The 135,217-nt window shown below is 36.8% G+C and overlaps 1 protein-coding gene across 1 annotated transcript; it reads left to right on the top strand.

The window, feature by feature from the left end:
• Nucleotides 1–20,820: 20,820 nt before the first annotated feature.
• Nucleotides 20,821–88,370, top strand: LOC107188080 (mucin-17-like). The gene is given in 18 exon segments (XM_015576324.1): nt 20,821–20,910; nt 58,654–59,371; nt 59,374–59,997; nt 61,213–61,895; nt 62,752–62,808; nt 63,242–63,400; nt 67,144–68,520; nt 70,825–70,980; nt 73,732–77,430; nt 79,981–80,181; nt 80,330–80,410; nt 81,643–81,822; nt 82,319–82,849; nt 83,390–83,458; nt 84,880–85,672; nt 86,108–86,319; nt 87,186–87,509; nt 88,302–88,370. Coding segments are annotated over 18 exon segments (10,023 nt in total).
• The last annotated feature ends 46,847 nt before the right edge of the window (nt 88,371–135,217 follow it).

The raw sequence follows: 135,217 nt of genomic DNA, 5'->3' as shown, positions 1-135,217 counted from the left end.
AAGAGAGGGACCCGGTACGGAGGCATGCCGCGAGACGGCCGTGCAAGCACTGACACCGCCTCGCGGTGCGAGACATAGACCCATGATTAGGATAGCTAGTTAGGGAATCCGATTTTCGGGGCCTACAACACGGCCGATCACCTGCACATTGCAGAGTGACCGGAAATAGCGGACCACGCGAGAAAAATAATAAGTACTCGGTATACATTACAATTATTTTGCAATGGGTTTGCAGCCATTGGCTCGGTATTATCCTCGATTTACAAAACTATCGAGGATAACACCGATTACCAGGTCTCACCACGTGGAGGTTGCTGCAAGTGGAGACCCAAGGAAGATAGATGGAAACACAAGTTCCATCTATCTACCTTTCACAATAATCTTACAACTAACTTAGATATCTAAATACGCTTATACTATAAATATGGAAATCTCTCGGCGGATGGCTTCTTTCTTGACTTTATTGAATTAAAATAAATCAAAATAAAGCACAATTAATTAGAATAAATCAAAATAAACCATCGTTAATTAAAATAAATTAAAATAAAACTCAATTAATTAAAATAAATCAGAATAAAACACATATAAGTAAAACAAATCAAAATAAAACACATATAATTAAAATAAATCAAAATAAAGCACATAGAATTAAAATAAATCAAAATAAATACATATAATTAAAATAAATCAAAATAAAACACATATAATTAAAATAAATCAAAATAAAACACAAGTACCTAATTATAGTAAATTAAAATAAAACACAAGTACCTAATTAAAATAAATTAAAATATAACCCAATTAATTAAAATCAATCACAATAAAAAAAAAAATAAAAAAAACGAACCCCTGAGTCGAGTTCGGATAATAGAGAGGACCCCTTGAACCCTCCTTGATCAGTGTCCACCAGTGGTTAGCAATCGAAAGAACTCGGCGAGGTCCGCGGACGCGAGTGAACTGAGAATTTTTCATTGCGCGCTCGTATGCATGGGCTCGTGGCGACCGTGAACTTGCGCACACTGGTGCGCGGTCAGGTGCGCGAACATTGAGTGCACTGGAAACTCGAGCACACCAAAAATTATTTCTCGATTAATTTATTATTTCTAATAAGGTAATTGTTATAACAATTACCTCTCTGAGAAATATTGTTAAACATTCTGTCAGCTGTCTTGTAATGCAAATTGTTATTGTTTATAACAAATATAAATCGAAATATACAGAAACTTTCAAGATATGAACCGTGTAATGAACTTTTACGTGTAATAAGTTTTACTTTATTGCAAACTATTAAACAATGACTATGTCTTAATGTTTATGGCGATTATTAACTAAATATTATTTAATTTAAATGTGCCCTGGTCGAGTTTTATGCAAGAAATTCGTAAAAATTTGTAGAACAGTAAGAATTCTTTGATCGATGTTTGATAGTTATTGTCCTTGACAATGACTGTTATATATTTCAGAATAGAGTTTTTGGTTTATATCAATTTGCGCGAAATGATTTCACAACAAAGTGAATGTTTTCGGCAATGTAATATTTATAACTATCACATCTTCGGGATGTGTTATTAAACATTTCGCCAGGTGTTTTATGATGCAAATTGTTGTTAATTATAACCAATGGTAATCGAAATATAGAGTAAAATGTAAGATGTAGATATTGCAATGACGTTTTTGCAAATTAATAATTTGCATTCTATCACAAATTATTCAATGACAACCACGTCTTATTATTTTCGCGAAATATGACATTAATTATTTTATTTAAATGATTTTAACTATGTTTTATGCGTAAATCCACATCTTACATCTTTGATAACATATCCCCAAAATGTGATTGTTGTACATATTATATTGCCGAAAATATTTAATGTATTGTTATTTAATTTCATACAAATTGAGGTAAGAGAAAAATTCTATTCTATAAACTGGGCCAAATTTCCGGAAACTGATCAATTAACATGCGCCAATTACCCGCTGTCTCATGGTTGTATCAGGTATATAGATTCTTCAAAGAGTTTGTTAAGTGTTACATTCGGCTTTTAAAGTGGAGTAGTGCACATGTTTTTTCCCGCCAAGTCGATTAGGTGGGAAGCTACCGCTCTGTCCTGACCAATCAGCTAGTCGCAATCCCCCGAAGATAGCCGAATGAACTGCTCGAGACCGGCCGAGTGTAACCGAGGTGTCATTCGTCTCGGAGAAGTTGATGCAATAAGACGTAGAAGTCGTTTGCTCGTGTCAAAGTGAGTGTTTGACAATTACCTTTCATCTTTATTCATATATATTAATTACTAGTACCTTCATTAGCTCTCTATCGTTACTGCCCTTTAATATTTATTCAATATAGATTAAATAATCCCCAATTAATTCGATACTGTAGGTATCGCTTTACTTTTCGGTTTCACTGTGTACCAATTAATATAATGTTTACGTATTTCCGACTCAATTTGAAATCTTTGCGACACACCACGAGTTCAATAATTGTTCATTTGTAACGTAACTATTCTTAACGTTGTTGTAATTACTTAAAATGCATGTTTATTTTCTGTTTCAGAGTTTCGGCTTGGAAGTACGCACTACCGTCCTGAGCATCGTTGAGTCCCTTCAAACGGAATTCGGCGGGAAATTGGTGAATTCTGGTAAGTTATTGTAATATTTATTATAACATTTATTATAACAACAGTGACACTTCATCACGTATTTTTATATTGTTTTTAACCGTAAGTGAAATAATCGTGATTTCGTGGTTTGTGCTAAGATCAAATGAGAATTTGTTCGAGAAATTTTTTCAATTAATATATTTAGTTGAAGCATTCAAAATGGCTTCCTTGAATGTTAACAAATTTAAACGACAATATTTCGAGACATTCAAATTGGAAATGTTTGTGATTTACTGTATCTCGGTCGTGAAATCGTATTAAAATAAACAATTTCTCGTGTCATTTATATACAGTTTCGGATATAAATTTGATTAATCAAGCTGTATAGTTTATCATGCTTTGTATCAAAGTATGCATAACTAATGCAATTTTGGTACTTGTAAGAATTTTCTGATTATGTACAAAAGCAGGATGTGGATTAAATAAAAAAACAAACATGCTTACAGCATAGTTATGTATTATGCTACAACATAATACATAAATATTATAAACTAAATAATTAGCGTGTAACATTTATCAATAATAATAATATTGAGTATAATAAATTTGTCTTGTCTTTTTGTTTTTAGTCAAACACTAAAACGGACATCCTACTGTGAAGTTCCACCAGCAATGACTGTAGGCCCTTCTATCATCGGGTGAGTCTTTGCATGCCTTTTTTATTTCTCCAGTGCCTAATCATGCCATAGGACAATTAGTCCAACATGGCATGGGCAACTCCTTGTATACATGCTAAATTTGGCAAGTACAGTGAACTTGGGGTAGGGTCTTCTTATACATAGCATTTTCTACTACTTATACAATTAATAAACATTTTATAATTGGACAAAGCAGTATTAATACTCTTAATATTCAATGCGTATCCTTGAGTGCATTGTATATATGAATCTCTGTAGGCTAGAATATATTGAATACATATATGATGAATGAAACATTAGTGGAGGAATGTGACAACCTCAGACTTCCTCCTTGCACTAACCAGTATAATCACACAATGATAATACAGAATGATATCCAATGAGAATATCATTGAATAGCTTGATCTAATTTCATATTTTGCATGATTGAAAAATTTGATACTTTGCATTAAAAAAAAGTGTTCCATACACATATTATACATATTAGAGATCATGTATAAGAAGACATTTTGCGATGGGTAGGTTTTTGAGTCAAAGTAACATGTTTGCTAGATTTATGTTATGTGTCTTGCAATGGCTTTGACAATGGAATCACCCGTGGGTTGTTCAATATGTAGAATCAAATATCTTATTAAAGAATCATGATTAGTCTTTTTGTCTTTAAAAATGAATTTGCATTATAGTCTTTTTCTTAATGACTGAATTCTATTAAATTAATAAGTATCCAATGTTTTCTTTTCAATTTTTATTAATACAAAGTTGAATCATTTGTATTGCAAATTAAATGAGAAAGAATCAAAGAATATTAACGTGTTAAAAGAGTAGTAACTAATAATTTTTTTCGTCAGGATTTTCAGGATAATGTCCAGCAAACCTCATATTCATCACTGAGTACTCAATAAGATGTCCACGGGCAAAGCTCCACCTGATTCAAGATTCTTGTCTTATACGGAGCCCTTCTATCATCGGGTGAGTCGCATGCTTTTTTATTCCTCTGGTCCCCAATCATGCCGTAGGACGATAGGTCCGAAGCGGCACGGGCGACTGGTTGTATACGTGCTAAATTTGGCGAGTACAGTGAACGCGGATATGCAATCATATCCGCGAGTAGTAACATTGATCTGTTGTGTTCCTTAGCTAGGCTAGGGTCTTCTTGTATGCCATGTTTACAATTAGTAAGGCAATTCATAAATATTTTATATTAAAAGTATATTTATGAGTTCAACTTTAGAAGTTTGATATAGAGGTGAATGTGATGCGAACGAAGTCACATTGCTTACTTATAATTTCAATGTCGTCGTCTGGTATCATTTATAAATGTAGAATGGAATACAATTTACATAAGGAAATTTACAGAATATAGAAAATACAATAATTTCACTATAGTCTACAACTACAGTCAGCTGGTACAAAAATAGTATTGAATTCATTAATGTGTAAAAGAAATTTAGATAATAGATTTGAATATAGAGTAGAAAGAACGGAACCATACCGGTATGTTTAAAATAAAGGGGAAAACATAGTGGTGCCTTCTTAGATGAGCATGTTGTAGCAGTTAGCGCAATACCACGAGACGCGACAGCACGTTTCAAAAACCGGAACCAGTGTCGCAAGACACAAAGGTATCATTCGTATTTGCAAGTTCCATGAATAGTGGAACACGTGTACTGGGAATCGCAATAAAGTATCGGTGCATAAAAAGAAGACGTATTAAGTTATGTCACCTGTGCATCGATATGCACGCCCTAGTGAAAAACCGCGTGTTATGGAACAATTTAACACGTTGTGCATGTATGACCATTGAAAAGTGCATTGCGATTTCCAGTTATCGTGGCCGGTGTTTTCGTTGCCACTGGCAAAGAACGCATACGGTTACGTACACGGGTAGACTACCGAGACGTACTGGCGTGTACTCATGACCACTTTAATGGAGTGTGAGCGTTAAATGCAGGGAAGGTACTACTGTGTTTCACCAGCATGTATTGTGTCCCACAAACATATTTGTATGGTAGACGTATATACTCAGAAGGAATGAGTATTCTGTCTTTTATGAAGGGCAGAGCAGAGGTGTCCGTCTATTGCTTATGAGCAGCATTCTTTCCCTCCGGAGGTACCCTCATTATGGGTCTTAGTTTGACTTGGTCGAGTCAATCTGAGGTCGGTAGTGGAGGAAACCCACGAGTGGAGGCTTGTAATTGCTTGCTAATTGCTTGTAGCTCGTGGGTAGCATTTGAACACCTCTGGTAATAGAGTCAATTTTTATGGTTGTTAGCATGTTAATCAAATTTTATTTCAACCATTAGTGTGTTAATCATTATTTTCAACAGTTGTACTGTCACTTGTAGACAAATAAGATAATTAATTGAAGTTAAATGTATTTACTAATGTAATTAGTAATACTATCTTTCACTACTTACTATTTACTAATTTGATTTATAAATGCAGGATTTCATATGATACCAGACTACTGCGAAGAAATTTAAGATTAACACTTGCTCTCGTTTATATCTTTAATTCACATAAAAATATTCATGAAGCATTACATGTTATCAATTACATTAACAATGCGTATTGAATTATATCAGAAATACGTATTATCACGTTTCTCAAAGACAGCCATAAAAATTAAATAGTGCATTTTGATATACATGGATTGAGCTAGAACGTAAAATTCTGGATAAATGTAATCTTACAGACCATGTACAAGAAGGCATTTCGCGACGGGTAGATTTCTGAGTCAAAGTGACATGATTTGTTACACTTATGTTATGTGTCTTACATTGACTTTGACGACGGAATCGCCCGAGGGTTGTTCAATGTATAGAGTCAAATATCTTATTACATAATCATGATGTAGAGTCTTTTTGTCGTTAAAAATGAATTTACATTAGGATCTTCTTACTTGTTAATACAAAGTCGAGTCATGGTTGTTGCAAATGAAAGGAGAATCAATGAGAACATATTAGACCGTTAGAAGAGCAGAAACTAATAATTGTTTTAGTCAGGATTTTCAGGATAATTATTCCGTGTTCGTTGCTCAAACCCTTTCACGTGCCCAGGTGCTACTTGATTGGGCGAGAGCAGCGGGGAACGATGATTGGATTTCATATATAATAACAATAACTTGTGTATGCGACTGGCAATGCGTTAACTTACCGTGCACGACGTATTTTCCACTTGTGTGTGTGGTTGTTAGGCAGTGGAATTGCGTCGGTTAGATTTCTATCAATTAACATTTCATGTGTAGTTGTTCCTTGGAACAATTTCCCACAACTCCGGTATCGGTCGTACATATACCTTTGCTTTATATAATGCTTATAATAAAATTTCCATGGAATATGTACTGGTTTCGTGTCTCTCGCTATCAGACGAGAAAATTAACACATAATCGATATAAAGTATACCAAGTATACGTATATTGTTTAAACAATTTTTCTATTCTCGCAATGGATGCTAGCCTTTGCCAGTCGATTTCAGGAAAATGGTACGTACCTATTAGAGTGTGCATGTTGAAAGTCGCGCTCGGGTGTCGGAGACGTCCCGGGACGTTCTCCCTAGGTCTTAGGTTGATTTGCACCCGGGCGTATGCTTGAGAACCGTGGAGTGTTGTGTGTTGGTGAGAATCTGTCTTTTGCCATTTCTTTTTAAATATAGGGCTAGGTAGGCAGGTAGCATACTTTCTTGTGTGTGAATGTGTACGATTAGACTGTAAGTAGGTAGGGGCCGGGGCAGGCTATCACATTTTCGGGTGGGTTCGCGTAGGTTTCGCGTGATAGTCCTGCTACCGGGATAATTTGTAGCGTCGATTCGAAACTGGTCCAGACGGAGCATGCTGTCTGCTTCCGATTTCGATTTCGATTCTTCAAATTCGGCGAACCCCAAGAGGGTCGTCGTCGCGATCGCGGTCGGAAGGATAGGATTGTCGAAACGAACGACCTGCTCGATTGCACTCGTGGTACGATCATACAGACTCTTGGAGTTGTTGGTCGTCCACAACCGAGCAGCTTGAGGGTTTCAGGTGGGTGGACTGCCGAAGAAAAGAAGAGGCTATATGCCGAAGAGGCCCGACACAAATTTTGTCATTGAAAAGGGCAACTACTAATGGCTCTGCATCTTCGGATGGGGAGTCATTCTGTTACTACTTTGTCACTGTACTCGCCTGTAGTTGTAGTCGTAGTAGCTTGTATTGTGGTCGACAAATCGGCCCAACCACCAGCAATATTGGGTAAATCGTGGTTTGAATTAGTGTTGCGGATGAGACGAGATTACGGTTTGCATGGAATTGTAAATTTTCAATACAGATCGTCGTAGTTGCTTAGAGAATAGTGTTGCGAACAATCAGACCGTGCTTCCTTTAAGATTGTTTTTATATTTCAAAATAGTGTTGCGATAATGACTGAGCGCGATTGAAGTTATTATTTTTTTAATTAGTATTGCGATACAGATTGGTCGCGTCTGGCTTAATCGTGCGATCTATCGGATACCTAAAACCATTCCGGCACCATCGGAACCATAAAGCAATTGTGTTCCGTATTATGAGACTAAGGTGCACGGGAGTTTCTTCATTAGATATTTAGTAAAATAGTGTAGCGAACAACAAGCACCTCCCGCGTTTTTCAACATTCTCCCGACAATTTATTAATCTTAATATATCGTCGTGGTCCCTGTGATTAATTAACGTACCGACAATTATCGAGCATCTACTGTACATTTGTATGTATGTAGATCACAGACGAGATATAAGAATAGACCTAACATCTTATGGGACTTGGTGTCCCACGAAAATCACGCTGATACAACAAGAATATGTAAAAAGTAACATTAATAAAATGTCCATTAACGATGCATTTAGAATAAATTGTCTTGTAGTTAAGTGAAAAAATATATACTTTTCCGTTTCATGTTTCATAACTGTTATATTTATCCCTTAACCTTAAACTGAAGCATTGGATATTTTTATTCCCGTCAAATCATATAGATACACGCAATATGAATGGAACATATAACACTTCATTTGTGCTAATAATACTCAGAATTCATGCTTTATCGGTAACGTCGGGTATTGACACAAAAATGGTAAGGGGACTTCTGACGCCCTCGAATCATGGGACAGAAAATTACATTGCATGTTGGGTCTATTCATACATCTCGTCTGTGCCTATACCTAGTCGGTGGTAATATCCTGGAATTCTGGCATTCTACAGCCCCAAAGGCTACAATAAACGAGTGTCTACCGTATGACGTATACCTAACCTGTATGCAACAACATTATTTCAATTGCTCCTCGTTAATAAGTTGTTACTGAGATTTCTGATTATTGATTATTATAAAACAGATCAGGAGCAATTTTTTGGTACCATAATATTTGTGTAAAAAGACTATTTACATACTATCTACATATTTTGCAAACAACACATTTTGAATTTTAGATTCCGAGGGAGCAAATTGGGAGCAATTTTTTAAGATATAAATTGTTAAGAAACACTAATATTCGACGCCAACTATTTTTCGGTCATCTTGTCTGTGTCGAATAAAGGGTTGCCTGTATGTAGGGGTATTTCTAATTCTTGCATGTTGCCACTAGATGGCTACACAGTGTGTCTGATCATAGTCAGAATAAACCCCTGATAAATTGAAAAATTCAGAACATGACAAATATTATTGAATAGTAGCTATAATATGTTTATGATTTATTTTTTTATGATTTTAGTAAGTCATTACTCTACTAGAGCTAGTTCTAGTGATAGGTCATGTATTTTTGCATATGTTTTAGTTTCTAATGATTATTGTTCAATTTTAACTGGTGCAAATTTGGGTAATTAATTCATAAGCGTTACAAAATTATTTATTTAGAAATAAAAACATAGTTTCTTGATCATTGTAACTACAGAACATTAATATAGTAATTCAGTAATTAATTCTATACATGGTTAAGCGTTGTGCTTGAGAAGAGTGAATGTTCATGATGAAATTTTCATGGAATAATTTTTATGTGGACGCAAAATTTATTATCATTTCAAATTCATTTAAAATGTATAACTTATTTTTGAACACACGTTTTGAGAATATTGCAAAATAAACATAAATTATTATTTAAATCATATGTAATTTCGTAAACTGTTCTAATGGATCATACAATTTTATAGTGAATTCTTTGGTATTTATGTTCTACTTGAATCTGTCAATGTAGGTACAGCAATTCATTTTGGAAAGAAACTTTCACCGTAAGAGATATTGTACGACCCACACTCAGATGCTTTGTAATCGTACGATCGAATCACTCTTGTTATGGTTGCGTTGTCCGAAATTTTCGAGCATCCAAATATCGTGTAGTTTCAATTACATTCAGGTATGGTTTAAAAATCATAAATGCATCTTTCGTCTACTCCATTATTTTCTAATGGTTTTTTGAACGAAGTGAAGTCCGAAAGTACAGACATACTATGGCATTCTTTTGTACTGTACAATTTCAATTGAATTGATTTCAGAACAACAATAACCATAATCTGCAGGTTTCTTTATTCGAAGCGTTAGTGTCTCTGGCAAAGAAAAGTAGAGCACTACATAAAGAGTTCGAAATCGCATAACCTCCTTCGATATTAATTCTACGCATTCGTTGATCGTTGTGCTTGCGATTCGAAAACGATATTTTTTAATTATGGTGCACGTGGAAGAAGCTAGCCAGCCAGTCAGTTAGTCGATTATTAGAAGGTAATTGTTTGGTTTTGCCATCTACTTTCGAATTAGAACACATAGTATCGATTTTATTCCTGGATTAGAATGTCAAGGGAAAGCAATACAATGCACGCCCAATGTAATACTAACTCCGCGAGAGAAAAAGAGAGGTGGTCTTTTTTCGTTGGGATTTTTAATTTTGCCTGTATCTCTTTTGAAGTCTGAAGATTTCTTTTTTTCTCGTTCTTTTGTTCCGATATTATATAATAACTTGTTTCATAATTACCTTTTAATGTTCATATTGCGTGTATGTAAAAGTAATGGCCGTTTTGTCATAGAAACGTATATATTAATATTGTATAATTGCTACTGAGCATATGACTTTCTGTTCTATTACCTGTCGTTGGAATAAAATGAAACTACAATACTAACTTACATGCGACGAGCTATTATTTCTGCATACATTTAATAGTACTTAGATTGTGTCAGTATGATTTAACCAAGTTGAATGTTGAACTAAATATTCAGGATAAAATTGTGTATTTGAGTGAAAAATTAAGAAAATGCGGTTCGCTTAGTACTAAAAGTTATCGAGTAGATCAAGTTATAGTAATAATATCGAACTAAATATTCGATGTAATCAGAAGTTAGATACTTTTATATAATTGCAATAGTTTGTTACAAAAAGATTTTGGAAATGTTGGAAGTATTCTGAGTAGGAATTATGATAAATGAGTTTTTAAATGGGATACAATAATTCTTCGATAGATGGAAAACATTTTGTGTGACTTATTTATGACGTTGATGGTTAAAACGGACATTAATAGCTTTCTACACACTGGTAGTAGTATTTTATTACATTGAAAGAATGATTTGTACATGTCCTTTGTCCATCACAAACCTGAAAGTATACAAATTTCATAAGTGGGTTTTGAGAAGAGGATAGGTAACAAGACAGCAACAGTAGTCGGTACTAAAAATCGACACAAACGTTAAATACCAACAGTTTCGATTATTTCGAAAATCGCAGCCAATTCAACTAAAACAAGGATATAATGCACAATCAGGATCCTCGAGTACTCTGAAACCGATCTTAAATCCCTGACAACATGAAAAAATATTTTCTTTTATTCTCAAGTGTAATACATCATCTCTTCTCTTCAACCTTCTTCGTATGTCACGCGACGTCTTACCAATTTACGTCATCAATGTATCCCAACCTACAATTCTCAAACTGCCTCGGTCGTGTATGCAACCGGTATAACGATTACCTGAAATCAAACGTCAACGAAAAAAACAAAAACAAGCTGGAAAATTGGCAATGACGAAACCGAGGACAGCAGCTTTCAATTTTCAGTCGGTGGTGGTCCGCCAGTCGCGCGAATTGCTCCATAATCGAGCCCATACATCCGTGTGTTGTACACTCGCGTGCAAACACGGCTTCCGCTAGGGGAAAAAGTGCCGTAGAAGAAAAATCTTCCAGCACTTACTAACTTTATTTCAAGTTCAGAAATAAATATTAAACCGAATATTAATTTGGCATAAATTTCAGTAACTCCCAAAACTAAATGGTAGGAGGCCTTTTGCCAATCTCACATTTTCCCCTAGCAGGAGCCGAGTTTGTACGTCGGTGTATACTGTAAACGTATTCCTTGGATCGCAGGAAGTCACGCATATCAAAGCAGCTATCAGTCAGTGAGAGAAACGAGGGGGGAGAAGGAGGCGACCTGTCGTTGTGGGAGGGGATGTGACTCTCTCTCTTTCTCCCTCTCGAGTAGTTGTACCTGTCCCCCACGGGGGGTAGGGGCAGGCTCGTGTAACCACGGCAGAGAGGCAACGCCGCTGGTGGTGGTGGCGGCGAGCGTGTGGCGTGGACTCGGGCGAAAGGGAAAATGGTCGGGCGAGAATACTGTCTTTTTTTTTTTTGCTCCCCCATTTGCACCCAGGTTTTTTGACACGGTCGCCGTCGGTTCGATCGACTTCCATTTGTCTCCGAGCATTCCGCCAACTAAGGTCCGAACCGGCGCAGCTCCGTTGCAATCGTTCGAACACATTCGAAACACGGTCCCCGCGATGATACGGGTCGTTCGCGATCGTCTCGCCTAATCTCGTGCTGGATCACGCGTGCTGGTAACCGTGTGAAACGTCACCGAAATTCTGCGATATCGTCGTTTTGTTCTCGACGTACTTACTCAGTGTTTGACTTCAAAAAATATTACTACTCGAAGATCATAGATTGTATTTTTTTTATTTTTTTTTTTTCGAAAGATCAACTTTTTGTCATTTCCATAGCATCGTGGATCGTTGGTGATTTGAATCTGTGCGCGGCAAAAGGTACCTCACAGCGTATAGGACCGATCTGTGTGCACCGGTGAACTGAAATGATACATTGGATAAGGGTCGTCTAAGAAGTTGCAAGGTGAGTGTGCGATTCTATCGTGGATGAGTCGATAGAGACTCGGGGTTTCTTTTTTTTTGTTCTGTGGGACAATTAGCGAAGTTACTATTGAAATCTATATCACTAGATTGCGAATTTTTCATGTATTTATCGCGGACTTTTATTTTTTGTCGAAACCTTAGAAATGCAAACAAATTTCTATTTGACTTCAATTTTTGTAAACGAGTTCTGAAGAATCTATGCTATATGTGCATGATGAGTCGATAGAGACGCGGAGTTTCTTTTGTTTTCCCCATGGGAGAATCAGCGAGGCTACTATTAAAATCTAACTAGGCAAGGTCGTTCTTGTAACGGGTAGTAAACGTGATTGCGTACCTTCGTTTTTTTTCCTGTTGGCTGGGAATGGTCGTTTTAATTGCTAGTAAACGTGAAAGGGAATCCCGAGGTTGGGATACTTTATACTGTTTTTTAAATCACTTGTGGAATTGGTGTAGATGATGATAATCGAGTTGTTGGAATATTAGGGTGTTTATGAGGCTTTGTGTAAATCGTTGTATGATCGTTGTACTACCCCCTTTAAACAGTGAAACGTTTATCGGTGGTTATATTCAGCCTTCTGTTCACTTGTTGAAAGCAGTCTGGACGGAGCAGTCGATATTCTTATAACACTGATGTAGCTGACAGTTTTAGTTATATATTTAGCACGATCTTGAAACGACGAGAGACTCGAGATATTAGGATTGATTAAAAGTAAATGTATGAGTTCCTGGTTTTTTTAAAAAATCAACAAAAGTTTGGTTAAATATTATTCATTGGTATAATTCATTTCAGAGATAGGTACATTTTTATTGGAATAGTAGGTTTCATTTCATATTTATTGGGATTAGTAGTAAGTTATACCTATATGAGTTCCATAATTCAAAATGGTATACTGATTAGAATACTCATTTTTGTTCTATGAATAATAGGTAACAGGTGCCGCATTTTTATCCACACAATAAGTTTTTGTTTATTTCTGTTTAATTGTTTCAAATATAGGCTGCCGTTAAATAGATTCTTTAATAGATATTTTTAAAAACAAGTATTTCTTCCTTCCCATGAGAATCTTATTGGTCCAAGAACGCAGCATCTGATGAAAGTTTTGGCTTTCATTCTCTTTCAGAGACCCTACAGGCTATAAATGCATAATATCCGCAGTCTACTTATAAGTTTTCCGGTTACCGTCCATAAATACCTTGATAAATATGCGATGTTTGAGATATCTATTAAAATTAACCTATTTCCCTTGAAAATGAATATACTTTCACGTTTTCCTTTATTTTATGATTCCTATCCAGTAAACGTATGTTCCACTATACAAAATTAGTTTATAAAAATAAAGTGTCATTACATGTGTGTAAATTGTATTATAAATGGAAAGCCAATATATCAACTCAAGGTATTTATCGGAAAACCCACAAAGCCGAGATATCGGCGCTGAGGTACTAAAAGTATTAACAGGTCAAACAAATTTCCATTTGTCTCCAATCATTTAAAACTAGTCCACAAAAATCTATATTCGTACAAAACATCCGTAGTCTAGTTATCACAGGAGAAGCATAGGTTGGCTGGAAAACAATGACGGATTCGAAAATGGTAACTCTTGAATTTTTTGTAAAACGACTGAAGAATCGCCTAAAGTCGCTGTGTTCAGAGTGAAAGGGTTAAAGAACGATCCCAACGAGACCTTACGAGAGAAACACGCCATCAAGTATAATTTACAGACTCTTTTCGATTATCGTCTTGAACTCGGGTCCGCCCCAGGATAATAATCTTATAGGGAGAAATGCTTCAGACCTTCGTAAATTCGTTTTTTGTCCTAAGCCCGAACCTCTGCAACAAAAGCGGAAGGGGAAACAAAGTATGCGCTTGACAGGTTCAACGCCCCCCCTTCCTCTAGTGGTGGGGATAACGTCTGGACAATAATCGTGTAGAACAAGCCAGACGATAAACGCGAGGAATCTGTAGTACAGTTTAGAAACTGGATCAGTCGCGTAACTTCCCCGTGAATAATCGCAGATGGAAACTTCGCGGGAAAACTCGCTCGGGCGACAGTTCGGCGGAGTAAAAAGGCTGGCGTGCGCGCACTGGTTCCGTGATCGGCACCGGGGAACCGGCTATACTCGCAAGAATATTAACCGACCGGCCGCGGAATTAACTGACCGTTGCCTGTAACTCGGTAGTCCACTTTCACGTGAGCGCGCGAGAACCGCCAGATGTTCCCGTGGCGTTTTCTTACGTAAAACACGGTTACACAAACGGACCGTGCCGAAATGATTGTTTCGGGGCGACACAGGAATCCGCGGGACCCGTCGCTTGATCAGGAATCCTTAACTCTTTCGTTCCCACTGTTGCTATATGGCTACGTATTCTAAATTATGAAATAGAATATTAGTATCATGTATTTTTCCATATTCGTTAGTATGTACCAGTTTCTTCTATGTAATCTTGTATAGACGGTATGGCACAAATTTGAATGTGCATTTAAAAGCTAATCGGTAAAATAAGCCATTATTGATCCTTTGTTTCTAAGATTTGATGGAATTCTAGCGTTGAGAAAAATTAATAACAAAATGAAAACAATTAATCATTTATTAATAACAAAATTAATAACAAAATTAATACAACTAAAAATTCCATTTATTGAAGATTATAAAAAGGATTTTCGTTTATTTTTTTTTGTAACAAAGTTATTGCGCAGTGGGTCCTTCAAAATTGACTCGCCATTCGGCGTTGCACACTTCTCCGATCTCGTGAGTCTTAGAAGCAAAACCAAAAATTATCATTTTCTACACGACAAAAACTAAAGAAGTAAATATGAACTTTACAATTCCTTCGAAATATTTTTTGCTACAGACATTTTTATAACCAAATTTTTTGCTAAAAATCAGAATTTTTATTCAAACATTCCCCATGAAAATGTTTATTTCGAAATATCCCTGCGTATTTCTTTAGCTTTTGTTATATAGAAAATGAACATTTTTGTTAAATACTAAATAAGATTTTCTATCGAGTCCATTATTTAAAAGAAAAAACTTGTTAAGTAAACCTATGATTTTCATACGTCTAAGGTGGTACCCCTCCTTAAATCGAACGATAATGTTGGAAATTACGCAGTGTCCAACGGTGCACGAGTGGCATGGTTAGGATTTTCGTTTCCCTTATTGCGGCCTCTTTGTCTATTCGAGACCGCTCACGATTCTGCGTGAGTCGACCTACACTAAGCCATTGCAGAACTTATGGTTAATAGAAATTAAGTAGAACGAGAATGTTTTAGAAATTTAATGCTAGCGACATTGAGTATTCGTGGTTTTAGAAAATTTTCGACGGCCTGAGAGAAAATTTTCTATCTTTATAAACTGTTAACCGGATAAACAACTAAAATATTCAATTTCGAAGGTTTTAGTTTCTTCGAAGTAGGTTTGTGACTTTAAAGCAGAGGTAGGCGGAATTCATTATCTAGATAAAGAGTTCCGAATAACGAATAAAAGATAAAAATGTATTTCGCTATTTTTGAATTAATTAAATGTGGATATTCCAATTTTTATAATAAAATAATTCCTGAATGTGTAGAAAATATAAATATAATATATATGTATTATATTATAGTAAATATAATTGAATTTTGTAATTCACAATATTGTATTATATTTTGTTTCAACTTTTTTATATTTAACAGTTGGTTAGCTTCTTTTTACCCTAAATGGTAGTTTATTAACGCAATACTAACGTCACGTCTGATAACGTAGAAGACAGACAAAAGCTTAGAGTTGCTTTTACTTCTCAGCTAAGTTTGAAGCTAGAAAATCCTAAAGAGAGAGAATAGAAGAAGGGATCTATTGTTGTCCGAGCACGTGCATTCGCGGGGGAAATACCCTTTATCTCGGTGCCTTCTTTCTCAAGCTAGACGAATAAAATGGATGAAACATTCCATCAACAGTGACCATTTCTACGAAGAAGTAGTAAAATGTCATCATTGATATCTTCCTCCATCTACTCTTAAATATCAGACTAATAAGGGCGATTGGTTGAAATTAAATTGTTAAAAATAAATTCACTGAGTTGTAATTGTTCTCAGTTATGGCTGGAATATTCGTGTCCAGTACGGAATATGCTTCACAATCGCGAGCAGAACCTGATACGCGCGACCGTAGTCGTGGAGAATTTACTTTCGATTCCCGCGTAACCGATTCGTGCGCATGAGAACGATTGTGGAAAGGGTTCGACGCTGGAACCGAGAACGTTTTTCGTTGCTGATCGTAATACGTTATCGAGGAATTAATAATTAATAGGTCTCCTTTCTCGGCTATAATAGCGACGTTTAATTGTTGATAGACGGTATTTATCGATACCTTCTTTCTACATGCATCATTAATCAAATCCGATCGGTTTTTGTATACCTAGTGTTTTGTAAGTTTTCTAACCTACTTCGGCAACTTGTAATATATTAGGTGAACCAATATGCAATGGACTATTTCTCAATAAAATCAGAAATCGATTATCTGAATGTTAAGAATCTATATTATTTCGTTTATATTTATAATGATTCTCTAACGTTCTACGCCGTACTTACTCGGTGAAAGGCCGGACAGATATTTAACATTTAAAATGTATCGTTTCCTAGTTCGTAGAAATAGTGAGTTGATCATTGGTACACCTAATAATTTGTAAAATTGACAGAATTTGTTCTATTATTTTATTAAGAATGTAGATTTGGTGTGTCAATATTCTATTAGAGTGTCCTGGAAAACGTTACATAAGGAAATTAATTTTTACTAATTCTTATAAGAGTGTTTTTAAAAGTTTCTTTAGGAAGCACTTTTATTTTTTTTAAATGTTCTGAAATGTATATAAACGTTTAAAAATATTGAAAATAGTATTCAGAATTCGTTAAAACTAAGAACGTTTTTAAATGTCAGAAATTGACGAAGTCAAGTATTATTAAACTGTCTATGTTTAAGTAAATACGGATTTTTATTGTGTAATTTGCAAAAGCTAAAATAGAAGGGAAATTTTTATTTATTCTATTAAGGGTTCTATTAAGTTATAAATAGAATAAAAATCCTGTTAAATTCTATGAACTATTTTTGTGTACTGAATTTTAAACAATTGTGTATGCTATGAATGCATAAAATTCGCAGTCTACTTACTAAACATTATACTTTGTTTCATAAAATTATTTAAATGTCTATAAGAATATTTAAATACTACGACAGGTCCGTAAGAATTTTCTCCCCAACACAATATTCTAAGTGAATATATTTTGATAAAATACTATAGCATTTGTTCGTATTTCCTTGTATATTCTCATGTTTGTCTTATAGTTTATTTCGCAATCCATTGTCATTTGCAAAAGAAATTACAGGACACCTAGCACGAGAAGTAATTTTTACTGAAAATATATTTGTAATGCGTGGTATTTATAAATAAAATTACAAAAAGTAGACAGGTCTGAGAGTCTGGAAAACGAACAGGGAGAACCTGAATGGACGATGTTAATGAATCGCAATGCAAACGCGATCGAGTCTAACGGTATTTCGAGTACGGTCGTCGATCCGCGGCTGATCTTGATCTTCCTCCACTACTCGGCGATCTTTGTGCCAAAGGAGGAAGAAGGAGGATCGAGAGAGCTCACGATCATCACGACTCGCCTTGTACTTGAGACGGTCTCGTTAGATCACCGTTTGTCAAAACCTTGAAGACCGGTTTTTTTTTAGTTTCAAGTTGTACCATCAATTCCTGTCTATGTACAAGTGTTGACATTATCATGACAAACAATAACTCCTGTATTTTCATTTTCCTTTATCGTTTCAGTCGAAACACATCCATTGTACAGATATCCGGAACTTAGTTAATTCGAAAATTTCGATTCTTTTTCAATTTTGCAGGTTTGTAGGCGACCTCGATAGAACAATCAGGCAATTTTCTTCTTTTTTTGGTACTTTTTGGTCCTTCAGGCTGAATACATCTCCTCGTAGAACGAAAATTTAACGGATTTTCATTTTTTCGAGAACTGTCTAATGAAATTGTTAAAAATTTGTTTGTTCTTTAAATATGCGAATACATAAATTTTTACCAATTTCATTGCACAGTTTTATAGATTCCAGGAATTTTGTTCTATTTATTACAGTTTTTATGTTATACAGTAAAATTGGAAAATACGCGTAAACTTTCAAGAAGTGGTTTCAACCTAAAGATCCAAAAATTAGCAAATAAAGAAAATTGCCTGATACTTCCAATGAGGTCCCCTACAAACTTGTAAAGTTACAAAGATGTTCCTTGTTAGAAGTTAAAAATACATAAATATTTCTTAAGTGTGTATGCAATCGTTTCTCTATTATTTGTCTGATCAAGTTGAAGATAACTTATTTTTGCTAACTAGTCGGCGAATCTTCATGCAAAAAGACATTTTCAAAGTATTTGTTGAAGCCAGGAATAAAAATAAGAAATTTTTTCCTTCCCTTAAAGATTTCCTTAGGTTATAGATAATATAAACAAACTGTTTCACAATTTTCAAGGTTTCAAGGTGATCTACCCTGAAGTTCCATGCGAACGATACTTTAATTGCATGAAATCACACAATCGGTACATTTTTCGTTAACCGGCTCTCGAATCGAGTAATATGTACGACGAAAGGATCAGATGTATCCATTAAGCAGGGTGGGGCGGGTTGTAATCATTTTTTAACCGTTTAACTCTGTATGAAATAATCCTTGGCCTCCTTTCGGGACACTATCCTTTAACGCAGTGTAAATATTCGCCGCGCGATGTACATTGTAAATAATCGAATTATGTACCTTGAAAGGACATGGCAACATTTTCCAAGTACGCACTGTTGCAATTGCAAGCCGAAGTATATTTCTCGAAATAACAGAGAATGTTGTCGAATACTTGTGATATTATTAAACGGCAGAATTAGGTCTTGTTATTTTTACCTGTATAATTGAGCGATGGAGGTATTACGGCGCAACGTAACGAGATAAAAATACAGTTCGATCGATTTTTTTGATACGATGTCCACAAGAGGGATAATCACGTATTCATCCTTAATGACGTGAAAATAACTGGTTCGAACAATACAAGAACGGGAGATAATTTAATATCAGAGGTAATTTCGTGGAGGTCTGTTGTGTCCGGCACAAGGAAATTGCCAGGCATTAATTACATTGTTTAGCGGTTCCACTAGCCAAGGTATGATCTCATAGGCGTTCCTTGTGTGTTTAGCTTGTGCCGACAGGGAATTACGAGAACAGTTAACGGACCAGGAATTACGCGAGTAAAAGTGAATTTAAATCTGAGGTGGCAGTGGTCGACTTTCGCACCTGAATCCATTAAACTCTTCTCTGTATACCGTGTGGCCGGAACGGAAAGGGAATTGAAGGATACGCGAGAGATAGTTATTTCTGTGCTTACGTTAAAAAGAATGACTCGACCAAATTTCATGAATAAATAAAATTCAACCACTTTACAGAAGTGTTCAGCTCAGTAGAAATTGTTTATAGTATTACGCATTTATTAATCTTGACATAGGATAATGAGTAAAACTGAATACTTTAATACTAGAACTACCGAACCCGTCAAGGTGATGGATTATAAATTTACTATTTTACCATTACTGGAATTATAATGGTGGTTTTGATGAAATTTATATTGACTTTTAATTTACTACAGATTTTATTTGATGGTGTATTATGCTAGATTGTCTTATATATTCTGTATATTATCGTATTATACAATTTAATTTGGTATACATTCAGTGGTGGTAGTTCTAGTGTTAATTAAAGAGTTATAAAAAAAATTGACAGTTGAATAATTGAAATGGAATCTTCCCAGTGGCTGTATAAAGTGGTAAATATATATATTTAGTTAAACAATATTAAACTTATGGGAGTCCAATACTTTATTTTTTCTTAAAGTAGATGCTTGTTAGGAAAGTTCGTAGCGTTTTTAAGGACAGAGTCATAAACATTCTGTATTTTACAATTCAGATAAAAATTTTGATCAAACAATTTTTCGAATACATACTGCAGTAAATAGGAGCTCTGTTTTCGTTCCTTTAATATAATATAGGTTAGGTATAATCCATTGCGGATCAATTTTGCGTTAATGCATCATATAGTATGCAATTTTTTTTCCAGTCAATTTACATTATTGAATTATGTTTTTTTTTCACAATGTGGTTATGAAAGGGAATTTTAAGGTTTGTTTAATAATTCTTTCGTCACTATTTCTTCTTCCACTTGGGTATGTGATATCGTACAAGATAAAAAATATTATGTTTAAAAATCGTATTATTTCACTGCTTGATACTTAATGGTTAATTACAGTTGGGTTACTATACTATCGGTATAGTATTATAAGAATTAAGAAATAATAAATTACTATAATTTAGCAACTGTATTTGTGCAGAATGGTGCGGAGATTTTCGTGGTGCACGGTGGTGGCATTGGTGGTGCTGCTCTTCGTCACAACCGAAGGTCTTCGTGAGCGTAGCACTCAGGTAAGTGCTGATACTCGTAAAAAAAAAATTAATAAAGTATATGAATTCGGTTACGAGCAGAATATCAATTACGTCTTAATCGACGAAGAATGTTTCTTGGTATCATTTCTGTTGCAGTATACCGATAAAAGTATAATTAATATTAACTAAACTTTATGTATCAATTTTATTATGCAACATTATATTACATTCACATTACTTTTTGATAATATATAATACAATTTTATAATGTCATCTGAACATTAAAAATTCGTTATTTGATAGTGTTATGAGAAGTGGTAGTTTATTTTATTTTCATGTATAGTAAGATACGACTCAATATATTATAGTTAACTAAGTGATCATCTATTTTTCAATTTAATTATATAGTACATTTCAAAAGTATCAATATGTTGTATAATGATGAGTCAGAATTAAAAAAGTTTCGATGCTCCACTTTCTTCTGTTATCATCTGGTATTTATCTGCACGCAAGTAAATTACAAATTGCCGTTGCAGTACCTATTTCAACGGAACTCTATGGCCGTTAGTGCAATAGTGCCTTCAGTTGTAGGTACATTCATATTGTTGCAGAAAACAAAATTGTTTCGCTGAGTTATCGTATCGATAGTTATCAACACTTTTAATAGTGAAGTAAGAATTTCAAATATTCAAAGTTCATTATACTATTTACTCGGCGCAGTATTTGTTTACTTTCTAAACTCTAAAATATTTCATATCATTTCTTCGAAAATATAGTTATTTATCTGTTTTCAACAGTATCTCTGATAAGTTGTCAAATTCAACAAAATTTCTCCAAATTAAGTAGCTAAGGACGGATCAGTGTGGTATATAATATCTGTAAAAATATCAAGAACAAATCCCTAACTCTTTCTTCCTTATAAATTACAATTCAAGAGTATATCAATTCTGTGTCAAGGATATCGCGTCGCGTTTAGCACAGAAGTGGCGTAAATTTTTCCTTCGTTCCTTTTCGCGAAGGCTGCCGAGTCACTGGAACGGACTAATCCTTACAATTTGAACAGTTTCTGTAATCGAACGTGCATGCACTTAATTAAGGACCGGGGAAGGAAGTAATTTCCCAAGATGGTCCACGACGCTAACGGTTCTTCGAAAGAGAAGCCCATACGGGATTTATAATCGAAAACATTGATGCGTTTTTCCACTTCCTGTTGTTGAATCATATATTAAACGGCTTGTCGTTTTATATAAATCTTTGACGCATATAGTTAAACGATCCGTATCTAGTGATGGGTCCATGAGCAAACTTTTAAATATTGTTAAATTGTTGAAGTGATAAATAGATGAAAGGCAAATGAAAAAAACTAATGGAAATAAATAATAGGAAAGGAACAATAATTAGATTACTCACAAAATAAGGACGTGACGTTCATCGTCCATTTCTCCATAGAAAGTATCTCGATCGGTTGAAACAACTTTCCATAAAATTAGTGTTAATGACGCTGCAATTTTTTCTCGACTATCGTCGGAATAAGATATCAATCTCCTCTGCGTGTTTGACAGCGATTTCGTGGTAATTTAGAGTCGTCGATTGAATCAGCATCGCGAATGCATTTTCCATTCATTTGGTCTAGATCATGGTGTATCTATTGGAACCGTTCAAGTAATTTAGATTTGTAGCCGTTTGGAGATTGTGTGCCAGTAAATTGTACATTTTATTGTTGCCACGTTATCAGATCTTTCTGATGGAAATTTCGTTCAAAACAAAGAGTTCGGACGAGGTCTACAAGGAGAATGTAGAAAGTAGTACTATTCTAGTTTACGAAGCAGAAGTTACCATTACTTTGCTGCTCTATCTCTTTTGATTATTGAATTCTTATTGTGATTGTTCAACTATTCTGTGTAAGTGAACAATATTATACTGAAGGAATAATTTCAATTACTTTTTCAATATGAATTTAAATTACGTTATGGCAAGGTTAGCTGAATTGAATTATGAAGTCTTGCGTTAGTCACGACATTTACTATACGTTTCTCCAACACAAGATCACTGTTTGTGTTATCAGAAGCTCCTTCTAAGAAACAAATCGTTCTCTACAGGAGACTACAAGGTAGTTGCAGAGTTCGAAGAATTCATACAGTCTGATAATTCCAATTTTTATAAAAATAGAATGTATTGGATGATATCATGTTCGAAGAAAGCTATTAATCGTCACGGTGCACGTTTCAATCAAATAAAAAATATTTTTTTTTAAATAAGCGTGTCTATTTTGATCTATAGAAACTGCAATTTTATATGGTACAACCTTATACGTACGAACTGTGATCAAAGAGTACAGTGAATGTTCTTGCAGCGCACTATGAGAAGGCAGGGACCTTCGATACTAAAATCAAATCATTTAACCTTCATAACAATAATAAATTTCAATTTATTTGGTTGCAGTCAGTCAGTTTTGAGCTACGGTATTACAAGGACACGTTAACATAGAACATTTCTTTCTAAGTTCATAATTTCCAAGATTCCAAAGTCATTTACGTTTTTTCCATCACTTCTGACCAGACAGAAATTGCAGACGTGATATGCGTGCAAAGAAAATATCTTTATTCCACGAATTAAAATTCAACGAATTTCATAATTTATGCCACAAAGACGTTTTTTTTAGAGGATCGGTATACTCTTCGCGAACCACCTGTATTGTGCACCGAGAAATGCTAACAGGTCCAGCTGTAACCATTAAGCAGGGTGGGGCGGGTCTGCAGGCATTTTTTAACTTTCCAAATTGGTATCCAATAAACCTTGGCCTACTTTCGCGATGTAACCCTTCAAGATTGTGTATATATTCGCGACACGATTACAGTGTATACAATTTAAGTATTTTGAAACGACAAGTGACATTATCCAGGTCTGAGTTAGGTAAAAAAAAAAAATAAAGCCATCTTTTAGATTTTCGAGGATCGGTATACATTTCATCAACCGGCTTCCGAATAAATTAATGTCACGAAAGGTCCAAATGTAACCATTAAACAGGATAGGGCAGGTTGTAGTCATTTTTTAACCCTTTCTTTCGGTATGAAATAATCCTTGACCTCCTTTCGCGATGCTACCCTTTAACGCAGCGCAAATATTCGCCGCGCGATGACATTATAAATAATCAAATTACCTTGAAACGACAAGGTAACATTTTCCATGTACACACGGTAGCAATTATCTATATAGAAGCTGAATTATAGTTCTCGAAATAACAGAGAATGTTGTCGAATGCTTGTGGTATTATTAAACGACAGAATTAGGTCTTGTTAATTTTACTTGTACAATCGAGGGATGAAGGTGTTACGACGCAACGTAGTAAGATATAAATACGGTTGTATCGATCTATTTGATACGACGACCAAGGGGGTAATCACGTATTCATCCTTGACGTAAAAATAACCGGTTCGAACAATGTAAGACGAGATGATTTAATATAGGAGACGATTTAAATTTAAATTAGATTTTTAGCAGTTCTCCTAGCAAACATACGATCTCGTAGGATCAGAAATGAATGAACCATAGAATGTAGAAAGTAGTACCTACTGTTCCAGCTTACATAACAGCTACAATATTTATGTATAATCTACTGGTGTATCAGTGACTGGTATCTATTGCAATTTCCTTTTTGGGTACGGTGAAACCTTCGTTATAATGAAAATTTATTCCTTTTTCTGCTAGTGTTATGCTTTTTCACCAATTGTTTCTGAATTTCGATCAACACTCTGCCATAGAAATTTAATTCTCGTTTGAGGTTGAAGTGAATTTGCAGTAACGTTTAGTAGCTGCAATTATTCCATGAATTTCCAGTTGTATAGTTGTGTAACTTCATATCCATTTCTGCTCGGATACCGAAAACATTAATTCGTAATTATACTAATAAGTAATCCACTATTTCTTTTTCAGAAACTAGTAACGTAGTTTAAATTTAAAACATCTTTCTACCATTTTCTTCTTACAAAGTGAATTCTGATTTCCTCGAAATTATTGAATAAAAAGTAGTGGATTACTGATTGGTACACCCAATAACTTCAGTTCTATTTGTATTTATTCTCTAATCATTTTGCTACAATTGCAATTCTTTTAACAGTTTTTAAATACTTCGTTATACAAATAAAATTGCCTCAGTACACAAGTTATTAATGTACTCAAGCATAAAACGTTGCGTTTGCATTCAATCTCCGTTGTAGTACGCTCGTATTCGTCAACGCATGCAAATTTCCGCTCGCAAGAAAATCGAAAAGAGAAAATATCGCTGGAAGAAGACGACGATGGACAATGTCCAGCTCGTAAATCGATTTCACGATGCCATCTGTAATGCAATCGGGATGAGGATCTCGAACGTTGCCCGTCGATTCGTTTCGCCGCAAAGGTTATCGAAACGTGTTCGCCTCGTTAAAAATCATCGACGAGCGGATCCTTTCATATTCTGCAAGTCATAAACGTCGGTTTTAGCCACGTGTCGACGATTGGAAAGTGTTGATCGTAAATAGAAGTAACAGGAATCGAATGTTACGCCAGATGCATTTCTGTCGCGTGTTGCTCAGGTGTTTCCCCGTACTACTCGTAGAGGAAATGGCATTCTATTTAGTAGAGCATTTATCCCTTTCGTTCCCAAATTAACAAATCATCGAAAATACTTTTTTTTTTGTTTGTCTATATTGCATGATACATAAATGATTCACATGAATATTTTAACATTTTGAAAGCGTTTAATGTTATTTTCCATTCGTTTGCCACTTAACAGGTTCCTTTACTTTTTACAATTATTAATTTATTATACATAATAAAACCCACTTTTTACTTTATAAGATTTTATTATATTTCTAACAATGGTCTACCCTTGAGTTCCAGCAAATGAAAGAAACAAAGGACAATAATGTCTTATTTTACCGTTAAGCTTTTAAATGCATATTAAAATACGAATTTTTTTTACACGCAAAAAAAAAAGATTTATGTAAAAACAGAATCGGTTGTATGTGTCGTGTCATCTATGTATACGAACTTAGAAGAAACTATAATATACTCATAGAAATGACAAAATACATGATAGTAATATTTTATTTCGTAATTTCAAATACATAGCTATGGAGCTACAATGAGAACGAAAGGGTTAAGACAAATCGGACGACATATCGGTGCATCGATAGCGATTCTTTCTGTGGATCGAAGTTTCTTCATCACCTGAACATATTTCCTGCCATTTTATGGCCAATCAGCCCGGCTTGAGGTACTAACTAACGTTTCTTCGATCATTTAACCGTGTTGCGTTGATTGTGAGTAATGGTTCAGAGATACCTTAATTGCTTTCTGCATCAGATGTTTCGAATTTCGGTAGTATTCTTCTTATAATTGAATTCTCCGATTGTTTTATTTTATATGAAGCTGCTGATAGATACTACTCTCCAAAAATTCTTCAGAGTGATTATTTACATTCAACATCGATATATTTAGTGCCCACTTTCTTTTATAATCACTTCCCTATTCTTATTTGTCTTTTGTGGTTACTGAATTGCACAGTCGTTCGTAAATATCGGAAGTATCTTCATGCGTGCAATGTGGTTCCCTATGTACATATTTTATTGCATCATGTGATTGTGTTTACATTAGCCGAGTCTATAAAACCGAAAATTATGCTACAGGTTTCAGAGAACTTCCGAAGCCGTTAATATGGTAATAATTAGTTATATTTTCACCTAATTGTAGGAGTATAAATGCAACATTAGTGAACGAAGAGATTCTTGAAGATCTATGCGAGCTTATTAAAATATTTCCAGTTTACTGCTGGGGTTGACTCTGCATCACAAATATTTTAAAAAGGTTCTGTTTACCACAATCAATGTTCGAGTATATATAAAATGAATTTTAGGCTATTAATAATTTTCTTGAATATTTACAAGGCTTGGTAATGCATTATATATAGATGCTGTTGGACTACCCAACGTTCACCAATTTTGACTTCCTGTATTCTAGGGTAAGAAGCATAATACCACTTGAAACGGTTTACGTGACCAGGGCCGAAAAATCCCAGGCTTTGCAAACTCTTGGCCTTAAAGCCCCTAAAATTGTCATTCTTTTAACCTAAGTCTGTACTTCAACCAACACCGCCACTCTAAGGGTACCGACAAAGTTCCTGAATTTTCTCTCCAAAAGTCAGAAGCAAACTGCTACTCGAACAGTAAACATAGTGTCTACTTATTAGAATCCAATAATGCGGTAGAAAATTCTCTAGAAGTTCCTTGATTTGCAAAGCCAATAATACCCTGCTATCAATTTCTTCAATTACCTATTGATATTGACACTGTTCCATTACCGATTTTTTAAGTTACCTAATAAAAACTCTATAAATCCTCGTATCTCCTTTAATTTCTTCAAAACCGTTTATAGATTCTCTGATATCACATCAAAATCCAATATTTTCCTCAAACTGTCGTTAAGAATCTTGCAGATTCCATTTTTGATCCATTGAACGATTTAAACTACCGTACAGAATTACTGGAAACGGCATTCTGCTCCGTAACAAGCGTGGACCCGCCTTCACGTACAATCCAGTCCGCAAGTGTATCGTATTTTCAAGTGTCTCGATAGCAGATAGCCGATAGACACAGATGGAAAACGTATGCGGGGCGAATGAAAGAAAGAAAGAGAGAGAAAGAGAGCGCACGGTTCGCGTGGACCACGCCTAGTCGTGCGCCGGTCTCCCGTGGCAAACAATCTAACGGGTGGCTATAAATTTCACGGTTTTCCAGCCGCGCTAGATATTTTCCGTTGACGGACGATGGAGAATTGCGACTGCCGTGTGATGGAATCGCGGGCTGGGTGCGGGACTGGACACGAATCGGGTCGACACGGTTCAACCGGACACGATTATGCGTGTTATTGAATGGTAACATTAAAACGTGTAAAAGTGTCGGAAAACTGCTAATAACGATTATCCACGTTTCCGTTTGAAATCCAGCGTACTTGGTTCGTAACAAATCGCAGCCTAATCGTCGAAAGTCTTTTGAGGTTAAAGCAGCGCCGGATTAAGGAAGGGGCTACGGGAGGCTATAAACCTGTGCCCCACTTTCTAGGGGAACCCTGATCTAAGCCTTTTATTTATGTCAAAAAATAATTGAATAAAATTTTGTTTACCGTTTCCTTTTTGAAATAATTGGAAATTCTACTAAATGTAGAAATACATCGGATGAAAGTTGTTAAAATATAACGTAACTTTGTTCGTTATGATTAAATGTTATTTAATTTGACTTAAGAAATAATATAAAAGGAATACATTTCAATTTTTGACGATTTATGTATTTTATTGTATCTTTTGTACCTTACTAAACAGATTTTTTTTTTATAAAATCTTTCAAAGAATTAAGAAAAATTCGGATGATTTATCAAGAAGTCCTTATTATCGTTTGTTTTAGTGAGTATCTTCAACTAGAGTTTTCATGAAATCTTACAAAACTTTCTATTATAGGTATAGTAATTGTGTATTACCTGCAGACAAATACTAACCTTTGTACAAGCCATTCGTATAATTCATGTTATGCATACTTTATTCTTCTTAGAATCGTTTTTAATTGTTACAGTTGTCTTACTTCCTTTAACTCACCCGTTATATACAGTTCAAGTATCGCCAGTTTATTAAGCTTCATACAACGTTGAGAACGTATTCTGCAGGATAATCTGTTCTGTATTTTGATACGGTATCTATGTATCGTCGCATACATACACCTTTTATTCGTGAAAACGAGCGACAAGTCGGTTTCGAGTGGCACCGTTTCCACTCGTAATTATCCTAGCAACGGATATTTAATTCGATATGAACCGATACGTGACGGTTTTTTTGGCTGAGAAATTTCACGGCTGGTAATTTATATAGAGGTGATTTTGATCCATTGAAAATTGGAATGCGGTTGCAATTGGGTCAATTAATTGTATAATTTTCGTGGGCGTTTCGATTTCGTAACGTTCATCTCATTCCGTTTAGCTAACTTCTGCACATCCGAAAATGGTTGCTCAGGATTCTCTGACATTTCGTGAAATCGGTGGCAATCAGCCGAAAATAAACGATGATTGACTTTCGTGTCGGCAAGAAGTATTTATAATCTTTTTAAATGGTTAGTTAATGGAGAATACGGTATCTTTTTCAGCGAAAATCTAGGCCATCATAAGATATTCGATATCATGTTTGTTTTCATTCGTTTGATCGATTATTGTCGTGTTTCTTCTTAGGCACGTTGAATTCATAATACTTGATAGGGGAAATTTTAGGTACAGGTGCAATAGCCATGCATTAGATTGATTAGTTTTTCAATCAAAATGAATTTGTTTTCTGCATTTATTATGATTTTAATACTGTCATCGTAAGTACAATAAATTAGGAGAGATGTTAAACAGTAGACAAGTGTCAAATAACTAGTACGTAATAGAAGAAAAAGGAAACATTATTAATTATACAATAGTTTAACATATTTTTCTAGTGCTGGTGCACAATAATATTTAAATAAGTATCCTATATGAAATGGTATTTTGCATTTGTATTTGATAGAAACTAAATTTAATTATCCTGTTTTATCAATGATTTTTTTTACGTATAGGTATGATAAATTTGAAAATAAAATCACATGTAGTCGTATTTTGTATTCCGATTAAAAAATATAGAACCTTGCTGCACCAGGAATATTATTCTAAGTGACTTCGGTCCATTTTGGACAAGGTCCTTTTAAATTGGTGAGCGGTCAACAAGTTTTTTTCGTGTTTACGATGGAATTTTTTTTTATGAAGAATATATGTTATGTGAGGATTAACATTTATAAACGGCCGATGATTACTTCATTGTCGATGACGTATTCTTTATTTCAGCTACTGTTGTGTATAATGTGTTTCGTTTGGTATGACATATAATTGGCTCTTTTAGTGATAAAGATAAGAGCAAATATAGAAAAGTACTTGAATATAAAAGAAATAAAATGTTACGGTCTTCCAAATACCATTTTCAACTTCTTTTTTTAAATTTTGCTACTTAATTAAAAGTATTTACTAAAAAAAAGTATTATTCTGAATTTAATTTATTTTAGCACATTATGTTCCTTTATTAGCGGATTAAGATTATAAAACGTATTTGTGAATGTTGTTTTTAGAAACTGTTTTCTTATTAATTGGGTTTCTTAAAACAATAGTCATATAGTCACAGTCTATATTTCTAATTCTCAGGTTTCTAATAAATTAATATTTGCGACTTAGTGACTAGTATTTTCAGTTGATCGCTAAATAAAAGTAATAACAATTGCTATAAATCACCTATGCTGTGTATTCAACATACTACTCCCCTTATATTTATTAAAAAAATGAGTAGCAACAAATCGATTAAATTTACAAAATTTCAAAAGAATTAAAAAGGTTTTCGTTTAATACAAATTTAAAATCTCTTGCAACGTGTCGCTTTCGTACTGGAACCATCAATCCACTGAGCGATTACGGTACCCTAAAAAATGCATCTCATTGCTCAATTTCAGATACATTAAGCAATACCTCGAAGATTGAGTGTCATAACGTTCTGCGGTAGCAGCTACGAATTGACTAAGAACATAATTTTCAAATTAACTTGATCATCGTTTAAGAAACGAAGGATTAACGCAAACTAGAAAGTCTCGCGCTATTCGTATCACGAATATGTGGGACTTTCAAGTGCATTTCAACTGGTAAATCGAAAACCTGCGGTCGAGGCGAGTCGAGGGGTTCGTTCGGTAAACACGCGAGCGACGAGTCGCGAAATATTAATGGTTTTCCTGACCGTTCGCTCGTTGGCCAGTGTTTGAGCAGCGACGTAAAATGTCGGGGCGATCTCGTTGAAAGTTAACGCACATCATCCATGATCCTTAATCTAAATTACACATCTATTACAGGCGTTGCTTCCCGTGTTACGGCACTTCGTATTCCTTGCTCGGTTTTGCGTAACCCAATCGCAACCAGCGAAGGAGAAGCGGCAGGATGAGGTCAGCGGATTTCATTTCGTCAACGACGACGCGATTTTAATACTGTAGAACATCCGTTATCCGGATGTCTTGATTGGTTGCAACACGTAGCATCTTCGAGTAGATGGGTAGACTGAAACGAAACTACTTCGAGCTGCACACCCTGTAACAGTTTCTTCTATTGTTTCGTTGACTCGTGACGGAGGTATCGTTGATAGTGGTGGGCCCGCGGAGAAACAGTTTCAAACGTTTGGAAACTCTTATTCTTCGAATACTAATATGTATGTCCATATATTTTCCCATAAGCAATTGTTGTTTTTATGATAATTGAAACAGTGTAGGTTCCAATAAGTGATCTCTCATGAACACTGGACGTTTGAATAGTTCACGCAGAGTTTGACCTCGGCGAGGCATTCAAATTGAGTTTTTTGTTTTATTGGCCCATTGATTCTGAGTCTACTATATCGATGTCACTATTATCGACTATAGTTGTTGGGCTTCGTGAATTTGTTAAGTTTTCTTCAAGTTAGGGATATTCTCAATTAGAATATTCAGATCTTTAAAATGTGGATTTGATGAGTTTCATGTCTCCAGACATTTGATTTTACATAATTTCAAAGACAATATACATTTTTCAAATTCTTTAAAAACTTCAGAATATTAATTTGTTCAAATATTTTTCCCTTAACATATGTTCTTGTGATAATTAAGATAGTATAGGTTCCTATAGGTGGTCTTTTAAATGTTAGAGAAAGATCCACGTTATTTCACAAGGAAGAAATCTTTCATTAGAGATTGGCCTAGGATTCTTGGAAACTGGGTTGCAAGGATCAAGAGATTGAGGATCCTTGGCCTTCTCCAAGGAAATCTTCCACCTAAACATTCACATTATGAAGTTGTTTTTATTAAACTTATTATTATTCATTTATATAAAATTGTTTACTCTGGTAAGAATTCTGTCAAGCTTCAAACAAAATCAAAAGTTCATTGAACTTCACTAATTACGTATATTTATTTAACAATTAAAGAACGGAACTTAAGAAAATACTATAGCTTATGGTCAGATGCGATCGCAGTACAAAGATGGGAACTATGAGTTCGTGTTGTTAAAGTCACAGTTAAGGTCCTTTTTATGAAAAGTAGTGTGGTCTGCGGGATTCTCAGCCAATACAAGCCGAACACAGTTAGCCTTTTGTTCGTCGTAAGAACACGACTGCGAAACCTTGAATAATGTGAAAGTCAAACAATTAGGGGCACGCGCTTTGTTATGATGATTCGCGGTTAGCTAAATTAACATTATGTGCAAAATACTTTATGGCGAAAGTTGCCACGTTTTGTGGTCCGTCACATCATTTCTTAATCGTAGAATCGCAAATTTATCGCACATATTTTAAACCAATTTCGTGTATTGTGAATAATAGTATGCAGGCAGGTAGACTGCCAGAAATTAATCGACAATGCTTTTACGAAATGTTGAAATATACAGGGTGTCTCGTAAAGTGTAGTACTGTCGAGCAGGGTGTAATTCTATGTATGAAAAAATAAATCGTAAATGAGAAATAAAATTTTGTACGGCGTACATTTTTAATATAGACTTTCTCGAAAATATAGTCTTATTTCAAAGAATCTTTTTCTTCATTTTCGATTTATTTTTTCTTAGAGAATCACAATCTACTCGATAGTATGACACCTTGCGAGCAGTTCTAGATAAATATCTATTCTCTTTTAGATTGAAATGCAGTGTAAGTTTTGTATTCAGTTTATTAGAAAAATCTTTAGTTCATTAGTATTAATCGGTTCACTAACAGGCATATGACAGAAATTGAACTTTATAAAGCGAATTTGTATTCAAAATTATACTATAAATCTATTATTTGATCTTCACACTTTTATTTAAAATAATTTCTATTAAACATATTTTCATATATTTACATTCATTGAATCTGCTTTCTGTTTCTTTTTAATTTACACAACTATCCACCCTTAATCAAACCTCCCTGTGATAACAAAAGAAACATACGGTACTAGAAATATACAGGGTTTAACAAAAACGTTGCAGGTCCCTAAAAGGGAACAAGTTTTTCCTTAGCAAAAATGTTATCCGAGATATTGTTTGTGAGATATTGACGAAAAACCCCGACCAATCAGAGCGCGAGTCTGTCGGCCGAGTTCTACCTCGGATAACATTTTTGCTCAGGAAAAACTTGTTCCAAATCGCCTCACGAGTTTCCCGTTTGAGAGACGTACAACATTTTTGTTACACCCTCTATATTGCAGCATTCGAATATTAAACATGTTAACATTTAGATTCCTTTCAGTATTGGTATCAGAAGAATGACCTAAAACGGATATTTATTGCAAAAATGTCATATTTTAAAATGAGTGTGGTTACGAAACATTTTATCAATCACATTGCTATAAAGATTGTACCCTCTATCTAAATTTGCTGATGATACAATAAATATTTCCAGTCTTCTAGCTTCAATTTTACTTCTTAATTTATTCACGTACAATGTTCATCGGCCAGTCTCGTTATGTAATTCGCCGTTAGAAAGAATTAAAGTCCAGTTATGCATTAAGGATCCTCCACGCTCGGTCGCACATCAAACAACTTCGCGGTGTTGCGTAAGAAAAAATTCTTTTTATTTTTCTATTCTTTCGAACCTTGGGCATAAATGTGGTACATCGTCGACGACGAAGCTACCGATTACGCAACGGGCATCTCGGTTATTAATCTGGAACAGTTTTTGCGAGGCTAACGAAGCTTCGCAACATCCCGTTATTAGGCGTCCAACTCGATGCATGTGATTAAAACGGCGGTTAAACAGGGTCCCGGAGCATCGATCCGGGGATTTACGGATGGTCTTGCGGAATAAGGTGCTCGGTGCAAGGTCGCCTACTCTTACCGCTGGACTTCTAGTATTCTTATCAGTCTCATCGATAGGATACGAGTATCCTTGATCGATTACGCGTCGAGTAAGGAATAGAAACTGGAACATGCCGGGAATTTATGAATAAATGTTTTTCTGGGTTGATATGGTGGTTTCTCGGTCATACATCGATCGTTGTTATCTAACGCAGTGCGAAGATCGGTTTTTGTGTCAGTTTGAGTAATATTGCTCGATCATGGTAACGGGGTTTTGCATTAATACGTTGAATGCCAGTTTTTTACTCTTGGAACAGTAACTTCATGATCAAATAGGTTTGTTTAGGTCTTTGTTATCAACTCACTGACGACCATAAGCATAACAATACCCTCTTGACGATTAGCCACCGATGCTGTAGGCGTAATGATTTTTCGACATTTTAACATATGTTAGCGTGAAGGTGTTTTAATCCTTTCGTTCCGGTGGAGTTGGTCCCCAGTATGCAGGCACTGTACGCGGCAGTTGAGTGGCGAGACTACACTTTCGCGCAAATAGTATAACATCTGCTTCATTAACAATGCTTCATTATTTGTAAGCTATGACGAGTATACTTGACAAAAGTAGGACAAATGTGTTTCCTGTAAAATGGAAATAAATTCTAAAAAAATGTAAAATTACTAATGCGACTTGAGCGCCATTTAGTGTCAAGAAAAAGTCACTGACTTATCAAACAGCCCAGTTACATATACTACTGTATACTTTTTTTTTCAAGTGATTATTTTTCTTTGTATGTATTCTGTTTCTTTTATCCTAAAATAATCTAAAATGTGTTACAATTACGAATATGTTTTTTGTTTTATCTAAATTTTACTTTACATAGTAAATGCAAATTTTTTTTAATGGCGAATGTACCCTTCGTATTGAGAATAATTAATCTTTATTGATGTGTTATACATTTACGTCTTCCGAGATCGTCTAGCTAGGTAATTGTCCGTCAACAAATTTTCTCTTACATAATCATGGTCGTTACAGAGTAAAATGGAGTTTGTTAATCCTCCACGAGCATTGCACTACATCATAAACACACATTGATTCAGATGTAAATCGTGCAAAAAGGAACGAAGTCAGGAAACGTACACCTTTTTTCTTCTTTAGTGTGCATTTATTCACAATGCTATTATCTACTTCTCTAGAACAACTGGCTGGAAAAAACTGTATGTTGCGTATAACAACGTTTTTGTTTGCTAGAACTCTTATTCAGCACAACACATTCAAGCGTGACACTGAAGTAATCACATTTATTAATAGTGGAATTCGTTAATTAGTTCAGCGAGTCTAACGATGTAGCTTTAGATTACGAATTACAGTTATCGTAATGATGTATCGCGATACATTTCTCGATGGTTTATGTTACTTGTTCGTCGATTGCATAAGAAAATCACCGTGCGCATTCTTTTTTACCTGACTGCTTCTTTCACACGTTCTCGCCCTAACTTCACATTAGTAGAGCTGCAGTGGGTTAGTGGGTAAGAAAAAGATGGAATTCGAGTGATTCTGCTTTATGTACACCGATGTCGAAATTGCATAAAAATTTTCGTATACAAGTTCTTCCCTCGATTTATTATACTCTTGCCATTTCTGTTACATAATATAATTGTAATGGACACTTTGTTTTATTCAGTTTGAATGCGTTGAATAATGTTTTCTTGTATGATGCTGTCATAGAATTTTTAATTTTGTTTCCAATTTTGGATCCCGTTTTCGAATGACGTTTTCTAGAAACTTTTACTTTGATACAAAAGAAACACATGCTATTTTCCTACTTTAGTATAGAATTGACTTAAATATTCCACGTATTTAACATATATTACATTTAATCTGTCAACTATGGGTTTTTTTTACTATAAATACTCATGTAGATATGATTAAATACGAATTCAGTGAATATAACCAAGATTTTACGGCAACAACCGTAAATGCAAGCTAGTTCTTACTACGACAGATATTACGAACAAAATTAAATCCAAGAATCGTGAAGTGCATAAATAAGAAAACCAGAAGTCACAGAATGTAGAATACCAATGACGAATCAATTCTCTCTCCTCCGGGTAACAGGTATTAAAATTCATTTAAAAATCAACCAAAATGTAGCAACTAAGTATATTTCAGTAATATTAATTAATCTATAATTTCAAAGTGAATTTCATACACGACTCCATAATACGATAATTGTTTCATTTCAAGAAAAGGAAAGTATTTAATAGCAACAAGTTAGTTAACCGTTAATGAACATCACCAGCAATCGCACATAAACAGCAATTAATATGAAATTAAGAGGAACATACTTAAAGAAAGAAGATAATATGCTACAGGAAAAGAAACTTCATTTATTAAAATCGATAAAAGCTTCTTCCATTACCGAAGAATTCCAACTACCAATTATAAATATACTATAATGCAGACATTATATGTAGACATTATATGTAGACATTATAATGTAGACATTATAGACATTATACAGGTGTACAGATTTCAACTTCTGGGAAGGTAAACCTTTCCTGTCTCATCGAGTATGGAAGGAGTAGTGTAGACAGCCGCCAAGATTGGACGGTCGCTGGGCACGTTCAGGTTGCTATCCCATTGCAGGTTCAGTCGGCTATGTTCCATTGCATTGACCCGGCGCATTACACTGCATTCTGTTGCGTCACTGTCGTTCGAGTTGTTGCCATTAACGCGTTGAAGCGAGATATTGTGGCGGTTTACCGGCGGTTATCGTTCCGATTATAAGAGGAAATTATTCACGATCATGAAAAGTGCTGTGTACTTTCACGCATGTGTCGTTTTGCATTCAGAATTCTTTTGTAGAAAAATATTCGAGCATTCATTCTGTCTGATTTCAGTTTCTACATAGCATAGGTATCCTAAAGGCATACTAAAAATTAACATTTCTCAAATAAATACAATATTTGTATTTAAATAAAATTTGACTGTTCTTAGGAGAATTCTGGCAAAAATCTGTGTATATTTAATTTTACTAGAATTCCTTTAATAATAGCTTGTGCTCCCTGGTATATTACAAATGTGGTCATTCATAGAGACCTAAAAATACCGAAGGTTATGGAGGGAATCCAGCGATACAGCACTAATTATGAAAAAAGAATCAGGACTCACGCTAACGAGTTAGCGTTGAACTTATTAGACAAGAATTACATGACTAGAAGACTCAAAAGATCTGAGCCTCCTGACATACAAAAACGGTTTGATTAAATTACAAGAATAACAAATACAGAGAACGAGCATCAATGGACGTTTACTTTGAATATGTGTTCTTTTCTGTTAACATACAAATTATTTATTATTATTTAACATGTTGAACGTCACAGTTTTTACTCTTGGAACAGTATCATGATAAGACACATTTGTTTAGGTCTTTGTCATTAGTAATGTATTTATGCATTGTCTTGAACACACTTTACTTTCATTAATACTCTACTACCAATCATATTTATAAAATGTTATATGTTCATGTTGAGAAATTCAATGTTTCTTCGTGTAATCTAATAGCGCCAGCCATCGGTGATCACCGTGACAGTCAACATGTTAATAACAGATTATAAATTGACGGTATAGAAGAGAGAAAAAAATAATAGGTCGTCTTTTTCTTTAATTGACGAGAAATCTCGTTATCATAGAAAATGCGTTGACGAGCGGAAACCAGAAATTTCACTTTCAGACGTGTGAGGTATTTATTTCTTATTTCCTAAGTCACAGTATTTTTCTTCTATTCGAATATTGTAGGTACAATTACCACGTTCAGCTTGGTGTCTCAGTTTGATGGAGAAATAAGTATTATTTATTACGAGGTTTATTATTATTACGAGCATTGTATGACTATGAAGTACAAGATCAAGGTCTACTCGCGTCACATCAGAATCGAGAAGAGAGTCGATCTCTACCAACATTATGAATCTGTAACTGAGACTGAAAACAAAATAGTTTTTTTTAACTAAATTATCGCACGGAAGTGAGCGCCGACTTGTAATGCTGGTGTAGGTGATTGCAAAAAAATGATTAAAGTCTCAAACCAAATTTTTGAATACTCTCAATAAGTGTATTAATAAATAAACAACACTTTATTTATGTTGAACATTTCGTTAACTGAAAAAAATTCCCAAAAAACGACAATTTTTCTGGGCTAGGTGACAAGACCCTTAAATCCTTTCCGATCTGTTCAGCCGTTTGTCAGTATCAAATAGTTTTCTGTTACACTAATATTATATAGGTTAATTATGAGCAAGGAAAAGTCGCGGAGTCGCAACACTTTTTTTCACTTTGTGACAGGAATGTAAAGAAAACAGAAAAAAAAGAATTTTATGCTACGTTTGTTCCGAAGCGTTTACTGCTCGACAATTTTCCCATAAAACACACAGGGCTCGTGGCTCTGTCGGATGCACACAGCTCGTAACCGTTTCGCAGCTATCAATGCAGTCGATCGTAAATCACGATGATTTGTCCGGAGTGGCAGCGGCGATGCGTTCGCCGGATCTCTCTAGGTCCGTGGGTACCACTGCATTTCATATGCACTGGCTCGCGCGGGCACGGTTATTGGCCGCGTGCACGTGTGTGTGTGCACGCAGCCCAGATGGATGGAGCACCTTGCACAAGCATGTGCATAAGCGTAATCTAAATCAGGTTTCCCATCGGAGAAAGCGCGCCTCTTCTGCATCGTTTACCCTGGCTAACTTCCTGAATTCACGTTTTTCTCGGTTTTTTCCCTTTATTAAGGGGGAATCTAGTGTAAACGACCGTTTGCAATGTGACATTTAGGGATTTTTTTTGCAAAGAAACTAACACTTTGCGCAGGGAATATTTATACATAAGGTCAATGTCCCTATTTCTAATCACGTCCTGATTTCTGCTCAGTACGCATATTTTTTATTTAATGTAAAAAGTTAAATAATAAACTAGTTATACAAAAAATTATTTAAATTCGTTCAGTATTTCTGTACACAAGGCTACAGCCCGCTGTTCAATAGATGGCAGCATTTTAATAGAAATAAATTTAATAAGCGTGTCCGTTGTAAAGAAACGTGATTTGAACGGTTCTGTTGCGATCGTGAGTTCCAGGTGGACGCTGCGTTGTTACTAAAAAAAACTTACGGAATCTTTAATATTAAAGAAATGGGGATACGCTCGTGAGCAGAAATGCGAGCATTTTCATTTTCGCTGAGCAGAAATAGGGACATCTTATACTTCATATTAAATGAACTATTATTAAGTTGAGATGTTTTTAAAAACACTTTTATTTAAATTACCTTATAAAGGGAGGTATAAATTTTATATCTAATAAGTTTTTTTCAAATAACAGTACATATTATACAGGTGGTACAATATTAATATATTCTATATACAGGGTGGAGCACGTAACTGGAACAACCGCGATACTACGTAATAATGATTTTAGTGAAAAATGTTTCAGATAAAAGTTATATGGCTTTCAGAGGGGCATAATTTGACTTGATTAGTTTTTTGTAAGAATCATATATTTTTTATTACGTTAATCGATTCAACATGTAATGCTGTACAAAAAAGTGTTAATGTTAAGAAACCATTAGTTTAGGAGATATTTTAACTTTAATTATTCGAAGTGGCATACGTGGAACCAGTGCGACAAATTCCGATACCAGTGGTTTGCGTTACGTGCTTCGCCTCTGTTAGGACTTGACGTAACAATATCTATACATATTCTATATACTAAATGTTGCGAATAATGCGTGGCTACGTTCCATTAGCTCATAATTTATTCATAACAGAGATCATCTAAGTGGTCCCATTACAAAATATTATGCAATAAACGTATACTTTTCGGCTTTGTTGTTCTAATAGGCTATTACGTATATCCTGTAAAGTAAACCGTAACCACTACTATCTCGGTTCATCTTGTCCTATATTAATTCATTACAGCATAAGTGGAAAAAGTATTTTCATTGTAACAGAAATTCATGTCGGTTTCCGCATTCCTCCTGTACTTCGCATGAATCACGCAATAAAATATCCCGCGCAAAGCAGACATAAAGCTTAAGCAAAGAAACAACTGCGTCAAATAATTCGAATTCCGTGCAGATATTATAGTTAGACGTCATTCTGATTTTCTAACGAGTGCCAGACGTGATTCTTATCAATTGTTTGGAACTGCTTTCAATCTTCTGTAGTTTTCTTCTTCCGTTGCGCACACTTTCCTTTATTGCATTGTGTGTATTCCGGATAATATTATTATTTGGAGCTATAACATTAATAATAATCAATGAAAATAGTGATTAAAGTTTACCTACAACAGAAATTACTGTTTTCTTTTAACATAAGAAAGTAATATTTCACATGTTATATAACATATCATATTTTGATCCAGATGTAACACATTGTTCTTTTTTTTTAAGCTGAAACCATACATGACAAATGACTTTTCGACCTGATTACAATCATTACAGTGTCAATCTGTGCTCGGATAGTTCACATGATTTCTTGTTTCCATCAAAGGTGACATACATTCTTGCATACGTAATCAGGTTAATTGCCGATTTCAACATCGATCGGTCAAAGATGTAACATAGAGTAGCAGAGCAACTACTCGACGATTGCAATATTGGCATCGTGCGGTTTCATAATTCATAGTTTCGCGATAATCTTCAACCTAATTTCAGGTAACACTTCTTACCAAGCTCTGCAACACATGAGTCGCAAACTTTGCATAATTCCTACTAACATTATAATTTGCATAACTCTCGCAGTGAAGAGCCTCTATTTAAAAGTGCAGTTTGCCATGCCCTTTGCAAGAATTTCCAAACCGTACCGATGAAGTGAAAACTTCTTACACGGAAGAATAATGATCCATGAACAGTTTTCGTACACCAAATAGAAGTTTGTCCTGCAATACTTGCATAATTTTATCCTTACATGATGTTGTTAAATTTATTTATGAAAACAAATCGTTAATTCACAGACATATTACCATTTCTATAATACACAGGCAAGGTGTTAATGATGTAACCAGTAAGAGTAGATTTTGAAAACATTAAAGTTCACGTGAAATGATAAAAAAAAGAAATGGTAAGAATTTCTAAAGAAAGTCGGAATTCATCTATCCGAGGTGACAATTAAATCGAAAGTAGTCGTGTAGCAGGCACGATACGCGTTCGTTTCCATTTCCGATTTCGAATAATTCTTCCGCAGTGACGATTCTTGTGCGTGCCGCCGTTCCAGATGACTCCGAAACGCAAAAGTAGTTTGATCGAATGCAAATCTGGCTTTCTCTCATGATTTCTACGGATGCTGATTCGCACAGTTCGTGAAATTCAGCGAGCATGCGTGACCGATGGAAACCGTTCGACGACAGAATATGGATAAATGTCAACAGGAAGTTGACAGGAAGTCTTCCTCTTGATATCTAGGAAATAGCTTTGAATGAATGAAGCGATGTCCGATAGTTCATTTTATTGAACTTCCTTACGCATTTTTATAATTCCACTGCTGATATTATAATAAGTACACTGCTCAAAACAAATAGAGGATCGTACATTACAACTACTGGGTTTGTCAATATGACGTGCAGTAATCCTTGGAAAGTTTTTTTACGATGGTAGGTGTTAGTATTGCATGAAAAAGATGTCAATTTATCAAACTTATAGCCATTTCTTCGGCTAGTTTTGTGCAATAGGGTTGTCCGTAATACCTACCAATTTTCTAATTGTTTTGAATTGTGTAGTTGATGGGAGATGTGGTGAATCATAAGCAAGTTTAAAACAACATTTATTGATAGATTCTGGATTTTATGCAGTTATAGCAAATTTTCATCATTTTATGTTGTTAATACAATTAAAAATGATAATAAACTGCTATAGATGTATAGCAGTTTATTATCACCATTTAATTGAAGAAATTAACTTTTCCTTGATTTTGGTTTTTGTAAAGAGAACTCTATTGTATAGAAGGTTGCTTTGAGCAATCGATTCGTTTCCGTGGATTTTCGACTTTCAAGTAATCTTCATACTGGTGTAAAAAATACCTGATAGAAATCTCAATTGCGCTTTGTTCAATCACGCCAATTAGCGTATTGCTCACGCCTCGTTAAATTTTTTACGCTGGGAACGCTCGTCCTTCGGACCCCGTTCCCTGTTACTTATTTTCGCGATTCAGTGTGAATTTTGAATTCTCAGGTCTCGATAGCGTTATTAGTAAACTTAATCATTTCATCACAACAAAGTGATTTTCATGGTTTTACTGTTTCTATTTCTAGAACACCTTCTAGAGTATAAACCAGGGGTGGGCAAGTTCTTCGATAATAAGAGCTACATAATACAATACTTTTCATACATTTCTGAATGTTCAGGAGCCACAGAAATAAATATTTTAATATTGGTACTCATTGGCATAACTAGGATCTTTGTCTGGGGGCTGCCAGGTCCATTGACTATCGCCCATAACAGTCCCCATTGGGCCATCAGGCACCTGTATGTATTTTATACCATGTATTACGTGGATTACACAAAATAAAATTACACATTTAACAATAATTATTTATATATTTAGCACTAAAACTAAAAATAGGAAGATATAAATATAATTCTTAAAAATAAAAGAAAAATACAGAAAGAAGAAAAAATTGGAGATTGATTAAAAGCAAGAGTCTATTATGTACAGATACGTATAGTTAAAATTTATATAAGTTTTAATTTGCTGTTTTTTTTAGTAAAAATTATTTTCGCATTCTCTAGCGCTAGTCTATTAGTTACAGTAGCATGTTAAAATTAAGCAGCTTAATTCTAATACAATTTTATTTAATACTTTAACGTAATGAGGATGGTATTGTATTTTTTGTATTTAGTTGCGTTGCGTATTGCATTTCGGCACAAGTACTTATTTCTTATAATAGAAGATTTTACTGACAAATATTTCTGTACATATTTTAATAATTTTTGGACCTACATACGCCAATTTTGGTACTACGAAAGATTATTAATATAAAAAGTTTAACCCAATATCGTCTGGGGAGTTGGACAGACTAGCTTTGGGAGCTGCAGTTCGGCACGGTTGGCATAAACGATTAAAATTCGACTCAAGGAACCCGATATTCATAACTACATCGAAAAAAACAAAGAATTAATTAGCTGTAGGTTTGTAATATGACTTTCTTTTTTTATCAATGTAATACTTCTACAATTTCGTACAATGGAAGGAGCATAATGGGAGCGATTTTGCGGTTATGCATATCGTCCGTGAAGGCAAATAATGAAGGGCCTCTCTCCTGCCCGGGGCGTAGAAAGCTGACGCGTTCGGTTTTGCGGTTCGAGATAGTTTCAAAGGTCGCCACCGTTTTGAATGAAAGTCATCACCTGTAAAGCTGTCCGATCAACTCTGTGTCCTCCCTCAACTTTTACAATCGATCCGATCTTTCCTTATTCGTCGATCTTCGGTGAAGAAATTTTAGGATCACAAATATGGAGTACACTATCGCTAGAAAGTTATAGAAAACGTTTACAAATCACCACATTCGTTTCTATTATGGGGTACAAGGAATACAATACGTTGTAATAATGGGGTCACTCTGTGTACCGCAGAGAAATTATTCGCTTTGGAAAAGTAGATAGTTCAGGAAAGTGGAGCAAGTGTAAGTATACTTAGGGACTTTAGCTTGGTCTACATTTATTATGCGTATCATCGTAACAGTCAATTGCACATTGCGTGCACGGCGTTGTCAGTAGGACGACTGTCTAGAACACGTTCAGTAAGCCCATAGATCGTGACCCTAGGATCCGCATTGTACATGTAAAAATCGGGACGTCCCGAGTTCAAGGACCTCGATATTTAAATATCGAGTGACGATTCGAGTGACTCCGTTTCCGGCAATTTCTCTTTCGTTCTTACATAAGGATTTTAATTCACTTGTGCGCGGTGAAACTGACACTCGACGGGTTCCTTTCGAATTTCTTTGCATTCTTAACCGCAATCCTGACTTTTTAACGGATCTTATTATGAAGTAAAGAGATTAATTTGAAAAAGCTTTACTCTGGCTTTATTTTACATATCATTCATAGTTTGTAGAATTATCTACATTTTTGGATTCATTTTATTACAGTCAGCTTGTGGAATTTTGGGTACCTATAATTAAACCTTGTTCTTTCTTACCAGTTAATATTTAACTTTCTCCGTTTAGAGTGTAGAATTTGCCTGATCATTTAATGTAACTTTAATATTCCGAGTATCGCTTTCTTTTCTTGTTTTCGATTTGATTCTGTATCTGAATTCAGGACAAAAATATGCATACATGGTTTGTCCCAGAAGTTTCGCAAAGTGAAGTTAAAATAGAATTTCTCATATGAAATTTATTTTTGTGATCAGCCATTATTGAAAGTAGTTTCCTTCTGAAGTGATATATTGTTCATGATAATTATACAACATTGAAAGTAGGTCCGGTAATTCTTCTTCAAGATGGCGAAGAAAGTAGTTGTCGAAGACCTAAGTAGGAATGTCAAAATGATATTAGATTGTCGTTTCTTTGTTCTTGTTTCTAATTTGGGTAGCAGGAATTAGTTTGATGTAGCTGAATTAGGCGAATACAGTGGGCGATCATACGTTTTGAGACCAAAATGTTGTGCAAACTCATGACTCGTAAAGCCAAAAGTTTAGATCGACACCCTTCCCGCTATCATGAAGAAGTATTAGAGCAGTTTTTAAAATTTCTATAATTATTGTGAACAGTATATTTCTTCAAAAGAAAACTATATTTAAGTAATGATTTTACGGATAACAGATGTTTTAATTTCAATTTAGAAACTTGGCATAAACCGTGTACAACCATAAAATAATTATTGTCGTTTTGTAACTAATATCACATTCTTCAAAATAACTTCTCTCATTCGTAGTATTAAATCTGCCTGACCATATAATGTAACTTTAACTTTATTAACTATCATATTTTTTACTTAATTTTGGACTTCATTTTGTAACTGTACTGAGGCGCCAAAAGTGTGCAACGGTAAAACACTTAGCGTTATTTCATAATAAATAGAAATCTCACTAGTTTCGTTCGATCTCGAAATTTTAACAGTAAGAGGGGAAGAAATCCACAGAGATGTCATCGATGTATATTGTATGTGTACATATTCATGAAATACGTGGCAGAAATTGTCGAAAACTTTCTTACGAAATCGAAACGCGAACGAACCGGTGTGAAACGATCTCGTGGATCATCTTACGGGGCCATCGAGGACCACACCCTGGGCTTTGCGAACCAGTTTTTTTTAGGTCGCTTCTACATTCTACAACCGTTGTCACCGGTTGAAGTTATCTCGACAAAAAAAGTCTAGAATTCGACACAAACCCTTACGTAAACCGCTTACCGTTTAACAAATTTATTACTGGGCCAGTGCGTTTTATGATTCGCCGATTAATTCGTTGCGACATCCCGTTTTCGATTGTGCCGTTTTTTTCAGCCGTCATTAATTTGTTGACCCATATACACCAATTTGATTTTGAAAGAGCCACGAAATTGATTGGTTGATTCTTTTCTGTTTGACCTACTGTTGTTTCTTTTCTCTCCAAGTGAACATTAAAAATCTGTGATAAAAGTAGAGTGAATGGTTAAATGTGGGATTTGTTTCTACGACACAATATTTGAGACACTATCGTATCAATATTTTTCTTGGTTTAGTAATTTTAAATTAGAGACTAAACCTCTATTAGAGAGAATACCAAATGTTTAAGTAGGTATCTGCTTAGGTTTGATTATAATTATATACTGCTAGTTTTATTATAATTAAACTTGAAATTGAACCTTTTATTAAATAAATTTAAATAAATATCTTGCATTAGTGATGTGTGCATAATCGAACGTTGGATTAAACGGTGTTCGGATAATGAAAAATCTACTCTACTTTGTTATTATGTTTTCATAGATTCTTATTGAAATACAATTAATAGCGTATTCCTATCACAAAATACTGTTCTTTCAAATAATTTTCTGCACATGGTGGCTCATAAATGCCTGAAAAATATGGTAGAAAAGTTTGTCGGTTTTATCACGGACCACCCTGTACATTCTTATGTGTATTGCATACTAGCTTAATGGATATCCATTACGTAAGTGCTGCCTTATGTACCGTGTATTAGAGCTTTTCACGCAACATGCTCCCTACCGTTTCCGTATCACACTGAAGTGACAAGGGCAGCGACCACGTTACGTTTTCTTGAAGAAGTTGAGCCTTTCTGCAACCTATTAATGGGTAACAATAGGAGTTAGTTATCTAGAACACCGCGTCACGAACAACTCGTGTCTTTCCATGATAAATTACAGTGGGTGATTTTGCGATTTTAACTATTCATATTTTTTAAAAACTACGTAAACATTGGTAGTTTATGATGAATCTGTTTAATTTACTACAAACATCCCTTTTTCTATTCATAATTTCTTGGCACAGTTCGTATAGTTATTTATACAGAAGAGACGGACGTAGAGTGAGTAATCGGGTACACTGATTCTGTGGGTGTGATTGACCACTTTCCCTTCCCAGTGTTGTCATGAAATTCTCACAAATCAGTCTTCGATGAGTAATGGGTGAATGACTCCCGATTAAGCCTCAGAGCAATTCCAAACATACCTGTAGAAAGTGTTATCGACACAAAATTAACTTATTTACCGAGCAACAGTAATTTCGTCAAGTTTTATACAACAGAAAATTGGTCATCATAGAAATTGTTCGACTGTTGCAAAAAAATATGTTTACTCTTACAGCCTTTCCACTTCAACCGTACAACACTCGTTTCGATTTATTGAACATACACCGAGCGTCGAAAGTAGTTATTACATGGCACGTAGAAACCAGAAACTTTAGAGATCAGAGAAATAAAAAAATTAGACATTAAGACATATCAGAGATTTTAGCGATTTTAGGAGTCACAGAAATCAGAGATTTCAAAGATTTCAAAGATTTCAAAGATTTCAAAGATTTCAAAGATTTCAACGATTTCAGAGATTGCAGAGATTTTAGAGATTCAGAGATTTCAGAGGTTTTAGAGATTTTAGAGGTTCCAGAGATTTCAGAGATTTCAAAGCTTGAAGGATTTAAAAGGTTTCGGAGATTTCAGAGCTTGAAGGATTTCTAAGATCAGAGAAGTCAGAGACTTTAGAGATTCATAAGATCAGAGAAGCGAGACATTTTAGAGATTTCTAAGATAAGAGAATTCAGCGATTTTAAGGATCAGGAAAGTCAGAAATTGAGAGCAGTGCTTTCAACGAACAGAAATTGGACGGTACGGATGGAGACATGATCATTCTAGTCCCTAGGATTCATCCATAAGTTCATTTATCCGTTACGATCGAGGATTCGCAATTCTCTCGCCATCTTCCGAGTTGCGTCAATGAAGCCCTCTTAAGCGGAATCGCGATGCCACGGTTAGGATCACGGAGTCAAGCGACTTGGAATATCACTAATAACCCCGCATGAATTATTCACAGTCCTTAATCTGTCGGCCGCTTGCCAACAAGATCGAGTTAGCGGGGTACGGTGATAATCGTTTCCCTCCAGTTGGCTGTTTCGCAGTCGTGGTCGGGACTGAGGCTAATAACTAGCGGTCCAGAAGGCGGATTCACCGATGTCGGAAGTCGAACGGCGAAAGTAGAATAGCGTATCGATATTCAAATGCAAACAGAAATAGGAAACCTGTCGAAATCCAAGGACAAAGGCTTGCTGGGTACCGAACTAGGCTGGGCATCACCGAAGCGGTCCACCTTCGGCGAACACGAAAATGGCCTCTCACCGGTGGCCCGTAACATGGTTTTTTAATAATTTGCAGCGGGCCTTACGCACGACTGCCCCGCCATATTGACGATACGTAACGATATCGGTCTCGAAGAGTGTCCTTTAATCCACAAGAAACCAAAACTGATGAAAGTTTCATTGGATATGGTTGTGCAGTTTGGATGGAATTCGGTTTTTCATTGTGAATTGGAATAAGTACAATTGGATTACAGATGAGTTTTGTAAGACTCGTATGATACGGTACTTTGAGATCACGGTATGAAATTTGCTGCAACCCTCGGATAACATGGTACTTTGAGAATACGGTTCTGGCACAGCATGGTGTGTGAATTGTGGGAATCCTTATATGTATATATACTAAATATTAGAAGGCATTTCGAAATTGGTAAAAGTCTAAAATAAATATTGTTTAGAGGATATTGAAGTTCCATGGAAAACGCCTATGCTACTTTAAATTAATAAAAGTGGTTTAAAATATGTAATTTTTTACGAAACATCATAATTTCTTCATAGAGCTCAAGTGTCTTCATACAAGCAAAGACAGATAAATGTAGTGGCAGTAATAGTAATCATGACAAGGTAATCTATCTAACAGGATCTAGTCATCTATAAAATTATTTTTAAGAACATTCGTGTGCAGATACTATTTTTTTTACCCGATGTATTTCACAAACACCAGCATTCGCGAACACCATTAGCCAACGTTTTTCGGGTGGCGTAAACAGATCGAGCAATTTTCTCATTCATCCGCGAAAACTCGAGATTTCCACTTTTCGACGAATGTCGAAACACCGTGTCAGGCCAATTACAATTGCCATTTCGTGTTGCGGAACACTGTTACACATTGTGTTGCATGTTCGTAATCATAGGAGATGTGCTTGAAATTAGCAACCGATCGAAGATTCCATCAACCGGCAACAATTCCGGTTCGTGTCCCCCAATTAAGCAAACAAACAGCCGATTTGTAATTACGCAAAAGAGGTAACAGTGTTGCAAGGATCATCATTGTTGCGTACATCCATTTCAGTCGATGAAAAAACTACGAGATTGTCGAACCCAATTGAACTTTTCCCCTTATCGATTTAAAAGAATAATTGAGTAACGCCGAGTCCTGTTAGAAGTGTAATACACGACGATGATAATGTCAACGAGGCTGTAGTTTCCCAAAACGGTACATAATTGGCTTTTCATTAGGAAATCTTTGCACGATTTGATGATACCCGTCGAGGAACTGGGAATAAATAATGACGGAACATTATCCAATTTTATGCCAGGTGCATTCGGTGCTGGGACATGAATACGGGCAATTTGTCTTGATAGTGTTTCACATTCATTCGCATACACATGTTCGTAAGTGACACTTCAACGTAATAATTAGAGAAATTATAATTTTTAGCAGTAATTAAATGAATCGTCTGTATTTTTAGGTGCATAATACCTAGACGCGGAAAATATGAATGATTCGATATATTTTGTGAAAGAAAGACCGTTGGGATTATAATTTTTAGCGAGAATTCATTGAGTATTTAATTAGTATCCAGTTAATTCTTACCTTTTAGTTAAACATAACTAATGTAAATTTTTCATTTGAAAATTACACAAGAAAAAAATTGTAGGTCACATTTTTTGTTTTTTACAGGAAAGTAATAGGAAAGTTCAAAACACTCACGTTATTTCCCTGTACATCTGTTATTCAAAGGCTTATATTTGATAGGACCTGACAGGTTATTCCCCTTTTCGACTACAGTAAATCATCGATGAGTGTTCGAAGGCTCCTCGGCACTGACAAGGGAAGAATCCAGATTGTCCGATTTCGATTTTAACGGGGTTTTGTAAGATGATAGTACATGTAAAATATTAGGTATAGACCCCCAATAATTTTAGATATAAACAATTCAAATTACGAACCTTACAAATATACTATAAATATAAGTCACAGTTATCGAAGTTGCGTTAGCAAAATAAAACAAAAATATTTCGGTGAATAGGAATTGATCTCAGCACCTCCGATTTACCAGCCAAACAACCTTATACTTCGATGAGTTCGACTTACATTCATAGTATATCTTGAAGGTTCTTTAATTAAATCGTTTATGTCTTTAAAATTATCGAGTATCTACACCTAATATTTCACATATATCATTAGGAGTCTGTATACTACCATCATACAAAACCCTGTTAAAATCAAAGTTGTAAGTAATTAGACAACATCCTCACCACTAGGCGCTTGACTGGTTCCACGGGGGACCTCCCCAGTGGTGGGGCTTGAACACTCAGTGCCGAGGAGCCTTCGAACACTCACCAATGATTTCCTGCCTCTTCTATTAAAGTTTTAACCCTTTAGCTACCAGATGATATAAAAATCAGAAAATCCCATGTCTATTTCTGTTGATTTTCTAATCCGTTCCCCAAGGTCGAGATTCAAAAATCTTGTAAATCGTTACACATTTCTTCGACTTCGCCTTCGTAAGAAATAAAGACTACAGGGGAATATACATGATAAATTAATTTTTATTATCGTATTTTTCCCCTGTGGTCCTTATTCGTTACGAGGGCGAAGGAATGTATAATATGTCTTACAGAATTTCTGCATCTCGACCTTGGGGTATCGAATGAAAAGCTCTCTCTGTTTCGGGATCGAGGTGAACGTAACTGCGACTGCGCACCTTCGCGGCCAAGTACTTGATAACATTTCAACGAACAGATGGTTTTGATAACGATCCCAGCGGAGGGTATTGGGTTTAACCTCTCACCGGCGGCTGTCAGCCAGATGCACGATTTTTTTTTTCACGATCCGCCAAGAGATCAGTATGCAGATCCGATCCGCTCCGTTCCGACCAAGTTGTGCCAAATAGAGAAAAGTGTTGTCCAACGTTACGAAACTACGAGGCTCGAGACCGTAATTGCCAGCGTAGGAGGCCGATGCTAATGTCCCGGTATTATTCAGAACGATAATTGTCCTACGCGCTTCGTGATTTTTCAGCAGAAACTCCCCGACTACGTTGGAATTGCGCAAACGTTTGTTGAGTCGACGGTTTCGGAGAACGATTCTTGATTTCATTTGGGAATACTAGGGGAGAACGGGGGCTTGCTATTACAATGCAATTTAAAATTTCGCGGGTTGTAGCGGAGCACTTTGAAAATTAGGTGGCTGATGTGTTTCAACCGTACGCAAAAGTGCATGGTATTACTTTGTAATTGGTTCACGCGTTGCAACGTTATTACTGTTTCTATGATTTCGGGTACAGATAGTAATTTTTCCGTTCTATTGCAATCTTTTGCATCGAAGAATCAGATAAAGGTATGTAAGTTAATATTACCATGTTCGAATTAATGTTCCGTTCATGAGATTTAGATAGGAATATGCCAAGCTCGTGGCATTTTATACAAAATGATATTAACCGAAGATAGTTGTTACACAAGAAAAGGGGCATGATGTTATACTGTGCTTACTAATTACTTGAAATAATTATTAATTGATGTATCGTAAGTTGGGCTAATTTTGACTCATTGTCAGTCAGGGGTAACTTTGTTCCAAAGTCAGAAAATTATAATTTTTGATTTTGCAGCTCCTCTTTTTCAGGTATTGTTTGGTGTAGACATTCTTTTAATAAACAACTATTTCAGTTTCTTTCTTAACTTATTATTGCTAGACTTATGAAATTTTATTCTTAGGGTCTAGTTTGACCCTAGTTTTTTCTAATTGAGGCAGCAGTTAAAGACGTTATTCATAATAAATTCTCGATAAAACAGATATCTCAAAATCATCGCGTAAGTTTCGGTATAAATAAGAAACGGTTCCCAATTAACTAATGGCTGTTTGAAAGTATCGCAAGTCTTTACAGACGATTTATTTAGCATAATTGATTTTTACAGTGATTAAATTAATTTTTTTCCAAAATGACGTAAATATACTATTCATAATTACCCTCTCGTCTAAAATTCAACATTGTACCAATTTGCCCTTTGATGTCTCGACGTTCAGAATGACTTTTCTCAAAGTCGCGGTTTTGGTTTAATAATGCGAAGTAACGATCATTGGTAGAGAAAAATATGTACCTTAATGGTGTTGAATATATGGAATACAATAAAATGAAATATAAAACACAGAAAAATTAACAACTTGCCCTGATTTCCCTTACTTTGTTAGTTGTAAATTGTTCATTCGTTGAAAGTTTGTGCGGGTAAGGATATTGCTGTCGAACGAAATGTTCTTCTGTAATTGCAGTGACTCACTGCTTGGTCACGCAAGACTATTTATTTAAATGATCTGTGTAGTAGTTGCAGCAAGTAAGTATGTTTACGAAAAGGGAAGTGATATTACTAATGTTGGACATTGCATAGTATACTTCACAGTTGGACACATTGACGTCAATTAACGAGGTCAACTTGTGCCAGTACGCAATAGGAGGGATAACTCAATAATCAAAAAGACAGTATAGGTTTCAAAATTTTATAGGAACTTTACAATATTGAGGCGTTCCGAACTTTAAAAATTCCACTCAAAACAAAGCTTTGAATTATTATATTACATCATCTCGTATCATATGCGGATTTTCTTTGACTTGAATTTGAAAGAATATAATTCAACGTGATTGTAATTTATCTGCGCGGTGTAAGTAGTGTTCTTGAGTTCAAGAAATTTCGTGTAGATTTGAACGAAGACTTTTTTGTCAAATGGTCCTGAAGAACTACACGAAGATATTTTCCGGGTTACCATTGCCTACAAATTAATTCGTACAATTTTACAATTATTACAATTATACATTACAATTGTACCTGCCTACAAATTAATTCGTAACCTTCTATTTATAGATATGTTCTTCATTTACAAAAAGCAAAATGCAGTCTTGAAAATATTTCCCATTAATTTTTACATATTTACGCCATTTATTGGTCAGTTGGCGAATCCACTCTCGAAAAAATTATGGCGGTTTCGTGTTAACAATTAATTGTAGGGGTCACGAATGAATTTGCACATAATATTCACGAATTAGCGTCAAAGTTGAAAATATGTAAATCACCAGTTACTGTCCAAAACTAGTTTATTCTAATTTACATACATAAGTACCGAAAGAACCGAATTCCTTATAAGATGACCTAATATTACTGAAATGTCATCGTTTGTCATGCGTACATCTTCAACATACAGTTTATGGTCGAAATAAATGATATACCCTGTATAACGATATTTCCAACCACTAATACGAACATAAATCATTTCTCCAGTGATCACGTTTACCCATTTAACATCACTTTCTGCCCCAGGTACTCCAGTCTCTCATCTCGTAATCATTTCAACCATAATGGCACCTGTTCACGGTGAATCGCTCGGTACAGATTACAAGGTGTACCACGAGAAAGTATGATCTTCGTTATCGGGATTCGTCTTCTTTTTACTATCAATATACTCTCGATTAGAAAATCGTGTTTTCACGGTCGAGCAGAATCGTCGACGAGTATCTTCTCGAGTGCTTTTGTCGCCGATTCTTCCTTGTTAGCCTTCTCTAATGACGAAAAAAGGCACCAGGTGGCTTTCGATCGGTTCCACTCGATATCGAGACGCTTGGACAAAAGTTCCCGGCAAAAACGGTCCCGCCCCGTTTCTTGAGAAACGTCCGCGGGGACGTTATTTTGCAGTTCCCGTTCGCAGCGGTCCGCTCGGCTCAGCGGGGCCACGATGAACGGCTGCGCTCGACTTCGGCCTGCATGCTTGACTGGGTAACGTGACGTGAAACACCGACTTTTACTTTCAGCGTCGATTCTGTACGTGTGTCCTTTAGGCAGATAAGGATAAACGTAACTAGAACGCGCGGAGGCATACCGGGGGAGAGACCTGCCTTTCGGCTAATTTGTACAATTCCACGGTAAATATGGCCCCTTTTGACTCCCACCCTACCCACCCTCACCTCGACTTTCAGCGCTGTCGCGTTTGAACAGAAATAGTTTTGTTGTTCATTAGTACTGTTAACTAGTTCTGTGTCTGTACAGCGATTTAAAAAAGCATCTAAACTCCATATGCAAGAAGCAGACTAGACAAGCACTATTAGATGTGTACACCTCAAAATATCAAGCACATTGATGAATCACTGTAATAAGTTTATACATATTATTAATAATTTTATGCAGGTTATAAATTATGATTTCCTTGCTGAAGAGTGAGATTCTCGATCTTCAAATTGGTTTTGTGACAATAAAAGTAACTGAGCCTGATACGCGGAAATTAAGTCATAATTGTATAAGTGGTTACCTGACAGGTATACGATGTGTCACAATGTTTTGCTTCGAGTGGTGTTGGTATTATCACTTTGTTACACAACTGCTCTTTGATAATGATACCGTAATTTTACTTTTGAATATAGCAAGTTATGCTACTCGGTTTCTAGGTTCAAAGGAACAAAAGATATGAATTTACCAAAATGGCGACATTATAAAATCACTTACGATGGAAATAAGAAACTATTCAAATCAAAATTAAATAAATAATTGCATTGACTTTTTAAAGTTATTGTTATATGTCTATTATCTCAATTGTCTTCTGAAAAATGAAATGCATATAATGGGAACCAATTTTGATGTTAAGGTAAATATAATAATTTTGAAATACCGTCTCGCTTTGTTATAGTAATTGAAAGAGTGCAGGTAATAGAAGTTCCTGGTAACACTGACAATATGGTGGAAAATTATAGTGACCGTTACTGTCTGGAAAATTATGTTCAACTACTCGTAAAGGAAATAATCGACAGAGACGCTACTCTGGTCCTTATACCGTGAAAGTTTCCTTCTTCTTCTGAAACAATTGCATCTTTGGTAAGCCCAAATGACTTACCATTTGTGAACCTTAATGTAATTATTTAATCAGGACCCCCTTGTAAAAATTACAATCTTACATTGTACAATCTTACTTTAGTCTTTATTCTTTATAAATTCTATGTTATTTTAGATAATCGAATAAATTTTTCTTTCACATAACTGACATTATGACAACGTCCTAAGTGTGTATACAATATTTAATTAAGGGAGAACTAGAATGTAACTGAATTGAAAAGTATCAAGAGCACACAAAATAATTACATACTGATTGGTTCAGGACAGATGTAAGCAAGATCTTTTCGTTATATACTCTAGATTGTTGCAATATGTGAGAAATTAGAGAAATTTCGCTTCAGGCTATCTAGAAGGTAACGCATAGAAATATCGGATACGATCGAGAAATTTGCTGTATGCAGATGAAAGTTTATCTTATTCTTCCAACAAATCTTTCCACTGTGCACACTGATCGGTTAACAATAACGGTTTATCGTGAAATGATTCCTCCGATAGCCTTTCTTTCTTCAACGAATCAATTAACAAGCCCGTTTCGTGATCCAATGTAGTTATTGAACATCGACCGACGAAATCATGAATCTATTTAAACGTGGTCGATCGTCGATGGACACAGAAGAAAAGCCATAATTTAGGATGAGTATCGGTTACCTGCTTTAACGATGGAATATTGCTTAGTTTGGTTCATTAACTACCGTCTGCCATAACTGATCGGTGGATGTATTCATTTGCTTTCATCTATTCGTGCTGAATCGCAGACCCTGTGAACCATCGTCTAGTTAGAATTCTTTTGCAACTTTGTCAGGTACGATAAATACATAGTTTAACTGACTTTGTGAAAGTCTTGTTAGAATATTTGTTGAAACGTAATTGACTATAATCACTAGACTGTGGATTTGATGTATTTACCGTGTACAGAATTCTTTAAACTTCAGTAGAGTTAACACTAGAATGATTGACGACGTGTTTCTATTTCTATCACATTGGTAAATGGGATAGCTTGTTGAAAATATGCAGATCAATAAATTAACGAACTTATTCGCTTAAATATTGTAATAAATATTTCAAAGAATCTCGGAGAACACACTGCTCTTATATTTTAATAATTTTGGTTAGAGTTTATGAACAAGTATTTGGCTATTTTAGTGTTAACTTTTGGATAAAATTCACAGAGGTTTCCGTTTCTGTCGACCCTATCAGAAGTCTTAATAAGTTAAACAAATGTATATTTGACTCCAATCTTAACAAATTAGACCACAAAATTCTATTTGTATAAATAACCGCAATATAATAATCACAATGGACTGACTCCTCTCTTGCTTTCATTCTGAAGAAACTGCAATTTCTTTGTAGCTTGACAAAATTAAGGAAATGAATAAAAAAGACTTTAATGTTTATCATAGATCAACATAGGAGAAAATCAGATCACAAATAGACAACGATTTTATTTTTCCCCAATATCGAATTTATTTTTCCGATATTATGTTTCCGAATTCGATTTAAGTGCAGACCTGCTGCAGTACACTATGAAAATAATTACGGACCGCAAACGGTTAATAATTACCTATATAAGTACCGAAGTTAAAAAAATCTGTGAACCTCTCTTCATACATATCGATCATGATGTTTTCACTGGATGTTCTGTTCACGAATCTATTCCTCCAATCTCTTCCTGACTTGGTAATCAGTACTCACCCCACAATAATAGCTCATCTCTTTATTTCTGTTATCAATACTTACCAAAGGAAAGTCGATCATCCTTTACTCGTTATACGCAGACCATATACTTCCTGTACAAGATCTGAGAAATACAAATCACGCTTAGTTTCTCGTTCTCCATGATCGACGTTATAATCACCTGCTAGACCATTAGAAATCTTCATCTCCTTCCTGCAGGGTCGTTCTTGGTACTCAATTTCAGACAAGAATCACGCAACTCTAATTTACTCGGTCCTCAAATCACACTGTTCAACAGGTCCCAAAGTGATAAAACTAAACCGGGTTTTTTTTTGTGTTAATTAAAGGTTGTTGGGCACGAAGTTGGTTCTAGTTTTTTCCTTACGTGACACAAATTATTCTTGCTTCTTAGATATAAAGTTAGTGCTCTTCGGTTTGATTTATTTGTTTAATTATTCACCTAGTACAACATTTCTGACTTCATTTTTATCGTATTTAACAAATAATAATGAATTTAAATGAAATACAAATGTAGGATGAAAATAATTTCAAAAGTAGAAACTACATGTTTTTTACAGCTCCATATTTACAATTAAGGTAAAAACAATTCTTATGTATAGAGTCAAAAGTGAAATTATCATTGTATTCAGCAATTCAATGTCAAGTAAGTGAAACCAGTTTCATTCAATCATTTTTGAATTTTCAAAATTTTGTTGAACAGACAACAGGTAGTTGTGTACTCGTGCCATTAGGCGTTACATGGTATAGAGCTTTCTATGCAAGGCACAAAGTTTTTGCTCTAATTACATTCAATTAATCGTTCGGGGTACATCTGTAATATCGCAGGTGTTTCTCGAAGGATGATGTTGGATGACTTCATAGCGCTGGTTGCGAAACGCATATTGATTGCAATCACGCAATAGAGGACGCCGATGCAGGTCCCTTTATCCGAGTAATCGTCGTGTTACCGTCGGCATTATGGAAGTAGGTAACGAGAATTGTTGCGTTCGAATGCATCTTAAGTTGTGCCCCTTGCATTAATTTACCGGTTATGATGGGAGTCGGTGAAGTTTAATTTGAATGGGAATCGCAGTGGGATGGCTAACCTGGAAAATTCTGAAATAGATTAATAGGGAGGATTGTGAATGCAACATTGACCAGCAGTTTATTTTTTCTTTACTATCTTTGTGACGTTTCGTCGCTCTAGTTCTTATTTGTTCTATCTCCACTAGTTTCTAAACTGAGAAACCTGAGTTTAAAATTTACGAAGTTCAATATTGTAGAAGGAGGAAAGTAGTGAAATAATCAAACACACTATAATATCATCTAGTGAATAGTTATTTATTATAATATTTAACAAAATTTTATCTTAACAACATAAATTTTTAATTGTTGTTAGTATTTGGAGATACAACCATTAAGAAAGAAAAGCATTCAAAGTTTCGGAGTTAGGTTTTCTAGGTTGGATTTTCTTTATATTATGGTGAATTTGTATTCTTTGGACCAATGAGACGCACGTAGATTGATTAAGTAAATGTTTTTGAATGTTATTTATTGAAAACTTTCTTCACTACGAACATCCAGGATCAAGAACCTGAATCGGACATTAATCGACGATTCATACTTGTTTCTACAATGCTAGTTAAAAAACGTTTTAATAATGGAGGAAGTATGTAATTATATAACCTGTTCGGTCGAATAAATTTGAATGTATGAATGAAGTCGAAAGTGATCTGTTCTGATTAGACCTTTTCTTCTGGAGTAAATTTATTTAAACTAGTAGTATACACGTGTACAAATTTCACGTTGATTGCATACACAGCCATTGTTCAAACGTATAATCGATGCAATTAAATGACCGTAACGTACCGGTCCTGCTTCATTACACTGATGTTAATTATGCTGAACGGAACAAGAGTGAATTACTTTTGATAGATATTAGAAGGTAATTTAAGTTTTAGATTTTGCGTAATTTTAACGTTTTTAGCCACAAGTTTCTCAGGATATTCGTTTGAAATCTATACAATTCTAAGCTGAAGTGAAATATTTTTCCCGTGTCTTATTAAATTGTAATTACATATTACAGCGTGTCCTAATATTTTTTAATTGTTCGAAAAATGGTAACGTCGAGAGTTCGCGTGTGACCATTTACCGAACGAAGTGAATGCACTTAAACATCTCGATTGCCTTGAGTGGCGCACGAAATCCGTGGAAGTGATTGTATCGGAAAAAAAGGACACCAAGACCCGCGTGACATTCAAAATTTCGCAAGAATTTTTTTGCCAACTGATATTTTAACCGAGGACGAGATCTAATTTTTTGCATTCGAAAGCAAAAAGTGTGTAATGTATAACCTTAAAATATTATGCATTTTTTCAAGGTTAATTGAAATGTATAAAAGTTAAAAAATTGATAGTAGCAATAAATTATGTGACTATAAACAGATTATGTACCATTTCTGTGAACACTTCTAAAATTATTATAAATCATACAATACGTAAAATAATTCACAATTGTTAAGAGACTCGATTTGTTTTTCGAATAAGAAATAATTATTTTCTTATGTGATATGAGAAACAAACTTTCATGCATTTGTTCAAATTTTAGGTCGACGATCATAAAACGCACAGTGTTAGGGATCGTGGTACTCTGAGGTTCAACACTAAATCGCCCGAAGAAGCGACCAGCACCTCGCCATTCTCAAGATTGAAATCGTCACGGGACAAGACCACGCAACCAAACAGTGAAAAGCAGAATGAAGGAACGAATCCGTTAACAAGTCCCGAAACGAAATTCGAGTCTAGTAAACGTTCGAATTTCAGAACAACAAAGACAACCGAACGGAACGTTTCCGCAGCGACCGAAATCACAAACAACTCGAGAAGAAGTGCATCAGGGAGGAACATTGACGAAATCAAAAAGGGAGAGCCGACAATTAACAGACGGAACGGAAAAAGGTATTCGTCAGAAATTATCGAAGCATCGAAATCAAAAGAGGATCGAAATGTCTCATTGGGTCCTTCAACCGAAGCGTCCAGAAAAACGTTCGCCAGGAGACTCAGCGATTCGGATGTCACAGAAAGACTGGACAGCAATGGACCGTCTGTGTTCACTGTCACCACAGAATCTTCGAGATCACGAACTGGAAGGAAGATTCAAACGACATACGCACCGAGGGATTTCAAAGGGCAGGTACCTACTGCTAAAAGGTACAACAATAGAAGGCCCGAAGGAACTGAGACGACCACAGTTTCGTTGAAGAGGGCCGAAGGAAGACGATCAACGACAGAAAGGATCGAAAGACGTACCAGATCGGGTCGTTCGAATAGAGTCAAGATACTCTTCTGTCAGAATCTGAGAGCGTCAGAGTTGATGTTCCTTTAACTGTCGAGAGTACAGAAAGTCCAATTGAGAAAGATGTCACTACACCATTAAGTGCATCCACTCAGACCGATTCAGTGACAGAGGTCACCAAAAGATCAGATACAAAGGAATCATCCAGAACTAATTCAAGGGGAGGATCCGAGAGATCGAAGAATCGTGGACGTTCCAACGATCCTGACGCTGTTAATTCAGGTTCTAGAAGTTCGCGAAGAGGATCTTCCAAATTCAACGATCACGCGACCACTGACGGCAGCGAGCAGATTGTCAGCCCGAGGAGGAACACTGTACCTCCTAGGGAACGCTCGAGAGGTTCGGAGGGTAAAAAGAGCCCCGGGAATGAATCGAGATCTAGATCAAGGAGTAGAAGTTTCGAGAATGGTACAAAATTGACGACAACTTTGGAACGAGATGGAAAACGGAAATCGACTGGGGACAGAAGCCCTTCGGATAGGAGATATAGGGTGTCTGAGGGTACTGCTAGATCTGTTGAAAGTCGTGGACAGGATTTGGATGCGCGCAGAGCTAGAAGTAGATTGAGATTGGACACCACTACGCTGATTGCTATAGGTAAATATGTGTAAAGTCCACTTACGTTTTTATTCACATGCAGAATATTATTATATGTTGAACAGTTGAAAGATTGTTGGAATTTAGAATAGTCAGATGAAACACAATCGATTTTTCAGGGTCACTTCTCTGCTTGTTATACAAATTGGATACTCATAGTTCCTGTTTGAACAAGGACTTTTTTAGTACAGTATAATTTAGGAATGACATTGAACAGTCAATTCATGCTGATTAGATTATACAACTGATAAAACGTTTTAACACCTTTCGATTGGATAGAACGATTAGTAAACGGGTTCAGATACGTATAGTACAAATAAACATAAATAACGAAGTTTAGTTGATAAAAAGTAAGGTAATTTGTTTAATTTATTTAGCTACAAGAAGTAACTCGTTTGTGTCGGTAACAAGTGAGGTACGCCAGAATTTAGCAGACTACGAATATTTCTCTAAATTTCAGTTTTTGAAAACTATTAATTTTACAAGAGTGGGTATCAAGGAAGAATTCATTCAATTCGGGTGTTTAACCTTTAACTGGTTTCATGGAAATTTTACTACTTATTATACAAATCTTACTATACACAATTCTAATCACTCATACTTATTACATAACTAGTTGTTTTGCATTCTCATGTAAGAGAACATCGAAGTAAGCAAGCATCTACTTCAGTAACTACGAAATCCTAAATAAATCCTTAAATAAATACAAAATAAAAATAAAGTATTTTAAAAATATTCATGGAGTTCCTCAGACCATATCTCACCAGTTACTAAATATACATGTACATACATAAACAGAAGTAGTTCTGACTGACTGGCTCATCAACTCTTACCGTTTAATCTAGGAACATGCAATTTCAGGGATAGTTTTCCCTTAAGATTTAGGCACCCACTACGGAAGGATTTTTCGAAATTCAACCCCTAAAGGAGTGAAAAGTGGTAAAATGTATTTTCTGTAAATCTTTACTGCATCTTAGTCGTGATGAAGTATCCCACTGCTCTTTAATGTAAAATGCTACTTATTCAAATACTTGGGAAGTAATTATCAGGATTGTACTAATTTCTACTAAGTTCTACAAGTTTGCATCCGTCACAAATGCATAAAAATCACAATGTATATACAAAAGAATTTAAGTTTATCAACAATATCAATAAAAATTTTTAGTTGCCAAATTTATTAAAATTCCATATAACTTTGCCTTCTTCTTACAACAGACGTCACGACTACTGCTACACCAGATACGACAGCGTCCACCGAGGTCTTAACAACTTCCACTGAATCCGAAGTCACGAGTACCTTAAAACCTGCAACATTAACCACCGTGACTTCAAGAACGTTAACAACAACGACAAGGCCGTCATCGACTACGACTTCTGAAGGTGGTGGACGAAATAGGGGAAGGGGTAGAGGTGGTAATCAAGCACGAGTGCAGCCGAAAGAGGATTTCTTCAATCATGGTCTAGGATTTCGAGGTCGGAAGCCCTCAACCGAGGGACCATCGAGTTCCGGGGACACGGGGAAACCTGCCGTTGCCAAAAACGACACGCATTCACATGGAAATCCGGGCTGGACCCTTCGAAGGCGACCTGGTCATGCGAACCTATCCGAGATGCTTCCTAAAACGGTACTACCATCGCCGAGGGATCAAACGAACGAAGTGATACCGCCAAATGAACTGTCGACGAGCACTGAAATCATAACGACAGTGGAAAGTTCGACGAGAAGAGGCTTCAAGAAGCAACAGACAAGTACGGAGGAAAGTATTACAGTAGCCGATGCGACAACGAAGAGCTCCAGAAGGGGTAATAACAAGGGCTTTGGGCTTGGCAAGACGTCTTCTGACACCGAGGAGAGCGATAATTATCCGCCTGAGTTTAAAGCGAGATTGACTCAGTTGGTGAGTTCTTTTTAAGGCTTAAGTTTTTGTTAGTTGTAACAAGGAGTGATCCACTATTCTCTTAACTATCCTAGTATCAAGGGAGGGTACTTTATGCTCATTATATTACTATTTTGAGAATTATCGCTAAAATAATTACATAAGAATTCTGAAAAAATTAGATATTGTATAAACATATCTCTTTACACGAGAAATATTGTTTTATAGAAATTTGGAAGAAGTTTAAAAAATAATAAAAATATAATAGTTGCTGATGCGTAAAGAAATGCTACAGCAAACGTGAAAAATAGAATGAAGTAAAAAAGACAGCAATTGTATGTCGTTTATGTAACAGATATATTTTAGGATTGTCAAAGTGAAAGTGACTGATTTGCTTGATGTTCTATTTAGAAACAAGTTCTGTATTCTTAAAAAAATTACTGATAAAACTATTTATTTGCTGTAATTTTTTTTTATACAAACATAATATTTTTGTAAGATATTGTAGGTTTTTATTAGGTGGGCCTGAAGTACGTCACCCCTGAGGTAGTCGTCTAATGAAAATATATTGACGCCCTTCTGCTTTATCATATGGATGTTGGAAGTCCATGATAAATATCAGTATGATGTCATGATTATCATGGGTTTCTGATTTTCTCATTTCTGAATAGTCAATTTGAAATTTTTCTCTCATTTTCATTTTTAAATATTAGTATTTGAAATTGTGAATTTGCATAAACATCTACAATCTAATTACCTATTACTTATCGAAATCTTTAAGATTATTTTTTGTTTAATGTAAACACTTTATAATACTGCTGATCTATAGCCTGTCAACGAAAAGATTTCATAGACTAACCGAGAAGTGTGCTTTCAGAAGACTACGAACACCAAAACACCAGGCCCGAAAGCTACGTCTAAAACACCATTGGAGGTAAGAGTCCACAGCGATCTTCAAACACAACTAACAGCATCCGATAAAGTTTCTCTGTCTCTTGCTAATTGGTCGTAACACTTCTATGCTTCTATTCTAGTCGAACAATTTCCGGCTTTACATTTACAACAATACTTATTACGTAGACATATAACCACTGACACTGTCGTGAACGGTACATTAAAATGGTACATTCAAATGGCACATTGAAATGGCATACAGAACGTACATAACGCGACCAAGAAGAAACTTATACATGAATATTTAACACCAAACACAGTCTAATCAGCATGCCACGTAACAACACACGACTCGCGATTCCATATTTTGACGAAGTTTTTATATACCTTCAAAAACACCTGGAACCGTGTGTCTATCGTTCAGGAATTCGTGGTTCAGCGATTAATGTTTGAAGTCGTAACAATTCGTGTAGGATCAACAGACGAAAGTGTTCGGTCGCCGTACGAGGACCAACTCGAAGGCGTTTGAGCCTGACGACCTCGATACCTCGGCCTCAGGGAATCTCTTTCTCACGGATCATAGTTTGATCGTCAATCCCTTAACGTTGATAAGTACCACAGGATTGCGACGCGTAAGAGTCAAATGAAAATTATTCTTAACGCGTGTCCGCTTCTCTCTTTACCCATTCCCTCATCCGATGCGTTGCAGACCGAGCTTTTTTTTTCATTCAGCTTTCTTAGGAGGATCCGACTGTGTACGATGTTCGGTCCTTAGTGGCTTCATTCTCAAGCGAACCGCTTGGGCTTCTTGGATTCCCGAGTCCTTGCTTCGAGTCCAAGACCGAAATGAATTTTTCTTTGATCCATTGAAATGGATGTACTTAGTAAAATTGTTACTTCTTCGATCTCACAAAGAGAGAATATACAAGAATTCTCTGGTTTTCTGAAATATCGAAAAAGAAGGGAAGTTAGAATTTATGACAAATCCGGATTATTTGTTCTCTCAAAGCAAATACATACAAGAAGTCTCCAATTTCTTAAAAATATGAAAAGATGGGAAGTTAAAGTTACATCATTAATACGGATTCTTTGTTCTCTCAAAGCAAAAATATATAATAATTCTCTAATTTATTGACAGATATAGAAAGAAGGGAAGTTAGAATTTGTTATGAATTTGGATTCTTTGTATTCTGAAAGAAAAAATATTCTATAAGAAGTATCTAATGTTCTCAAAGATCTGAAAAGAAGGGAATGTACAATTTATCATGAATTGATATTTTGTACTCTCTAAGCAAAAATATACAAGAATTCTCTAGTTTTCTGAAAAATATAGAAAGAAGGGAAGTTAAAATTGATCGTGAATTGATTCTTCGTTCTCTCTAAGCAAAAAGATACAAGAATTCTCTAATTTTCTGAATGATATTATAAGAAGGCAAGCTAAAATTTATCATGAATACAGATTTGTTGTTCTCTCAAACCGAAAATATACAAGAATTCTCTAATTTTCTGAAAAATATGTACAGAAGGGAAGTTGGAATTTTTTATGAATCCTGACCCAGCGTGAAATCTTAAAATCGTTTGATAAACTACTTATTATTGGGTGAAGGATACGGTTCATGAATGCGACTGTTGCTTTTAACATCATTGACGACCAAACGAGACTGGGCAATGATGCGTGATTAACAATTAAACAGAGGAACGCCAAATGAGGAAAAGCTTTTCTGGTGGTTGGTGAATTATTAAACGGATCTCGTACTATCTGGAAGATCGGATGCTTAGTGATCTGGGTACGTTCATCGTGATCGCCAGCTTCGATCGTATCGTCGATGTCCAAATACGACTGGATCGAACGATATTCTAACACGAGTAGCTGACGGATCCTCGACGAGGAGTTCTCTCAAGGTCTGAATAGAGTTCTGAGAATTAGAATTCTGAGACACATTTTTCGGGTGAAATTTCGCGGCCAGTTCTCGTTGTGTTCGTTTAACGGACCGGTCCAAGTGGCTTATCGCGAAGGCCCAGTTATATATGCAACATCGTAAACTGGTTTTCGGTTTTGCGTTCGATTGCTTTTGTTTCGGAATCGTTCGCGGGGAAAGTAAATGTTTGTTTGACCTACTTGAACGTAATGTGTTTTGATTTATCCGTTACGGAGCAGTGAAAATCGTTATTGTTCGAGGTTCCCCTTAATGACGTAGCCTCGACGAGATGTTCCAAATGAGATTCACTTATCTTGCCAGTTGTAAGATATCTATACACTTCGCGGTTGTTTGTTAATGGGTAATGAAAGGTAGTGTAACGTTTTTATGTATAGGGTGTCCCAGAAAGTATGCTCCACGCTGTGTGATTATTGCACCGACAATTACGCGAAGAAAGGAAAGTCTAATGGAGTATAAAGAGGTTTGATAAACAGACATTTTAGAATGAAGAATTACTTTCAGTATACTTTCACATGATTTTCAATAATATTTTTGTAAGTCTTTTATGCACTTTGTAAGTGCAGTTTTTTCTTATTTTATTCATAATGGAATACATTAATATACTTTGAAGAATTGTACAGAAATGTAAGAAATTTTAATCTAAAGACATGTGTGTATGTACAGTGCGTCGCAGGAGTATTCGTACCTTCGTAATTCTTGAATTCGAATCATTAATATTCTTTAACAATATATTAGAGTTTTTATTTATATTACTATGAATTATTGTTTTCCAATGAACGACGCATCGTGCAAAAGCTTAGTTATTGCGCTACATATCATTATATTAAAGAATTATTAGTAATCAAATTCAAGAATTGCGAGGGTATGAATACTTCTGTGACTCACTGTATAAGTCGATGAAATAATCGTCTTTTAATTACACTTGATAGTTGAAATTTCTAATATTTATAACTTCCGCATTCAACACTTGAAATTGATATAGAAACCGTGAAGAATCAATGATTTAGAGGATAAGATATTTATGAATCTCGATTAATCTTTCTCGTAACATCCTGTACATTACTCTCAATTCTGAAACGACAGGAGTGTAATGATAGTAATTTTTCAAGGCAGAAGGGAAAGGAAATGAAAGGGAAGAAGGGAAAGGTGATTTTTCGCAGTCAATGAGAGGTCTCTGTTGAAAAACGACATATTTTATTTCTGAACTAAATTACGTGGAATTGAATAGTCTTCCGCCTTGTAATTAGAGGATGATTGATTTCTAGGAAAGAATCGTTTTATTCTTAAACGAAGTTCAAAAAACAACTCCTTGAATAGTAGGTTATTTCCAAAATAAAAGGTTTTCCCAATTTCGAAATATGGTATTCTTTATTGTAACATACATAATGTCTCATTATCGTAATATTTTATACGTAATTTCAAATTACGCGTCACAGGTTTATCTATTGGTCTCAAAATTCTTTCAAATTTAAGAACATCAGTCAATTTGGAAAAGTCGTGAACACATAATTCTGTTACTTTAAACGATGCAAGCTCTACTTTAGTAAAACATCAGACTGGAAAGTATTATCAGCAAAGCTGATACGTTAAAGTTCATTTACGCATTCCACATAGAGCCACGAGACACGACCGCCACGCCACGTGAAATCCGTAAACAGTAAACTGGTTTCCTTTCGCCCTGGAATCGATTCTACCACGAGCTAGATAGATTAAAAAAAAACGGTTCACAGCTCTCTCCGTAATAAAACTAAATTATGTCACCTCTTCACCGCAGCTAATCGCTTGATCGATGCTTATCGAGGACTGTCGGATAGTTGGACACGTGTGTGTGTGTGTGTGTGTTATTTTTTTTTATCGAATCATTGGAAGGATAGAATGGAGGACAGTCGCTCGCCGTAGAAGTAACCTTCCGTAGTACGTTTAATAGAGACCGCTTCAGCAGCCTCGAGCTTTTTATCGTCGATTATAGTTTTCTATGTCACTGTCTTCCTCCCGTGGATCGTGTCCACTTGGTCGTCCATGGATTCTTCCATCCGCGCGCGAAACCCGCCTTCCGTCGTGCCCTGTGATAACAGTGAATTAAACCTTTCCAGTTGTTGACCAGTACAGTGAAATCGTGGCTCGAGCTCGTCACGAGCCATATGGCAGCCTGGATCGTCTCGTTTCTGCGCTTCCTCAGGGTTCTGTACCTCGTATAGGAACCGTGCGTCGTCGCGTTATGTCTCCCCGTGATCAGTGTACGGTCGTTTAACGCTCGACCCGTGGTAAGGCTCGCGAGCGACCTTGAGAACGTCTCCTACCGTCGACGGAGATCACGTCGGGATCGTGGCACACTAACAGAGCCCTTCCCGCTCGAGCTTCCGGAGCCAGCTTTCGCCTCGACCACGGTGGTTTACCGATATCCTAAAACGGAGCTATTTGAACGACCCTTTCAGGTGAAAAGATCCTCGGCGGCACTGTTCGCGGAACGTTCGCGGATGAAGCTGGATCTGGCTAGGAGGTTAGTGAAGCCAGAGTTGAACATCGAGGAGAATGATCTCGACGCAACCACGGCCTCCTCCTCTTTCAGCAAACCGAAAACGGCCGACGAGTCCGGCAAGGTCGGCAAGTTCACCAAACCCGCCACGACTGATCGTAGGGGTTCGAGGGAAAGCTCTCGGGAGGACGTGAAAGTCTTGAAGCTTTCCAGATTGAGAAAAGTACCGGAGGATCCGTCGAGGGTCACCATCAGACCCTCTACCTCGAAGAAAGGACGAATCATATCGGAGAGAATGGTAACTTCAATCTCGGTCGAGGAGAGAGTAGAGAAAACGACGAAACCCTACGAGATCTCGAATCCCCCTGTTGTCACCATGTCCGCGGAGGAGGCATCGGCGACAACCCTAGACACTACCAGGATCCGTCTATCCGGTCGTGGTAGCAAGGAGCCCAAGGAAGAGAACTCGACGACGAATAAAACCGCGAAACTTTCGAACCACGAGAATAATGACTCCATTATCAGCTTCAAACCTAAGAAAGGTTACGTGCACCAATCTAGAAATAGGAAAACCCAGGACCAGTCCACATCTGAAGAAACTTCCGTAACGATTGCATCGAACAAGTACTCGACACAGACGATTCAGCAGATCTCGAGGCAAAGGAGTTCGGACGAATCGAAGGAAGAGGTTATGAAGAAGAAGTCAAAACTGATCGACAGTGCAACGAAACCCACGTTCAGACCCCGTTACAGGAAGAGAACAAAGGATAAGTCTGTAGATGACGGGCAAGAGTACAAGACAATAGGTACCACGAAGCTACCTGTAGCTACCAGTAGGTACTCCAGGAAGAAAGCCAATGTGAAGCCTATAGACAGCAAAGTCAAGGTCACCAGTACAGAGGAACCACTGCCGCAGACAAAGAAGATTGAATTCCGACCTAGAACCGCGACCTATAGAAGGCACTCGGAGGTTCCTACGACTATTGTCGAGACCACTACGAAAGTCGAAGGCTCTGGAGTCGCCATCACTCCACGTTCACCGAAGTATCACGCTACTTTGAAGACCTCTACGCCGTCCACTCCGTCGGTACTGCAGGAACCACAGGTCAATCTGAAGATCGCGAACGACACGGTGCAACAGACTGATGGCATTACCGGCAGCAGTAACGGCGACAGCGGTAACACGAATGTTTTCAATCCGACCAGAAGCGCGTTTCTTACAAGTGGAAACAGCACGCTCTTGGAGCAACTGAGGAGCACCGTGGCACCGTTGCTCAGCTCCCTTGGTAACAAGACCCCAGTGTTCTCCGGCGCCTACAGCAACGTTAACAACGCGGTAACTATTTCGCCATTAGAAATTGTTTTTAGTTGTTTTAACGCTTAAGGCCTCGTTCCTCTTTAGCTGGGCGGAAAAGAAGGTGTTACTTAGGAATTTTTTTTTTAAAGAAAGGAAAGAAGATATGGTACAAAAATTTACTGAGCTTTATTTATACTTTCAGCACAGACGAGGTATAGGAGTAGACATTTCATCCAATGTATTTTTGCGGCCCACTTTTCTGGGGTTACGTATCCCATTTCCATTTTAGTGTCACTACCCATCGCAGGTTCACCGTTCTCAAAACGTAGAGGTCGCTAAAATCATTATTTAGTTTTTTATCAACATGATTCGCGCCACCTACAATTTATCACGCTGCACAAATATTGAAACAAAACATTTTTTTATTTACTTGATTGTATAATGAACAACGGCTAGGAAGTTTTATTTACCATATCTATTTTGTATTCTTAAAACAAATTCCTAAATATCACCTTTTTCGGGTCACTGAAGGGGAAAGGACTTTAAACGGTCGATCGGATAGTGATGGGATGAATTCGATATGTTTTGATATCATATGTTCGGATAACTTTAATTCAATCAGGGTAACTTGATCCCAAGTCAGAAAATTATCATTTTCGATTTTGCTGTTCTGTAACTTGTTGAATTAAATTGATTTTGATGGGAAAAGGTATTTTACGTAGAAATATCTTCAAAACAGTTGCAAAATCGGGAGTGATCATTTTCTAACTGTGGGACAAAGTTACCCTTGATTGACAAAAGAGATTTCCCAATCTGTAGATTTCGAATTTAATGAAACTGTGTGGGATTGTAGAGGGTATCAGACTTATGCAAGGAACAATATTTCTTTTCGGTCCACTGAGATGAAACGATCTCTTAAAGTTTGCCGAATTTTTCGTGTTTGTTCAGTATATCTTGTCAACCGTAAGAGATAGGAAAAAACTTTTAATGAAAACCGACCAAAAAGAATTTTTTTCTTACATAACTTGATGCTCTCTACAATCCCACAAAGTTTCATAAAAATCGAAATTGTGGGTTGAGAAACCTTGTTTGTGAGTCAAAGTTACTTCGAACTTACGGTACCTAAGTACTCAATCAGAAGTATCGACAGGCATCGAAGTTTCAAATACTCGGTATTAACATTTAATATCGATGTCTCTTGCACCGATACCAATCACTATCAATTCACAAGTGTGTCAGGTCGGGCAGTAGAACCGGATAGGAGGTTAATGTGCATGCAAAAATAAATAAAAAAAATGGAATTAAATATTTTTCCTATGATATTTTGTTTTCGAGAAAATTAAATTTGAAAATCTGCTGGATACGCGTGCCATTGAATAGAACTTGGCTAACGTGTCTGTTCATTACATTCCATTTCTACTTATTGTCACCACGAGTACACGTACACAATCGATGTAATTTCCAAGTGGTTTTTCTCGAAAACGAAGCCTCGTACGAAAAACGTTATTCCTCTTTTTTGACTTATTTTTTCTTATTGACTTACCTTCTGTCTGGGTGTATTATCTGACCTAAAACATCCTGTGTAACTCTAAATGTAGTTTTTAACATATTGGACATTGTTTAACACTAGTACTACTAAACCCCTCAAAATGACGGACTAGTGATTTACTATTTTACCATTATTAAAATTATGATGGTGCTTTTGATAGAATTTATATTGGCTTTTAATTTATTACCAATTTTATTTCATGATATATTATGCTAGTCTTTTATATTCTGCATATTATTATATTATACAATTTATTTAGTATACATTCAACGCTGATAGTTTAAGTGTTATATGCTTCTTACTTTTATTTTTTATTTATAATAATTATATAAATGACATTTGATATATATTTTCCGATTACCCGACCATTCGTTTATCCAGTCAGAGGTCTAGTTTCATAGGGATCGGATAAGAGGGAGTTAACTGTAATATTATTATGTGTTTCAATATTTTCAAATATTGAGAAAAATATGAGAGTAGATAATATAAAGTGTGACAATGACCTGTATGTAACATAAAGCATGTAGCTTAGATTATTTAAAGAAATTCCGTGACATCGATTTGCATGAACACTGTAATATAAATAGGGACATTTAAGGCACTATTAGTATTTAATTAGAATACTGTAGGGCTTTCATAGGATTGATTTTTTTTTACATGTTTCAGCGTCAATAGTCGTTCGAGTGTTAGAGTTGACTGACTGACGTCATTTAATTTCTCTGAAGTAGTTGGAATACACGTTACTTGTGTCTGTCAACTTTAACACTCACACTTTTGTTATTGTTTGCGAACAGAATACAGGACAAAGAATCACACCGAGTGGATCGCCGCCACGATTCAGTGCGAGGTACAAGGGCGCCGAATTGTTTGTCAGGAAGCAGAATAATATTTACCAGCCCACTGTGCCATCGATCACCAGTTCGTCCACCACACCAGTTACACCCGTAGAGGTAAGATTGTTTCAACGTTTCTTAATAAATTAATAAGAATTTATGAGTTCTGAAATATACCATGCACTTGGAATTATAATATGTTGACGAATAACTAACGTGCAATTCATTTACAATACATACGGAAACGTGCATTAATTTACAGTTACAAGAACAAATTGGTAATTAAAACGCACAAAATTATTTTTAACTGAATTTATTTTGCATTAATTTTATTTGCAAGGTTTTTGTTACATGTTTTTAGTATGTACATATATATACTGAATGTTGATCATATAAAGGCTACTGGATAAATAATATTAACAATTGAATCCTTGGAACTAGTTTTGACTTCGAGTGTATAAACAAATCTTTCAGTTACTATATGTATACAAATTTCTGAAGATTCTGTTCTAAGTTTTTCGTAAAGATCTATGCTTTCACATTTGTGTGCAAATGGAGCTCAACAGGATCAACGTGTATTTTAGAGATTAAATTAAAATCCAGTAGCTTATCTTTCAATTCAGTTATATCAAAATAAGATGAAAGTGAAATTTAATGAAATTGTAAGTGATAGAACTGAAAATTGGAAAATAAGTATATCGAGTACCTATGTGTTACGTTAACAATATGCGAAATGCAACGTGCGAGAGAAACCGATGATGTCGATAATTACGGAGGTAAGATTACGTGGCTGAAGAAAGTTGAAGCTAATAGTGAGTCAGTGTGGTCGTTTTTGTGTGCTTAAAAGGTTTTCACCACGAAGATATACGAGGAGATCGAGGCAGTCGCGCCACCGTCTTGGACCGAACAGATTGGTGTCATCGCCACCACACCAGGAAATCTCGATCCTATCGACATCGATACAAATAATCTGCGTTAAATTAATGATTCAAACGATACACCGTTATATATGCTACTAACCATTAATCATGTGTTTTTCTACCAATATTTTAGGATTTGCCGTTCCTGAAAAAATTATACAATTCTTAATGATTATTAATTTCACAGGAAATATATTATTATACCCTTAGTATCAACGCGAGTATTGAGCGCACAAGAAAGTTGATTATTGTGATTAATTCTGGTATAAGAATACACATAAACATTTTCCTCACAAACTTATACTTGAAAATGCAAAAAAAAAAAGATGATAAATAATATTGAAAAAGTGAATAAAAAACGTAACTAATAATTTGTGATTAACGCCTAGGAAATACTAATATGTACAGGTACTTACGTTGTTACTATCATCATTAAATAATATATTGCATTATACAATATTATACATAACTTTGGTAATAAATGTACTGGTTTCTGGATCGCACGCGATACGCAATTGTTCGTTCTTATTTAAACACGTTCATAATTATTTCATAGAGGTTGTTATCACAATTACTTAACATGAACATTAATATAAGAATTACAGTTTCCAATATTTGAGGAGCATTAGCCAATTCTCTTAGTAATTTCTTCTCCTACAATTTTCTTCAATACATTGAAATATACAAAATATCAATTTTTTGTTGTTAAAACGAATGCCTACGTTTTACTTTTTTCCACAATTTTGATAAGATTCACATTCGTAAAATATTCCAACAATAATTAATTCAAATGAATATCAAACTAAATCATAATACCCTCGCAAAAGCACCATTTGTTTGTTATGATAAGTCTGTTCGATTTAGTTTCTCAATGTATGTGTATGTCATCACGATGTCTTGTAAAATTTTAATAAAGGTCACGTGACTGTGCCTCGGTGAAATGAATTAATTTCTTCATTTGAGCTTTGTCGAAACAAGACTTCGCTGTCTAGTAGACTTGCATTCCGATTGCATAGCTACAATTTCGTTGATCACTTCGTTTCACGGCGTTCCAGGCGGTAACGAGTGAAAGTAAGTGGATGCTGCATAATCTGTATCCATTAAAAATGTCTGAAAGTTATCTGGGATATGTGGGTGGACCGAGATCTTTTCAAACGAGCGACGAAACACTGCAATCGTGAATGTACCTTCAATAATCGGTGATTGACCCCTTTTCTAAGAAATAATCACTGTTAATTAAAGTTACAAAAACATCTTCATATAAATACGAAAATGATTTATTAATTTAATTTAAAAAATTTACATATATCCTGAAACATATGGTGTTAGTATATTTAATTTTAAAGAATTTAAAAAATACTCAAAAACTTACGAATGAAATATATTTCGATGTAGTTTCTATACTTGGTTGATCAAAGAGATATCGCTGGAGACCTCTGTGAGAGAGGATCAACAGCTGTGAGAAATCCCGATTAAGTCGAAAAAAATCAAAGTGAACGGGCAACCAGTCTCTATCGCCAGTATCGACGATCCCTCGCCCGAGGAACGAGTTTCTAGCTCGCATGCTAGTTCGCTAATACCTGTATTTCTTGGTACGTTAAAGCAGCCTCAGTTTCTCCTCTTCTTTAAGTAGTTCGTATCGTTGCCAAGAGATGGTGTATGCTCACTCAATCATAGGTTTAATTAAAGTATCCTGTAATATTGTGTTACGTAAAATCAATTATCTTTCTGTAATCTATCCACGAAAGGAATATTGAACGTGTAAATATTACGAATGAACACCCATGTACATTATTACTTCATGTTTCAATATGTAAATACACCGACCGTTGATGCACCGACGACGTTCGAAACTGTGTACATACATAGAAAATACACTCCACCCAGACCCACTCGGCACTGGTACCGTGTACAGCACACCCAGCACGCACGAAATTTTTGTTTCTAGAACTCCGGCTCGGCACCGTCGGTCGATGTCTTGAGTCCTGGCGAGCCAAGATTCTTAACCCTCTATCAGGCATTGGAGACTGCTAGCGTCAAGAACGAACAGTTACAGGGAAACACGAATGAACAGCGACAAGAGCAAGTTGACGGGTTGCCCCAGGTAGAATCTAGAGCCAGTGTCGCTAACGAGACCGGCAATAATCCTAACAATGACACCACAAGCCCCACCGTATCGACCACCACCACAGGCCCACAGACCCCAGACACAGCCACTACCCAGGATAGCACATTCACCCCGAGATTACCCGAGGAAACGGTGAACACCACCCCCGTGGTTACCACAGGAGCCCCTGAAAGCCTTTCGACGACCGAACCGGTCTCCACCGGTACAGAATCATCCTCCAGTACCGAACAAGCCACCGCGAGCCCAGCATCTTCCTCCAATACCGATCCGACAAGCACAGAATCATCTTCCACCACCGAGCAGGTTTTCACAAGTACCGAATCGTCCACCACTACTCCCATAAATGTTGCCTCTGATCAAGTCAGGACACAGCCACCTCTAGTAACCACAAATATACCAGCTACCGTAACTCCAACGAGTTTCGACGTCTTCGCGAGGATAGGCGATGGTTCTAATTCCCTTGCAGAAACAACCACCGTTCCAGATAATCAGAATCTTGTCAGTTCGACGATGCCCACTGATGTTGCTACCAGCACAAATTCTGCACTTGAGAATAATACCAGTGAGCTTTATGGAAGAGTACCGACCACCATAATGACCGAAGCCTCGACAAATTCTGCAGAGACGACCACCGTTTTGAGCACCAGTCCTGCTACTGCGACAGAGGATCCAGAGAATAACACCATACAAATGTCCGATGTGACTTCGACTCAGACAGCCGAGGTTAGCACAAATGTTCCTACGACGGAGCGAGTGGTGAATAATTTAGTCGATGTGGAGACCACTACGCAAGTAATAGCCACGTCCACGCTTCGTGGCAGACTGATAGATTTCGCACAAGATATTCTATCACGATTGCAAGCGTCTCTAAGCACAACTACGGTATCACCTCAAGATATCACTACCACGATACCTCCAGCGACCGAGATATCGAACGTGATATTGGATTCAGGTAGCAGGGAAAATACTTTGGAGGTTCTAGCACAGTTGAAGGGGACTGAAACAACCACTACCTCCCCAGGAGATTCGGATACTACTATCCCGTCACAGGTTAGGATGGACCAACCGGGTTCAACGACAACCGAAGAAGCCAGCGCAGTAGGTTCAGTTACTACACAGTTACCCACAACTGTCACCGATCCATCTAATGCAATGGTATCCACTCAAGAAGCCAACACGCAGAACGATATCAATCCAGTCACATCCACACCGGTAGCAACAACACAAGACCCCCAAACAACTACCTCGAACGTTTCGAACAACCCAACAAGCTCTCCACCAGACACCGAAGTAATCACATCGCGAACGGTTACTACCACCGATGACACTTTACTAACCGAATTAATGTCCATCGCCAAGACACTTCTTTCGGAGGAGATAAACGAGACCGAACAATCGACACCTGCACGAAATTCAAATAACACTTCTAGCTCGCCAGACGATGCACCAGACACAGCCCAAGCTGCAGAATCATCGTCCATTCTCCCAGATGCTACGACAGAAACGGTAGAGTCAACATCAACCACTGTCGGCCCGCCAGAATTAACAACCCTTTCGGTTGACCCCTCCCAAAACGAAGTGGATTCCGTAGAACCCACCACGACCGGTTCACCCTCGGAAAATTCCTCAGACACGCCCACCACAACCGTTCAGGATAACGTGCCCGACAATGATGTGGAAATTGTGCAGACAAAACAAACCACAACGTTAGGACCACTAGCTGAATACGTAGAGTCCACCACTCCCTCGTTCATGTCGGAAAATGGGCCACAAACGACTCTCTCGAGTAGAACTTTGCCCGATTCCGAAACAGGCCTGGACACAACGACACAATCTCAGACAACTACACAACGCTCAGACACGACAGTCGCGAGTTTAGAACTAACCACTAACATATTCGATTTGATATTGTCTAACTTGCTCACCACGACAGAGACCCAAACACCTTCTGGAGTCACAGAGGTGGTCACCGCGTCTACAGACACTGTAGCACGACTAACCGACACGACCACAGTAACGTCACAACCGGCGATAGTCACCGCCACTAACCAACCCGAAGTAGCTACAACGGTCACTGTTCCTGAAAGTATCCTCTCCCGTGTAAATATAGCCACCAGTACACCGTCGACATCCTCCGAACCGAGCACCGAGTTAACCACAGTGGTACCCACCACAGAGCTAATCTCGAACGTAACAACCGATGTAAATGTTGAAACTAACACGACTACGGAAGCTGCGACAGAGTTACCGTCCCTGACCACTGACACGGTCGGTAACGATACCTCTGAAGCAGCATTCTCGACAACCACCCCGTCGCTGGATGTTGTTAATTCAATGGATGTCGCAGAGGTTACTACCAACCAGTCCCCTCTAATATCCACCGCAGAGTCTGTAATGGGTATTACCACTAATACACCCGATGAAACGACAAACACACCCCAAACGACCCCGTACCTTGAAAACGAGACTCCAACTGTTGTTGCCCGTTTCCAGGATACATCAGCAACCGCCCAAGGGACGGCAGGTTCAGGAATTGGCCAAACGACCAAGCTCACACCCACCACCACCCCGTCCGTTCCATCTCCTCAGTCCTTTACATCGACTCCTCGAACTTTGATCACTACCACCACATCAGCTACGGCCGAGACCACGACGAGAACGACACCGACGACCACGACAGAGACACCGACATCGACGATTGGACAGCCTGATAGAACGACAATGTCAGCCGGAATGGAACCCGTCACTGTCACGCCAATGCTCGAGACCACGGCGACTACCGAGGACATTAACGAGAATCTCGTCTCCACTGAGGCGCCCGCAACAACAACAGTCTCTCCTGATACTGCGACGTCGAGGATAAATTCTGGGGTCGTCATGAACGTGACAATGAATGCAAGTGGTCCCAGTGAAACGACAACTGGAGTACCTCAAACGACACCTGGAATGTCGATGCCAAATAGTCCTACGAATCCTCCGACTATGCCGTATTTAGGTCGATTTGGCGGTAGCAGATTGACACCTGCCCCACGTTTCAGCCTCAGTTCGACCACCAGAGCTCCTTTACGTGATTACTTGATCTACGGGATCTATCCGAACAAAACGATCGTTAGGAAACGACCAGAGGACAACCTGATCGACGCAAGGAACGTGGACAGCCCGTACGTGATATTCGGTATCTTCCCGGATGGCAGGCTGGTCCGGAAATTCCCGAACGGGACGATTATACCGGATCCACCTAGGAGCCCGGTCGAGGTTGTGTTCTCACTTAGCACTTCCACTACCACTAACAGGCCACCACCCAGACCGTATTATAACCAGGCTAACCAAGGCACTTACAATCAGTATCAAGGCCCGGTGTACAGTAATAATCTCCCTCAGCCGATGACAAACGTCGAAAGCCCCGGCAACGTTGATCTTGGCCTAACTGGTAACGCGATCGTCGGCCCTAATGGAGGTGGACCCGATTTCACGGGACCACTTGGTACCCCTGCTAGCGTCCCAAGCATCAACGAAATGGTATCTCTTATTCCACCTGTTCATCATCGATCGTTAGCCGTGCGCTCGATTTCGCCTGAGATATTGTTATATATGTCGTTCGAGAACGGATCGGTTTTTCTTACTCCGTTACTTTTGTTCTTTCGACTGTGTCATTGTTGCATGAGAGAATCATTGTAGTTTTGTACAGAGGTGGGTACGTTCATTATATGGATAACGAGTTTCGAATACAAGATAAACAAGTAACTCGCTATTTTTAATTGTTTAAACGTGGAAATTTGAATTTTTATTGTAAAATAATACAATGGGTGTTTCCAAAGTTGGTAATTACAAGACTGATCGTTTGTTTAATTTCATTTTATGTGATATTAATTTCTTTGGGGAAAAGTGAAGGGTGAGTTACCTGGGTTTAGGTTGGTAATTACAAGACTGATCGTTTGTTTAATTTCATTTTATGTGATATTAATTTCTTTGGGGAAAAGTGAAGGGTGAGTTACCTGGGTTTGAAGTCTGATATATTTGTATAATAATTTGATAATAATTTGTTGAGGTCTTCAAGATTTCTTTTGACATATGAATAGTCTTCAAAGTTTGTGGCAATAGGATAGAATATTTTCATTATCATTATATGACAGTTAAATATAAAAGGGAAAATTCGTGTTATAATATTTTACCTGAAAAGTTATTTTTATGAAATAATTATTTAAGTAATTGTTTACGCTTGTGCACACTTGTTAAAATTTCTATAGAATAATTTCAAAATGATGTTTTTAAGGGATATAAAATTATCTTGAAATCTTCAGTAATAGAACGTTAAGAAGGGAACAAACGAGGAAAAGAAAAATATTTTATTTTAGATAACTCACTCTGAATATGTTTCAATTTTAATCCATGTAAAAATAATTCTTATTTTTGTTGTTTATATTAACTTTCATGCGCATAATGACACAGAATACTTGCATCTCGTATAACGCTTTGGTTACGTTGAAGTAGTATCTTTGGTCAAGTAATAAACTAATTTTCCAATGTCGTGATGATTAATTACGTTGTGCAAGTTCTGTAGAAACACGACATTTTTGCAAGTTTATCTCTTTTCATCATCTTTCTTTTCTATTTTTTTTTCTTCTTCGCGAATCGATGTAGTTTCGGATATTAGAAGAATTTATCAAATGCCCACTCGAAATTTTATAATGTTCATAACAAGGTGTTGTATATAATTTCACTGTAAATTTGTAAATAATTTTTGTATTATACATTTAACGCATGTTTGTATGCACCACGCACTTTGAATTGCACATAATTTTTTACAGATATCTGAGAAATTTTCTATTTGTTTGAACTTTTATATTATATTAATAGATATTTAATAGTGCAATTTCAAATTCACATGTAGAACACTGCACGTACATATTATATTTTATACAAATGAGAAATTGAATGAATATTCTCGTAAAAGTGGTATTCGATAAACTCTTGAAAACAGGACTCCATCAATGCGTCATCGTCATTCAACCTCCGGATCCAGTGATAGATCTCTCACGGCCCGTCGAACACAGTGAAACTTTGATCCATTGATCTTCATAATTCTACTTTTGCACAAGTTATAAATAAATATTCTATAATATATAATACTGGTGAGAACTATAAAACCAGCTTGTCTAATGAATAACAAAGTGAAATGTTATTTTATAACAAAACAATAAAAATTTTGCAGACGACTGGTATATAAATTAATTGTGTTCAGTTTTGGTACATTAATGAATTAGTAACTTAACCCTTCATTCTCATAGGCACGTACAGGTGCCGCCTTTCATTTGGCCTGTTACATAAAAGAATTGAAATTTTACAGAATTGAATCCACCCCAATGTGCAATTTAATATCTATTTGAACATTTTATTTCATAAAACAGCCATAGGATCTCTGGTTTGATCTATTTGTCACAGTAAATATTGTTTAACAAATCTCTTGGAACCACTTGTGTATAGGGATAGAAATTAAAATAAAATTGTCTACATTTATTCACAATTTCAGCTACGGGAATTGGAGGGTTAATGCAATCTTTGTACATTTTCCTCTGTCGTTAATTCTGGGACAATTGGTCTCATAGTTCGACCAGTAATATATTTATCAAACATCCACTTCAAGAAGACTTTTTACGTTATGAATGCGGTCGAGAACATAATTTCTCAGTTTAATCCTTAAGTGGTGAGGTAAAAATCACATTACTTATTACTATGACACAAATCTTATTACTTATTACAAAACAAGTTACTTTACATTCTCACATAAGAAAACATCAAAATAAACAAGCATCTCTTTCTAACTATTGAATAAGAATAAAGTATTTTTAAAATATTCATGGGGTTCCTCAGACCCCATCTAGTTAGTTAGGAGTTAAATGTCTGGTACCAACAATCTCGACTATACCATTGATTGTTTTAAAATCTCTGAAACATTTCCAAACAACGGATCAAATTTTCACCGTGTGAAGTATTTATCGAACAGTGCTGATAGAACTTCAGGGAATGCTGATCAGTTTAAAGGAATTCGAATAATTTTCTGCTGTTTAGAGCGATGCCCCATTGAATACGCAAATGGGGACAACGTCGAGCGCAATGTCTCCGAGTCCCGGTCGGCTGACGCCGATAGTAAGTACCGGTCGACCGCCGACCGATTCGCAGGGCGGTCGTATCGTCCAAGATCGAGAGAGGGACGAGGCCACCAGGACGAAAGAGGCCGGAGGTCAACGCAGCTCCGTGTACATCGGACAGGTAAGAAAGCAAGAGAGACAGAGCATGATTTACAACGACGCCGTAGCTGATTCTTTCAGCGGTCCGTCGTATCTCTGTGAAAGCAAAAGAAAAAACAAAATAAAAAACAAACAAAAAAATATGTAAGAGACAATGTCGTATCTTTCAGGACAAGTTCGTCAACTATTGGACCGACGGGGCTACCACCACTAATCCGCGCGTTGTCAGTGTAAATATAAATTCAGTAGCCGTAAGTAAATTGACGAAAACACTATCACACTTAATCTTAGATATTTGTTATGACTTTGTACATACTACTAGACTCCGGATATTTATGGAAATTTATAACTTTGTGCATTAATATATAAGTCGTTTGGTTGCCAAAGTAGTTATTTTTGGTACAAAAATATAAACATGTAAAATATAGGATATACATAATTAAACATCAATTAAGTGCTTTTACACTAAAAATTGAAAAAATCAGAAAAAGAATGTTGCACAAAATTTTGTTTCCTATATTAGGAGTTTTAATATGTTAATAATAATACATAAACACTATTAAATTTTAACTAGAATCACCATTTTGCTACGTTTTGCAATGCAGGGTATGCTATAAACGCATAAACATCCGCAGTTTACACATAACATACAGGATGGTCTGTTATTGATTGTATAACTGAGAAGTGGGTAATTTTTCATGAAGAAATTATTCGAAAGTCTGGAATACAATCTTTTAAATAGGAATGAGGTACTATGTCTGTTTAGCACTTACAGTTTCTACTTAATGTAAACATTAACACGTCGATGAATCAAGTCCGCATGACATTCCGTTCACGCCACGTGGATCTTCGGTGGTCCAAAGTAGAACAGACTATAAACGCTAATATTGCAACCATATAGCTTACACAAAAATGGAAACATCAATTTCATAAACAAAATAGTATAACATACAAAGTGCTATACAAAAAAAGCAACAGTTTTATTGATTAAGTAGAAATATTGGATATTATGAAATATCGTATTGATAGTGAAAACAGATGGAACAACAAATTTGCCGTGAGCCACCGATGGGTACATGCGTATAATTTTTTCGAGAATAATTGTCCTGAAAATTCCCTTACTCCTTCAAAAGCCCCTCGAAGATGGAATTTTATATGAACAAAATTTATTCTTAATTTACGACTTACCTTTTTATGAAGAATCATCTTGTCTATTGCACCACTAATAATGGATCATCTTGTATAACAACTTGAGAGAACATAGTGATTTATTTACAAGATTTGTTTCTGAGAATAGTACTGTTTGTAGTTATTTTAAGAATTTATATTGTACGAAAATTTCAAGGTAGAATTTCATAAATGAGACTTTAGCGACTTTGGTTTAAATACATCACCATTTCTCTCTACTCTTTGGTATACAGTATAATGTTAAACCTTGTTTCTATTTGAATAAAAATATTAATTATTTCTTTATGTGACTTAGACTGCTGCAAATGAAGGTCTAGGGCCCTTCGTGCCATCATTTGACAATCTTTTAAATAATCAACCAAACGGAACAGTTACATCTCCGCCCGGGTTTCCATGGAGGGATCCACTCGATCAAATTTTTGGTATCACGACTCCCTCGCCGGTGATAACGGCTTCGGTCGCATCAAACACGCTGGTTCGTATTTATTAAACTTTCTGTACTATTTCTTTTATTTGATACATTAGAGGATGTTACAGAAATGAGCCCAAGACTTTAGAAGCATATAACACTGATAAAGAAGACTAAAAAGTTCTCGACGAACAACGGTTCCAAAATATAATTAGTGTCCAATTTACTTTGCTTCAACAATTATTGAATACAAGCAGAAAAATCGATCCACATCTGCACTAGCTAAAGAAATCTATTAAACAAAAATTGAATAATACCACGAAATTATCACTGATGTCAACAAACATGACTTGAGAAACGCAAAACTAATAACATGTTTTCAATATTCATCCATCCTAAATATTTTCTGTACATAAATAGTAAGAAGATAGAACATGTGAAAATATGATAAGAAGGTTTCATTTGTTACATTGAAAGTATTGATAAGCCTCTAGAGTCTCAGATTCTTTTTTGAAAATCAGTATTCCTACTTCAAAATTGATTACATGACTGTTTGTTTCAGGACGATTCAGTAGAGTCGAACGGTTCACTCCTTCCACGTCCGCTGAATCCATTTGTCGAGGTGTTCACCCCATTTTCTAGCGCGATCGGTAGAGCCAATTTAGTGTCTTCTACTCAGGCACCATCTAGCGCGCCAACAACTATATCGATGTCAACTAGAACTGCTGTCACAGCGACAACAGCTGTACCTACAACTACTACTACCACTACAACAACGGCGCCAACCACAACAACCACTACAACCACAACTACTATGGCTCCAACAACCACAACTACTATGGCTCCAACAACCATAACTACTATGGGTCCAACAACAACAAGAGCACCGCCCACCACTACTTCGCGACCCATAACCACTCCATCTCTGGCAAATATCGTGTCTCGCACAACAGCGACGGCTACCCCTGCGGTCACAGCTAATCCCACTTTTGCAACGACTCCATCCAATGTACCCAACAACTTGTTGCCGAATATACAACAGCAAAATCCGTTTGGTACATCGTTCGATGATTTGGCCTTCTTAAATTCGTTGGTGAGTAGACTATCAATAAGTGTTTTAAGTCCGATCTTAAAATCCGAAATTTGCATAAACGTTCACGGGCTTGTTCGCCGGGATAAATAGATAAAGTAAAGATCTGTTCATTTAACTTTGTGAGAAAATGATGATATTTACATAAACGCAATAAATATGGAATAGGGTTTTATACATATATTTAGAGTGGTTCTGGTAGGTCGGAGTCAGAAATTATATTGCCTCAACATTAGGGCTCACTGTCTTCAAGTAACATGAGTGATGCTGACATTGAATGTCACAGTAGTTTCGATAATACGTGCTTAGTTCAAATTGATAATTTAGGAAATTTTTTTAAAATTTCGATTAAATACACCGTGAATAAATGCATTGACACTCTAAGTATTTTCATTACTTAAATTGCATCTTACTACATTTTTCGACTCTAACTAACTACTTCCATCAATATCGAAAAAACAAATATATTATCTTGACATATGAACATAACCATTGGATTTATTTCAGTACGGATTTCTATATTGTGATTTGTAATTTATGTAGTTACAGACTAACTCCAGAAGTACCACCCCGAAAACTCTTACGCAAGTCGAGCAACTTTTAGCAAACAAGGTAAGCGTAACGAATTAATAATAGAATGCAGTATTATTATTAGTCTTTTATTTCGATTTGGAATGTGATGGTTAAGAAGGGAAATAAAATTAAAAAATGGTCCTCTTATTTATTGTGACCATACTTTAATGAAAGAAGATTTATAAATATATCCACATCCTAATAGAAACAATTGTTTATAATTTTCCTATTTCGACGACGTAAACATACATCGACGATTTACGCATATACATATATTGTGTCATGCCTTCCTTAATAAGTTACTTCATACATTTCTCATAATGACTGTTGTGACGCATTTTTGAAAACTTTCCATAACTTTACACGTTTTATTTAGTATCATGAGTTGACTTACATAAATGTACTGAAAAATATTTATTTACCCATTTCTTAGCAAAGGATTGCAGAGTAGGATCAGAAAAACAATTTGCTAGCGTAACAATAGTTACAATTATCGTTCGATATCTATCGCGGAAACCAAGTCGACACAAACGTCTGGGAGTCCTTTCACTCCTATATATATCTGTGCAACGAACTGTGTGTCGTTTTTAACGCAACGTTCGAGACAGTGTTAGTGCAACCATAGATCCAGTATCGTTTTCCAGTAACTCGTTCCTCGTATTTCTGCACGGGGCATAAAGAAAACCGTTGTCTGAGTCACGCGAAAAAAGAAAAATTCGGTAGATTATCTTTAGTCACGCCCTTCTTTTAAAGACATAATGACGGATCCGCGACGACCGGAATCATATGATCGACCAGTCACGGTGAATGGACTGGAACAACCTTGCCAACGGCCTTCTGTGTTCTACGCAACGGTTGTCTGATTCGTCATCTTTCGCTCACGTTTACGATAATAGAACTTAATCTGCGTAATATTCACGCGGCAGTGAAATTCTGTTAAAACGCATGAAATATTCTATGAGGTTCAACGCTTTGACTGCCCACGTCACCCATATATGGATGATACAATTTCAAACGTTAATCTTTAGGATAAGGTACCGAATAAAACGAATTTAATGAAGGTTTACAGGATTCCAAAAGGCTAGAGTAATTTATACCATGATAAACCTAGCTTTAGAAGTCACAGTCCATTAAAAAGTTTATTTGAGTTTATAGAATTTTCATGAAGGTTCATGTCATTAAGTCTGGCTATTAGTGTGTTAAAGTACAACTTTGTAGTAGCGATAGAAATATTAATGCAACTATTCAATATTGTGTGAATAATTCGACCTGGGGATTTAGGCGAAGATGTTAATTTCAAGGACGTTAAAGCAATAATTTTAGAAAATCTTGGATTTCCTGTTTGAAATTCCAGAATACGTGAAAGATTCGAAGTTGTATGAAACACAAATAGTGGCTTTTTCTAAACATTAAATTTGTTATCAAATCCAGAATCACGTAACTCCAAGTTTCAATTTCAGATTCTGTCGCTGGCCCTGAACAATCCAGGTCCGACTCGAGCTCCAAAAGCAATTAACCTCCAAAATGCGTCTCCGAACTCGATAGTTCCATCCTCAACAAAATCTCCTTCAGGTCCAATAGTCATCGACCTATCCCCGTCATCGACTATACCAACGCCAACGTGGACACCATCAACATCACCGCAACAGCAACTGACTGAGAAGCCAACGACTATTAATTCGTTGCTCGATCAAGCAACGTGGAGACCGATTTCGACCACTACTGCGAAAAAAGACTTAGGACTTAGTGCATCGACTACGGCTAAATCGACTCTGATAAGCACAACGAAGGCTCCAGTAGTTATCACAGCCAAAACACCGACTACTCAGCGACCAAGGACCACCACTCAAGCACCATTGGGTCTTGGAGCAACTTTGTGGCAAGCTTTGTTCGGTGGTGGATTATTTGCACCTCAGTCCACTTCTAAACCTACGAAGCCGAAACAAGTGAAGACCACACCGAAATCCGTCAACATTACTCCGAAGCCGGTCCCAACAACGCAAAAGCCAGAGACCATTGAGGCGATTCCCTTCACTACATTACGTAGTGTGGATATCTCGAAGATCCAAGTGAGTACGCCGTATTCTAGCGTGCAGGATGCGAAATCTGTGACCACGCCTAGCTCAGTATCCACGACCAAGTTGTCGTTGCTGAACAATCCGAACCCGAGGCTGCCCAATGTCGACATGTCGACGTTCTCTCCCGAAGATGACGCTAAGTTCTTGGTTGCACTGCTGAACGCTGTTCAAAAGGGTAAGTGGAGTATGATTGTATGGGTGTACAGGGTGTTAATAAATTGTATTGGCATACAGGGTGTTAATAAAAATGACGATGTCTCACATTACGGGGGATTATTATCGTGCCCCACACGATATAGGTTTGCAGAGATCTACGGATGTTGTGCAAAACTGCTATTCTTGTTAATAATTGTAGTTAACATGATAGGAAGTTAGCCTTAATTTTATTCTATCTTGTGCATAAGTGATGCATGTCTACATAGTTTCACTAATAATTCCATGGGAGGTCTTCCATGGAGGTTTTGTGGTTACACAAATCATCCTGCTAAAATTCTGCATTATTCTTTAAGTATGTTAATATTTATTAACACCGTAATAAGATATTAATACTTGTTTCGTAAGTTTCATTGACGTTGTTAATACAGACACACTTTTTACTATTTTGTTGCAGACAATAAAGCCAGCGCCCCGAAAAAATCGTCCAGTTTGAAGCCAGATGACGAATCGTTTTTAAGAGCGATATTAAGCGGACGTGCCCTTACGACAACTCCTGCGCCGTCGAATGAAATCAGTAACGCTGCCTTATTGGCGGCATTGTTAAAGGCCCAAGGTATAGAACCACCGACTCCTGCTACCAACATTAGAGAGCAACTATTGTTAGCTGTAAGTATTGTAATGTTGCCTTTATGTTGGCCTCAGAAACCGTCTCCGCATATCCATCCACAACGAAACATGCCTTGCATGAATAATTTTTTTGCTCCTTTGACTGCGTACTCTATGCAGACGGTAGAGTATGATTAATTTGATCAGAATGTTATACTAGTACTGCACGCATAATATTGCTGCTAAACGTTGCATCACTCCCGATAGAACTGACCTAATGTTACCGGCGAAATGTTCTTCTATTTAATAATTAGACTGCGAATTCATCCAATTCAGAAGGACTGAAAACCTTCCCGCCTTGCCACGAATGCTCCAAAACGGATCCGAGTTCGTCGCACTCATCGAGATATTACTATATTTACGAGCGGGCGTGTAGTTCACGCGTATAATGCTCGTATTTTCAACACTCGATTACTTGAAAACGATGCCTCGAACGCAACTTCGTAATTCTTGATTTTCATCTTAAGGCGAATTTTCAGTTACATTTTGGAAGTGCATCGCGGATGATTCATCCACAATCCACCCAGTTCATCAAAAGTAGACACTGGCTTTACTTTGTTCTCTGATCAATTTGGATGAATTGCATATGAAAACAATCTTTCCATCATTCGGTGTGGATCAATCATCTGCGTTTCACATCCAAAGTGTGAAGTCTAAATGCTCCTTTAGTTTGGCCTGTAAAATCAACCACGTGAAAGTGTCCCACATTTTTATTAATATCCTGTAGAAAGAAATATGGATTCCTTGAAAGACATTTCATGTTTGAGGATGCTGGCCAGTATTTTCCGATTCTCACCCACTGTGAGCCATAAGCAGAACGAAAAGTCGATCACAATGAAAGCGAATAATTGCTTGTCTTGTAACAGAGCCTCGGTCTGAGCGTCACCTCTGCTCCGACCGGGTCCCCTGCTACCGAGTCCACGACAATCACGACAGGGCCAGCGTCGTCGACTGGGACTCCCCGACCCGTGGACACCACGAAAAAGTCGGCGACACCGAGACCGACCTCAAGACCAAGGATACGCACAACAACGTGGTCGCCGAGCTCGACGTATCCACCTCCCCTCTTCAGTTCCTTCGCCAATTACGGTACTCCGGCACAGTCAGCCGAAGGTGGCGATAATTCTGGAAGCGGCGCGTTATTCGGCGCTACCAGAGCGTTCAGTCAGTTTCTCGGCGCCGCGATAAGCGTAAGTTACTACCCATTAATTCGCTCGTTATACGCCGTTTCACGACGGCCACCGATATGATAATGGTGAACGTAAGCGGGGAGACTTGATTACGGTCGTTATGAATACAATAAACATCTAACGGCGTTGATTGCTACGGAGAAACGAATAAGTGCATTTCATTGGAATCTTATTAACTTGTCTCGTCTGGCGAGAAATCGATTAGGATCTTTTTTTTTTAACCCGTTGCCTTGTGACTTCGAGTCAGACTCGTGCTGAAGATTCCAAAATCGATTCGACGAATATGAATATTATTCATTTCCTTTGAGTCGAAGTAAAATATTATTTTTTTGGTAATAATATTTAACTTTTACAGTAAATATACAGTTGCGATCAGTACAGAATTCCTTTCGTTTCTGGGAAACTATTGAGAAGAAAGTAATTTTGAAGACTGCAGACGTCAAGAAAATCGTAAGGCAAGGGGTTAAGGGAAAAATAGTTATAGGTCGGAGATTACGTGTATAGTATTCACTAGAATGATAAGGGGGTGGGTTAAGTAGGATGGGAGAATTGACAGAGGAAAGTGAAGAGATTAGTTATTTGATAAATTTGTAAATTTTCAAAAGTTTGTCGTGTTTATCGAACGATTGAAGTAAGGGTGCGTTTATCGTTGGTAGTTAGAGTGTTACAAAAATAAAATTGAGATACATAGTCAAGATTTAATGATACATTAAATTTTGATAACTCAGTTATTGCATTTTCTTCTTAACCATTGAACATCACTTAGTAGTTCGTTTTGTATTTTCGTTACAGGGGGCGGCGCAACAGTTGCAGTCCTTAGTCAGAAATGGAACCAGAATCGTGTCCGAAGTGGTGGGATAATGTTCACAGCAGGGAAAGAAAATTAACAGTTAATCTTTAGAGTAAGAAATTAATTGGTAGATGTGAGTGTTTCAGATGGTACGAGTGAGGAACGATTTAAATGGTACACAGCAGAGACCTTATCCCTTTGGAGGATCCGGTGGTGGCGACAGTACGAATTATTATTGGTCTGATGATATTCAAATCCAGTGATTTTTAAAAAATGTTATCGCCAGATTAATTATTTGTTGGATGTCGGAGAGAAACTTTTCAAACTTCATTCTCTTTTTTACATGTAGATCGTAGTGTTAACGTGTAATAGTTTGTACTCTAATTTGTTGGATGACGTACTCGATTACGTACTTTGTTTTAATCAATGTAGATAATAGTGGGCATGATGTTTTAAGCGTGATTCAATTCTTAATCCTGAAAACACGGAGATCTCGAAGTATTTTACAATGATTTCTTTATAGAACATTATTTTTCTACTCGGGACAAGAGCAATGGAGTTAACAAATTTTAAAACTTACATTGCTCCTGTCTTAAAAATTAAAGTGTTTTTTTAATTCTAAGAGATTTACAAGATTTGACGTTGTAGAGATTGTTACAGGATTGCCATCAGTAGTCTTGATACCGAGATTATGATGATATTCTCTTAAAGCTGTAATATGTTAAACTATAATATATTGGACAAATAATTTTTTACAAATAATTTCCCTATACTTGTCCAAAACATATTGAAATTTTAGTATATGTATAACCAATCTGACATCGGGAATTGACAATTCATTTTCATTAAAAGTAGAATATTAGAGATTACTCGAAGAACAATTGTTTTACATTTCCAATATATTTTTCACATACAATGACCCTTTATGATTATATTACTAATTAAAAAAGTACATACACAATGACTCGCTAATTCGTCCCTACAAATTCGAAACCATTTCTGATAATATCTACATTACGCCTGCGTTTTCTTTTCTCACCTATAATGAGTCAATTTCTTTTATTTCGCAATCCAAATGACTTTCGCACAGCCGATCGACGTCACAGTACATTCCTTGGGCCCGAAATCAAACAATTCAACTTCGACGTTCGATGTTCTCCGTGTTTTAAGCGTTAAGATCCGACCGCAGCCTCTCGAGACCACGGGGCTGCCTCGGACGTTGTCCATCAAGGTTTCGATTTATCGGTTTACGAATACTACTGGCGCTTTGCAAATGTCTCCGGGGTAAGCGAGCCGAAACGGTTCGTGCGTCGCCGCGTACCGGCCGAGACATTTGTAACGTACGTCGCAATTAAGGTAATTAAATCGGGTGGTCAACGGTGCTCGTCACGACGCCTCGGCCGTTGACGATTCCGCAAGGCGTATCCGTGTGAAACGCGTATTCGACGCCACGGCGGGCCCACCCACGGAGATCGATTTAACGACGAGCAACGTCGGCGATGCTGCTAAGAAGGCGGTAATTTAAAGTATCTCTGAATGGACGCGAGAAAGAGTGAAAGATCGTGTGCATGCGTGTGAGCGACAGCGATAGAGAAAGAGAAACGTGAGGGTAGTTCGAAGCGTCAACAAGATTTCTTCCATTGTCTACAGTTCGTGAAAACCTTAAGTGTCGGTGCGTCGCGTTCCTTCTTTTTTCCTTCCTTTTTTTTTTATATAATAAAGTTGGAAGCGTGTGTAACATACTGATCGTTGGGGTCTTGTTTGTCTTTCATTCGCTCGGATGGTAGCTATAGGTAGTAAAGGTAGCGGCGTATAATAAGCTTGGTGATTTAACGAGCACGTTAAGGGTTGAAACGTTAACGGTGTGTCTGTCTCTTTTCCTATTCGACAATTTAGCGATATTACGTTTCCCGGTGCACCGATTGCACAGGAATTTTCGTTGTGGAAACGCGAGGTGAGATAACGCGAGTAGAGTGTTGAAACTTTGGAGGTTTGATACGCGGATGAACGGTTTGGACAGTTTATTTTCGATGTTTGGATAGACTTACTGGACTTCGTCTTTGTTTCTTTTAGTGCGCTGATGTTTCTAGGGCTTGCGAGTGGTTATTTATATATGAATGGAATATTAAACGCATCGGAATACGGAGATTCGGGATGTGGTTCTTTTTTCTTCTGGTGACTGTAACTCCCCCGTTATAGTAAAAGTAATTTCTTTTTTAACAAAGAAACAGTAGAGAGAAATATAATTTCTGTGGAAAAAGTTCTATTTTGAAAAAATAAAAAATTTCTTTTTTGTCATTTAGTGCAAGAGTAAAGTACGCAACGTACAATTGTGCGTTAAAAGTTCTATTCGTTAGTCAGAGTAGATCAAGAAATGAATTTTATTAATCTTGTAATAGAATATATCTGGTTTCTTTGTTTATAAATTTCGTATTATCTATAGTTAAGTATGAATATAAATTAACATAATACTTAAAGGTTTACAAATTTCAGTGTCAAAGCAAGAAAAAGAAATTATTTTTTTTTAGTAGTGTAATAGTTATCTATTTCTAATATTTATATGGCTATAATACACATTTTTTATTTGTCAATCTCTACTTTCCTCGTATATGTATGCAAATAGAGTAATATTTCTTACTAGAGACAAACTTATAAAGTGATCAAAAAGAAACACCTTATGTATAGCTTATCTAATATATTTATCAGGTACTGTAAATAAATCTTCCTAGCAGTAATAGCAGCAAAATACTGAAGTTACCACTACCCAATTTCATTACTATAAAAATGAGTAATTTTGGTAATTAAACGTGTAAACTAATAGGTAACATATAATTAAATTAATTTCCTTCATCTTTAACACTAGAGTTACCGAAGCAGTCAAAATGACTGGTTCGTACATTCTTGTGATGATGATTAAAGTGTTATAAAAATGCATCTTCTTAGATCTTTTATAACCTTTATTGCAATAGGAAAGTGAAGAAATTAGTTAATTTATAAATTCGTATATTTTCAAAAATTTGTCATGTTTATCGATCCGATAGAACTAGATATACGTTTATCGTCGGCAGTTCTAGTGTTAAAGTACATAAGATATACAAATTTATGCATCTACTGTATTAGATATTACGTTAGCAAATTAAGTAAAACTGGCCCAGTTTATGACGTCTACACACCAGAAGCGCCGTCATTTTGTTCCGCACCTCTGAAAATTTATGACACGTGTTCACTATTACTTTTTCACCCGCTGGCAAATGTATTCGCGTCAGATCGAACCGGGACGGAAATTGTTATTCAAAATAGTTCTAGATATAACGTCCGTCATCGGCGGCATAATCAGAGTGTGAAAATAAACTTGTTCTGTGACTACGATTAGCTCGGTTGACAAACGATTTCGATTATTGATCGCGATAGTAGTTACGACGAGCATCACGGTAAGTGGGAATTATTCAATTGCAACGTGATTACGGGAGCATCATTTTCGTTGAAAAAAAAACGAAGGAAGTGAAATAAGATGAAGAGAAATGCAGCGAAACAAAAAGCGATAACGGGGATAAATAACACGACCCCTTTTCTCGTTTTTTTGCGCTTCGTGTCGTTCCTCGCGAGAACGACATCGAGGGTCGGTCTGGAATATTAATCACACGCTATGACGTACTTAACAGTCATTAGGGACAGCTGACTAGATAGGATTCAAGTATTCAGAAGTAGAAAGTGACGGGCAAAAAGACTTCTCTTACATGCACTGGCAGAGACAATAAATAATCCTTGTAGTGGATTGCATATACTTATGAAGGATTGACAAGAATTTTGTTTTTTTTTTTTGAAATTAAAATAACGCAGCGAAAATAGAATAGTGGATTCATTTGGAACAGATTGTTCCTTCGTAAAAGCTCCTCCATTTTTTGTACCGCTATTATTTCCACGCGTTTATCTTTTTATTCCTTGCTCCAGATTAAATTTCCATTGCTTCGGGAATAGAATATTTTTGAACCATCGTTATAATTAGACACAAAATGTAGTCAGTTTTTGTCGATCTTTCTGAGAAATTTTAATATTTCAAAACGAATAAAATAATGTTTTTGCGTATTGATTTATTAATAGTTTCTTGCAACTTTTATATAAATGAGTAACCGTTGAAGGTGCAGCGAATTGAAGTTATGCTCCGTATCAGCACGGGAATGATATTAACAGTTCAGTGATATTTAAATTAAGAATGAAAGTAATTAAGAATCTGTACTGACCAGAGACCACAAATAAGTAACGAATTTTAAATGCATCATATTTTACTTCGCTTGCTTTGCTGCATTGCATTATTATGCATTTGCGGCGCTACGCTCGGAGATAAATACGATATTCGCATAACGTTACCTGTGGTTTTACAGTTAAGTCTCGCTGGCAATTACACATTGTTCCATTAAAATTTAATTACGCGTGAAATACCATCGATAATTAGAATATTGTTCTCAAATTTGAGTAGCATTTTGTTTTAAGAATTTCCGAATAACGTTTATTGTTCATTCAATAAAGATGAAGATTACTTTAATGGAAAAAAATGCAACATTTTTTTCGAAAAGTTTTTATGCCATTCATTTAGTTTGTAGACGGAGTTTATAAAAAGCTACAATTAACCGAAAATAATATTAAGCCCACCAAATAAAGAAAGCATATTGACCGAAGACCCTTTTAACATACACTGTTCCAAATAATGTTTAAATTTTGATTTCCTTTGTTTAAATGAACAGAACATTCTGTAGTTTTCTAGTTTAAAGATGTGTAAAGGAGAATAGGAAAATAATTTTTCGGAAATTTTCAATAATATTTAAAATATTTAGATATTATTATGGGTAGCCCTCGATCTGTGAATGTCAGGAACGTTCGAAATTTGCGACAGTGTTGTTCTAGGGTTCAGTATAGTAAGTCATTAATGTTGTAAGGTAGCGTTATTGTTTTTTAAAGAAGTTGTAACAGATTTTATTATTTTCAATTTTGATGACACGAAGACACATTGAATTTCTGAACAGGAACCTATTACATTTTGTGATAAATATTAACAATAAGAGACTTGGTTTAAAATTCTTCCAAGCTGAATTCTATGATTTCTTGCCCAATGATTTTACAGGCTTGTTGATGTCCTGAGTAGAATTGTATACTGATTGACCATTTGGATGAAGAGTGGAGGCAATTTCCACTGCAAGGTCAGCCATGTCATTTCCATAAATACCCTTGTGAGAGGGGATCCAGGCAATAGTTAGTGTCTTACCTGATTTGAATAATTTGTCATATAATTCTTCAATAGCTGTGTATATTTCGGCGGTCCGCTTAAAATCTTGAAATCCTGAAATAGTGGACAGATAGTTGTAGAAAATGATAAATTTACAGTCAAGTGATGAATCAATAAAATTTAGCGCCAAGAGAAGTGCATAAGTCTCAGCTGTGCCAGAACTATTAAACGGATTCAAGCCAAAGTTTCTCTTATAGGTATTTCTATAAATTTGCATTTAATTCAAAGTTAAGTTAAAACGAAGAAAATGTAAGTTTCCATAGAACCAAGGAATGTTTAAAAAGAACTGACATTCAAGTTCACCATGAAGCAAACACTACACACCCTTCTTGCCGACGCACAAAAAAGAAGGTAGCAATTTATTATAGCAAAGAAACCTTCCGATCCATGATTACAGGCGCGTCGACATTGAAACCTCTGCTGCCACCGATATCGGTCCCTTGTTTACACACAACAACGACGAACCGTTTTCGCCCGTGGTCTCGCATGCCAAAGCGTGAACCACGGCTCAGGGTACTATACAGGGTGATTCATAAATGCATGTCAGTACTTCAGGGGGTAAGCCTACAGACTGATATAAGTAAAAATTGTTATGCGAACATATGTCCTTATATATCTTAGTTTTCGAGTTATGGATGATCAAAGAAAACTTTCGAAGTGCCGACCACGTGCCTCAACACACACTACTGCACGCCATGGCATTGAATTCCGCACTCGCTCGAAAATACCAGGTATTCCTCGAATAGTCTCAAATCCATTCGTTCTTGCAGATCGTGCACATTATTCACTTGCGTTGAATGCACAATAATTTTTAAATGGCCCCAATACTAAAAGTCTAATGGATTGAAATCGTGCACTTCGAACAGTAGCTTCTTTAATCATCTATAACGCAAAAACTAAGGTATATAGGACATGGGTTCATATGACGTGTTTTTACTAGTGTGTAGACCCCCCCTCCCCCCCGAAGTATTGACATGCATTTATGAATCACCCTGTATAAAAGGGAAGAAGAAAAGGACGGTCGGTTCGGTTGGTTGTACAGGTTTCGCCGGGGCAGCTCGCCACGAAAATCCCTGAAACGGAATTTCGCGCGGATAAATAACACGGAGAGCTCACCGACAATACCGGCTCGAATCGTTTGGTACCACATGCCACTTGGTACTCCGGTAATTTAAATAAATTAACGAAGGAGCAAGCGTATCCAGACCTGGTCTACGTAGATGAAGAAGAGAAAGAAGGAGACCATGGAAGAAGAGGAAGAAGAAGAGTAAAGAAAGGAACGAGATGTGAAAAGGGAGGAGACGATCAAGGAAGGAAGAGGACGAAGAAACGTTGTACGCACGGACCGATTGTAAGACTCGGAACACCCACGCGTGCTCGCGATGCCTCGGTGAATTTTTTGCCTCCACTCGCGGATAATTACAGCTAATGGCGGTCATTGAGAATGCGAGATGCGTACCGATCTGCGTACGTGTGTACGACGCTGGGATGCTGCCGCGGCTGCACACGGCGATAACGTTCTCTTCCCCGTATTCTGTAGCTCCTTTCGATATTTAATTTATTGGTTGAATCGATAAGTGGACGGGCGGCATTATCAAGCCCCAGACGCGCTTCCACGATCGAGCGGGGGCCCCCGATACGATCGATTGATCGACATGGTACGCGATTTTATACGGAAGATCAGGACGAGGAAGATGAGAGGACTCGACTGTCCGGGAATTTTCCGACGTCTCTTGTAGAGAGATTGATTTTCCCGGGGATTCTATGCATACGCATTGTGCTTGGCTGCGCGTGCTCGATGCAAGGATCGTATATGTATGGTCTGCTGAATCGATGGGTACATAGTACGATGCTTGATACAAATTTGTTGCGCTAGTTGTGGACGGAATGTTGTCGAGTCTGTGGCAGGAAGCAGTGTAGGGAGGAACGATGACTTGAATACAGGGTGTTCCACCTAATATGAGCACCTTCAATATCTGTCTTGTTTTGGAAGATACAAAAAAAATGTGAAGGGAACAATGTTATTTGCTTGGAAGGGGCAAATACTGTGATAAACGAAAATGTTTTCTCAAGGTCATTTTTTTCGAATTCTTTATGTCTAAAAAAATGTTTGTTTTAAAATATTCCAAGTACCGAAATCATACAAATTTTTAGTGTTTTTACTTTTTCTGAAAGCTAGAGTAATATCTCTATTATAAATTCCTATCAGTGTTGTATTTTATTATAGCGATACCTGAAATTGAATACAGTATTTACAAACACGCTACAAAACGGACAAATATCTCGGATACTTTTAACGCATAATCTAAATACACAATTCACCTAGAATACGTTCATTATTAGATTACTCTTACTACAATGCATTGTAAAAGGATTTCGTTGTAACATCGTTGCTTCGTGACTTCGCCAGACCCGATCTTCTTCACACCATCGCCGTGACTTCCCAGTTGTCAACGTCATCGATACAATTCCCCGATGCATAAAGAAAGAGGAACACTGGATCGGGTCTTACCAGCGTCCCGTTGCACTTATCTGACGCATCGAATCTCATCGCGCAACATCGAATAGAGACAGAGAGAACGAACGAGTCGGTTGGTTATCCTCTCGTCCCGATTCGAGACTCTGTCCATACAGAATTATAGCGATCGATCCCGTCCAACGATACGATAAATACATCCGAGCAAGGACGTCCTTAATTATCCGTAGATTGGACAGCTTCGCGATCCAATTTGCGGTTCACCGTGCACCGAATCCTTTCCTCCGTTGAATCATAGAAAATGTAGCAACACAGAATGCCGGCAGCTCACGATGTGAGTCAGCCCTGTCATCTCTGGAATCGCGTGCTCGTGCAAAGAAATCGCTGCTGTTTTCTCGCGCATTCCCACGATAGATCGGTGTCGCAATCGCGACAATGCAAGCCGATTGCACACGTGGGGAATCGAATCTTGATTACACGGCCTCCGCTCGTGTTTCTTCTCTTGTACGTAGCTACCCATCTGTGAGGCTTTCGCGAAAACTTCTCCACCAATCAATGAAACGATAAATCGTTTCTCCTCGCTGATGGACGACTCTTCGGTACCAGGCGGGCTGATTAGCGGTTACCCCCGGCCTCTTATTGCTCTCATTGACAGTTCATTGTTCATCGAATCACGGTTCTTCCAGATGGTACCCGGAAAGTCTTGTTTCGTTGCAGTCGATCCATCGAAAAACGGTTCGGGGGCCAGGATCGATAAAAACAGGCGAACAGATTCTTGTTCGGTTCACTGGGCTTTCTGTCTGACTTCTTTGACGATCGTCTGGATTTACCTGATGTTTCTCTACATTTTTATTAATGGTATTAAACTTCAGACTCTTTCTGTTTCATTTCAATCTCCAGGAGAATTATAGCAATCTTAGTGTTTTCCTATATCTGGACCCCAGAGCCAGGGTATGTTCAGTCCACTTTTTTTCAAATATGACATTTTACATGTTGTACTCAATTTCTCATTTTTACGATGGTAACAATTATTTCGTTCTAAGTCGTTTAGTTTTTAATACAGTAATGTAGACATGATATTAAGTCCATATATCTTGTTAAAAACTAGTTAAAAACTGAGAATAAGGTTAATAAAAATAGCTGCCCCCAATGAAGCAGTTTTGTGATAATCCTTATTTTTTTTCTTACCCTTCGTATACCCAATCATAATAAATTTCATTTATAAACTCTAAATGTAGCAAGACTTTAACGACGTAAACGATGATCAATATCAGATTTGAACTTAATAATTCAGTTTTAGGTATAGACTCTACCAGCATCCAAGTCAAACTCTTAATTATAATTACTCCACAAATGCAATGTGCATAATAAGCCACGAAGCTTTGATTAAATGCCACGCGATTTCTGTGCTAGAAGTTTAAAGTGTAATCGATCGTGCGAGTGAAATTCGTAGATTCTGGCGCCAAGGGCGGCAGAAACGGGGGATTAACATCGGACGGGACGTTTCGAAAACGAGTCAATTCCGAGTGGCGGGCATAACTCAGGCCCTGCAAGCTCCTGGGCCATAGGACTCTCCCCGTTGATCCACGGTTTTATCGAAAGGCGAGAAAGAGAAGTTAAGAGGAAGAGTAAGGTGGCGAAGTGGGACGAAGGGGGAGGAGGGGTGGGAGGTGTGGGGCGGCACGGTGGGAGTAATGCAGGAGCAAAAGGCAGAAAACACCGGTAGGCAGTTTTGTAGCTGTTTTTATCAGCTTCTGGGCATCGGGGGTTCAGGCCCGACGATGCCAGGACGCATCTTGGGGGGTTCGTGTGGGAACGTACGTCTCTTTAGCGTATCCCCTCCCCTTCCTCTCCCTGGTTCAGCCCTTTTTATCCTCGTTCGTTCTCGCGGCGTCCTCTTCTCGCTTCGCGTACCGGGTCGAGCTTCCATGCTTGGCCTTCCTTTTTCCTCCGTTCGCCAGCTCGGCGACTTGTTTCTCTCCCGTTCGTTTTTCCTCCCCCTTCTTCTCCCCGGTTCTTGCAGCCTCCTCTTCATCTTACGGCTGCCTCGGGTACCAAGGGTCATCGAGGTCACCCTCCACGGTGCACTCGGCTACGTGGTGTGCCCTATATTTACGCACGGTAAGAGCACCCTGAAGAGGAGGTGGTCACTCCTCTACCTTTCTCTCTCTGTCTCTACCTCTTTCTCTTCTTTCTCTACGTTTCGTTTTCATCTCCTTCTTCTTCTTCTTCTTCTTCTTCTTCTTCTTCTTCGGCGTCGTCCTTCTGTTCCTCTTCTTCTTCGACCTCCTCCGCTTCCTCCTCCTCCACCTTCACCTCTTCTTCTGGTTCTTACAGATCTCCTCTTACCTTTTTTTCTCCACCCCCTACTCAGGTTGCTCTTCAATAAGCGCCGATCGCTTTAAGATCGACTCACAACAATCATTTGAATGCCTCGCTTCGACGATCCGTCTGTCCGCTACTTTCGTTCGGTATACTAATACGTGTTTCCGGGAAGTCTCGGATCCGATTTGCCGAGAAGGCCATTGATCGGTACGATCGATCGATGGGTGTATGTCACGTAATCGGAGTGTTCTGAGATGAATGTCGAGGAATCGTGGAAGTGTACTAGTACTTTTATTGGACGTGAAAAGGATTCAATGGTAATGGATTGCGTTTGTGCCTAGCATCGAAATCAATTTTCGACGAGAAGCTTATTTTTAGTCCCCAGAGGGGTCCTTTATTTTTCGTAGTACAACGCTACAATATATATATAAAAATTCTGACTTGGAAATATAAAAAATTATGAAGAAACCTACTCGCCCTCTCAAGGTTAATATAGCTTTATTGATTGCAAGCACAGAAAAAGCTGTGTGTGGCTCGCGAGCTGCAGTTTGGCCACCGTGTTTATATATCATAATTACTAGACTGCGGATTTTTATGCAAACTGGTATTTTCTAAAGCAATTTATACAGAGAAGAAGAAATGTAGGAATTTTTTTCTTTTCTTAAGTATTATATTAAGTTCGGAATAACCTAGAAAACTGATTGGATCTGATGAAAGTTTTACATTTTACTGTATTTTACAGACCCATTAGGCTATAAATGCATAAAATCCGCAGTCTAATTAATTACTTATTTATATAGTATTACCTCTCATATTTCATTTCTATCAAATTTTCTGTATTCATTGTTGGCTACATATTGTCAATATTTACATTACAGTTTAAAATTACCCATACAAAAAAAATGTCGAACAAAATGCCACGAATGACAATACATCAAATCAGTCTCCAACAATGAATTTCACGTCCATTTCCTCTGTCGGTATGCATCTCGGTGGATTTTTCCGGCGCCGACGAACGAACCTCATTAATCATCGTGCACGAGGAGGGAGTGGGGAAAAGTCGAAACGAACGAAACGTAGCGCACGGAGGAACGATTGTGACAGCTTATAGCAGTCTTATCCTATAAATCAAGGGGATCGCTAAAAAGCCCGAGAGTATTAATTTGTATGATAAACTGTCGACTGAGGGGGAGGGGGGAGTGGTTATTCTAAAAGGTTGCGACAGAGTACCTTTCAAAGGTTACGATACGAATTGCAATGCCGTGTCGTAACCTTTCGCGAACTGCACCGCGCGCGCGCGAGCCGTGAATACGCCAGATAATGGCTGGTATTATCTGTTGAATTGTAATTACGTTGTCCCCCGTGACTCCACGCCTTGTAATATTATTTTTCCCGTGTGCCGAACGAATGTCGTTCGCGTTACGAACGCGATTTTATCGGCCGTGTTCTCCGTGCAAAACCGGTAAAAGCGGGCGCATACGTTTCCAACCCATTCCGTGCGTCATCGTGTGCAGGTGCGAAACTAATAACGCTCGATGGACCTCTCGGCCGTCGCGCGTTATGCGTCATCCCGCGTTACGCTCGCTTGTTCGCTGACGCTGGTACGGGGGCGTTTTATCGGGTGGCTTCGAAGGAATTTTGGTATTTATTTATTTATTTCGGGTGGAGACCATAAAAGTACGAGGGTGAGCCAGTAAATTTGTCACCGTGGTGAACGTTAAAGCCGTTCACAGGCCAAAGTGACTAATTCCATTTTTTGAATTTTTTCAAATTTTAGTTGACAGACCAAAGTGACCAACTCTAGTTTCTAAATTTTTCAAATTTTAATGTCAAAACACTTGATTGGTGTTTAACTTATATTCAAAATAATTTTAAGTGTGCATTTAATAAGTTAACACCCGCCCCTCCCCCTCTCCCGCCCCCCGCCCCCACTACAAAGGACACTGATAGCCAGCTACTAAAGCTCGTAAGCACTTTTCGTAACGAGGAATTAATTTATAAATTCCTGTTTCAGAAAATTTCCGTCCGAATTCTCGTAACCATTTTAAGGTTGCTACCTTCACTTACTGCAATGGCCACTTCTCGTGCAGTTTTATTAAATTTTACTTGTCGTTTGATTGAATTAGGGTATTAGCTACCTCACATTCTCAGTAGTTGTCACAAGTGTGGTACTAGAACTTCTATATATTTGTTATAGTGTTCTAGGAGCCTCAAAATAGGATTCCCATTCTCTAAAGGTTAAATTAACAATCAATGACTTCTCAATTTCAGACACTTAAAGAATTGTATACTTTATACGGATGTGCTTTTAGAGGTATTCTTTTACTTCTGTTTTTCGTTCGAAACGAGGAGTTAAGCTTAACACGAATATCTATAGATAGAACTGAACAATGTTGTAAATCATCGTCGAGGTATGGAGTTACAATTCCTCAGTCCTCTGGTATCGGACGAGTGTGTACGAAGCTTAAAGATGCTCCGGAGACCTCATGCAAGATACCACGGGGTGGTCGCAATACGCGAACGTTACGAAGATGCGGGACGATGAAAAATCTCTGGTATCTCAAGCCAAGATCCCTCGAACAATGGGATATCTTCGGGACCGAGTCGGTTACGGTGGACAATTATTGCTCGATTGCCGGAAGATAATGTTTCATCGTGGATGAAATAATGATTTTCTTTCGGCCGGACGGAAACATGTGAAAATTCTTCGATAATGGCGCCGGTAAATTGTTTCTGTCCCCGGTATACCGATGGCATCATGATAATTGGATACTATTAGATCCCAGACAGATTCTCTGGTCTGATAAATCTTGAAGAAAGTAAAAGTGATCTGGTTCACTTTCCTGTCGTTTCTAGTGCAACATTAGAGCGATCCTTTGCCGGTCTATTTCGAAGGTTGTTTCGAACTGCTATGTTATTAGGTGTACGATTAAGTAATTCACTGTATTGTTAAACTGTACAACGATGCATTTTAGATTGAAAATATCTTCTCGATTCTCCGATGAGGAACAATGGGGTGTAGGATGTTGGAAAATTGTTATCAATCAATACAAATAAATTAGTATTGATCCTTGACTTTCATAGAAGTCAATACAGAGTTCGTCAAAAAATAGTGGATTACTTATTGGCACATCTAATACTAATATACTATAGACAAATGTATAGAGCTGATAGGTAAATTACACTGTCCAACAAATTTTAACCTTTTTTTTCGATTTTGTAACATTTAATAGACACGTTTGATAGATCTTTATGAGCTGAATAAGAATCTGTAAACCGATTGTAATCTGTAATCGATGTACAGATTCGTATTCAGCTCATAAAGATCTATAAGAGACGCCTATTGAAGGTTGTAAAATTTGTTACATGTGAAGCAGTCTTTATTAAGCTTCCCTTTTAATAAAATCGTCTATTTTTTATTAAATCAAGTATTATAGAATTTAGAAATCTAACCAGCAAATAAAATTAAACAAGTATAATAATATGTTACTCGTATAAGTATCGCCATGTTTTGATAAAAAAGTTACAAATACATTATTTCTACACGTAATAACGGGGAATTTTAACTTAACAAAGTCAAATTATTATTTTACCTAAGCAGCCTATACAATAGAGAAAAAAATGAATATTTCAAATAGTAGTGTTAAAAATGGCAGATAAATTACTAGTGCGGTCGTTAGTGGGTATATGCATTCTGATAAAATGTTAAACTTTGATTTACATTTCTACTGAGTTTACAAGATTCCATTTTGTTTTATTCATAGGAAGGTTCAATACATCAGTAAAATAATATTATAACTTTATACAATAACCAGGTTGCCATAATACAAAATAATACAGACCCCACAAAGACATCTTCACTAAAATGCTTATTTCAAGCTATCTAGTTTATACATGATACAGTACATAATTTATTGTGTTTGTAAGTGCCACTATTAAGGGTCTTCTTTACTTATAGACGTCTTCTCCACAATACTCATTTCAAACAAACCAAATTCTACATAATATAGCACTATAAATTACTACTTAATTGTCTTTTTTTCACATGAATGTGTTCACTACAATATTTATTTCAAACAAACCAATTTCTACATAATATAGTAACATAAATTATTATATTTGCAGACGGTATTGTTAATGACCTCCGTTCATGATTTCCGTTCGTCGGTCAATTTTTCCAATCGTGTATGCTGCCCAGCTGCAATCGTTCCCTTCCAAAAAGAAGAGAATGTGCGGTCGACGTCGGCTCATACCGCATATCCGCCACGAATGTCGCAGATTGCGAAAAGGGCGTGCGCGCCCTTGTACTTCAGGCAGCCGCGTATACCGAGCGGTGCAGTTCTTTTCTTCCCGACATAAATCCTCATTCTTTTTTCCTTCCTCGTGTGTACTTTCTCACAGCTGAACGACGTTAATGCGGCGAAGACCGACGTCACAGCGAACGGTCGACCGCTTTTATTTTCTACTCGATTCTGCGTTTCTCACACGATCCACGCCCGCGAAAAAGGGGGCCTACGTGAAACAGATCGGTCTGCGAACTTCTCGGTGAACGAACCTCCCCCGATTTCCGTTTTACTGACGTAATTCTGGCAACCGTCGACATGGTGAATATTCCAAGAAAGTGTTTCACCCTTTTGCTGCTACGTAAGGCAGGGAAAGGATGAATTATTAATACCTTCTAGTAGAATATATTTGGCATGTGTCAATTATTAAAATTGTAGGTCAAATATAAAGAATTGAGAGTAAAGAAATACTTTGGCATCTTTAAGAATTTTAAAACTTTATTGACCGTTAGCCTGTTACTAGGCTTTTAATTTCAGTGCTTATGGATAAGAAGCTTTTTACCCTTAGATCAGGGTTAAAGAAGGAATTGTTAGGCTATTGTATTACAGTTTTCGCTATTATTCATGAGTGATTGAACTGTTTAATAATAGTTCCATGACTGTTAATCGTTAGATTTACTAAACCTATTATTTAAATAACAATCGGTAGATAATGTGTTAAGAATCGATCACGTTGCTTTTCAGAATGAATCAGAACGACACTTATCGAATATGAAGAATTGGTGAAAGTCTGGAATATATATTTTCCATGTGATCTTAAAGTTCGATGAACAACATTTGTTTAAATGTAAAGTCATGAAACCAGTAGAGCATATATAATTTGGGAGGAACATCACAATTTCTCAATACAGACCAAATGTCTTAATACGTTAATATTTATGAACGGCAGCGTAGGTCGGTTTTGGCAGTGTAGGTTTCCCAGCATGTTTTGAGTCTCACTTCTAACTACTTGAATCTGTTGTCATTACAAAGAACAAAACTTTTGACAAAGATCGTTTTTGGTATGAGCCCCTGAATTGTAATAAGTTATATAGGATGTTAAAGAAAGTTGAGGTTGAACTTTGTGTTACAGTATTACTATACATTTGAAAAATAATTTATCCCTGTATAAGTCAGTGGCAATCATGTTGCCATCAACTTTTTATTTTGTTTCCTTAGATGTCAGGATGTCAGCTGTCAATTTGGGTTTAACATTTGCTCGAGAAATAGGTTATTTTACGAAAATGCGGTAAATCTCGGTCTTGTAAAGGGTTATACGAGGAGTTTTAATCTTTCCGTAATATTATCCTTTATCGATAAAACATTACAGGGTCCGCCTCAATTCGTACAAATGCTATACAAAGTTACGATAGACGAAAGCAGGATAGTGGAGCAAAATGGAGGCGTGAATGAATCTACACTAGCAGGAAATGTTGATCGATGTGTCACAAGGCGAATCGATAGACGTAAATTAATTTTTCTAACGTGCGAACGTTTTAATTTCCCAGCCGGATATCTGCTTTCGCAACGGGGAAAGACCGATTCAGTCGCAGCCACGTAAACTGCGTGTACGCTCGCGCGGTATAGCTGACCGTTAGGCCGTGAACGGTTCTATAACAGCGTGCAAAGTGCTTTTATTGGGTAATAAGAACCATTGAAATCGATAGATCAATAGAACAGTAAAATTTATCATCTCGGAGGTTTGCTCGCGTTTGCTCTTATTTGCATAAGAATTCTCCGCGTGACCAAAATGGTGTACCATTCAACAACCTACATAGTCGGCACAATTAGCTACAATCTTTCGATACCCAGAAGTGATGGGTATCTTTGCACAGTTTATTTCACTCTATGAATGTGAATCTTTTCACTGTTACTTTCCATAGATGCAGACCGAGTATTTATGCATATTTCTTACTATTTGATATAATAGCTAACCTGTAAAGTTTTTAAATATTAAACTAGTCAATACTATATTAATAACCGTGTAGTTTTTCTCTTAGTCTGATTTGCTGCTAATTTAATAATTATTCTGAAATGCAACTTGTCAAGTGATTGTTCTCAAGATTTGAATTATTAAGTTTAATAGGAGATTTAGAAATCTTTCTTACATCATGTAACGTAATAGTTCGAAAAATCAAAGAATGTGATTCGTACACGTAAGAATTCTTCATGGTGCCCTACACAGGGTCGTATATGGATTCATTGCGAAAGAATTCCGAGTGATTCTGTCGCAACATCCAGGAACTGTAGAGGAAATGAATCCCGAAGAAAGGAACGAATATTACCTATCGCGAAGGACTCGTGTGCCAATTTCGTCCCTGGAATAAACCCCCGTTCAACGTCCGAGTAATATGGTAGAATGAAAAATTTAGACACATATGACGCACGTGGTCACAAAAAACTCGTCGCGATTGTTGCCACATGATTGATAGTTTCCGTTAATCGGTGCTAAATCACAGATGCATGATACAATTGTGAGTTAATTTACACCTACGAAGACGGTGAAACGATTAGCGGTGTGTTTTTTGCCTGTAAAAGCGTGACCATAATCTGCATATTCAAGTGAACGTTCTTGTAAGGACATTTCATAGTGTAGTTAGTGGACGCTTCCATGCAAATGCTTCTTCTTCGGATTAAATTGCTTAACGTTCGCGTGCTCTGTAATGCGTGTCGGCACGCGTCTTTGCCTCGATTGCCTGGAAACATTTGAAGAATCTCGAGCATTTGTCGAAGCGTTTGTGTAACAATGATAGACATGACGCCATAATGATGATGTCTGTGAAATCGTCTTTTTTATGAAGTTTCGCTCAAGATGAAATCGGTTTACGTCATATCTCTCATAACTGTTTAATAATATTCTAGACTCTAGAATCTAGAGGTCAAGAATGAATTTAAATTTCTATTAACTTGCTCGAAAAGTCTAATGCAAAAAGTGTTTACTTATATATTTATAATTTATATTTCCTCTTTATACCGACCTTCCAATTTGAATTGTATGTAATTTGTTTTAAACTGCCCTAGGTATACCGAGTGTCTCGTTCTAAATTTCAAATTAAAGAAACTCTGAATGAAACTCTCAATGAACATGGGCAAATATGAAAAGTATTCTGCTTCTTAAGAGAGTCAACGTTCTACAACAAAATTAAATTCTTTATAGTATATACCTATCATATATTCCATAGTATTGTTGCTAATAACCATGTACATAAATGCAGTTGATAAAACGTTGAAACTCTTAAAAAAAATGATATCTTTTATTTGCTTCATTCCTTAGGTATGAAATACTACAATTACTAGGGTGATTCATAATTATTGATACACTCCGCAGTGTCGGTGATATTTGCACTCTCTTAAAATTCATAAATTGATAAACTGAGACCTCACGATTTAATTAGTTACCATTATATCTGCCAGACTAACACTAATTACATGTATATTACTTGTTTTTTCTGTGATGCAAATGACTCTAAAATAGACTGTTACGTGATATTTATGAATCACCCTAGTACTTTGAGCAATATTCGTAAAAGAAACTTTCTAAGTGTTATATGTATACTTGTATACAATAGAGGAAGCAGTTAATCTTCCGAGACATTAAGTAAGAGTCATATGAGACACTCTCGACTCAATTGAAAAAATCAATGCTTTATTCGTATGCATACAAATGAAAAGTGCAGAATTACTACATTTAACAAATACAACTGCGTTTCCTGTCGGGTATATAATCAAAGGATCATACGTGTAAACCAAACGTCTAACATTCCGAATCCACTCTTCACGAGTGAAACGTGCCAGTGAAAGTTTTACAATAATCCACATACAAATACAGTTATCCACTTACGTTACACTGTTCTTCGGAAGGTGACGCCCGATGCATCTTTCTGAGGCGAGAACCCCTAATTATGGTTGAAGCCCTATATAATCAGGGATCAATGAAACGAGCCCGTAATTTCCATCGTTTTTAGCGACAGCTCAATTTCTCGAAAGTTTTACGTCATTTGCCACGCGGCAACAGCCGGAAAAGTCTGGCCTGGAATCCGTTTCACAATGCTTCAGCGCGGCGCCATCGTCCTGCATCGCCATAAGTTAGAAAGGGCCCATTGTGTCCACTTTTCCTCCATAAACCGTGTCGCGGATCTAATCGCCGACTAATCGCCCACGCAAATACCTGCGTGCTCTCGCGCGGATCGTTAGAGTGCGTTTCCAAGGAGCCCCGGCTACGCGTGCAACCATGTTATTTACTGTCGGATCAAGGCTGGTAGCGGATTCTACGCTGCATCCCGCGCGTGAAGAATGCCGTGACAAAGGTTTTCATTGGTTATTTTCGCTCCTTGCACACGATAACATCTTTCGGTCTCCCTTTGCCACGCTGTCCTTTACATCCTGATCCGATCGTTTTGTTATCGTAACGACTGTGTCGACACGTGTGTCACGCGATAGGTTGTCGCATTAGGACCGTTATTGTCCAGTTTTACAGTTCGACCCTTGATAGAGTTCCTCGAAACAAGTAAGATCATGATTCTCTGTTCCAGTTGAGGCACATTGACAGTTTCGTATCCTCTTCGGTAGGTACTTATTCTCTGTGGACTACAGTTGGATTGAAATCATGTATTCATACTTTCTACACGATTTGGTTTCTTGAATTAGTGATTTGAAACATTCGTTAGTATTTGCGCATCCCCATATGATATACTTTAATAAAAAGTGTGCATAATTTTGCGAAACAACTGGTCATCTTCACAATTATGATCATAAAGCAAAAAATTCATTATTACTTAGTGAATGTTCGTAAGGAAAAATGTGAAATGAAAACTTTGATATGAGGGTGAATACCTACGAGCGCTAGTATGTCTTGACATAATAATAATTCACGAAATTAATGTGTATTATAGGTAAATTTACAGATCTTATTCCAATTTCTAAATCGTAATGCTTACATTTCGTTCTATAGAAATAAAACGAAAATTGCTTTTATTTCGGGACAGTAGCTTCTTATTAGAAGCGTCAACAAGTACTGGTTAATTCTCGTTTAATTTTAATTCGCCATTATAATACACCATCAGACGAGAACTACAGAAGATTCTTACTAATTATCAGGAACACGACTATAAAAAATTGTTTTGAATTTCATAACACAAGATTACAGATTACAAGTGTGCGTCACGAATTCTCCGCCGTTATCATTCAAAGCTAAATGCGACATGGTTGAAAAAGGAGAAGTATTTTTTATCAATTCTGAACAAGATGATCGAACATGAAGAAAATAATCCTTCGTTTATTGTCTATTGAAATTCTCGTGTTCTCCTCCTCCAACGTATTTCTATTTAATCGTGAATCGTTAAGAAAATCGTACACGGCGGTCGTATCATCGGTAAAAACGCGGCTGTGTCTGCGCATGCGCGCAGATCCTTAGTAGGTCGCGTCGACGCGACTTGAACGAACTCGTCCCGCGCCGCTTCCACGGATCAGTCATACAAAAGTGACTCGGGGATACGAGACGTGCATAAATCGCTGTATATCGTCGAAAGGGTCACACACGTTCACCCATAATTAGTCGGTGCAATCATCAGTGGGTGAAGAATCTCTCGAAATTCATTCGGCTGGTATGTGACTTAACGGGACCTTGAAAACCCACGAATGTGCAAAGTGAGTGTGTTCTGTGGCTACTTTCACGGTGTTGTCGCGCGATCGACTGGTCTACAGAAGAAGGGTGGAAGGATACGCGACACCGTGAAAACGAAAGGGGAAGTTGTTGTTAAAGAATATTGTTCGTGTGACTGACAGGAATAAACGTATCAGTTCGGTGGTTGGTGGTGTTGTCAGTGCGCTAGGATCGTCGGAAGTTTCGCGAGGAAGGCGCTCCGCGCGCGATAGTAGGTCGTCGGAGTGTTCGGGTGAGGTCGGCTGCGCTCGGGCACTCTCGGCACACTCGAATTCGAAGTTCATACGGTGGCGGTCCGCGCGCTAAGCGGTCGGTCAGTCAGTCAGTCAGTCGCACGCGGCACACCGAAAGCCTCGAGCAGTCGAGGGAGGTTCGAGAAACACGCGAGAAAAAGCAGAACGATCGTGACGGAAGAGAGATTGGACAAGGTGACGCGGGAAGACAGGACAAGTGATCGAGGAGACGGAAAACAAAAACAGGGTGAAAAGAGGAGAGAAACGGGATCGTGCGTCGCGCGTTTCCTGCGCGTTTGAAGACTGGAGCCGCTTTAGCAATCGAGTCGATCTCTCTCATCTCCGAATCGAGAGATCGACTGGCGACGTTTCGAGGCTGCCTGGCGAGACGATACCGATTGGAAGACTGTGCAAGAACTGTTAATAGTGAAATACCGAGGAAAAGCACCGTGACAGACGAGATGGTGTACGGAGGAGGCTTCGATATGGTGGAAACGGTGAGTCGATCGTTTTTGTTTGCCGCGGGGAATAAAATGTGGTTAAACGTGTTGGTGTGCATGCGGGGGGATATTCATTCGCGTGTATGTGCTATTGGCATTCTTTTGACGTTGAGGAGCCGTCGGTAATAATGTGGTAACTGTTTCATGAACATTCTTCTTTTTGTTCGTGTATCTATTACGGTACGTCATATGTGTTTCATAATTTATTCACTTTGAATGGTACTTTACGAAGATGAACTAGTTTGATTGGTGAATTAATGACGAGAAGTATGAAATATGTTTTCTGACATTGTTGCTATGTGCTACGTCCATCAATTGCAAAAGAATGCAGGCACGACCTCGTCTTTAGAAAGGACAGTTTAGAATGAACATCTTTTTTAGAACCTTGCATTTGCGAAAATCGCGTTGAAACCGTACTTCTATTCAAAACAGTTAGGGTTATTCACTTGTATTCAAACAGTGGGGTTATACGTTGCGCGCAGCGCGACTTCAATTCAAATTACGCGCCAACTTTTAAAGTACAATGATCGGTGTACATTCATTAATAATAATTTAAATAATTAATCGAGCTGCCTGAACATATTTTATACAGTGAGACAACACTAAAAAGATAGGATGTGATTTGTATTACTTTTGGCTATATTTTCTTGCATCATTATGTCGTACTGATTGTTAGTTACATGTAACAGAAATGCATGAAATCCGTAATCCAAATCAATTTCATCAGAATTAATTATTGCGTCTTTTATGTCACATTTGACTAAAAATTATTTGTCTCAACAATTCTCTATTTATATCAAACACTACTCTGTTTACGCCAAAAAAATGTTTTTCCCCAAATACACTGCGACAGTTGCATTTTCACATTACTAAGGATACAATACAAAGAAGTTGAAGTAGTCAATTTTACTCGATTCTAAAATAATGAAGTACTGTAAAATGCACATTCGGAGCAACACAGTTTGCACGCGTCAGGTATACACAAAGCAATTAGAATTAATTCGACCGAGCCACTTTAGAATCAGCGGGTGTTTTACAAGTGAAATGGTGTCCTAAACCAGTCGGCGAACGATAATGAGCGAAAACATCGGTACATGAAAGAGTTAACGGTTTCGTCCGTCGGCGAGTAGGTATATTTGAAATTATAACGAACCGAATCATTTTTCATCAGATTCGAATCACCCAGTCATAGCATCTGTCGTGTTGTTGCACAACCTCGAAAATCACGCGAATCGTATTTGTAATGTAATAATTTGTAAATCGATGCAACAACTTTATCTGGCTTTGCTTATCTATACCGACGGTAGGCATAATTCTAGGGAAAACTTGCGTAACGTTTTAGTATTATAACTAGTAGTTTTGTATTTGCTTAAAACCACGTTTAACGTGCAACAGAAACATTTTCTCTCTATCACTGACTGCAAAAGATTGTTTTAAAACCAAACATGCTGCTTGAAGACACGTATAGGTATTTAACGGACGCTAAAGAAAATACATTTATATTTATTCACAACAAACGTGACTTGTTTTCGTTTTGTAGATACTTGACGATTAATCAAAAAGAATTTCGAGTGTCTTTTTTGTTTTTTTTCGGTCGACTGTCGTAATCGACTTTCTTCCATTATCTAACTGGAATTGCGTGTTATGATGCAATGTGAGAATAAGTTTCGCTTTATTTGTATTTTAGTGTAACCGGTACATTTTTCAGATCAATACTTAATTATTCTACACATAGTACAAATTAATTAATATTTACTCGATAAATAGATTCTTTACAAATATAAATAATGAAATGTTAGGTTTCGTGGGTTAACTATTAAGTGGGCTGTCCATGTATTTCGAGAACTAAATCTTCTTAGCGATTTATATCTTTTTCATTAATATAGTAGTGACTCTTCAGCACAATGCAGGAATTTTAGTGAATGTACCACCTGTTCCAAAAATTCGTGCCTTAAAGCGGCTAAAATTAATGAAGCACTCTGTATACAGCTCTCTTAAAATCAACCGGTAGACTTTAAACGTAATTAAAATTATTTTAAATCTTCTTTTGCACTATCGATGATGTAATTTCGTTAGTTCGAACGCATTGTCCCAGTTTATTTAACTAGATACGGCCCTGTCGTAAAAAGACACAAACTGTCGGATGGTCACGCGGAAGGCTAACTTTCGAATTTACTACCACTGAATTTCGAGTGGTCAGACACGAGAAATTCAGTCGGCTGGTAGGGAATGGAGAATTTTGTAGTAAAAACGGGAGTAAAATACAACGTATCATCAGCTTCTAGTCTCATCAGTCAGTGTGATTTTTAAAAAAAAAAATTTCTAACTAGAAAATCCGTATGCCTGTACGTTTCATAGGTTGCGTTTGATATCGCCTTCGAAATTTAATGCTTAGTCATGGACCTTATTTTGTTCGATTGAATAATTATACACGTACTAAGTGACAAATAATAACGCTAGAATACTTTAAAAAAGTTTCATAAATTAAATATTTATGTTTTGAGTTTTTGAAGTTATGTGATATTTTAGATACATGTAAAACTTAAATGTAACAAAGCAAATTAAATGTTTTTAGACTTTATCCAATGTTGTACGTTAGTTACTAATCATGTTCAGGTACAGAAATGTAGTATTATTCTTAGAAATTGTTACAATAACAATTGAACAAGAAAATCATTTTAGCTAGTTCAGTTTCTGTATTAGAAATATTAACTTTCCAAGCCTATTTTTTAACATGAATCCTAATGAATTCTTAAACAATAAATTTTCTATGCAGTTGGAAAATTAAAAGGAGTAGATAGATATGCAGAAAGTACACATGGAGATTACAGGTGTTTGGAAGTGAAAGAACCTGACTTTGTAACGTAAAATTTAATCTGTTCTGAGTCAGACAGGATTTAATACACGTTTGAAATTTCCACCGTTCGTTTTTACGAGTTTCAACTTCGTAAAACATTGTCTTCTCGAACAGCGTTTCGATGGCTCCTCGGATTATTTTTCAAGGCGTATAAAAGCTTTATCGTTCCGTCGTGTACGAGAAAAAGTTGTAATATACCGCGTGAGAATTGATAGGATAGAGCAATTAATCGATTCTTTTTTATCGTCGTTCCTTCGACGATGCACTCTGTACAATACAGACGCTAGAATTATTTGTTGCTTGTCAACACTTCTTCCAACCGCCAGATAATTGTCTGTTCGGGAATTTCGCTTTCACAGCTTATTTATCTTGCCCGGAAAGAAATGATTGCAAATTCCTCGCCGGAACATGTACATTATACCCTAGTAAAAACAATTCCTATCGAACCATATTCGTCCCGGTTTTGCGATTTTATATAATATCAATAAAAACCGGCATTCCATTTTCTATTTCAATTCGGAAGAATCGGTTCGCATGCAAATCAATTCTCATGTATTTCTCCGTGATTTTTTTTCCTTTTGTTACTGTGTCGAGTGCTTAATGCGTATGTCTTGTAATAGAATTATGTATTCATGAAAGAGCTCTATATGGTCCGACAACATGAATTTTACATTACCATATTCGCATATTAGATGTATCTAAAATTTTGCTACTCCACACCATCTGTCACGACCTTGAATTCTCACGTATTCTTTCTTTCTTTCTTTTTATTATTTCAGCATCGCACAAGCGTATCTTATCGATGTTTTCAGCCTTCTTTAAATTATCAAATTCATTGTCTGCACGGTTGCGCCTGTATTCATTAAATCGTTCCTTCTTCTTGTATAAATTACTTCGTTGTATATTTTACACTACGACTGCACTCGATTGATCATCGGTAAATTTATCGTGGAAATCCCAGGAATAATAAAAGAGCCTGTCTTAGATAAATCATACCTTGTTCTTATACCTTAGAAAATTTCTGTAACACATACAGTTATCTTTATATGACGACAATTGAAAATTTCAATAATCAAAACGTTACAACTATGTAGTACGTATTAAGCTTCTCCTTGTATAACTCTTAAAGGTGATGTTAAAGATACAAAAAGTTAGGAACGAAAAGTTAGTGTATAGTTGAACGTGTAAATTTTAGTTTTTGATCATATATTTCTGCAACAATTTAGTCGACTTTATTCAGACATTACACTATTGAAGGAATTCTTGCAATATTTGTTTGAGGTCATTAAAATACAATGGCACGCTATATATTAACAATTGTTCCATTCAATTGTCTGCTACGAACACACAGACACACAACTATTCACACGTATTAGGGCACCTAGTCCTGTGACGTTTTGTAAATATTATATTTTTTATGCCACTTTTATTAGTTCATACATAGTAGCATAAGCGTTATCCACCCAGCTGTAATAACCCATAAACAATACTTATTTCCGACTTTCAGTAATTTCACAATGCCTTGTAACATTTACTGCATATTCGATAAACGTCCCAATATTTGTTCGCAGAGATGAGCAAATTCATTATCTAGATAAAGAGTTCCAAGTAACGAATAAAAGGCAAAATGTTCACCATTTTTGATAAAATATAGAAATTCCAATTTTTATAACAAAATACTACTCCTTCGGGGGTGAGTCTCGGCAAATAATAATGTAACCTCATTAATGATACCCTTCACTATATATTATTCGGACCAAATTGTGCCCAATTCTGCTCAAGAGCAGGAGTGTACCCACAACAACCCATCAGGAGATAATAGTGTTTTTGAACGTTCCAAGGTAACGTGAAATAGACCAGATCAGTTCACGGAGAGAAACCGTCGTTTATCCATTCTACCTTCCGTTCGAGCCGCGAAAGATGCGTGGACCCGACGCTTTCGCGTATCATAAATCTCATTGTCAGAGATAGCGGCTGGCTGACACTGAGAGTCGGTCAGGCCAGCTCGGGCAGACACATACGGCAGTAGCCGGCCATACGTACTCTCTCGCGACAGACCGCGTAAACAGGGTGCAATTAAAAAATCTCGCTAGCCGGTCTTTGTGTCGATCGTGTTGTATATAGTTGATGTCCTTGCCGACGCAATTCGAAATCCTGTCCCGGTCTCGCATTAGCGAGGGCGTGGTTGGTCGTGTTCGTTCCTGGTCCGAGGATAGCAGCCTCGTAGTAATTGCTTCAGGCTCGTTTCCACGACATCACTTTTGCCGGTGGTTTCGACTTTCTTTCTTTTTGCTTTCGCCTTTTCAGTTGGTGGTCGCTTTCCTCGTTCCGTCTTCGAAGAGGGACACACGTCCCACCGTGTTAAACTTTATCGACGTTCGATGCTGTCGTCAATACTGTATGGGGGCTCGAAGGACATGCGACAACGTTAGGAACCTACTTATTGTATAACTTTGCACCCGACAGATTGCAATTACGATCTGGCATACGATTTTGAACGTAGGACCGCGATCTTATGTTGCGAGGGACGAGATAATTACGGCGATGTTAATCGAGACACCGTTGATGTGTCGATGAATACGAGTGACCTTGAATGGGTTGCACAAGCGATTGAATTTGACTGGCAGGAGAGGGACTACTATTTGGTTGGTTCAGGTATTCGGAGTTTGAGTTCGGAAACATTTTAGTGTGGACTTGGGGTTCCAAGTAACATAAATATTAAAACGAAATATTACGTTTTGGGATATTTTTACTGAACGAGAATGATAATCTTCTTTTTGTGTGGTGTAAAAGATTTTGTTCTACTAGATAGTCAGTACTATTTTCTCAAAAGTCACGGTTACGATACCTTGTGCCCAAAGTAAGCTGAAAATGTACATACATATAATGAAGTGTTTTCATAGCAGATTCCTTTTTTGAAAAATTTGCTTCTACAATGTCTATTGAATAGGAGCTGTCTATTCAATATTTGCCACCTCTTATTTGTTTTAATCACAGATGGTGGCAGGGTATTGTTTTCTGTCAAACCTTTGCCAAAAATACATAATAACATAATAAAAAAATAGTGTAATATCAACAGATACATTAATCAAGTGGTATACTCCATTCTATAATAAAGTTGCCTGATAAAGTTTCATAACTGATTTTCCCGACAATGAAGGCCCGTGTAAAATAATTTCCTTTTACATTTTTATTTATTCTTACATAACGAATCACCAGTTCTTCCTCGATTTTAGGATTGTCGATAGATTGTTTATAAACGCAATTAATTTAGGTTTGTATCCCCTAATAATCTCTAATAGAGTCAATTATTACAACTTACCTGCATCTGTCTTACATATTAATATCGTCAGTGACCCAAAATGTAAATGTGGAAATGCAACTCAGGATGTAAATCGTATTGTTTGACAATGCTTTCTTTACAATCCATAAGGATTAAAATTAATTAAGCTAATTCAAAAATTTAACTACACTTCCCCTAAGCATAAAAATGATAACCGATGAACCAGACATAGCGGTCTGTTCATTTGTTTACAGCTTATTAAAAAACTGTAACCCTAAAATTATAATAAGGTCTACTAGTTGGAGTATACACTGAAACTATATGACTGTTTAAAACTATTGGATTATTCTAAATGATTGTACAGCGGAAATAAATATCGTATGAGATTTCAAACGCTTGCATAAAAAAAAATATTCTCCACTTATATTGGCTAAAATATATCTTTTATAATAAAATCTGTTCTGTAGGACAGACGATACAGTTACCCGAACAGATATCACGTCGAACACCACCACTGGCGCGTCCCTGAATTTAATTAGACGCCGGTACCGTGCAATCGGATCAGATTAAATTCTTGGGCGCAATTCATTGTTTCAATTGTTTCTGCTAGAAACGACGAAAGAGACCCGCGGGGTGACCTTCTCGACTTTCCTGGAACGGCGCGCACCGCGTTACGTCCCCTTTTGCCCTTTTACCCGTTTCTTCACCCTGCGCGCCTGGTTGCGTAGCTTCGGTGCCAAGGGGACCAAAGAATTCGATGTATTATGCCCGACGAGAAAAAATATTTAAGTGCGCCCGACAGAAGACCGTTCATTCCCCGTGTGTTACTCAGGTGTCCACACCCCCTTTGTTCTCCGGTGAACTTTTTTTCCAGCCGAATTGCACGGATTTACATGCATACGGCACAATACGGCGATCATTACAACGTTCCGCGGAACAATGCCGATTCGCATACGAGATTTTCGGATTTTCTTTCTCGCGCGACCTTGATCCGCCCATGTATGTAGAAACAGACCAAGAGCTTGGAGAAATGTGGAGCAATAGCTTTAATCCTCCGAAGGTGGATGTTTTTGATGATCGAATAGATGACCGTACCTGGGCCCAGATAGACTACTACTCATATTTGTCTTTAGATGTGCTGTGGAACGAATTTCTTTGGAATATGCTAGCTTTTATAATATTCTAATATAAATAATTGTACGGTTTAGTTATTAGTAGACTATAGATTTTATGCATTTATAGAATATCCTATCATCTAAAGTTCAATATAGTATAAAGGTCTAGAAAGTTTATTCAGGTTTTATTTTTCTTTCGAATCTGCTAGAACCCTTAACAAGGTAAATCAATTTTTCTTTGTTTTCAGTTTCGAAAAATTAAACCGTAAAGTTCTATATTTGCGTAATTATCTGCTGTCTAGTTTGTAGGTGTACCAATAATGACATAGTTCATTGTTTTTTGTGAAATTTTCTATTCGTTTTGAGTTACTTCAAACACTTATCTTATGCTAACAATACTCATTTGTTCCCATCATTCACTGTCATTTTGACTACTCAGAAGATTGGAAAGATATTCTGACTCTGAAATGCCATGCTACCACATTGGAATTATAGTGAATTACTTATTGCTACAGCTGACAGTTTCTGTAAGTTGGAACGATGCGTAAAGTTTCTGAAATGCAGAGTCAGAATGGACTCAGACATCGTCATCAGAAGGCTAATATTTTCTGAAGTTCTACTTACGAGGCGTGTATTTGCTTGGATGAACGATCGAATGAGTCTTCTCGATGCTGTCGGTGGTAAATGACATGGAATCGATCGGTTAAACACCGAACCTTGAAATTATATCATTCCGATCCGGGAAAGTGGCACTTGATCTGATTACTACGGTCTACGGTCTTTAAACAGTTGGCGCATTTCATTCTGTAGAGATTATACTGATCGTTACAAGTGTCGTGTCCTTTGGTATAGTTGATATGATCGCGACATTTTCCAATTTTCGAAATATTTAATATACGAGGTGTATCATTTAATTCGACCACTTAAAAGGTATTCGATGAAGAGATTTTCAGCACATATAGTTTAGTTTTGTGGCCACTATAAAAATATACAAGGCAGTTATTGATGCTAATACACAGATACTCACAATATCTGTTCACTTACAACATGTGTGTTGCTATTACTATTCCTCCATATGTTTATGTGATTTTCGAAATAAATGAAACACCCTGTATACGCAAACTAGCAAAAAACATTATATTCAATTGATTAAAAAAGGACTTTAACTCTTTTCATGAATTTTAGTACATTGTAATCTTTATTAGGGAATATGACAGATGACTCTGAAGATGGGTTCAGTTTGAACTTTATTTTCTTGACAGAAAATCCATTGATACCAGCTTGAATTGCATTAAGTTGCGCAGTACAAATAAATCTTCACGTTATGGATTTCATAGGTACGAGTACATTCTTCGAATACTAACAGAAAAATTCTCGTAAGAAATGAATGTTCGTCGAAAGGATCTTTAGTTACCGAAATCTAAGAACGCTGAACCCCCTCTTTCGACTTTTCTCGCAAACCTTCCAAGAGATCCAGACATTTCAATCCAGTTGAGTGTATTCGTTGTGAAACTCGTGACTCATTGAATCGGCCAACAATCGTCAGAAACTCACTGTCTCTCTCTGGATAGCTACCCGCATGGCTCCGTGGCCGACTAACGCCCAAGACTTGTGCGCCACTGACGAATATCAATGGCATCTCTAAATATCAATAGAAAGGCCATTTTACGGAACGCCTGAAAAGTCGCTGAGAGTCGAGGCCTTGCACAACCGTTACGTACGAGTGGTACAATATATACAAGGCAAATGTAGCGGGTTTGCGTGTCGAGCCGCACGGCGCGATCTACGATCTAGGATCGATCTGCGGGTCCGAAATCGAGGGCATTAATCAGCTCGCGCGCGTTGTGCGTACACGTGGGTGGTCAGTATTGACGCAAATCGTAATAATCGGTACGTTTACTACTCCGGCCGGAGAGAGATAAATCGAGCGAGGTCGAGGCTGCTTCGGGCAAGGCGAGAGCGCCGATTTTCGAAAGGCAACTTCAAAGGTCGATCGCCCATTTGATATTTCTCGCGCTCGAGAAAGTATATAACGTGGCGATCGATTGTGTCGATGAAGGAAAGATAGAGAGAGAGAGAGAGAGAGGGAGGGAGAATAAGAGAGAGAGAAAAGAAAGCAGCCGTTTCTAAGAGACTTTAAAGCATGCTGGTTCTCACGATTACCGGTGCAAAATGGAATTGAAACGCGAGTTGCATGAATACGAGCGATTATCGAGCTTCTACGGTGGGAAGGTACGACTGGTGAGCGCGAGATGCGAGGTACTTGAGCAGCGTACGTAAGACTCTTACTAGTTAAGGTGGCTGCCGCAAGTTATTAATAATTATAAATTTAGTTGACAATTTAACAGAGTATTCATGAAAGCTGTAACTTTCAATTGTTACCAATAAATTGTAAGATCAACGGTAAAATTGTTTAAAAAGAAACATTATAACAATTTCTTTTTAACACGAGCCTTATGGGACTGCTGTTGATACTAACAAGTTAATCACTGCTTCTTTAGTTACGGAGAATTACATTTTCATAAAAAAAGAGGTGTTTAGAGATTTTTTTACGGAGATTGTGATGGCACGGAAAAAAAGATGCGTTAGCGATCAAATAAAACTAAAAATTAAGATTAAAGCATACAAACTTAGGTTTCAATGCGTTTGGGTAATATCTTCTATGCGTGGTTGCTATGAGCGGCAACTTCGCTTGTTTTCCTTCGGTTTGTTCGACAAACTTTCCAGTGTTTTCTTAAAAACACCTTTTTATGTGCTTGTTGTGCTGTGAAACTCTGATACGTATTAGTTACAAAAGTTAGGAAATCATATTGGAAATCTAAATAATTCATGAAAACAAGTGAAATAGTGGGAAAAACATAAATGCAGGGGGGAGGGGGCGTAGCATAACTCGTGAAAGATACTATCTATGATAAGAATTTAATGAATTGTTAGCTGGATAATTTTCTTTTGTATTAGTTCAAATCGGCAACGAAGAGTTAATGACACTGCGTGGAAAGTAATCAGCAGAAGGCGTGACAAACATTTTCTCAGTACATTCATTTCCGAAAGAATGAGGATCGGATTATAAATCAGAATACTCAAATATCAGAAGTATCTACCAACGCGAGAATTCAATACATATTATAAATTGTAAATACAAGATGTTTTATAATTAGCAGTATAATACAAGTAGAATAGATTCTACCTGAAAAAAAACATATAAAGAAGCTGCAACAAAATTTTCTCGGTCGAAGCTTCATTTCTAAAAAGATTGACTATGAGGCTAAAGAAAAATCGAGGCTAATGCGTCTGCCAGATACTCACGTTTTCTACTTGTAGTGAGTGTCAGTTACTCACTTTTTCAATTTCTAGTAAGCACTTATAATATAGTATTATATATTTTCTGTCGATGAAAGTATTAAACAATTAACCATTAATTTATACCATATTACTGCAAATTTACGGGTTACGGTATGTAAAAGTTAAGGGAAGTAGAAACAGTGAGCAATAGTCAGACACGCCAGCTAACTCGTATCCAAGTGCATACGTAATAGATAAATGTTCAAACTTCATTTTTTCGAAAACTTGTACGACAAACTGTATGGTGTTATCATTATATAATATTTATAATATTTATATAGTTCTTTTGATAATATAGGACGCAGGGTCTATACATTACTCTATTTTATTCCTTCAAAAAAGACAATACTGGTAATTAACAGTAATACTATTCTTACCAATGACATCTACAAATTTTAATTGCCCATTGCAACGTGAGAGTTCTTTTATTTATTTAAGTATACACTGACTGAAACTGTTACAGAGAAGACAGTGAATACCGTGATATTTCACATCCGTGTGTCCTGTCAATCCTTTCTTTCCAGAGCCAAAAGTACGAATACTTTAGCTCTAAATTGATGATACGATTTCACTATGTCTATTTCTACAAGTAAAATTCCTACCACAGTTGTACTTCTACTAGCGAAAACACGTTCTGTATCTTCAAACCTTTGATCGATACAGCCCGCAAGAAGTGTACAAAGTACAACTGAAGGTTAAGAAGGAAAAACAGGGAATGTCCATTTTTAATGATTTCACGGTGTATAAAGAATTTCGTTGATGGCAACCGGGACTACAGAAATATCGCATACGATAATGTCAAAGATTTGATATACTAGTTAACAATCGGTGATGCACTAAAGCAATGGTGAGTCGTGACTGTGGAAGTATATGCAAATACAGAATTTCCGATACCAATATCTAAAAATTAAAATGATACAAAATTTCGAATTCTATACTAAAGACTCTACTACATTAATAATAACACATAACTAGTATTAAACTTCATAAATCTTTTATTGTCCTTTTCATGTTAAGAGATGCTATAAATGCATAAACATCCGGAGTCTAGCGATGAGCCACCCGCAGCGCGTCAATTATTTACATACGACCTGTCGAACTTCTTTGCGCGACCCACGTCAATCAAGAAAACTAAAAGACACTTAAGTGAAAGCTACAATAAATCAACAATATTAACATCCATAAATTAAATTTTTTAACCTTGCGATTACAGTGTTTAAGAATTCTTCGGTTCTGATTTTTGACAAGCTGCAAAAAAGGTTGCGCATCAGCGGACCAAAGTACTAAAAATCTCTCCTTTCCAGTAAAGCTGTTTCGTGACATTCCACGTTTTTGTCTCCTTGCCCTTCGGTTGTCGGCGGAATGACATCGAGAGCCATTCGAGAGATCTCTCGAATCTGTCCTTCGCCGCGAAATTAAACGTGATTCCAGTCCAGTTTCAGGAATTATTCGTATTTAATGTATCACGAGATCCTCGTTGCACCCAGGTGTCCTGGCATGGCAGAAAGGTTACGAGGTGGTATCCCCCTTGCCTGGACCTCACGCGTTTCTCACAATCACCTTCCCCACTGCTCGAGGCTAGAGAATGGGGGAGCTCCCTTTACGCGTTCTGTCCCTACGGTGGAACGTCCATCCGTCAGTCCGTGTCGTTTCGACCTCGGTAACGCGAAATTTACACCGGCCATTACGGGGCCTGATATTCTTTGTCTTGTCGCTCAAGTCGGGGTCCGTTTCTCCCCGTACACCTCGGTGGCGCCTTTTAAAACACTTTGTTGCAGCGCGGGGATAGCACCGATCGAACAACGCTCTTACCTCCCGGGGATTCCCCGGCTTGCAAAACGATTTGCTCGCCTCGTATACTTTCCTCTTCCTTCCTCCGCTCCCCGATTTGTGCCTAATGCGCTGGAATTCGCGAGAATGGATTGCCATTTGACGCGATTTTCCATGTCGGCTCTCTCTGAACACTGGCGATCCGCGAGGCGAAATTGCAACGAAGGGATTATCTTTCTGGGAAGAATTGGTGAGGATTCTTTCGCTGATCCTTACTACTGAATGGTTCGTATCACGGAGGTTGTATGTAGAGTTTTGTTACGAAGGAATTGTAAATAATTAAATCTTCTAACGTTAGATGATTATTTAAACTTCGGGGAACTAAACCTTTTTTTGACATATGGACTATCAGATGAGGGGGGAGAAGGTACTTTATGCCCATCTGATGAAATTCTATAATTTTTCACAAAAATGTTATGCTTTGAATATATCTATGTATAAACGGTTTTAAATAAAGTAGTCCATTAAAATTAAACAAATTTACAAGAGTGCAGAAGTTAAGTTTCAAAGTGGGGATTCAGGCAATTCGGTTACTTTCACTTCTACAGTCATCACAAATCTGATGTATAACAGTTTTTTTTACTGTGTATCGCACATACACTTACCGACATAAATTAATAAACAATTAATTAGGTACTTTGTAGTATATTTTCTTTTATCATTTGAGTGTGTGCAATTGTTTAAGTTTAAATCATATGGAAGAAACATATACTGTCTATTCTGAAAAAACCTTAAACATGTGAAATTGACCTTCATTACTCGTGCACACACACGAATAACAGATACAGTGTTTGTCGAAATCGTTTTGTTTCTTTATTTTTTTGCTGGTAAGGGTACATATTTGTTATACATGAAACACATAAAATTGTTGTCTTATTTAGCTTTTTCTTTTTTCAAGTTTCCCTTGGAAATTCTTTATGCATCGGTGACTAGTTCTTGAACTTTTATCAAATTTCTATGAAACCATATTCACGTTTTTGGATAAAGACATAGTTGTGCAATATCTATGATAGTAATCTATTATTTTAAAACGTGGCGCAAATGTGGTTTGCATTTTGCCGACATTTTGTATTCAGATTCTTTCATTACAGAGATTCGTAAACGTCCTTTGTAATAAAATAGGGAATGAACATTTCTTACTCATGAATAATTACAATTTCATTTAATATAGTTCATATTTGTTAGAGAATGGTGTAAGGGAGCAGTACGCGATTGCTGCATACCTTCAGCGTACGTAATGTTGGAAAATCCCGAACATTAGAAAGCGGGAAGAACTTTCCGGTAGATCAAATGTTAACTGCGCCAAGAATACCGCTGTCTCTAGCATGAATCAGGTTTTAAAGTGTAGTAGAAATCTTTTTCATCTGCAATATTTGAACACGGACCGCTGAATCAGTTCGAAACGAATTAGCAACGTCCACTATACATATACACTCTTGGTCATAAGTCTTAGGACACTTATGCAGTAAACGTTACAAGTCATTACGAAATTACTGAAAGTCCGAAGTAAATATTGTTTAGGGTATATTAAAGCTTGATGAACAACGCTTACGCTAGTATAAACTAATAAAAGTAGACTGAGGTATATCATTTTTACGAGTTTATAAAGTTCGAAGAGGTTTTTATTTTATTTACAATATATTAATACCTTAGCTCTTAGAGAAAGAGGATATTTGTTCTTCTCTAGGTTGAATTTTTTCTATACATATTATGGTGAATTTATATTCTCTGGACCAATGAGGCATGTAGATTGAATAACTAAATTTTTTGGAAAAATTGGGAGCAGTTACGACCTCCAGCGACGATTTGCATAAACATCCGCTGTCTACTTATGTAGTGTACATCGTTCACAAACAAAATCGAGCCAAAGATTATTTTCGTAACACCACGTGCTTCACTTTTGCCCATTCATTCATGCAAATATTCATTCAGAAGCGGATACGCTTGTCCGCGAGCAATGCACACGGCTCGTCGGAGGAATTAAGTAATTTGCATTATTAATCCAGGAATTGTTGGCATCAACTCTGATAAGATGGCGCGATCTAACCACGTGGTCTTTGCGGAACGTCGTGTTACGCTGCAACGCTCGTGATACATTCAAGGTTTCATTGTTTGAATATAGACTATACTGGCGCCCGTCTCCTTACTTTCACCTCGTTTGCAGCCCGCGTGTGTGCGCGCGCGCATGGTACCTACACCTTTTCATCTTTCGCGATTGCACCGGAATTCTTGCAGCCGACAATTGACCCGAGCAAAATGCCCGAGCACGCGTCGATGCATCTCGTAAACGGCGATGCGGCGGATCTCAACCGCTAATTCGATGTTAACAAATCCATTCCCTGCTTGCTCGGCCGTCATTACCATATTCTCCCTTTCACGTGATATTTCAGCATAGATCGGTCCATTCCGTTTACTTAAGCGGATGTCTGAACATGCTTCTTTCTAATTTCGACAAATTTTGTGTGCACTCTAGTATAAAGGGTGTTTCTGGAATGGTAGTAGAGTGGTTCCTCGATGAATGCGACACGAACCGGGTCTCCTCTTCTGGAACCAATCAGAAGAAAGTAAATAGAAACTATGCAGAGGCTCGGCTTCTTGAAAGAAACAAATTTATGAGGGGCTGAAAACCTTTCTGCCTTGCCACGAATGCTCCGAAGCTAACCTAAGTTCGTCGCATTTATCGAGACATTACTGTATAACCGGAAATTATGTGATTTATATGTAAATATAAGTCGAAAATTTAGAATAACATTTCAGAATTCATCTAACGTGTGTATGTATTCGTAATGACAATAAGTAGAAACGGAATGTGGTGAGCAGACGTGTTAGTCAAGTACTGTTCCATAACTGTATGCGCATCGTAGATTTTTAAATTCGATTTTCTTAAAAACGAAGCATCGTACAAAATATTATTGTACATTATCGACATATTTTTATATGTAGAATTACATTCTTTCGGGTTGTAGGAATATTTCGGGAACGTCCTGTGTAATTTTCAACGGTTTGGTAACAAAGATTGCTCAGGAAAAACAGCGATCTATTTCAATTAATCTTTTAGATCTAGTCGAGAACCTGATTACGTGGCGTTTTTATTCCATTGATTTTGCGAAAGTGTTCCCAATTTTTAATATAACATTTCGGCATGTATTTATTCCACTAAAGAAAAGTAGCTTCAACAGACAGATAAAGTGCGTTAAACCGTAACGAATTCCCCTGCATCATTTTTATCTTCGCCAGAAGGAGAACTATGTCCCGTTCCAATTTCTCGAAGTAACCTGCGTATAAGTAACGGCAATTATCATCCAGAATGGATTCGACTTAATACGAGCTCTGGCACTTTTGCCTGGTCTAGAGAATCGTTAGAAACGCCTGCATATATTTTTCGCCGTTCGACGTGTCCGCCGCTGCATATCATCATTAGAAAGCATAGAGGTAAATACCGAGGCATGTACACACACAGATAAACAAGCGCGTAGATCAGCGAGTGGTACACACGGTTAATGTTCTGTGACTTTCGAACGTAAGACGTCCAAGTGCGACCGGATTCCGCGATCGCAGCGACCGTTTCCACCGCGCATCCGGATGAGGAAGACAAGAGGGAGCAAAAGTGCACGCGCGAGCGTGAAACAATAAGCAGCTGTTGCGCTGCCGCACGCCGTGCATTCCAATTACCGCCATGAAGGCGCTGTAGTCCGCACCGACTTTATCCTTAACCCTTTGACACGTTGACTGCCACAGTGAAAAGGGTCATACGTAGCCAGACACGATTTATTTCGTTTTTTAAATTATAAATCGTTGAAAATATATGCATTTAGTTAATAGAGGCTGTTGGTATTGTTTTAAATTATATTGCTATATGAATTTTATTTAATAATTTTGTAATGGTATGCAAATAATCTAGCCTCTTTATAATGTACGTGTCACCTCTGTTTAAGTGACGTGGCAGTCAAAGTGTTAAAAAGTTTCAAGTTGTTGCTATGCCTCACTGCCATTTCTGAATTAATTTTTGAAATTAATTACCGCCTGTACCATAAATCTGTCAGTGCATAAGTATCGGCTTGAGGAGTTAGTTCTCTGTCTATTGGGATGCGACTGTGTGCAACGAAGCAATTAAGTTATTAATAATTAGAGGAGAGATAGTTAACAATCGAGAATAGTGCCACAAATTCTTGACCTAACTATTGTATGTTAGAAAATAGGGGGAAGAACATATACAATTTATTTATATTTAGTATTTTCATATTTATATACAATTACGTGAAAATTTCGCCTGTGACTATTGAGACCCCTGTCATGTGTGCGCAAATAATAGATTAGGCCGGGAACATCTGGCGCGTATATCTAAAAGCGTTGTTCCTATTTAATTGTACAACAGAACACACAACACTGAAAAAGTGAAACGTAAGACACGATTAAACACTCGTTTTGTTGTGTTTACCTTGATGATATTAAATGATAATGAAGGTAATTACGCGTTCCTTCGCACAATCTGTATCGTCACAGACGAATCCGTCTGGAAATGAGCACGCACACATTCCAATCGCATATACGTTCTTTTTCTTCCTCGATCCTGTGTTAATTGTGTAATTGAATTACACGTAGAAGAGTCGAAGCAAAGATTAATCTTTAACTCATTCGAATCTACATTTTGTACTACAATGCATTAAGATCGAATAATTCGATGTAATTGTACAAATTGAGAAACAGCTTAATATAGTGAATTTCGGCTTAAGTCGTAAACTAGTTTAAGAATTGTTAAGAATCACTTCATTCATTGTTTTCTATGCACGCCGGAGATTCCTTTTTCAACCTTTATTTTGTTCCCCTGGGTCTTCGTAACTTCACGAGCGAAGGATCGCTCTTCTTGCCCGAACGGAATACTAATGGGCGCATTATTAGTTGAACGTCGCTACGTAATCGACGAGCAGCGTTTAGCTTGGTATTATCGTACGTGATTGGAGAACAGAAATTCCTCTCGATTCGGGAACGGTACCAAGAAAACTAGACTTTCTAAGCGTCGAAAAAGAGCATTTTTTCGTGTAGATTCATGGAGAAACGAGGGAAACACGTGAGAATATCGAAAGTAAGAGGAACCTGAGGATTTTCTAGAGAGAACAGTAGGTAGATAAATATTGTTCATAGGTTTTTTAATAGTGAATAATTGTCATGTCAACAATGCGAGATTATTAATCTTTATTCTGAACAAGGTCAGTACATTTTCCATCTTTTTTTGATTGAGCTTATCTTTTAGTGAAGGTTTCAGTTTTTAAAGCTCATGGTAGCTTCTATGTTTCGGGACAATAATCTTTTCATTTCTAAATCATTTCACAATTACGAAAAATATTTTTTTTATATTTTTATCTGCATTACATGATACATAAATGATTCACAACATCTTAACATTTTCCAAGCGTGTAATACCATTTGTCAAATTCTTTACTTTCATCACAGTTATTTATAATAGTTTACTGTATACAGTTATTATATATAATGAAACCCATTTTTCTAACCTTTGATCAGTAAAGTCTCTTGAAATACTCGAAAGAAATTAAGAGCTTCGTATGTTTTTATTCTAATGCTAACAATATCCAACACTTGAATTTCAGTAAATGAAAACAACGAAGGATAATAATGTCTTACTCCAATTAAGCTATTCAATGCATATTAAATTTGTCTAGACTTGCAAAAACTATTATATAACCACAGGTATGAAAAAATACATCATACATAATCTGTCGTTTTGCAATTTATAATACGAAGCTATATAACTACAGTGAGAACGGAAGGGTTAAGTACTAACAAGTTGTGGTCTATTGTTATTATGAAATAACACTTATCACAAGTAGACTTGGGCAGAATTTTCTTTCAATAATACACAGTGAAAAGCAGCAGTATCTAAGGGTGTCGTTCTGATCTTTAAACAGTCAATGAGATTGAACAATTGTTCGATTCGTTCGTAAAGAAATATTATTTTATTATAAAAATTGAAATTTCCACGTTTAAACAATTAAAAATAATCAAATAATTTTTTTATCTTTTATTCGTTTTTCGAAACTTTTTATCTAGATAATGAGTTTGCCCATCTCTGATCACAAGTAGATGTGAATGGGTTTAGACTTTATATTACTATTTACTCTTCTTGTTATGGTACTTGTGTCTCTGTGTTTTAAACAATTCATCTTCCAGAATTTTTAATAGTCTTTTTCGTGCAAGGAAAAGAAGTTTCAGTTAATTATGCTCCTTAGAATTGTTTGGTAATTGTATACAATTCGCGAAAGCTGATTTCGTTGAAGTATAATGCTTATCGTTTGAGTTACGCTCCTATCGTATCATCGTTAACGTGGATTCCATGTTATACCGTTTTCGTAGTTGCCACGGTCTGTCGTGGTTTACTGCTTTATTACACTAGGATGCTTTCATTAAAACGGTTTTCCTCGCGCGGGTACCGTTTCGATGAAAGAAAGTTTCCGTTCCACGAAATCCTCTTGCGGAATTTTTCGCCATTCAAGATTATCACGCTATACGTATTTCTTATTTTGTAATACGAATGTGTTTTCGATCTGGTGCTCGATAAATTCTTCCATGTCATATTTAATATCGCTAAACTTCTTACATTCAGTACCTTAAAAAAGCAAGAAAAAAAACATATTTTATCTTACTCATTGTTATTATCCGTTCATCCGAAGCCTTCGCGTTTTTGAATGTGAATTGCTTGATATTCGTATGTACCACAAATACACGAATTATAAAAGTCAAATATTTAAAGTGTTTTTTCAATATGATTTTCTTTTACACGATTGAACTAATTATCGGCAGTTATTCCAATCTTTTACTTTTCCACGCTTTCTAAACAAGTAATTATACTTTAACTACCAGATAAATATATTTTGTCATATTAATTCCACATATACACATGACAAAGCCAAAAGGTTAAAAATTGTAATACTTAGAAAAACATGTTACACATAGGGTGTTTCCGAAATGGTGATAGAACCCGAATGGATATGATTCTACATGTAAAAATAAATTGAAAATGTTGAATAACATTTTTTCGTACGATATTTTTTTTCTAAGATAATCAATTTTCAAAATTCATAGTCACAATAAGTAGAAACGAAATACAGTGAAAAGACGCGTTAGCTAATCTTATTTAATAGCACGCGTGTCCATTAGCTTTTTAAATTCGATTTTCTCAAAAACGAAGCATCGTACGACAAAATGTTATTCTACATTCTCGTCTTATTTTTGCATGTGAAACCACATTATTTCGGTTAATACTATCATTTTGGAAACACTCTGTACAAAAAAAAATATTACGAGCAGCAGATTAAGATTGTACGTACACACATTACACTGGTGAAACTAATATTTACAGAGCACAGGAATCGATAAATCTTCGTGTTTATGGTTTATTAAAAACAAGACAAAACATATTTCAGCTGGAATGTACGTGTACCAGGAAAAATGGTAAAATCCAATGCACAAACACGAATTTATGCGTTCCAAAAAAAATCCAGATTACTACCACGGTGTAGAATAAGTATGGTAAAATTTTCGACGAAAACCAGATAATATAACGACGTGAAAACCCGTCGTTTCTTCCTTTCGCAGAGAATCCAATGTTTCATTGCGCATAATTATTTACGTGTCGGGCTCATTAGTCTTCATGATCGTTCGCTTTCGTTCGCGCGGGCGCTCCCGAACCACGCCGAAACGAGGGTACATTAACACGGCGGAATTTATATTGGCGAAACGGTAACGTTGCGATAATAACAGTGCCAATAAATATCCCCCGCCGGTAACGAGCACGGTACCATTTTTATCCGTGGACAATGACGCCGTTATCGCTTCTGAAATCAAATATTCGCGACGCGAAATAGGAAAAAGAAGCCTTGACAGAGGTGCAGATAGTTATCGTAATATCTCTGAACTTATGTTGTCACGTGTCTCGGAAACTGGTGACTAAGAAAAGATTCAAGATCGTTGGGAGATACGGGACAGGTAATTTTGCAATTATGAAATAGTAGAAAGCGGTAATAATTTTTTAAGTCTGAAACGTCGTCGTGTAATTGCAATTGCTGATTATTATTATTCGTTTTCACGGGGATCGGTGTGATTTTAAAGAACGATCGTCCACCTTTTCCGTCGGTGCACAGTTATCTTCGACGAGATTCTCGAACGTTGTACATGTATGTGTGTGCGCGAACACGATTCACACGTTTGCACGGAAAATAAGAAAGGCCAATTAGATTTATTAAAGGCTTCCATAATGTAAGGGAGTCTGTGATTTCCACGACACGTGTAGTAAGTGTTGCTAAACGTACGCTTTAAAACGATAATAAAATGGCGACTGTCGTTATTTCTTTTATTTTAATGATGTTTCGTCGTATGAAGAAGACGCTGTTGGCCATGGGTTTCTTTCTAAACAATTATGGCGAGTGATACATCACATATTTTCTTGGAGTATAGTAATTTCACGAAGTTTCTTCTTGAGGTAATATTTATACGCGATTCCTTTAGTATCGTTTTCTTAGAATATTTGCTTTTTATCAGTGTACCGTATACTTGTGACTAATAATGAATATTGCGATAGCGAATAGTCGATACTATGAATTGTTTAGCTTCTAAAAACTTCGTTTAAATATTTTTTTTCTTGTAAGATTAATTTTATGTGTGTATTACATTATTTATGGATATAAAATCGTTTCTTGGTGCCAGGTTAGTCACCAGTGATTATGTAACGTTACAGACACGATTATATTCTACCATTAAAAACTAATGTTATAATATATGTATACACATTTAAAGTTAAAAGTGTAGGATATAGATAAAAAGTACCTGGAATCATTCTTATTGTTTATTTAACAGAAGGAAACTGTTTTCTTTTCATTTCAGGAATTCAAAATTCGTCTCTCCAGTTCTTAATTGTTCTATCTCCTCTAGTTTCTACACTGAAAAAACTGAGTTTAAAGTTTACGAAGTTTAATATTATAGAAGCAGGAAAGTAGTGAAATAATCAAACACACTATAATATCATCTACTGAATAGCTATTTATTATAATATTTAACAAAATTTTATCTTATCATCAACATAAATTTTTTATTGTTCATAGTATTTGGACATACAACCATTAAGAAAAAAAACTTTCAAAGTTTCGGAGTTAGGACTTAAAAGAATATTTGTCGTTTTCCAAGTTGAATTTTCTTTATATTATGGTGAATTTGTATTCTTTGGGCCAAAATGAGACGCACGTAGATTGATTAACTAAATTTGTTTGGAAAATGGAGTTAGAACAGTTAAGAGCACGGGCGACGAATTTACTGAAACAGTAGAGCACTCAATCTAAAATTATAAAAGGACAGGTAGATCAGGTGAACAATTTCATGAAAACAGTTTTGAACTGCAGCAGCTGTAAGTAACAATATATTAAACGTTCATATCTATGCTTTAATACGTCATTGAATATTCACGTTTTATGTATTTACAGAAATTGTTTTTTACGATTAATATTTCAATGGTGGATTTCTGGTATCCGGTGAATTTATTATTCAATCCTTTATTTGGAGTTCACCGATCCGTTTACACAGACAATTATTTTCGTGGTTTCGGCCACTAAATAACGTGTCCCATTATTCTCGTGTTTATCGATGCTCGAATCTCGATCCGCTGGAGCGAAATTGTTTATTAATTTTCATGAGACCATGGGGCGGACTAATGCGAACATATCTTCACGCTTGTGCGAAAGACATGCTTGGCGGTAATTGGCTTTCCCCTCGTTCCACTTTTATATAGGTACCCGTGAATGCATGCATTTTGCGAGTTAGACGTGAAACTGCAAACATTAACGGCTTGTTAATCACGCAACCCATGCAACGGTTATTTCTGTTGCCCGCCTTTTCGTATATTACGAATGCAAGGCGTTGTCCTTCCCCGCTGCTTTTTCCTGCTCGGAATAATTCTGTTCTCGGATAGAAATCTTTCAAAGATTCTACTATTACATCGCCGGGATCACAACAGCTGGGTAATACAATGGTAGAAAATATAAATTCTTCTTACGATATTCTTCAGTGCTGTTCCATTATCGATGGGAATTGTTGCGGAAGTGTGCAGTCATGCAGCGTCTTTATTTCTATTACTTTACACAGTGTTTCTGTGATTTTTTATTAGTATATGTTAGCCTTCGATGTATGAGTACTCGATTATTGTGATGATCTCAATATTACAAGGAAGTTAAGAATCATCCTTGAGAATAAATTGTATATCTGTATCTTCTTAGTGTTTATTACGAGAGAACCTATAGTTATTCAAGTGTGGTGAGTGATTTTTTTGCTTCCCTTCGGTTGGTTAAATGTAATTTTAGATTTCGGATAATTACAGGTATCTGTATCAATTAACCGATACTCTACTTTGATTGAGAATATAGATACTCGTAAATTACACGTTATACTTCGTAGTTTCCATTAGCGGTTCCTGGCCGACTTTTTTTACAAAAATTAATAAGAAAATAATGATTATGTGAACACGCGAGCTGATATCGAAGACAAATCTGTGAACATGTTACAAAGGTAGTCGTAATTTATAGTAGTAGATAATCGATACTTAAACGAACCTCGTATCAAGTGGACCCCAGTTTTAAAGCCGCAAAAACTAGAGAAAGTAGAGTAATGACAGGTTTATGGTAACATTGTTGCTAAGCAGCAGTAATTTCGCGAAGGTCATATCGTTTCGACCATATTATTACAGCAGTGGCATAGGAACATTGTAGGAAGAAAGTTGAAATCCATAAAAGTCAGAAAAGAGTCTTAGATATCGTCACTTTACGTTTTCCGATAAAACGTTAATTTTCTAGAAGATGATCGTAGTAACTTAATCGTGAATTACAATATTTAATTCTAAAATCTCGTTTAAAACATTTCATTTCTATCCTTGTAAACGTTTGAGTATCGTTGAATCGATAAATTGTTTGAAATAAATAGGTTTTTTCGTGTACTGCAATCGATTTAGTTTTAACTGTTTAGCTACATGTATAGCTCACCATTTCCAGAACATTTAATAATAATCCAGAATATTAAATAATACATTTTTTGCTATTTTCTGTGAATGTAATTTACTACAGTGATTGAACTGTTCAATAATAATCGTTAGATCTACTGAACCGTTATGTAGGCAACCGGGTAACCGGGTACCCAGGTACCCACTTCTAAATTTCCTTTCACAATTTTTTATGTTCCAGTTTAAAACAGCCCTTGATATATTCTAGGAAGGGAAAACTAAGAGTTTCGGAAAAGTATGAAAGTAAAATTATCTATGTTTATTTAATCTGTTAAAATAAGAGTACACTAATGTCTCGATGAGTGCGACGTACTCGGGTCCGCTTCGGAGCATTCGTGGCAAGGTTTTCAGTCTCTCATAAATTTGTTTTTTGCCCGAAGCTGAGCCCTCTGCTTAGCTTCTGTCTACTCTGTTTTGATTGGTTCCGGAGGGGGACTCCGCCAGTGGTGGGAACAACGCCTTTGTTCGTGTCGCATTCATCCAGGAATCACTGTATTTCGATTGCTCAATAACCGTGAATATTTTCGTTGTCCACACAAGGGTAAAATATCAATCGGTAGATGATGTGTTTATACTTATGATCAGTAGTGTTTCTCACGAGTTCATGAATATCGATCAGGAAAAAAAAGGGAGTAGTTATTTACAGTTATTGCTGCTCGTGTGTAATTTTTCCTTGGATAGTAAAATATCTTTGACGGTATTCACGCGATCGAACAGATTTAACGCTCGCGATAATTACGCGTTCTATACTATTAACTGCTTGAATCGCTGCGCCCGTGAGCACGCACACACGCATGCACGTGACTATGCCGGCGGATATATGTCTCTCTGGTGTGTATAGGTACGTAGACAGTCGTGCAGCAACCGAGTTTCTTCGGTACGCGGCTTTACCGTTAGGCCGCTTGATACTCTTGTCCGCGAGTCGCCTACATACTGGCCCGGCCTTTACGCACGTTTAATGGACGGGTTTTCAAAGCTTTTTGTTTCTCCTTTTTTTCCTCCTTTCCTCTCGGGCTCCACGCTCCACCGATCGGTGGATAGCGGCCGGTAACTTGAGAGCGCACGCGAAACGCATTTCCGGGGCTCGGGGGGGAACATCGAAATCGCGTCAACTACGGGTTTCCGATTAGATAGAAAGTCCTCCCAGACGATTTCTCCTAATTGCAAAATTAATCTTTTCCGTTGGTCTCTATTGTCGGGCGTGTTTGACATCGATACTTTAGGGGGCAATGGAGTGGTCATTGCCGATTGAAGAATGTATTTTGGTGGAATGGTCATTGCCTTTTTGGTGGATTTAATGAATTTAAAGAACAGTAGGAACTTAACTATATATTAACCATCAGTAGACATTTATAGCGTTCATTGATAATTAAAAATAAAGATTCTAGTAAAATTTAATATTATTTATGAGTTATTAATAATATGTTAGAACCCATAGTAGGCAAGTGTAGGTTGTTAATTTAATATTATTTGTACCGGAACAATTGAAGTATATATACTTAGTATACTAAACACAATAAAATTGAAGACTACCATTTTATAAATTTTAAAAGGAAAACTACACTTCACTTTAGTCGAATCATAACTTGATACTGTTTTTCAACGATCATGTATGGTATTTATTAACTATTTCCTGTTACGAGTTCTCCGTACAGAGTACATAAACTTATGAGTAAATTTTATATAGATACGAAGTAAAGAGAGCAAAGTGAGTATAAATAACGGTTGATAATGCGATTTACAGATTTGAGAAGGAAGTGTTTTTCGAGCATTACCGTGGTGCACTGCACATCGCCTATATTGAATTTTATTCTCAAGTAATAATAATTTTTCTGTTCGGCGAATTCGCAACCTGTTATCGAAACGACCAATTTGCATTTCATTGCAAGGTTGTTAATATAATTTATATGGTAATATTTCTTGTTGGGAATTTCATCTTATCTAGATCTCTATCATTTAGTATCAAACGTTAGTTTTAAACAGTTCAGACATAAATGATTTTAGTTCAGTTTAACAAATAAAATTCCGAAATAAAAGAGAACTGTAAATAATTAATATTAAAACAAGAATTATACTTGGTTAATCGAGATCTGTAATATTTGATAATCCTGAATTTTCTCAATATTTACGAAATTTAATAAATCAGATAATGTCTTCATACATTTTTTAAGTATAGTATTTACTTAAACTGTGGATAGTATTTTTTAATATATTTCATTGTGAAAAGAAAATGAGGTGGAAAATAACTTATTGCCCGTGAACAGAGCGGAAGTGTAGCGAAGAAGTTGTAATCGATTAACTTCATACGTTGAACGTCTTAAATATTCTTTCATACGTCTGTTTTGTCGCCAGACCGGTAAAGGATCATGCGATTTCATTAGTAGCATCGCAGCATAGTTCAGTGTCTCCCTCTTAATGAATACAAATGGCCTCAATTTAATCGCAAATGTAATCGGCCAGCTTGGAATACCAGATAAGCCCCCTAATACTTTCGTTAACCGAGGAATTCCAAGTAAAACAAAATCCCGGGACACATTGTACGGACAAAGAAAGAAATAACGGGGCGAGAGGGGGGGGGTATCGGGCAAAAGACGTTGCACAGAGGGAGAACACGAGTTTCATTTGAATAGAATAGGTCG

Source organism: Dufourea novaeangliae, unplaced genomic scaffold (genome assembly GCF_001272555.1).
Source record: "Dufourea novaeangliae isolate 0120121106 unplaced genomic scaffold, ASM127255v1 scaffold115, whole genome shotgun sequence".
Classification (NCBI taxonomy): Eukaryota; Metazoa; Arthropoda; class Insecta; order Hymenoptera; family Halictidae; genus Dufourea; species Dufourea novaeangliae.
The sequence above is the reverse complement of the archived record's forward strand: the minus strand, read 5'-3'. Positions and strand labels throughout refer to the sequence as shown.